This window comes from Candoia aspera, chromosome 14, assembly GCF_035149785.1.
Source record: "Candoia aspera isolate rCanAsp1 chromosome 14, rCanAsp1.hap2, whole genome shotgun sequence".
In the NCBI taxonomy this organism is placed as follows: Eukaryota; Metazoa; Chordata; class Lepidosauria; order Squamata; family Boidae; genus Candoia; species Candoia aspera.
In genome coordinates, this window is record NC_086166.1 from 18,194,728 (window position 1) to 18,336,923 (window position 142,196).

The following is a 142,196-nucleotide window of genomic DNA, read 5'->3' on the forward strand; positions in this document are numbered from 1 at the left end:
GTCTAATAGTCAAGCTAAACTCCAGTTCTTTCCATCTTATATTTTAAAACTTCAATATACAATTGATAATATTTTAAAATCTTTTTATATATATTAAACTCCTTTCCTTTTGTTATTTATCTCTGGGGGAAACTCCACTTAAATATTTTTTCCAATAAATTAATACTTCTTTATATAGCTTATTTTTTCATCCCTTTAATCACCTTCTAAAGGAAAAGTTGTGTAAGTCTGTTTGCACACCTAAGGACATTCCTAAGCAAGGTTGTCTCAAGAGGAGAGCTCCACCAGTGAAATAATAAAAGGAACAGCACCACAACCCAACACTACTCTTTTAAGGTGAAAACAGCTCCATGATGTCTCTCAAAAAAGTAGTTCTGCCAGAAGATGACAAAGGGTTCTCCTGAGATCTTACTCCAAGCCCATGGGTCGAAATCCATGAGCAGGATTTATAGCAAGCTGAAGTGGAGGCTGCCCCCCTTTTCTTGGCTTCTTTGTTCTGGATTCCTTTACTGGACGGAGACGCAGGGGAAGGATGAACAGAGGAGGAGGAGCCAAACATGACATGTCCACAAAAATGAAGAACAGGTCCCACGTTGGAGGCTGGGCTGCCATTCAAAAAGACGGAACTAGTGTTCTGAGAGAAGATGAAGCCGTGGTAGCTCAACATGTAAGTTTTATTCCTACTACTGATATTTCATCACTTGGCTGAAAACAGCCAGAGGAACATGAGATGTCACCTGCTCAGGAACACCCCCTTGCACCCTGTTATTTGAGAAGAGTCTGCAAGACAAAGCCCAAGACCTCACAGAATGGTAGCTCTTTATTGCCAGATAATAAAGCAAAAGCCAAAATATGATGGAGTGGCATTTAGAGAAAACAGAATGTAGCAGGGAGGGAGAAGCTGAGAGCAACCCCAAATGAGAGGGAGGAGAGATGACAGACGAGGGGTTCACCCCATGAGCACAATGGATGTCCTACAAATCAGACAGTTGCGATGTGAAGGGAGGAGGTTGTGGCACATTCCCAGCCCACTCTTCCCTCTGGTCTCCTGAAGAACCCCACTCATTCCCAGCTGAGAATTGCCACCCTGTAGTTCTCCATTCCTGGAAGGTGTGAGTTTAGGGAAAAGAGCTTTAAGCTAGCTGGTACCTTGGTACTTTTGATCTGCTGGAAAGGTATATGATTCAAGTGATTCTGAAACATGGCCACGGTTATTCTGAAGTACAAAAACATCATGAGGGAGAGAAATATAACTGGCAGAAGACATTTAAGAGCCAGTTTAGGCTAGAGATTAGGAAATGCATTCTAAGAGTCAAAAACAATTAGGCACTGGCAAAAATTCCTTCTGAGTACTTAGGGGAATTTACTTTGATGGCGTATTTTAGGCAAAGAAGTCATTTTGAGATAGCTCTAAGGTTTAAAAATGCTCCCACTGTCCCTGGACAAAGGACGTGTCTGGGATTAACACTTGCCCATAAGCCTAAAAAACAGAAAGCTCCTGTGGGCACAAGGTTTAGAGGACCCAGTAAACTGTTCAAGTAAAATGACCTGCGTCTCCTTGTAAAATGCTATTTCTTGCCATCACAATGCAACGAAAAACTCCTTCAGAAAGTTTTGTGAATTCCACAAGAAGGAAGACCAAGCAAAGCTGATGCCAAAGCAGCTCACGGAGAACATGGCTGGAGGGTAATCCAAGTCTTCCGGTGCAACTTGAAGAAGCTAGGAGATCCAGAGAACCTCGTCCATCAGGTATAGCAGCCAGACAAAAGCTGGCCTTCCCTAACTGCAACATTCAAGCATTCCTCTTGCAACTGAGGGTCTTGCCTAGTTCCTGTTAAGACCCTCCCAACTTGCAAGTGTAATAAACCAGAGGAAACCTGAGGACAATAGAGAGTTCTGAACTGAAAGAATAATGTGTCCTCGCCACTGCTACAGTTTCCTCATTCCAAGAAGCTAAAGCGCTCAAGTTGGTTGATGAAATTAGAAAATGAACTTGCCACAATACCAAGGTGGTGCTTATACTGCCTGGGGACTAATAAAAAGAGCAATTCTGCAGTACATGCCTGGAAGATGGAGAAGGCTCATATGAATAAACTTTGGCGCATCTTGTACATTTGCAGACTAGCAACCCTTGGGTATGCAGAAATTGTGATCCTCTTGGAAGATACTCTTTTCTGGGATGAAAGAACAGTGCTGCACTTGGCAGGATTCTTCCTCTCAAGCAAGCCCTTTCCTAACTGATTGCCAGAAGATCCCTCACAGGTGCCTAAGATCAGTCAGGGCAAGAGCTGCAGCTTGAGTGTCAGCCATGAGTCAGGAGCACAAACCGCGTTCAACGGTTGCAATTCACTTATCTTGGCTGAGCCTCCTTTGATTACCCTTCCTGAAACTGCATGTGTAATACCAAGGGAGGATGCCTCTCTTCCATTAAACCTCCACTGGAATACGGAACCATTGCCCCTGCCCAGGGTTTCCAGAGCATGGATATTATTTATATGTCCTTGTCTGTCCACTGCCTGGTTAATGGTGTCTTCTCCCAACCGTGCTCCCCAGGCATCTGGAACAGTCCCTGTCAATGGCAGGTTAAGAAGGCTAAACGGTTCAATCAGTGGCAAACTCTTTGGGACCAGAAGTGCCTTAGAGCAATAGAAAGTGCGGTGCAGTCCCTATGCTCAGAACTGCCTTTTACCTCAAGGGAGGGGTGAAAAAAGAAATAGAGATTTGCCATTCATCTTTGGCAGCTGCAGAAGCCACCAGTGGGCTATGTACAAGGAGATTTTGGCCAGGATGTTTTTATTCCCCCGTTCCCCCCCTTTTTTTTCTTTTCATATTTCAACATTTCTATTGATCATGCAAACATACCAAAGCTTTTGCACAGCTTTTGCCAGGAATGATGCTTTCCAAGGCAAACCAACAGAAAAAAGAGCTTGTATCTCAAAGGGGACGTGTTAACAAAACAAAACTTCTGACAGTCACAGCTTCATCATCACCAGAAGACGAACACCTTCAGGACAAAGAAACAAAGCATGCAGCTTGCTGAAGGTTTCCCCCACCCCCCACCCCAACTCCCAGGTTCCCTCAGGCCTTCCATGCCTGCCTCTACCAGCATTTCCAGCGATGGCAGATGGGCGCGCGAACTGAGCACGGAAGAAGACTACAGTGGTGTTCAGTCCAGAAACATCAACACAGAAGGCAATAGTTACCGCTAAGACAAGATTTCACCCCAAACTGAAAACATGAAGAACCAGAGAAGACTAATACTTATTTGTGCCACGTATTTTGATAGTGTATTGGGACTGTTAACAACTCAGGACTGATCTGGAGAGAGGGGAAAGGAAATACTTTTATAATTATATGTGGGGGGAACAGCCACTTTAGAGTGGATGGAGCCACTTTGCCTGGAAAGCTGTGCTGAAGGAAGTTTAAGCTCACTTTCTTCCCATTGCCATGGAAGCGCTGCCCATCCCAGGGCCCTGACCTTTGACTCCACTGCAGGAGGAGAACCGTAGTCATTTTGTAATCTCCAAGGTCCAACAAGTGTTTGGAAGGGATGGGAGAAGAAACCCAAATGTGGTTCTTCTCTTCTTTTTGCTTTGCAAAACGGGTCCCAAGGAAAGCCTTTCTCAAACATCTCAGTTTGTTTCAACACAATCCTGAGGTAACCTTGTCTTCTTTGTGCAAACCTCAAAAAATGGAGTGGGGGGAGATCTTCATGGAGGTGATTGTGCCCTTGTGCCCATGGCAGATCCTGAGGTTGGCCCGGATTGTTCTCCAGCTCTCATTCCAACATGGCGTCTAGCTGGTCAGCAAGGTCATCAAACATGCTGCCAATGTCATCCAGGATGCTGACGGTGCTCTTGGACTCTGCGGTGGAACTGAAGGCAAGAGACATCAGTGAGGTTAACCAGATCCCAATTCCTCTACAAAACACTTGCCTTAGCACGGCTTCCTAGTTCTCTACCCTTCTGAGTCCATGTAAAACAGCATTAATCTCACACTGGCCTTCTCCTGTTTTCTTCTCATTCACCTTTTTACTAAATGCTTCCTTTGCTCCTGAGAGTGCACAATCCATATAAGACATTAAATGGCTGCACCCACCCAGTGGTGGAGAACCAACATGGCTCTTCCATCCAGCCTCTCTGGTCTGCTGGACTTTCTGCACACGTCCTGGCTCCTCAACATACTTTGCTCTTTCCCCATCCCCTCCCCAACCACAGGTGTGCCTTACTCTGCTGCTTGCCCATCCTCCTGCTTGATCTTCTCCTCCACAGCTTGCAGAGCAGCAGCCAGAGAAGCACTGGTCTCCTCCAGTTTCTGATGCACACTCTCTGTGCTCTCCACTGAGGGCCCAGCCATGGAGGAGCGAGGTGGCTTGACTGGCACTGTATGAGGAGGCAGTCCTCCGGGAGACAAAGGCTTGGCTGGGCTGGAACAGAGGGAAGGAGGTGTGCTTGAAGGCTTGATGGTAGGGGCGAGCTGCTTGGCAGGGGACGGTGCTGGTGTGGAGCTGGCACTCACTGACTGGAGGACAGCATGGACCTTAGGCTTGGGAGCAGTTGGGGGTGGTGTGGGCTTAGGAGATGTGGGTGGTGGGGTCCCATGGACACGCTTCACCTCTGCAAGAGAGAAAAACAGGTCACACGATGGCCTCCGTTAGAGGAAGCAGCTGTTACGTGGAGATTCTGCCTGGCAGAGCTGCTTCTGGACTTCTATCGTTAGCAAGTCAACCCAGCCACCCTGTCTGAGGAAATGGGCTCAGTGGCTAGAAAAGATGGTAAGGAGAAGAATGCCCCCTCCCATTCAGCAGCTAGGAATTATTAACCCGCAAGCTTGCAGTTTCAGGCACACAGTTCCACTCTCCAGCCCACCCCCTGAAGTATCCCCCATGCACAGAGTCTCCCATGTGCTGCCCAACATTACTTTGTGAGCACCTTGCCTAGCTGTGTGCATGGATAAAAAAGCCCCACCGCAGCCCTCAGCCCGCAGAAGCAGCTGTGAACATCTGCAGAACTGTGAGCTTGGGCAGGGGGCCAGAATACCCCTTTTAAAAAATCACACCTGTGTGGTTCCCCCAGGAAGATGCCTTTACCTGGACTGCCAGGGCCTGGAATCGGAGCCCTTTTGGATGTGGGCGTGGAGGGCCCAGAAGCTTTAGGCGGTAGGATGGGCTTGGGGGAAACGGGGGGCTTGATGGGCTTCTTGGCTTCTCCTTCCCGGGCGAGCTGAGCCGAAGCGCCCTCCCCTCTCTCTTGCTGTTCCGCTGGGGCCACCGCCCCCAGGCTGCTCATCTCAGAGGTCGGCCGGCGTTTGACCGTGGCCATGCCATTGTGGAAAACCGACAGCGGCGCCGGCTCCTGCTCCTTGTCTCTGGACTTTGGCCGCCTCTTCACCGTGTCGGATTCTGTGAGAATGAACTTGACGTTGTCCTGCTGACACTGCTTTGCCCGGATCCTCCTCTTGAGAGTGGCACTGGCCTCCACTTTGGAAAGGTCACCGTGCCGATGGGCAAGCGGCAAACCCTCCCCACCTTCCGCCTTAGGGAGGCTCATCTGCCGAGGACGCTGCTTGATGGTCAGGCTGCCTTCCTCGGCAAAAGGAATATTTTCACCCAAACTGTTCTGCGGGGAGCTCCCACCGTGTTCTGCCCGCAGCCGTTCCATGGGACCGCCCTCTTTGGATGCGTCGGACTTGGTGCTGTCCGAGCGCTCACGGCGAGCAGCCGCCACAAGCCCGGTAACAGGCCCGCTGATGGTGCGTCGGCGGTTCACCACCTCCCCGTCAGGTCCAATGGCATCTTTGTGCTTGACGGTGGCCAGAACAGTTGCGACGCGAGAGTGTTCTGGACTGGCTGAGCGCACAGCAACACCAGGCTGCAAGTAGTACCCATTGGCCCCCATCCCAGCTCCGGGCGGCTTTTGCATGGCAAGAGCCCGGCACCCCCCACCAATAGAGGACATTTCCAGCATGGCAGCAATGCTCTTTACGCTCCCAGCACTGCCAGTCTCCACGGCGCCCCCGTCGCTCGCCTGCTTCTGGGCCAGCTCCTCCCCTTCCTCTGCTTCTTTGCTGAAATCATCCGCCATGTTGCTGCTGGAGATGGCAGAACTCGAACGCTTGGGTGGCGGAGGCGGAGGGCCCTTCTTCTTTGGCCGCACTGCAAACGACTGGCTGCGGTTCACATTCTTATCGGCGCCCGACTGTGCCCGGACAGAGTGGCTGCGTCCTACTCGCCGCTGCACGGTGGCATAGGGCCCGGCATCCGGCACCAGGAGCTCGTCCCGCTCCTGCTCGCTGTCGGACATTGCGTAGCGGTTCAGGCTGTGGGCCCGCTTTTTAGGCCGACCCGCCTCCTCGTCGCCCTCTGCAGTCTGAGGTGGCAGGCACAGCACTGGGACAGAGATGGGCAGAACCGGCACAGCTTGAGCCAAGGGGCCCGCCGCCTGGGCCTCTCCCTCCACAGGCTGCGGCATGACGTAGGCGAAGCCACGGTGTGTCGGAGACTGAGGCAGTGAGCGAGGAGACATGGGGCGGTCGGTCTGCGGCAGCAGCTGTGGTGTGGGTTTTACTTTGGCCGTGGCGTGGGGGGCCCCGAAAGCCTGGGGAGAGGATGGGCGGGGCTTTGTGGGGGTTTGCGGAGGGGTGTAGTGGCCTGCAGCTGGAGGGAATGATTGCCGGGGTTTGCCGGGCACCGGGGGGACGCTGGCTCTCTTGACGCTGTGGCCGTGCCGGAGCCCCCGCACCTCCTTGGGCAGGGTGGCTGCAGCCTCCTTCCCCTCCTCTGCCAGGTGCTCCTGGCTTTTGGACACTGCTGCGCCAGGAGTTTTGGGCCCATCTCCCAGCAGCTCCTGGGAACTGCTGATGAGCTTAGCTCTCCCGCTCAGACTGTTCTCGTGGGTGAGGCGGGAGGAATGCCGGTAGGCGGCCCCGTCCCGGAAGTGCGTCGCGTGGTTGGTCTGCTTCTCGGGCCCCTCTTCGCTGGTGCCTGTCATGGCTACCTGCAGTTCGTTGCTCAGCTCGCTGTCCTGGAAAGTGGACATCTTGGGTGACTGGCATTCAGCTGTCTCCTGCTGAGGGGACTCTATGGCCATTGTGTCCTGGGACTGGGGTGCACTCTTCTTCTTCAGGGTCCCTGATTCATATTTGATGTATTCAGCTTTCTGGATCTCCGCCAACTTCTTCACGGCTAGCATCAGCTTCTTCTGGTGGCCTAAGCAAAGACGTGAGAGACCAAAACTGGTTAAAATTCTAGGACTGTCTTTATAAAGAAACCTGCAAACCAGTACAATTGTGTCTCACTGGGTCTCCTGCAGATCTTAGTTCAGCCGCTTCAACTGGATTGTCCCTTTGCTCCAAGAAAAAAAAACTGGCATTGCAGTTGAGTACCAGCAGCCCTGAACTGGAGCTGGCCTCATCTTGTCCTGCTAGAGCACCCACTTTTCCAGAATCCTACTTCTCCTCCTCCTCCTCCTCCTCACTGTTCAATACATGCCAGACAGGCTTTTTTGTTGGGTGGCCAATTTATACCCAACCTTCCCCAATTTCAGTTGTTTCAGTGTCTATAACTGCACCTCTCCTCGGGCATTTGGGTTAGATATGGAGAATATCTGCCCCAGCTTCTTCCTCCTCTCCATAGCTCTCTCTTTGTACTTCTTCCCATGTTTGGAAGAGCACTGAGGAATCTGCTAAATCTTGAAGATTAGTGCTCTAACTTTGAGGATGCAGAAGTCTTCATCAGTCTTCCTTCCTAAGACAAAGTTGAGTTTTCTTTTTTAAAAAATCTCGATCTTTAAATTGGTAGAAGCACTCCTCTGTGGCACTTGGAGGAGCTTCAGCAAATGACTTTCCCCGTTGTCTGGGTCATCAGTGATCAGCATGTGGGAGTTAGTTAACCGCCAGAAAGGCTGCCTCATTCGAACAAATACATTAAATTGCATATCCCTGCCATGTGGAGAACAGACTCTTCCATAGGTGCCCCTTCCAAGCTGATCTGCTCTGCTCTGCTCTGCTCTTCTCAATATGCTCCTTATTCCAAAAAAACAAGGTTCATTGCCAAGATATTTGAGTCACAGTCACAATATGGGCTGGGGTTTCCCAGCCTGGCACTGTCCAGAATGCTAGAAGTTGTAGCTTCAAAACCGCCTTGAAGGCACCCAGCTGGAGAAAGCTGAGGCAGGCTGAAATGCCCTACTCTGCCCTCCATCTTTCTAGGAACCAAAACCTGCCATCCATGCATAGACATACACAAAGACCAGGCTTATGTTTCTAGACCAGGTGGCATATATATTTATTGATATTGTTCTGATTTTATTGATTTTTATACTGCTTTATTATGAACCGTCGAGGGTCCCCCAAGTGGGGGAGATGGGCGGTAATAACAATATAACAAATAAATAAATAAAGTAGTTGAGGATGGAGTTGCATCCACCCTCCCCTCACCCAGTTTGGTGATGCCAATCTCCTGCAGATCCTCCCAAGTGATATCAGTGATAAAATCGATGTTCTCGTAGCCGTTTTCCACCAGGACTTTGTAATATTGTGCCAAACCAATCATGGATAGCCAGAGAGCCAGGTTTGCCTGGGAGGAGCAGATGATATAATAAGCCGTTTAACAGAGCAAGAGCTTGGAGCCCCAGGAACCCCCCTTTGTGTCCACACCACCACCCTGTGAGTAGCCATTTTGGGGTAAGTGAAGTCTTGGTGCCAAATCAATGCCTTCCATCTGTTCTGTATAGTTCCTCCATATTTTTTTCCACCTTAAACACACACAATTTGAAAAGTCTCGGAGGAACTTTGCTAATCTACAATGTGCATTTCTGGCCTCTTCCCTGTAATCAAAGCAGCACGGAAACACTACTCTATCCATTGTAGATTAGCAAAGTTCCTCCGAGACTTTTCAAATTGTGTGTGTCTAATTAAAAGCCTTCTGCTGGACTCCTCTAGCCTGTTTATTGTTTTCTGTCAGCTAGGGGAGGCGGAATCCTTGCATTTCATTCTTGCACAACTCTTACTGCCAGGGTCTGTTTCAGGAAAGGGAGAATTTAGTTTTTGGTTTCTCCTCATATGTAGAGGAAGACAGTCCTATGGCACTTTAAAAGAGAAGAAGGGGAAAGAGTGGGCAATTAAAGCTGCTCCTCTACAACGGGATCAGGATCTTAAATGATGTTCTCTGGGAAGGCTGCACAGAAATAAACAGGAGGCAATCCAAGGCCAACGTGTGATTTGTATCTGCAGGGTTCTTTGCCAAATGGAGGTGGCTTCTGAGTTATCCTTACAGAGGAACTCTAGCAGAAATGGGAAGTCTGAATAGTAATCTTGCCTCTCCCTTTATAGAACCACAGCTTGAATTTTGCTTTCAGTGTAATGAATGCCTATTCTAAAACACTCTCAGGCTCATGAGCAGGAACCACTCATTCAGCTGATTTGCAGAAAAGCAAAGACTGGGGTGCTTCAGAGACCACTCCAGGAGCCGAGACGAAGGTGTGCAGGTCACCAGCAGACCGACAGCTAAGTATGCTGCTGACGTACTCTGGAGCTCCTGAATGTTTTACACTAGGGCTTACCACTCATATGCCTGGTCCACTGGTTTCCTAACTTCCCCAAACCCAAATGCAGGAGGACGAGGCAACTCACGGGCTTGTATTCTGGGAGCCATTCAGGAATGTTCAGGCTGTTGATCTCAGAGGCAATCTTCTTCCGGTGTCCTGGCTTGGTGACCCCAATCGCTGTCAGGTCCTAAACCAAAAAGAGCGGCCGCATCATCCAGGTGCCACAAAGCAGCGAGCAGAAGTTTAAAACCCAAAAGCCACTGCGGCTAGGAATGGCCAGTCAAGGCACTAAGCCTTTGTCAAATGTGAAGGTCCAACCGCCCGGAGGTTAAACCTGCACCATCATTTTATACAGGCAGTAAGGCCAAGTCAGGCTCCCCTCCTGGGGACTTCATGTCATTTTCTGGGCAATGCTATGGACAGGCTTGGCCCCAGTCTTTCAGGGTGCTTCCCTTTGACTCCCCAGCAGAGCCGACCACGCATTGTCTGGCTTTCACAGCCCTTCATGAGCACTGGAAAGGCCACGCTTTCATGGTTCTGGTCTTGGTTGCCAGCAGAAGGTCCTTATCCTTCACAGTCTTGTCCAAATTTGTCACTGCCCCCCTACTTAGGATTAGACTCCTGTTTACTTCTCTGTGCCTATCTACTCTTGACCAACAAGCTGGTTGAATACACCTTTGACACTAACCCAGATTTTTCACTTTCCATTTTGGCTTTAAAAAGCAGCTTTTCTTCCTTGCTGTCAGCCTAACAACATGTTTTATTTGCATCTCTCAAAACGTTAGTGCTTCATCTTTGTGACCTCCTTAAGTCTGTTACAATATATTCATAGTGGTTTAGCCTGCAGCCCTGGAATTCCATGGCCATCTTCCATCCGAATTCTAGCCAGGCTTGATCGTCCTTGGATCCGAGCCCAGACAAGCTCAGAGAGGTGTTACCATCCTGTGTCCTCTCTCTCGCCTCATTTCAGGGTGTGGGCCACCCCCCGCTCTCCCACGCATCCATCCATGCATATTGTTACTTGCAGGAGCACCACTTGAGGTGACAGCTTCTAGCCAACCTTGGTTGATTTTGGGAAGTTAAGAAGGGTTAAATCCAGACAGGGGACAACCAGGCAGTTCCAGAACTACCAGCTAGACTGGGAAATCAGAAAACACCCCAAAGGAAGGCAGCAGAGGCAAAACACTTTCACCTTGTTGCCAAGAAAGCTGCCTGGATGGGCCTTGCAAATCACCAGGAATCAAGCTGGACTCAAGGGAGTTTTTTTCCTCCCAAGGATGACTCATGTTCTATTTCAGTTCCTTTTTCAGTTAAAAAATGATCTCTTAAGCTTACTTTGGAAAGGAACAGAGGGGTGCACAAGAAAGATCATAAACCTTCTTACAATCATAATAATAACCGCAAACTAAAATGAGCGCCTGTCCTCTTCGTTCCTACAGTTCCAGTGACAGGAATAGGAGCTGGAAGGACTGCAGAGTGAGTCACAGTCAAGATGGCGGCATCACACGTTAACACCCGGCAGAGTTTTGATTGTGCCGCTGCAGCCACCATCTTTTTTTTTTTACCATACCTTGCCGACACCTCTGGATAGGAGGCCATCATCCGTTTTCTCCCAAGCAGATGTTTTTAAAAAGTCTCAGAAGAACAAAGAGTGCCCAAAGGGCTGCTGTGAACTGCTACAATTTCATCCCTTGCAATCATTTAGTGTTGGAGTGCCCAGCACCGCTGCAGAGTGCCCCCGACCCTCCTGGGCCACCCTGGGACAGACCAAGCTCCCTGAGTCCAAGTGAGCATGGAGGGGTCCTGTGGGGTGGGGGGGCAGGACTGAACTTTTCCCCAGGCAACACAGTGCTTGACTACTGACCTACAGAGCACCCCCTCCCAGGTGCTTGCTGGCCACAGTCAATACGTTTATTTGAATTGCATTAGCTTTGCTTTTTTAAAATTCTTTATTACCTAATAGAACTGTTATTTGAAAAATTGTCAGGATGCTCCCCCACCCCTCTGTTGTGCTGTGTGGCCTAAGCCATGCCCTCTCCCCCCCCCCTTCTCAGCAAGACCCCTTACCTCTGGGGTCATCCGGCTGATGGTGGGGATGTCGTAACCAGCATTGATGAAGTTGGAGGCATAGAGTTGCAGCTGAAACTTGTACAGCCACTGGTAGACAGCCTCTGAGCTCTGGGTGGGAATGGGGAGGGGGCACAAGTAGTTATTAATAGATATTACATTTCTTTAAAAACCCAGAATCACCTGTCCTGAAGGCCTAACAGAAGGAGGTTTTAACAACAGAAGTTTTTATTTTTTCCTATCCTTAATTTTGTTTGCTGTCTGCCTTCCAGCCTCGCCACCAAGATCCCCATCACTATTTTTGGGTCTTGTTCTACTTGCAGGATCTCTCTCCTTGCAAGAATGCAACCTGTCCCTAACCTCAGCTGCAGTTTCCTTCCCTTTCCTTCCCCCACTCCCATGCTTAAATATTTAGTCTGATGAAGGGTTTTAATAAACCTGAAATGGCAACCATTAAAAAATAGGCTGGGCCTCATAAATGGAATTGTATCCTACAGCTAAGGCGTCGTTGCCAGCTGTGTCCTTTCTGCAGCATCCTGAAGGTCTCAATGAGAAGCAGGTGGAAGCTGGTGAGCAACAGCAGAAGCCTTCCCCAACCCCCCAGGGCAGGGGGTCAGCTCTGTTCCTTTGATCCAGGGGAGGGGAAGATAGAGCTAAAGGAAGCCCCCCCCCCAGACACTGCCAGCTACAAAGTGGCACGGAGACCACCGAACTCTGAATTGCTGTCAGGTGCTCATCCAAACTTTTGCAGCCCAGACATGGCAGCCTTCACTAAGCTTGCTCTCTATACAACCCTTTGCAGTATATTGGAACAAGCCAGGAGTTGCATTTTACACAAAAGGGCTGCAAACTCAGTTCCAAGGCAGAACCAAGGCTTGTTCTGAGCCACATGCTCTCGGGCATCCTGTGGAACTCTGCCAGGCCAGGTTTTTGCCAGCTCAGCCATTCCTCCAAGCTTTACTTGGAATTCAAAAGTGAGTGAGACTGGGGGATGTGGGTGGGTGGGGGAGAATAAGGAATGAAGCTGCTTAGACCCTCATCTGTCCCTTAAAACTGTCCCACCCTCCCCTATAAATCCAGCAAACAAAGAAGAGGGTTGGAGTTTGGAGGGCCCAGAAGGGACGCAACAGGCCACTGGGGCCCTCGGGCCACTCTGGGTCCAGGCCTGCCCTGCTCATGCCCTTGCTGCTCCCTCAGCTTCAGAAGCTGCTCAGGCGTTGCCCAGACTTGCCTTCCCCTCGGACTGTGGCTCCACCTTCTTGACCTGCTGCTCGCCATACGGCTGGCCAGGGTACGATGAGCTGGCCAATCCTGGGGTCCGCGAAGAACCTGTCACAAAGTGGGCAGGAACTTTTAGGGCAGCAGAAAGTTGGGGGAGCTTCGTGTGTAAAGGCCCAGACCAACCTGTGGGCAGATTCCCTGGCAGGAGGAAAATGACTAGCGTGCAGGTGCTGTAGCGGGTTGTCCGAGTCTCGATCACTGCCAGTCTCTCAGGCATGGTGCTGCACAGATGCCCTGCTTCCTTTCAAGCCCCCCCGCCCCCATTACGATAAGAGGCAGAGTTGCTGCACTGTCTGTTACCTTCCCCCTGTCTGGGGAGGAAAGACTGGAGGCCCACCCTCACTTAGGCAGCATCTTGCTCTGAGCCAAACAGTGGTGGCAGAAGATCAAGATGGCAGCCAAGGTGACCTTGAAGTCTCTCAAATCTTGTCTGCTGTCAAACCCTCACCAACAAGGATCCTAAGTAGTTCCAGTCTAGCAAGGTCTCTAGCCTGGTCCAAGGACAACCAAGACTTTCAACATCAGCCTGGCAACTACCCTTGGACCTTGGGAGGGAGGGAGACCATAAAGTGGGGTCTGAGAGGTTTCTAGCTTTGTGGCTCCAGAAAAGGGCAGCTCCAAATTTAAAAGCTGCTACACGGAAGACGTAGACACCCGGCAGATCCGCAACCCTGCCAGCTTCCCAGGATAGCAACGTTGAACTGCATGGATCAGAGCAGAATGGCTTCATTCTGCTCCTCAATCCAAATCAAGAATGCCCCCTCATGCCAAAGTGGAGTGTCCAAGATCTATATGGACCAAAGCATTCCCAGCCTTAAGACGCAGGGCTGTTAAGAAAACACCCTTTGCTGCTCCCCACTGACCCTCCTTCAACTTTGGGCAGCTCATGAGATCCTCCACCGCCAAAAGGAACAATGCCTGGGAGGGAAAGAAAGGCCTCAAAATTTTAGGATCCAAATAAACATCACAGGGAGACTGAGATGCTCATCGCTGCATTCAAAGGACGGCGGGGGGAGCGGGGGGGGACACAGACACATAGTGATACCAAAAGGTGGGGAGATAGACCATCCTGGGATAAACAGTGCTGTTCTCACAGAAGGCAGCTTGCGTGTTCAACAGCGATGGGGGGGGTCATGTTTTCCCTTGGACACAGTCCCCACCCTCCCCAGGGCTCCCTACTAACCGAAGCAAGCGAAGGCATGGCAGCAGCAGCAGAGAGGGAGGGTCATGTTCTCCAGGAGAAGTCGCTCGTCCTGGAAATAATAAATGCTCCAGCGGGGACAGAGAGACGAGCTGTCCTCCGGAGCATCCACGCACCTGCGGGTGTCTCCACCGCCTTGGCAGGCCCGTCACTCACAGCAGATTCTTGCACAGACGCCTTCTGGGAAAGGACAGTTGCCAGTAGCTGAGAAATTGGGGGAGGAACATCAAGAAACCGTTAATCAGGAAAAGGCCGGGGGGGGGGGCAGGGTAGAAAAACAGGAACTCAGAAAGCCTGGAGCGAGCAGAGGGAGAATCAGGTGCTTTTCTCCCAGAACTGTGATTCTGTTGGCAAAGTGGCAAGCTGGAGAGGGATCAGGTGGCACAATGGCACAGCCTGCTTGGCATTCGTGGCTGCAGCCAAGCCAGCTCAAAGAGAGAATTCTGGTGCAGGCGGGCCCGCAAAATAGTCATTTGTGAGCAGGGAGCCAGCAGCCTGCCCCTCCTCCTGGCCCAGTTTCCCCAGGAAAGGAAGGAGCCACCCGGTCACTTGCCAAGCTCATGGGCATTGGAAGGGACATGCAATCCAAGCTGCAGCCACAAGGGGGCAGTACAAGACCAAGCACTGTGAAGGATGGGCAGTGGACCATCTGGAGAGACTTGAGAGAGAGGGAGTTGCGGGGGAGAACCTGCGTGTGGGTCTTGGGTCTGAATGCTCAAGATTTAGCCAATCCCTGAAGCGGCTCAAAGCAGCTCCGGGGCCAGCCCTTTCGGGAGCAGGCCCTCTGGCTTACCTTCACACCTTCTGAGCTTGGGTGAAGGGCCACATGGCCACAACTTCCAGTGCTTTGGCCACTCCCCGAGCTCCGCCCACTGGCCACACTTCCAGTGCTGCCCACGCTGCTGCGGTCACCACCTAGCAAGGGGGGGAAAGACAGTCCACAGGACAAAGCAAGGACAGCTCCACCCTACGAAGGACGGCTTGGTTCCAAACACCTGCTTTCTGGCCGCTATTGTGCTACTGAAATTCAAGGCAAGCACCAAATAACAGGGATGCATGGAAAACTGCTGCCCACACAAAACAGGAAAACAGACCGAAAATCCCCATTCACAAAACCCCATTAAACCAAACACCATTGGATGGCCTTGAGCCATTAAATGTATCAAGGGGAAAGATTCCCCCATCAACTGCTAAAAAACCCTGTCTTGGCGCAGTTTACTGGCGCATTCATCTATGGTAGCAAAAATACAGGAGGAGCCTGGCAGTGCTTTTTCCAACTCACAAACTTTATTTAAAGGCAGAAGCTTTTGTGAGCTGCGGCTCCTCCTGATTTTTTAATAAGTAGACCTTCAGAGGTCTTGGGCTCCTGATTTGCCATCCATCACCTTTTTAGGGTCCCAGGATGGAGAGAGCCATGCTAAAGCCAGGGCTGGTGCTTGTCCCTGAAAGAGCCTCTCTGATCTTCAGTTTCACCTCCCTGCGGACTGGCTGGTACAACATTCCTCCATGACACACACCACCCTTACGCAATGGGATTTCCCCTCCCCATCAGCCAGCCACTGCAGAAACTCACTGCACTGCCTACCATCAGGTGAATGCACCCCCCCGCCCCAAATTGTACCACCCGATCTGTCTGGATGCAACAGCCCTTTCGATTATAAATCCCTGCAGCTGGCATTTCCACCTCCCCTGCCCTTCTCATACCTGCATAGGGCTTGCGGAGGACCCAGATTTCTTCCGCTGGGGCTGGCGTAGTAGCAGAACTCCCCGGGGACAAGTGAGATGGGCTGGCATCTGACCCCCGGGAACCTTTGAGATCAAAGACAGCCATCGCAGCCCAGCAGAGAGAGAGAGAGAGAGAAGTGAGGGGACAGTCTCATGAAAAAGAGGGGCATTGGGTAAGCTTCCCCAGTAGTGGCAGCTGGCCCCCAACCAAGGCCCAGGTGGTTTCATAGGGAGGGAATAACTTGCTGGAGACAGTCTGGGCTTAGACCATTATTTTTGGCTTCATGAAGTCCAAGACAGTCACTCCTCAACATCCTCAAAGGTGTGAAACCCAGCCTGGGTTAGGTGCTGCTCCACGGGGTCTCATGCTGTCCCACCATCTTCGTGGCTGTTTAGATTAAGGGACCTTGCAAGAGGGCTCTGCAACGGCTACCTTCACCTTGCCCAGGGCCCACCAGTCCAGCAGCTCCCAGGCGCTCATTGGATGGCTCACGGATAGCTTCCCTAAGCTGGTCCCTGTGGCTTGCTCTCCACATCCGAAGCTCTGCTGTCATGTCTAACAGCCACTGATTAAAAGGCCAAATAAGCAAGCTAATGGCTGCTACCTCATTTTTAGCAGAGGAGCCAACGTGGTGTGAAAAAGTCCTTTCTTGCCTCTCCTGAATCTGTAGTCAGCCACATGCTCCTGGGGAAGAAAAACCAGTCTCTCGGTCCACTTGTGTTTGCGCAACCAGAGCACGGCTGCCACCCTGGCTGCGTTCTTTGTGGCTGTTGCACCAAGCAGCCCAAGGAGAGACTGCAGACTCACGGGAGAAACCCCTCTGCTCTGGAGCCCGGCCAGGGGAAGGGGCTTTCCAGCTCTCCTTCGAAACAGAAGCCCCAAGAAAAGGATCCCTGTAGCCACCCTAGACGCCCTGGCCCAGGTCGGCTCTGATGGAAAAACTCGTAAATGACGGCTGCACCACGAGGGACTTCCAGTTCACTTCCTCCATCCTCTAGCCTGCCTTCCCTGGCGTGGCACTATCCAGATGTGCCAGCATTTCTGGGTGTTGCAGTCCCAATGCAACTGGATGCAGCAGGATGGGAGCCCCAGAATGCCAGAGGCCCAACTTTGGAGAGCTGGACTGGCTGCCATGTTGTGAAGAGGAGAAGAGGAGATCTTTTTGCCCAGTCTCCCAGAAAGTGCAGGAGGGTGCAACCCTGACACACCCAGTATTGATTAAACCAGTGTTTTTCAAACTTGGCAATTTGAAGATGTGTGGACTTCAACTCTCAGCTTTGCTGGCTGAGGAATTCTGGGAGTTGAAGTCCACACATCTTCAAGTTGCCAAGTTTAAAAAACACTGGATTAAACGCTTGTGAAACAAGACCCCAAATCCTTGAAGAAGCCCCCAGGGCCTGAGAGGGTTGGTTCAGGGATGGGAAGGTCAAGGAAGGGAGATGACAAAATGATTCAAGGACCAAAAAACGAAACAAAAACCGAGGCTTCCACATGTGTTCTCACACCCCTTCTCTTCTCCCAAGATGTCCACAGGGGGTGGCCAAGGAAGTCAAGAGAGCTGTGGCGGCATTGTACGTAACAAGCAGGCGGAGCTTTGATTGCACCGTGGCAGCCACCATCTTGACCTTCTTGACCACCCCCTGCGGTCTCTGCCTGCTCCTGTTTCTCAGACTCCACAGCCTCCCTCTTTGAATGCCTTCACCAGCCACCTGCCTGCAGGTGCCCCAAAGTCTAGCTTTCTCTGGGCAGCATCCTCTGGGGTGCCCCCCGCCCTCTGGCCTCAGAGCCTTCTGCCCCCTTCCAGATGTCGCCCTTTGCCCTTTCTGCAGCTGCCACTCTCAACGGGGAACCGAGCGAAAGAGAATCCCCAGGACCAGCCAGCTGCACATGCTTGAATTCACCCCTCTTCTTTTCTCATGCCCCATTTCTTCACCCTCCAGGCCAAGGTTAGGAAGACTCCTGGTATTTAAAAAGCCACCCAACTCAGGCAGACATAGTAAGGCAGGGACAAGTATTCCAGGAGATCACCCAGGATACCCTTGGGGTGACTCTACTGCCATGACCTCTCTCTCCTGCACCCCTTCCCTGAAAGGGACATTTTCCCCCCAAATGCCCTGAGATATTCCAAGCTGCAAAGCTCTTGTTCTGTTTTCTTTTTCATATAATTTTACAGGCAGTCCTCAGTTAATAATGGCAATTGGGACCGGAATTTCCATCACTAAGCAATGCGGTTGTAAACCACAATGTCACATGACCGTGTCGTTTAGCAATGGAGTTCTGGCACTTTCTGGTTGCCATCATTAAGCAAATCACCATGGGTCGTTAAGTGAGGACATCTCATGGTCACCATTTGTGACCTCCTGCCATCTTCCCCGTTGATTTTGCTTGTTGGAAGCTGGCAAAGGAGGTCGCAAATGGCGATCACATGACTACGGGGATGCTGTGACGGCCATAAGAGGACCAGTCATAACTACCACTCATTCAACGCAGTCATAAATTCAAACAGTCGCTGAACAAGTGGTTATTAAATGAGGACCACCTTTATTTGGCTTCCAGCTTTTGCCAACAGCAGCTCTGGAAAGCAAAATTGAGGAATGGGTGCCTTCTGGGAGATTTTTAGGGGAAAAAGAGAATTTCACAGGCCAGACTCGCCAGACACCATTTTTGCCCCAAATCCCACATTTCAGATGTTTCATTACCATTATGGTACAAAACATCCTGCTCCTGAGGGGGAAGCCAGGCAACACCAGGATGGTGGGTTTATCCCTTCCTGGCCTTCAGGCTCTTGGCTCTAACTAAAGTTAATTTTAAAAAGGGTGTTTTGTTTTTTTTTAAAGGAAACAGGCTTGCTACACAATGACACCTCTAGCACAGAGTCTTTCAAAATTCCTGATGTGTGGACTTACTTACTTATCAAATTTGTCACCGCCCATCTCCTCCGAACAGAGGGACTCTGGGCAGTTTACAGCATAAAACAATTATACAATAAAATATGTAAGCTAGGGAATTCTGGGAGTTGAAATCTGTAATTGTCAGGATGGAATATCCTGCCAGCATGTTTATGAGTGTTGTAGTAATTAGTTTAGTATACCTGCATGGTCATTAGGACTACTATGAAGTGGTAGTTTGGCATGCCTGCAGGGCCGTTAGGAATGTTGATTAGAATTGTTTATTCAAACAGCCTGACACCCAGGTCAGCTTGAATGGGGCTAACAGCTTGTTACGGAAGGATTTGTGACTGGGAGGTACAGAAGCTGTGAGAATGTGGGGAGGGGCTGGCTGGTGTGAAATTGGAGGATGTAACTGCCATTTTGTGTGGGCGTTTCTCAGTCTAGTCTTTGCATTGGAAATGATCACTTGTATTAATAAAGAACTCTTTTATATCCTTTGATGGCTCGTAATGAGTCTTTGAATTAATAGCTAGAAGATCATGACCATCACAATACTTCTGGAAGTTGCCAAAGTTGAGAACCACTGCTCTAGTGAGAATTTTATTCCCAAGGACACCTCCATCCCTCTCAAAGGTCCCAAAGATATTCTTAAAAAAGAAAGCTGGTGGGTGGTTGATGGGAAGCATTTTCCCTGCCCTCAAAAAGACTAGCAGGAGGTGATGGAGGACCTTCTGGGGGAAGAGGTGGTGGCAGGTGGTTGGTCAACAGGTGCTCTGTGACTGGCCGCACCTCCCATGGCAGCCATTTTGTGAGAGTACCCATGAGATGCCCTCAAAACTGCAGATGTCCTCTCACTCTCAAAAACTGCCTACCCTGCCCTGATCAACATCGTCATCATCTCCCTCATCCCAGTCATGCACACTTGTTGGCAAATGCCTGCATGTGTGAAGCACACAAAGGAAGCCAGGTGAAATGAAAAACTACAAAACATTTTTCAGAATCAATGGAAGAACCACCAAACATGGCAAAAGCATAAAATTAAAAGAAAAGAAAATGAGCCAAGCAATGGAGGGTCTACCTGGATCGGTGCAAGGCCCTTCCACGGCACCATGGGCAAGCCTGCAGTAGCCGAACGAACTGAAAAGAGGCTGATGGGGAAGCAGTGGAGGTGGAGGCAGGCAATGGAGCTGATGGTGGGGCGGGGAGGAGGAGGAGGGGGGCACAGAGAGGCCGTTGGGCAGGGCGGCCCCCCCGGCTGGGAGGGAGATGGCTTGATACTGCCCTGGGGAAGGGTCTGCATCCCACGGACCTGACAACAGAAACACAAGAGGCAACATGAAGTGGATGCCCTAGACGGGAAGAAGAGGCACGAAGGGGCTTGTTGGAAGGAAGGAGCCACACACAGCAAAGCGACTGAACCCATCTGAAATCTCGTTTCTGCCACGACCTCACCAGCAGAGCTCTTTCTCCCTCAAATTCTCCCCCACCAAAAGGGATAATAATGCTGGCAGTCCTTGCAGCATGGCTGCAAAACTGTAAGGTCTGGCACGTGAAATCCTTTGAGCATTCACAAGCCTGACCCAATTGATTGTTGGGTAGTTATGATTTTAGAGAAGGGATGCCTGTACGCCCCCAGGAACATTTCTGCCAGTGAAGGACGTGCTCAAAGTCATTGTCTGTGAAATGCACTTCGCTAGGCTTAAGAGAACCCCAAACGGGCACTGTCTGATTTTTCAGGCCCCCTTCAGCTCTCCCCACATGCACACTCTTGAGGATTTAATCTGCCTTCAAAGAAGATTGGAGCTTACTATATTAATTATATGTGTAACTGGATTCTAACTGAATTTAAATGGGATAATCTACTCCTTTCTTCCAGCACCAAATCTCCTGTTGCAATAAAGCAAAGCATTAACTTCAAAAAAAAATCAGGAGGGGAGAGGTAAAAAATTTAATTACAAGCCATCCAACCTTGAGAAAGTAGGACATGAATATCAAGAAGCCCCAGTTTAATTCTGTGATGCAAGCTGCTGGTTCGTTCTTCCTTCAGCAACACGGAACAGGATTCCTGCTGAGGCCACAGCTACAGATTCTTGGTCGAGGACCTGAGTTTCCCTGTCTGCAATTGATTTGGTGCAAATGACCCAGCACTAACCTCCTGTCACAGGGTGAGACCCCAGCCAGGGCTACCACATCCAAGCAGCCCGGAGATGGTGGCAAAGAGTACCAAACCCCTGACCCTTCGCTGCCCTCTTATGGGTGTCTGGATTTTGGCAGCCAAGATCTGGTAACTCCAGAGCCGTGTTTTTCAACCTTGGCCACTCGAAGAGGAGTGGACTTCAACTCTGCAAGGTTGGCTGGGGAATTCTGGGAGTTGAAGTCCACACCTCTTCAAGTGGCCAAGGTTGAAAAACACGGCTCTGGACTTTAGCTCTTTTCCCATGAAGTGGAAGGAACCAGCACCCAGGGGTACAAGGCCAGGTTTCCACATAGAGAATCCTGGCTTCCGTCCAAAACCCTGACAAGTGTGGCTGCTCAGGGTCAGAGAACCTGCTCTCCGAGCTGGTCTGCGGTCCAGCCCTCCTCAACCTGGTGCTTCCTGCGTGTGCCGGAACTGCAACTCCAAGGACCCCTCTGGCCAAGCTGTCCCAGCACATCTCCAGTCTGGGCTCATTCAGGGAAAGGGCCTTTCCTCCTGAAACCCCAGAAGCAGCTTCCGGTCACTCCAGACCGCCTGGCTTGCCTCCTTGTTCCCACGCCAACACGGCTCCCCAATGCCCCTGTTGAAGACCCACTCGGCCATTGAACTCTTCAGCCCTTCTTCCACCTCATGAGACTCTCTGTCGTCACCTGATTGCACTGGCTGGAATTGGGTATCTTTGGCTTTCTTTTTTTTTTATCATGTTTTGTGCTGTCTGTTTTGAGGTTACTTCAAATGGGAGTAAAATAAAATGCATATATAAATCTGTTCTTATCCAACTGAAGGCTTCCAGATGTTCCCCAGCCCAAAGTCTGGGGGTGCAGCAATTCTGCTCCCAATTCTCTCCTCCTTTTGTGGCAAAAACCAAAGAGACGGGAAATGGGGTGGGAAAGGAGAGAAGTTTAGAGGTGCAAGTGAAAACGGGCTGCTCCCTCCCAGCACCGACTTCCGCAATTTATAAAATCCTCATCTGGACACACCCGGGATGTAAACAGAACAAACCAGGCAACCAGAAAAAGAAAAATGGGTGGAAAAGCCTCCCTGCCCCCACCCCCACCCCCACCCCTCCAAGAAGGCTGGGAAGCCCCCAGGAGTGATATTTGCCTGTGCGTTTACTGATAGCTTCCACAAGAGTGGACGGGAAGTATCCCACACGGTCATTGCCTGTCCGGTTGTCATGGATGCAGCCTTTCCATCGACCATCGGCATGCTGCTCCAGAACCTGTGGCCGGGGGGGCAAAGGGGGGAGAGAGAAGCCAAAGACTGGTCAGCCGCAAGCGTCCAAACCCGCCCTTTTAGGGACAAGGGAGCAAGAAACGGCCAGGACACAGACCCCCGCAAGGGGGAATCAGAAAATCAAGTTGGTGACAACAGGCTTCCATCAGTTGCAGCCACCCTCTTGACTTTTTTGACCACCACCCCACCACTGCCTCTGCCAGAGGCCTGTCCAAAGACGCCTGACCTAGAGCCACGCCCAGTGCCAGCCTTTACTCCGTGGGTGCCCTGAGGCAGACTGTTGATATTTATGACTAAACAAGGGCCTCAGGTTTGGGGGGTGAAAGCAGAACTGGCCGCCCCCAAGCCCCGCCCACTCTGTAGGGCAGGGCAGGCAGTCTTGGTCCACGGGCCTTATACAGCCCACCCAACTTTCCACTTTCCATTGCCAAAACTCACTGGCAGGGAGACAACTTTGGGTGGCCTCCTGTCATTCTTAACACCCCACAACAGCTGGGTGAATGTCTGGAGGGGCAAATATCAGCTGCACCCTTTCCGTGACAGGGGCCATTTTTTAAGAAGAACACCAGCAATCAGGCATGGCCGTGGGGGCCCCGGCTGACCCCGCACCCAACGGCCCCAGCTCTGCCGGAGAGGGGTTGGGAGGCTGGTGCTGTGGGAGGGGGGCAGCCCACTTTGCAGTTAGGTTGGGAAAGACAAGACGCAGCAGCTCCAGCTTCATGGATCTCCCCCGTGCAGAAGACTCCAAGTGAGAGCTGGGCATCTGGCGGCAGCAGGACTGGACCACAGCCCAAGACAATCTCTTGCCCAGCGGCATTCGGACCCAGCGCCAACAGGGAAGACTCACTGTGATGATGTCCCCAGCTTTCACGTTGAGGCTGGTCAGGTCGTAATTGTTACAATAGTCCTTCATGGCCCTGACCTGCAGGGCAGCCGAAGCATCTGGGGAGGAAGGAAGGGATGGTGAAAGAGAAGCGGCTGCCCATGGGCTGGGCCAGGCCGGGCTGGGCAAGACAGCGCTTGCCGCGCCCACATGCTCTGGGCACCCCTTTCCACAACTCTGGGACCAGGGAGGCTGCCTGGGCTTGCCCTCTGGGCGTGCTACAGCTCTGCCACCTTCACTTCACTTGTGCCAGGGAGGAACATCAAAGCAGGATCACACACTCCCATGTATGACAGCTCAGATGGTGGCAGGATCAGCAGACGGGACTTTGTCAAAGCCTGGCCCTAAAGGTAATAACTGGCATTCAGAATCGGGCCCAGAAGCCTATTGGCAGCCAGGCAGTGGCTCCACCAGGGGTCTAATTCCCACCTGATGGTTAAGCCATCAGGGTCTGGCTGCCACGGTGTGTACTGGCTGCAGCTTCTGGGCCACCTTCAAAGGCAGTCCCTGGCAAAGTGCAACACAGTAGTCCAGCTGGGTGCTGATCAAGGCATGAGTTACCATCACCGGAGCATCTTAGTCTAGGTAGGGCTGTAACTGGTGCACCAGTCAAAGCTGGGCAAAGCCTTCCCTAGGGGTGATTTTCACCTTCTCCTTAAGCAAGGGTCTTGCATTCAGGAAGACCCCCAAGTCACAAAGCAACCCATCTGGGGGGAGCATGACCCTGTCCATAGTAACTTCTGGGGCAGGTGTTACAAGACTGCCCCGATGACCCACAGATTGATCTTGTCAGGGTTTAATCTGAGCTTGTTTTGTCTCACAGCCCTCAGAACCAGTTCAGGACTTTGACAGCATCTTGGCTCAGCTGAGGGTGGCAACGTATAACTGGGTCATCAGCACGTTGGTGATGCCTCCTTCCAAAACACCGAATGGCCTCCCCTGGCCATTTGATGTAGCGGTTAAGTAACCTAGGGGAAAACACCCTCTTGGGGTTTCCCAGGATTTAATTGATCAATGGTGTCGAACACTGCTGACAGGTCTAATAGAGGACATCGAGGTCTGAAACAGTAATTGACCAGAATAACCACTGCTGTGTACCTCCCATAACCAGATCTGGATTCTGACTGAAAAGGGTCCAAATAATCAGTTTCTTCTGGGACCCTGCTCAACGACTACCTCCTCAACATGTTCACCAGGAAGGGAAGGTTGGAAACTGGGCAAACTTAGCAAGGAAAAGCCGGGTCTAGGGAGGCCTCTTCAGGAGAAGGTGCACCATCACTGCCTTTACGGTGGGCAGCGCTGCGCCCTCCCCAGTGAGCTGTGAATAACCTCTCAGAGCCGCTCACACCCTGCCAAGCCACCTGAGAAGCCAGGAGGGGCACGGATCAACCCCGCAGGTGGCAGAATTCAGAGGACCCTTCTTCACTGTCCACCCATTCCAAGGAATCCCAGATTGTGACAAAACTGCTGGCTTGTTCCCCATCGGAGGCTCTGCCAAGAAACCCACAAACTCATCTGCGCCCTCACCTTTCCCTGTTGCTCTGGTTACTCCAATCAAAGCTGCCAGGCAGGCATCAGCACGCTCAGCATCACAGGGTAGGCTCAGACCTGATCCTCCACCACCATCACTCTAGGCATGTCTTCCCTAACAGAAGCCAGTAGTACCAATCGAAGCGAGTATTAGTAGCTCAGGGTTGAGCTGTGGAGTCCCTGGTGCTCTCTGAGCCTGGTTGTTTCCTTGCAGACGTTTCATGGCCAGACCAGGCAACATCTTCAGTGTGAAGAGGGAGTGGGCCTTGCTCCCAGTTTATATACCGTGGCTTGCCCTGCTTGTGCTGGTGGGGGCGTTGTTCTCTCCCTGGGAGTCCTTTGATTGGGCTATTGTTTGCCGCTTGGTTGATTGCCTGAATTAATAGTTCCTTGATTAGGGTGTATTGTGCTGTTGGATGGTTCATCTGGTGTTGATCCTAGCGTTGGTTTTTTCATATCTGGGTGTCGATTGCTGGCCAGGGAGTGTCCTGGTCTTTTGGCTTTTCTACTGTCCATTCTGAGTGGTATGTAAATGTTGTTTACCTCTGTGTGTCTGTTGATGGCTGCTTGGTCTGAGTGTCAGGACTTTCTGACCCCTGCTTGATTCCTCTTAGTGGTGTCCAAAGGGCGTGGTCAAAAAGTCAAGATGGCAACTATGATAGTGTGATTGAATCTCACAACACATGGACAGACTCAACCATAGTTTCAACTGGGAAAGGGTGAGCATCCGAAACCAAGCCAAATCCAAAAACGCCAGAGAATTCCTGGAAGCCTGGCACTCAGACCAAGCAGCCATCAACAGACACACAGAGGTAAACAACATTTACATACCACTCAGAAGGGACAGTAGAAAAGCCAAAAGACCAGGACACTCCCTGGCCAGCAATCGACACCCAGATAGGCAAAAATGAGCACTAGGATTAACACCAGATGAACCATCCAACAGCACAATACACCCCAAACAAGGAACTATTGACTCAGGCAATCAACCAAGCGGCAAACAACAGCCAATCAAAGGACTCCCAGGGAGAGAACAACGCCCCCACCAGCACAAGCAGGGCAAGCCACGGTATATAAACTGGGAGCAAGGCCCTCTCCCTCTTCGCACTGAAGATGTTGCCGAGTCTGGCAACGAAACGTCTGCAAGGAAACAACCAGGCTCAGAGAGCACCAGGGACTCCACAGAAGCCAGTAGGTGGAGGCAGAGCACTGGGCTTTATTACACCATTATAGTTATCTATCTGGGATGGCTGGAATGGCTCCGCATACATTTTCCTAGGCACCATCATGTAAGGCAGTGTTTCTCAACCTTGGCCACTTTCAGATGTGTGGACTTCATCTCCCAGAATTCTCCAGCCAGCCATGGGAATTCTGGGAGATGAAGTCCACACATCTGAAAGTGGCCAAGGTTGAGAAACACTGGGGTAAGGTAATGCTGGTGTAACAAGCAAGCTCCTGGATTGGGACAAGGGAGTCCCAAGGAACTCACTTTGAGCCAGTTCCTTTTTTTCACACAAAAGTTCTGGTGGAGGGAAACTGGGAGAGAGGACGCAAAGTCTGCTACCTTGAGCATAAGTGCAAGCAAGCAATAGGTAGGCAGAAAAAGACCGAAAAATGTGGTCAGCCGTCCTCGCAAGGCTCCTCAAGGTTACATGGAAAAGGCCACCATCAGGGTGCAGCTCAGTGTCAGCTTGAGAGGATTTTCTGGCTGCTTCGCCCTTCAGATGAGCAGTCCCTGCCTGCGCCACCCCCCCCGCCCTCACCTCGCAGCATCTGCTTGATCTCCTTGCTGGCTTGGGTGGCTGTGAACTGGTGGACGATGTCCAGGGCAGTCTGGCTGTAGGTGTTCCGGATATGGGCGTTGATCCCGCTCTGCGAAAGAGAAGGGGGGGCTGCTTGAGGAGGCAAGGGGGGCTCTGAATGAAGAGCAGCTGAGGGAGAGTCCGAAGTTGCCCCTGGAGGGGTGCCAGTAGTCACAGTTGCCAGGGCGTCTTGCAGGACCCTTGAGGAGAACCATGGGCTGGGCAACCTGTGGGACCCTCTGTCCCTCGGGCAAACACGGGGGGAGCTTACATCCAGGAGGAGGCGCACCACATCCGTCTTGCCACACAAAGCCGCCTCATGCAAGGCGGTGCCTGCCTTGGTCTGGCGGTTGATGTCTATGCCGGCCTGGAGCAGAAGCCTGCAAGAGAGGTGGAAAGGAGGGTGGAGGGAGAATGCAAGCCGCCCCACAAGGGAGAAGTTCAACAGGTCCTGCTTTGGGGACGCAAGGAGAAGGGAGGGGGAACGAGCAGGGCAGCCCTCTCTGGGAACCTTGAGGCACCCCGAGCCCAGGAAACGCTGGCGGGGGAGGATCCCTGCCCGGGACTTCCGGTGGGGGTGCCCAAGAAGTCGAGCAGCAACGGGCTCTCGATGCTGCTGGCTCTCTCCCACCGGGCCCACCAGGGAAACGGAGGCCGTTACCCCGGTGGGCCCAGTTTCGTGCTCCCCCAGAGCTACCAGAGATGACAAGGATGCACAGGGAAAGGCATGGAGCAGGTAACCTGCGTGATCTCTGCAGGCCCCCCAGATCTAAATCCGCACATAAAGCTTCTAGCCCTGATGGAGTCTCCATTGGAAAGCTTTGCAATCCTTCTCTCAAGGCCACAGCTCGTTCTCCCCATTGGGAACAGAAGCTTCTGCTGACCCCACAACGGGCCCTGAGAGTTGGCCGGCCTGGAACAAGAGACGGTCCCAAAACAGAAGTGCCACTGAGGGCTCCCGGCCACGCTCCGCCCTGCCTGGGGCACCTCGACTTGCTTCTTCGACATCTGCTCTGCTCCAGAGCCCATTGAAATCCTACCTTCCAGGGCTGCTGTGAGGGCTGCCGGGAGGATGAGTTGCATCAGCTGCTTCCCACCTTCCCTTTCACTCTCTGGCCTCTACACCCAGCCCTGTTTTTGCAGTCCCTGGACCTCTACCCCATCCCAAGCATCTTGGTGCTAAAATTCAATTGCAAAATTATGTTTGGTGGGCTAGTTTTGGACCTCATTTTCAATATTTAAGCTCTGAAATGGAGTGAGGGAGGGAGGACCTCAGCCCCATCTGGCAGTACTGCCGCATCACCATTACATCCCTCATCTCTGTTGCACTCCAAGACCATAATTTAGAGATAAAAAAACTGCAATCCCCAGCCTCCCAACCCTGTCCTAAGTAGTTTACAAATTTACTGTGAAGCAGAAGGTCTCTTTTCTGCTGGATCAAATCAAGGCTGGCTGCTCCCTTGAGGTGGCAATCAGCCAGCAGAAACTCACATACTTCAGGCATGTGGTACGAACAGTGATGGACCAGAAAAAAACAAGTGGAGGGTGGGAGAAGAACCCATCATCTGGATGGCCAGGATCAGAGACGTCCTGCCATGTCCATGGAAGAGTTACGGATTATCAGAGGGACCTGCTGGCCCATATGGGGATCAGACCCTGACCCAGCTCAAGGACACCTTCCTCACCACCTTCTCTGGGAATAGATTCTGCTGCCCAGGAAGAGACCTTGCTCCAACTTGGGCAAGGCCTCATTCCTTAGGATTGCCAAGGGACAGTTGGGTGGCCTCGGGCATTGAGATGTCTCAGCTCAGTACAACAGGGAAGGAGCAACACACCTTCTTGGATTGGTTGGGGTCCTTGCACAAATTTGGCTTTGCAACCCACTGGACCCAGGTCAGCCCTCCCACTCCCATCTCCACACTCCCCAGTAAGGATGGCAGGGGAGGCAGGGGTTGGCTCAGAAGCTGCCTGCATTGGGACAGAAAGGGAAAGTGCTCTCAATGACCCAAGGTGCCGGACGACTGTTGTCCAGCAAGCAATCCCTTTCCCTCCCCAGAAGATGCTGCAGATCTTTCCAAGACTGGAGGCCGGCACATCCCAGCCAGTCTCAGCAGTGCTGCTTGAACCCCCATGTGGGCTGCTGGCTCCGTGGAAATGTGGGTTCCCCCCTCTCCTGGTTTCTTCATGGACATCTGAAATGCTTTCAGGCCTGGATCCTACCCCTCACCTGATGACGTCAATGTGCCCATTCTTGGCGGCCAGGTGCAAAGGGCTGGTCCCGTTCGGGTCGGTGATGTCCCCTGGCTTGGGCTCCAACAGAGCTGCACACATGTTGCTGTTCAAAAGCAGCTGTACCACCTGGCATGCCAAGAAAAGAGGGCAACGCCAGAGTTTTTCCTCCTGAAGGAGACCCAGATCTTCTCCCCCTCCCCCAGACAGCAGCCAAAAGCTCCCCAAAGCCGCTTCCTTCCCACACCTCCTCAGATGGCCTAGTTCCCCCTTCTCACCAAACTTAAGGGGACCCACTGCACAATTTGGTACCCCTTAAGAAAAGGCTGCATTCTGGAATCCATCCTGCAGGATTCACCAACACTTCAAATTTACTCTCAAAAAATGGCACAATCCCTTTGGCTCAGAATCCTGGCCTAATGTCCACCAACACACAGATCCAGCTAGTAGCTGACCAGGAGGCTCACAGGACCGCAACACATCAAAGGGACATTTGACACCTCACCCGCAAATTCCAAGGGAAAGAGCCCAGAAGGCTGGAAAGCTCTACAGCAGAGCGCTTGACTCCCTGGGGAGGGACACAACAGACCCCTTTGTGAAGCAGGCAGCCCCGATCCCTCTCCCAGCTGCCACCAGATAGCACGCTTGGTAGGGAGGAATTGGGGGGCCCTTAACCGGGTTTGCGGCTGGCTCTCCAAAGCCTGGTGTCTTTCCTGATTGCCCCCGAGGACTGGACTTACCCCAACGCGGCCAAACTCACAGGCCAAGTCCAGAGGGGTCTTCCCACAGTTGTCCAGGATGCAGGGGTTGGACTGGTGCTGAAGAAGCATCTCTGACTGGGGGAGGAGAGAGAGAGTGGGAAGCTCAGAGCCCCCATTCCGGCACAGACACAACTGCCCAATGCACCCAGAAGCCCCGCTTGGACACTGCCTCCACCCCAATCTCCGCTTCCCCCAAAGAGCACCCACACCAAGGGGTGAGGCAAAATGGTGGGTGCAACCTGGCAATCAAAACCCCACCTCCTTTTAATGCACGTCACCCACAGGAACACATGCAAAATGGGTGGGGCGTTTTTTGGAGCCAATGACCACCACTACAGACACCCCTGCCCACACCCCATGTACCCCTGGGAGAGGGGGACTGTACTGGAATGTGAGAAAGACCTTGGGAGACGGGCGAAAGATGCTGCCAAGGGAACAGTCAGGTAAGAGAAGGCTGAGCCTGCAGCTGGATAGTGGGTGGGGCAAGAGGCTCAGGAGGGACCCTCCCTGAGTTCTTGGGCTGCAAAGGAGACGGCGGGAGAACTGTACTTTCAGACTTGCAAGATTCTGTTGATCTAGTATTATAATAAATCACCTGGCTGTGACTCCTATCTGGTTTACCCCGGGAGGCAGACATCAGTCTTGCGAGTCTGAAACCCACATACCATTACAGGGACTTTCAGCCGGTCTTGTCTGGATGTCCAGACTGGATCAGCAGATTCAGTTTTGGCAAGTTATTACCTGATATATCTGGTGCTGTGCTGTGCAGGACCTTTAATATCCAGCACTTTGAACCAGGCCCAGAAGCCAATTACTACTAACCTAGGGGCTTCAATTAGGGTGTTACTCCACACTAGCAGGACTGCCCCACCCAGAAAGTATTTTGCTTGATGGTTTCCAAGGGCAGCCCTGTGCAGAATGCATTGCAGTAGCCCAACAGGGTAGTGATCAGGGCATGGGTTACGGACACCAGTCCTAACGGGTACACCAGTCAGAGCTGGGCAAAGACCCTTCCGGCTGCGGCTGCCACCTGCCACTTCAACAAAGCCAAGTCCAGGAGGACCCAAGACGCACACCTCCTCCTTCTGGGGCTGGGGGGAGGAGGAACCAATCCTGTCCCAAAGAACTATCAGGACTGATGTTAGACGTTATCAGACCTTCACTGACCTTCAGCAGCTCCATCCTGGCAGGATTTTATTTGGATTGTTTTGCCCCATCCAGATCCTCACAGCCCCCAGACACGAGTTTAAGACTTCAGGCATCTCCAGCTCAGCCAGGGGGACTGGGGTATAACTGAGCATCAGATCTCCTCTCCCTCCCCAAAGCAACCATTTGTATAAACACACCTTTCCTCAGGACGCTAAATCTCATACAAGCAGCCAGCCTTTGAAGGGATGCAAGACCTGTAATTTAGGCCAGAAAAGCTGAAGGAAGCACCATCTCTCATTCTTATGATGCTCCGGGATTACTTTCCAAAGCAATTTTGTCTTTCTGCCTTTAAGGCAAGTTTCCTCTTCCCGGCACCCTCCTCCTCCCCACCATTTCTCCCCCTCCCAATAGACAGCGTAGGGCACCCTCCTCCTCCCCACCATTTCTCCCCCTCCCAATAGACAGCGTAGGACGACAGCCACGTTACAGTAGCTAAAAACCAGAGAGAGTTTGGGAGCACCTTTTCAGGTTATCACAAACACGCATGCCTTGCAATAAAAGGGGTCGGACTGAAAAGGTGCATCCAGATGCCCGTTGCTCCACCTCCACTTGTGAGTCCACGGACCGACCTTCCCTGGGGAAGACACCCCTGAGTCCGCTTGACCCACGACAGCTGGCCTGATGATGCATTTGTTGGTCTTCCAAGAGGTTCTGCACCCGTGAAACATCCTGCTGTGGTGCCCCCCTCGCGGAGGCTGCTTCAAGCCCTCTTACCACATCGTAGTGTCCGTGCTGGGCTGCTAAGTGCAACGGGATCTGTCCCTCATCAGACTGGATGTTCACGGAGGAGCCCGCCTTCAGCACCAGCTTCATGGGCTCCTTCTTCCCTTGCCAGGCAGCGTAATGCAATGGGCGCATCCCTGCGGAAGAGGCACAAACTCAGGGACGGATAGAGAGCAGATCCCTCCACCATTCAAAAGCCAAGAGGATGGAGTCAGATCACTGGTCTACCTGAGAATGGACAAGGACGGTTTTTATGAACCCTTGCTGGTTAAGAAATCAGGCATATAAGCTTGTACCGCACTGTGTTTTCTCTATTTGTTTGTTTTTGGCACCAATGAACAGTTCAACATTCTAACACTGGAGTTCTTCTAAAAAGCAGTCCTCTCCTACTTTCTTGGAAAGATCCACAAGGAGTATTTTACTCCCCACACAAACTTTGAGCACAGGTCAGTGCTCTGGAACCAGGGCCCGAGCTTTGCCCCCTTTCACAACCCTGTCCCTACCCAGGGCTCTCCCGACATGCCGCTGCCCCTGCCCAGCCTCCCAGCTTGCCTTTGTTGTCCTTGATATCCACCGCAGCCTGGGCCTCCAGCAGCAGCAGAATGAGCTCGGTGTTGCCATTGAGGGCGGCGTGATGCAAAGCAGAGAACCTGTCAGGAGGGGGGCAAAGCAGAGGGGTCACTGAGACCAGCCACCAAGGCTCCTCCCTCCCCTGAATTCACTGCTGCCCATGAGCCGATCCTCTTCAGTCACCAAGCCTTGGACTGGCAAGCTGAACCAGGTGCCTCCAGAGTGTCCTCGGTCAGGGATGCCTGACCATGCTTTCTGCAGGAAAACCCAACTCAGGAAGGTATTTTTCATGAGCTCCTCCGTTAATCTTATTGCATCAGCAGACCTTTTTCTTTCTTTTTTGGGAGTACTTTCCTCGTCTAATTAAAATACCTGGTAACTTCTTTTTTTAGCCTGCTTCTGTCTAGCTGGGTTTTTGGTTTCTGGAATTGCTCTTTCTTGTCAGCATTATATGATTGCTTTATTAGTTTTTAATCCTCGGCTGCTTAATGTGCAGAAGAAGCATCCTGAAATGAAAACGCTCAGAGATGAAAAACGTTCCCATCTCTAAAATGGAGAGAACAGTAACTCAGCTGATGGGCCACGAAGAGTGCGGAGCACCCTAGGAGGCAAAAGCGCAGCGAGGAGGATGAAGGACCGAGATCGCCCTGCAAGGCGTCCTCAGGGCCGCAGAGCAGATCTATACGAAGGAGAAGCCTCGCTGAAGGCTGGTCAACATGGCTTCTGCAAAAGGAAGACCTTCTCGAGCTCTTTGACAGGAAGCTGCCTAACCTTAACACGCCCTCTCCCGCTGCAGATGGGTTTGAGGGGGTTGTGACTTGAGACTGCGGAAGATGCATAATGAAAATATGATTCAGCGGCTGCTGGGAACAAGACTATTTCATGGCTGGGGTCATTAGGAAAGGAACAGAGAAGGCGCTCACCAAGTCTGGTACAGCAGACCCTGATGCACCACAGCTTGATTCAGCTTGCAAGCCTTTGCAAGCAGAGCAGAGTCCCCAAATCCAGTCTCCAAACTGCTTTCTGGAGTTTGGGGGATGCCAGGAACGTGACGGGGAGTCAGCCTGATCCCAAAGCAAGGCTAGCAGAAATGCATGCTCCTCCAAATACAGAAGCACATGGGGGGGGGGGCACCTGTTCCTGCAACTGCAGAGCGCTAGAGTTTGGGGCTGCTTGCAACAAACCAGCTGTGGATTGTAAGTGGTTGCATATGAACGCTAGGAGAGTGCCCAAGTGGTGCCAACCTGGGATAGCCCCATTTCTAATAGGACCCCCAGCTGCCCTCTATGGACCCTGCTGCCTTAAGTGGCTTCTTTGTGGTAAGGGTGGCCAGAAGGGATTCTGCAAGATGCTCAATCCAGTCCCTCAAATCAGCTGCAATCACACAACACACTAAGATTAGCTTTAGTCTTATTCTGTTCTTTAACGTATGGCTTTTTTCCTAGATTCATGGTTCAAAATATAGACTATTTTAGCAACCAAGTTAAGTCTGTTGTGGGAACCTAGCCAGAGAGCTGCAGAAGGAGTGAAGGAGTCAAAGGCAGCGAAGCCATGAATGCTGGCTCTCTTTGAAAAGGACAGGCCTCTGCATTTCCTTAGCAGGGTGAACATTAGCTCGCTCTTGGAAAAGCTGACAACCATTTAATAGCAGGGAAGCAAAAAATATGCAACACCCAAAACAACAATCAGCAAGTGGCCTTGATTATCTGATGGATAGAAAAGTGGGCTATAAATCCAATTAATAAATCGCCAGGAATCCATCAGGAACCAAACAGCCAGCCAAAAAACGGAACCTGAAAAGGAAATTGGATTATAATTATAATCTGGGAAAAAGTGGTTTGCCCCACGGTTGCCTGTGTTACTTCCACCCCATCCAGACATGCTTCTGATTTGCTAGACCAGGCCCCCAGCCATTAGCTCCTTGGCAAAACACTGAAGTCAGATCAGATTGAGTTTTCTTCTGGTGGATAAAATTATTGCTTCTCTGCATTTATTATTTATTGTTCCTGCTTTAATTGTTTTATCTGGCTTTCAGGGGTGTCCACAAGGGGTGGTCCCAAAAGTGAAGAGGGCAGCCAAACACCCCTAAAAAACCCAGGAGGAACTTCAATCGCGTCCTCCCTCCGGACCACCACCACCACCACCACCACCCCCGCCCCGCTTCTCATGGGCTGCAGGAGCCCGTCTGGGAAACGGGCAGGGGGCGAACCTGTCCGACCCATCAATGAAACGTCGGGACCGCCCCGGCCCTCTGCCCGAGCCACGGAGGGAGGGAGATCCTCAGCGGGGGGCCCCCTCCCGCCCGCTGGGCCAAGCGACGGTGCCGAGCGGGGCGCGCGGCCCAGGGGGGCTCTTGCGCCCCGCCCGCGGGGAAGGCGCCCGAAGACGCGCCCCAGAGCAGGAGCTCCGCCGGGGCGGGCGGGGCACTGCCGGGGCTGAGCAATGCCTGAGCCCAGAGCCGGGGGGCGGCGGGGGGCGATGCTCGGCGGGGCGCCCACTGCTTTTCCCGGCAGGAAAGCTCCCCCCGCCGAACTGCCGGGCAGCCCCGAGCACGTGCGAAACGCTCCCCCGGCCCCCGAAATGCCTCCGCCGGGGGGGAAGGGGGAGGAGGAGAGGGCGGCGGCGGCTGCGCGTGCCTTTAAAATGGAAACGTCCTTTCCCCAAAAACATTCCATGGAAGTACAAGTCTACCCAAGGCGAGGAAGAGGAAGCTCCTCCCTTCCTCCCTCCCCCTCCAGCTGCTTTCTGTTTTGAGTTTGAGGGCCTCCTCCTCCGGGGCCCCCTTTCCTGCAGCATCCCCCCCCCCCGCCTCCAGGGGTTCCCCCGGTCCGTCCCGCCGGGTCCTCTTCCCAACCCCCAGCGGGACAGCTCGGCCCGGCAGCCTCATTCCGTCCCGCAGCCTCTTTCGCACCGGCCGGGGGCGACGGGGGGGGCTTCAGTCGTCCTGAGCCGCGCGGGGGCGAAAGGAGCGTTTCCCCCTTATTACCGGCGCCGTCCGAGGGGGGGGGTGTTTGCCGCCGTTTCCTTGCAGGGAAGGGACGGGGAAGAGGGGCAGGGGACGGCGGATCAGCATCGGGACGGCAGATCTCATGCTGGCGGTAACAGGCCAAGGCTACTAGGAGAGCGCAGTAATACTAGATTGCAAAACGGGGGGGGGGAGCGACAGAGCGAGGGGGACCCTGCCCTCGAGGAGTGCATTGGCTGTCATCTCACTAGCACCCGCCCGAGGGAACTAAGGGGGGGGTACTTGCCACAGCCCCCTTCACAGCCCATAATGGCATCTAAGAGGCTGCCTTTCCTGAGCAATCTCCTGCCCCACCTGGACAGTCCAGGACCCCTGGAAGTCAGCTGGAAGAGGCCTGAAGGCAGCTGTCCCAGCTGGGGCTTCCAATCATACCGGCACACCCACCATCTTGACTTTTTAGACCCTCTATGCAGACATCCCTGCCCTGCTGGGTGAGGAGCAACCCGTGCCCGCTCACCCAGGCCTTCTGGAAAGCTGCAAAGACCTGGCTTTTCCAGCTGGCCTCTCAGGCATGGTGTCAGTTTTGATCTTCCTATAGTTATATATTATCTTTTATTACATCATTTGGACTGGACTGGATTATACATGCTGTCCATTACGGTAGTTCGAGTCAAGGAGAACTCAGCAGGGAGGAAAGGCCCTTTCCGCATCCAACTTACTGCTTTTGGCCTGTCGCCCCCACCCAAAAGGGCCGAAGTTGTAGCCCCCCCACCCTCCTGCTGTGTGAGAAAGGCAATGGGGAGCTCACCTGCCCTTCGGGTGGGCACAGCCTTCTTCCCCTGCAGCACCACCCCTCTGCTTCTTGCAGCAAACATTTGTTCATCTCTCCTTTTTTAAAATACCATTTTTATTGAAGATTTTTACAGAAGGGAAACATGAAAACATATAAAAAGAAAAGTTAGGAAAAAGAAAAAAGGAAAAAAGTGGGAGATAATGCAGAAGGGAAGGAGGGAGGGAGGAAGGGAGGAAATGAAAATTAAAGAAGCAACTTCCGATCTTTTTTACAGCAGTTACAAGCAAAGGTATTATCTCTCCTCCCTTTGCCCTCGGCCCCTCCTTCACACCCCCACCGTACACACCCACAGTGGCTGGCTGGAGAAGGAGAGGCCCCTTGAGTGGGCTACTGAGACACAGAGCGAAAAAAAGCCACCGTGTGGCTCTTGGTCACTGCAGTGGAGCCCAATCAATGAGGAAGAGACCCTCAAGTTATTCTGGTCAATCCACAACAGTTCCTTGAGGACCTGATTTCACAGGGTGGAAGCTGGAAGGGACAGAATGGGAAGGTTGCTGCAGCTGGATATTTCCTGTAGCAAAACCGGCTTCCCCACACTGAATGCACGGGAATGTCTACGCATCTCCCTCACCTTGCTTGTAGGCGCCTGGCCAGCCCTTCTTGAAGGACACCTCCACGTGATGCGGCCTTCCTCTCATCCCTGGCCAGTAGCCAAGGCCAGCTACTATCACGTTTCTCTGGACCGGCCATTCCCACCTTCCCCTGACCAAGTGCTGCCATGCGCATGAGTTTGGGGCTTCAGCGGCGATGGAGCCAATGACCTGCGAAGAGGCGGGCCCTGCCCAGCCCCAGTGGTCATCTTCCTCCGGCTGCCTGTGGTGGGCAGCAAGCGCTGCAGGGGAGAGCGAGGCTCTCTGACGCTCCGGTTCCCCCCTCCCACCCCAGCCCCCAAGCAGATGCCCTACGTGGCGTCTCAGCAGCCGGGTCAGTGGGTCAATGTGGTGTTGGAAGCAAGAGTTGTCTCCTCAAGCATCCCTGTGAACAGCTGGCACAGGAGGTCTCCCCCATGGGGCAGGTTAGCTCTCTTTCAGCAGGTCTTGTGCTGTTGCCACTGCCACCCCCACAAGCGCTTTCTTGGCAGTCTTGGGGGGTTTGGGAGGAGAAAGTATGGATCACGTCCCCCCTTTCCATATCTCCCACATGGCCTCTCAGCAGGTGTGCCGTTTTCTGCTTTCCTGCCACCTCCCTAGTACCTGACTGACGGGGCTTTGTGGCTCAGGCCCTGCGGGTGAGCCTCAGAGGCAGGGAGTTCCGTGGGGCACTTTTGCTGCTGAAAGATCATGCCCCACCCAGATCATCTGCAGGAGGAGATCTGCACACACGGTCCAGTGGGGCAGGGTGACCTTCTTTTCTGCCCGCTTACTTAAATACAGATCTCATAGCAGGTTAAAAATCCACAACTATAGAAGCTGCTCTGAAGGTTTTTTCCCAAGCGGGGGGCACTGTGGCCCAGTTATGGATGGAAAAACCCTGAAGGAAGACAGCCCCAGCCAGCACCTTCTGGAGAATGCCTACATGGGTTTAAGATTTGGCCATGGAAGACATTTGCTCTTCCCACTCCCCAAACATGAGTGCAGAAGGGGGCAGGGAGGAGAGGGTGGTACATCTCCACTTCCAGGCCTGCCAACAACTTGGTTGTGAGGCTTCAGGAGAGGCACACGAGATTCCTCCAGTCCTCACCACATTCCTTTGTATTGCTCATGCAAGGGTGAGCAAGGATGAAAGGACATGGTTTCCTTGCATATGAATATTGCACCCGTGCTCAGACAGAGTAGGCCAGGAGGGATGTCTTCACATCCCACCATTAGGCTTGAGCAAGAAGAAGAGATCCTTTTCTTAGGAAGGATGGTTTCTCAGTGGTGGCTGTTTTGCTGCATAGGGTCTTGCTGTTGCATTGATCAAGGGGCTCACAGGACGACTGGTCTGCCTCCAACAGTAGCCATGTTCTCCTAAGAACGTGGGAAAAGCTCTAGTTGGGCCTGCCAAAGTCCTCCATATTCCACCAGAAGAACAAACAAATCAGTTTTAGAAGAAACACCACCAGAATGTTCCCTAGAGGCGAAGATAACTAGGCTTAGACTCTCATACTTTGGGCACATTGTCAGGAAAGACCGATCGCTTGAAAAGGACATCATGCTTGGTAAAGTCGAGGGCCAGCGGAAAAGAGGAAGGCCTTCAATGTGATGGATTGATACGGTTACCGCAACAATGGATGCAAACATCGGAACAGTCAGGCTTTGGCGCAAGGCCGAACAGCATTTCGTTCTGTTATACGGGGGGTCGCCATGAGTCGTAAACGACTCGACGGCAGCTAACAACAGTAACAACAACATTTCCCACGGCAGTGGACTGAGACTCTCCCAAGCAACTGGTACTCAGACGCTTGCTATCTGAGCTGGATGGCTGTCTGACTGACCCAACTCAGCCTAATAAATTACCCTTCTGCAGCCCTCCGCTTTCCCCTTCTGCAAAAGAATGGAAGGGTAACTCTGTGGCGGGCTTCCATCCCTCCAGCACTGAACCACACATGCAAACAATGGCGCAACTCGCCATGGGCTTGCCCAGGAGGAGAAAAGGCCTTGAGATGTCTCCTGGGTGGGCCCCCTCTCCTGATCCCCGCTTCCCCCCCTTTCCTCCCTCCCTTCTTCCTCTTCTTCTCTGAAGAGGGGCCCTTCCACACACGTGGCCTCATCTTCATGCAGCCCTTCCACGGTCCCCGTGGCCTCAGCTCCTTTAGAAATGCCAATGTTCTCAGCAGGTGAAAAGGCACAGGGAGCCAAGATCTGCTGGGAGATGGTAGGAACTCCCATGAGACTAAGAGATTAAAAATCCCCGTGAGACGCTTGGGAGCCCCCAGGAAAAAAAGAGGACATTCTGCAGAATCCTCTGGGATGAGAGGCAACTCCACCGATTGTGGCGAGACTTGCAGACACCCAGGCTTTGCCGACTCACCCATCCGTGTCCTGGAAGTTAACGTTCACCCGCTTGGCTGATCCGAGGAGCTCTGGGGGGCAGACAAGAGCGACAGATTAGAGGAGCGCCCAACGGAGGGGCAAGCCCTTTCCCCAAGCACTCCCAGAAATGCAGCAGCTTTCACAAGCCAACGCTTTGGGAATAATTTGTCTGCTTTTCCATCGCAGCACCTCCATTATGGAGCAGGCTTCCTTTAGAAATGAAGCTGGCCTCCTCGCTGATGGCCTTCAGGAAGCTTTTAAAGAACAAGCTTTCTCAGAGGGTCTTTGGGGAATGCCTGTCAATACTTGGAGATCTATTTTTATTATTTGGCACTGTAATCATTGTTATTATTAAGTATTCTGTTGCGTTTTATTATTCTCTGGATGTTTTTATTGTATGCTGTACGTCACTGTGCATTGTGAGGATTCAGTGACCTACCAGTTTGATAAGTAAATAAACATTTGCATTCTGAGCTGTGTTTTGCTATATTTTGCCTGGAGGATCCAGCCAAATGGAAATCTTGATTGGCCTAAAACTGACCAATCCGTAGCACTCCCTGCCTGCTCCCAGGCTGCTAACAGAGCCCCAGACCTTTCGCAAAAGAGGCCCCCTGGAAAAGGCTGAGGAAGCCTGGGCAAGAGAGGATGTGCCTGCGGACCCAGCCGGCCTCCCGCCCACCCACCACTGAGCTGAGAGCTTGCAGCTTTCTTCCCCACCCTCGCAACCCATCGGTTGGCTACCGACGCAGCACAAGCCCTTTGCCATCCCAGCAACCTGTCATCCTGACCACCTTTTAAACCGGACGTGGTTGGACGAAGGAATGCACTGCGTTAAGGGATGGACTCTGGGGAGGGTAGGAACGGTGCTGGGAGCCGTTTGGAGGATCAGGAAGGCGTGAATTCACTGGACCCCATTTCACTGCAGGGCCCCCTTCTGCAAAGGGAGAAGCACCTGGGGGGCTCTGCATCTTTGAGGACCCCACAAATCCTTGAGGACCCTGCAGATGGATTACTTGGGGAAAGCGGGGGTTTCTAGGGCAGAAAATAATCCAAGAAAGAAGCCTTAATGGCGAGTGAAGTGAGGATTGGAGGTTGCATCACGGCCAGTGTACCGGTACGGGCCAAGGAAGGGTTCCTGCACCACTGTGGCCGTTTGGGCATTTAGATTTACCCTGGGCTCCCTACCCTGAGGATTTTGCCCTGGAGCAACGTTTCAGACCAACATGGCCAAAGATTTAGGCCCTTACCCCCCCCCCCCACATGGATGAGAGCCAGCCTGCCATCCTCCCTTGCCACTTTTGCCCAGGTTCCCCCAAACCTGTTCTTGCCCCACTTCTGCATGAACCTGTTTTTAAGTAACAGGCACAAAAAATCGCATTTACACACATGTATATGCCTTCGAAGTATTTTGACTCAAAGTATATGTTCATACCCCACACCTTGAGTTCCTGATTGAAAAGGATTATCCCCCTGATCTGAACAATATCTGATCAATACAATTGATCAACACAATATCTAGTAAACAAAATGTACACTAAGAGAGTTTTTAGCAGATTGGGCACTTGGGACATACTGGGGATGAATGAGGGATTTAGGTAGGAGTGACATCCCGAAGACAATCAGAACAGCTGACTTCTGCAAGTTGTCTGCAGAAGCCTCATCACCCTTTGGAGCAATGCACACTCACCAACACACACACACACACAAGTGGAGAGGGAGGAGGAAGGCAGCCATCTGCCACCCAGAGAGACAGCAAACAAGCCGTCTGCTGTGGGCAAACACTTGCCAGTCTCCGAGCCCAAATAGCTGTCAGAAAGGGCATTTTTTCCTTTCACACCACCAGCGAGCGACCATGCCAGCAGACGGTTTCCTGCCACTCTGCCCTGCAAGTCACACGGTTCTTCCAGGAAAGAGCCAAGAGCTGTTGGGGGTTGGGGGGGGCAGGCTTGGGAAGAGAGTTTTCCAGGACGGGAGGAAAAAACAAAGCCCTCAAGGTGGGGAGGCTTCTGTGACCCGCTTGGCAGCCTGGCAGGGTCCCCATGCCAAGTGGTTCCCAGCTTCCCCCAAGTCTGCAATGAGGTAAATTCCCAGCCATCTAAGTGCACAAAAGATCAAGTTACATTACACATTATGAATAATACAATTACGTTTTTAAAGTACAGCATGTGTATTTGAAAGAAACTTCCAGGTAGCTCCAAGCATTTCACTTAAAAGCTCCTGAAAGGCCCCTAAGTGCCCTGAGGCCCCGTTCTCCCCTACTCACACCCTCCAGAGCAGGGTTTCTCAACCCTGGCAACTTCAAGCTGCTTGGACTTTAACTCCCAGAATTCCCCAGCCAGGATGGGGAGAATTCTGGGAGTTGAAGTTCACACAGCTTGAAGTTGCCAAGGTTGAGAAACGCTGCTCCAGAGCATGTGCAGGGAGTATCCCCCTTTCAGCTGGAGTGCCAGGACTTTCTCTATGCAGCCGGTTACCTTCCCTCTCAGCCTCACCCTCCTACCCAAGAGATGGCGCTAATCAGACTGGTCTACTCCCTAAGGCTGTTGTAAGGACCCCCGGTTAAGTTACAGTATGTGGACAGTAGAATAGTGTTAGTCGCACAATTTGGCTGTCTCTGTTTTGGAGGCAGACACTCAGCACGGGCTTTTTGTTTGTTTACGTAAGAGGAGGTTTTGATGAAAGGAATTCAGAGAGGGAGGGGAACTGTATGAATCGGTTGAAGAAAGGCGGCCTCAGATACAGCGGCTTTCCCTCCTGCGAGGCCCTGGACACCCCTCCGCGGTTTCCCTCCACCCCGGATGAAAGCAGGTCAGAAGGAGCGAAAGGCAGTCCTTGCGCAAGGAACAGGATCACCGGAGGGCAGCCCCCTGCTTGACAAGCGCAGGATCCACTTCCTTCCGGAACCCCCTTTGGTCACTGTGCAGCATCTTAAGCCAGGCGCATGCAACACAAATGAAAGCATTCCTACACCCACTTTAAAACCACCACCACAATTACATTCATCTCAAATGGTACTATGATGGCTTAACGTGATGACCTAGTTGAACTAGATGACCTCTGAGTTCCCCTCCAGCTGTACAATCCTATGATAATGGCTGGATCCCACGGCATGCTGAACTGGCAGGTATCTAATCCCATTTTAGTACAGTTAGCATGTTGTGGGAAATCAGCCAAAGTTGGAAGGCCCCAAAGCAATCCTATGTTCAGTGGGGAAGTGGTGGTGCTCAGGGCTGCAACTAGGGTCTGTGTCACCCGGGGCAAACATGGATTCCATGCCCATTTTGGTGCCCCCCCCAGCACAGCGCCCGGGGTACATGCCCCGCTTGCCCCCCCCCCCCCCCGTTGCAGCCCTGGTGGTGCTCCCCACTGCAGGCAACTCACGGAGAACATCTCTGCAGAAGCGCCAGTCAGAATGATCTTGGTCGGTCAGAGAAACAAGTCTTTCGCTTAGGAAGAAGCGAATCAAATGCAGAGGAATAAGATGGGGAAACAGCGGGTTTGCCAAGTAACTAAGTAAGAAAAAAAACCCTGGGATGTATTTATTTAACCTCTTTGTTCAATTTATATAGCTGCCCACTTTCCAGGAGATTCTGGCAAGGTTTTAAAATCAAATACAAAGGAAAATGATAAAACAGAGTAAAGAACTCACAAAATATGCTTGGGGTCAGACATACAACTCTTACAGTTATAAATGGACCAGCGCCTGGGGAAAGCTCTCCATGTCCTTAGCAGACAGCAGGGCTGGGGTCACCGAACAGGGGCACCTAAAGTATGGAGGTCATCCCAGCTGTCCAGCTAAAGCAAGCAGGCACCTGCACTGGGAAGCAGCAGTTCAGGAAGATGCTGGAGACTGAGGATCACTTTAGGGACAATGGCAAAATCGTCAATTCATATTGTGTGGGAGAAGGTACACCACGCCTGTATTCTATCAAGAAAACCGCACAGGCCAGATGAAGTGATTGATGCTGTAGTGCCAGATGAGGGGCTCCTCAGATTGGATGGCACTCCATACGCTACTAAGGAAGAGCTGAGGAGCTTCCAGAGTGCTAATGGTATTTATGATGATGAAAAGAAAATCCAAAGCTGCAAAGACAGAATTACACTGGAACATGGAACTTAAGAAGCCTGAACATGGGAAAGCCTGACACGGTGAAAGATGAAGTGAACTGACTACACCTCGACATCTTAAGCGTCAGTGAATGGAAATGGGCGGGAGTTGGACACTTTCAGGCAGAAGATCATACTGCTTCCTGCTCAGGACATGGAAAACAAGGAAGGAATGACACTGCTTTCATAGTAAGGATACAGCAAAGACAGTACTTGGTACTGTGCAGTCAATGGCTGAAAAATATCGATTATGTTGTTGTTGTTGTTGTTGTTGTTTAGTCGTTTAGTCGCTTCTGACTCTTCGTGACTTCATGGACCAGCCCACGCCAGAGCTTCCTGTCGGTCGTCAACACCCCCAGCTCCCCCAGGGACGAGTCCGTCACCTCCAGAATATCATCCATCCATCTTGCCTTTGGTTGGCCCCTCTTCCTTTTGCCCTCCACTCTCCCTAGCATCAGCATCTTCTCCAGGGTGTCCTGTCTTCTCATTATGTGGCCAAAGTATTTCAGTTTTGCCTTTAATATCATTCCCTCAAGTGAGCAGTCTGGCTTTATTTCCTGGAGGATGGACTGGTTTGATCTTCTTGCAGTCCAAGGCACTCTCAGAATTTTCCTCCAACACCACAGTGTCATGCGCTGCCTCCCCCTGAATAACAATCAGACACTGGTTTGCGAATCAGGCTCTGGTTTATTGCAGGGCAGGTACAGCGTTGGTAGAAAAAAGCTGAGAGTGACAGGAGCGCGCCGGTGCGGGGTTTAAATACCCCGCGCCGGTCAGCGCCCCCTCGCTCACGGTCACGTCACCACCCTTTGTCCCATGCGTTGCCCTGCCGGTGGGTGAGGGTTTCCGGGATCGCCCATCATCAGGTTTCCATTCTTCTGCTGATTGCTTTCAGCTGGGCGATCCCCGTTGTATTGCCGCTGATGGTTTGGGTGGCTCCGTGATTCCTTTGGCTATTGTTTGTTGGCCGTTAGTCGTTGTAGGTTGATGGCTACTTAACTTGTACCCCTTCACCTATTTCCTTGTCATTGTCATGAGTGCCATTGCGCTGATGACTTTAGCTCAACGGCACTCATGACACACAGTTCAAAAGCATCGATCTTCCTTCGCTCAGCCTTCCTTATGGTCCAGCTCTCGCAGCCATATGTTACTACAGGGAACACCATTGTTTTAACTATGCGGGCCTTTGTTGTCAGTGTGATGTCTCTGCTCTTAACTATTTTATCGAGATTTGTCATTGCTCTTCTCCCAAGGATTAAGCGCCTTCTGATTTCCTGACTGCAGTCAGCATCTGCAGTAATCTTCGCACCTAGAAATACAAAGTCTTTCACTGCTTCTACATTTTCTCCCTCTATTTGCCAGTTATCAATCAAGCTGGTTGCCATAATCTTGGTTTCTTTGAGGTTTAGCTGCAAGCCAGCTTTTGCACTTTCTTCTTTCACCTTCATCATAAGGCTCCTCAGTTCCTCTTCGCTTTCAGCCATCAAAGTGGTATCATCTGCATATCTGAGATTGTTAATGTTTCTTCCAGAGATTTTAACTGCAGCCTTGGATACCTCAAGCCCAGCATGTCGCATGATGTGTTCTGCATACAAGTTGAATAGGTAGGGTGAGAGGATACAGCCCTGCCGTACTCCTTTCCCAATCTTAAACCAGTCCGTTGTTCTGTGGTCTGTTCTTACTGTTGCTACTTGGTCATTATACAGATTCTTCAGGAGGCATACAAGATGACTTGGTATCCCCATGCTGCTAAGAACTTGCCACAATTTGTTATGGTCCACACAGTCAAAGGCTTTAGAATAGTCAATAAAACAGAAATAGATGTTTTTCTGAAACTCCCTGGCTTTTTCCATCATCCAGCGGATATTGGCAATTTGGTCCCTAGTTCCTCTGCCTTTTCTAAACCCAGCTTGTACATCTGGCAATTCTCGCTCCATGAACTGCTGAAGTCTACCTTGCAGGATCTTGAGCATTACCTTACTGGCATGTGAAATGAGTGCCACTGTTCAATAGTTTGAACATTCTTTAGTGTTTCCCTTTTTTGGTATGGGGATATAAGTTGATTTTTTCCAGTCTGATGGCCATTCTTGTGTTTTCCAAATTTGCTGGCATATAGCATGCATTACCTTGACAGCATCATCTTGCAAGATTTTGAACAGCTGGGATGCCGTCGTCTCCTGCTGCCTTGTTATTAGCAATGCTTCTTAAGGCCCACTCAACCTCACTCTTCAGGATGTCTGGCTCTAGCTCACTGACCACACCGTCAAAGCTATCCCCGATATTGTTATCCTTCCTACACAGATATTCCATACATTCTTGCCACCTTTTCTTGATCTCTTCTTCTGTTAGATCCTTGCCATCTTTGTTTTTGATCATACCCATTTTTGCCTGGAATTTACCTCCAGTGTTTCTAATTTTCTGGAAGAGGTCTCTTGTCCTTCCTATTCTATTGTCTTCTTCCACTTTCGCGCATTGCTTGTTTAAAAATAATTCCTTACCTCTTCTGGCTAACCTCTGGAATTTTGCATTTAATTGGGCGTATCTCCCCCTATCGCTGTTGCCTTTTGCTTTCCTTCTTTCTTGGGCTACTTCTAGTGTCTCAGCAGACAGCCATTTTGTCTTCTTGGTTTTCTCTTTCTTGGGGATGTATTTTGTTGCCGCCTCCTGAACAATGCTGTGAACTTCTGTCCAGAGTTCTTCCGGGACCCTATCTACTAAGTCCAGTCCCTTAAATCGATTCTTCACCTCCACTGCATATTCCTTAGGGATATTAGTGAGCTCATATCTAGCTGATCTGTGGGTCTTCCCTAATCTCTTTAGTCTAATCCTAAATTGTGCGATAAGAAGTTCGTGATCTGAACTACAGTCAGCTCCAGGCCTTGTTTTTACCGACTGTATAGATGTCCGCCACCTTTGGTTGCAAAGGATGTAGTCAATCTGATTTCGGTGTTGTCCATCTGGTGAAGTCCATGTATAAAGCCGTCTCTTAGGTTGTTGGAAAAGAGTGTTTGTTATGGGAATGCCTGACATGAGAAAGCCTGAACATGGGAAAGCCTGACACGGTGAAAGATGAAGTGAACTGACTACACCTCGACATCTTAAGCGTCAGTGAATGGAAATGGGCGGGAGTTGGACACTTTCAGGCAGAAGATCATACTGCTTCCTGCTCAGGACATGGAAAACAAGGAAGGAATGGCACATCCTTTCATAGTAAGGATACAGCAAAGACAGTACTTGGTACTGTGCAGTCAATGGCTGAAAAATATTGATTATACTTTGCAGAAAACCCTTTACTGTGATTATTTTTCAAGTTTATGTTCCAACAGCTAATGCAAAAGAGGTTGATGAGTTTTACAGTCAAGTTCAATCTGAAATCGGCAGAACATGCATGTAAGATGTGCTGCTTGTGGCCGGAGACTGGAAAGCCGAAGTTGGAAACATTTAAGATGAAATCATAGTTGGATTGTTTGGTCTAGGAAACAGACATTAAGGAAGAGAATAAATTACCAGTTTCTGCCAATCCAGTGATTTCCTGGATTGCTAACACAATCTTCCAACAATCAAAATGACACCTACGTGCATGGATGTCACCAGCTGGACGACTCAGAAATCAAACTGACTATATCACTGGTATAAGGAGATGGAGGAGCTCAGCTATAACAGCAAAGACGTGGCCAAGAGCTGACTGTGGAACAGACCATGAACTGCTCACGTGCAAGTTCTAGTTAAGCTAAAGCAGAAGAAAGCCAACCACTTTCCACAACAGGATCTTGACCACATACCTCCCATTTTAAAAGAGAACATCAGGAATTGCTTTGAAGTCCTGAAACTCATTGATAGAGAGCCAGAGAAACTGTGGAATGATTTTAAAAAGGTTAAGGATGAATGTGAAAAGAGACTGCCAAAGATCAAAAAACAGAAGAAAGCAAACTGGATGTCAGAACAGAAGGGGGAAATAACAAGAAGAGAAGAGAAGCTGAACTCAAGAATGGCAAAGATCTCAGGAAGGAACTTAACAAATAATTTCAAAGAGCTGTTAGAAGTGACAAGAAGCAGTATTACAACATCTGTAAAGACATCAAAGATGGAAACAGACACGGAAAAACAAAGAAAATCTTCCAAAAGATCTCTGAATTCCAAAGGAGGTTCCAACCTCAAATTGGCATGCTAAAGGATGCCAATGGACAAATAGCAACTGATTCAAAGAAGATCAAACAAAGATGGAAGGAGCATACAGAAACGCTGTACAGTAGAGATGGCAACATCCAAGATATTCCCTACCTACAAGACTTTCTAGTACTAGAAGATGAAGTTAGATCAGTAGCCCAGTCATTACCAAGTCGGAAGGCTACAGGAACTGATGGAATATCCACTGAAATAGGGCAAGCAACAGAAGAAGAATCAGTCAAGGTTCTAACCAAGCTATGCCAGTCAATCTGGAGAACAGCACAGTGGCCAACAGACTGGAAGAGGTCAGTCCACATACTAACACCAGAGAAAGGACACTTTACAGACTGTGCAAACTATAGTACCATATTCTTAATTTCATACACTAGCAAAATAATGCTTAGGATCATTCAACATAGATTAGAGATACCAGGTGTTCAAGATGGTTTTAGAAAAGGCCAACGAACGAGACATTATTGCTGATGTGTGATGGATAAGCCAAAGAATACCAAAAAGAAATCAATACGTGCTTCATTGATTACTGAAAGGCCTTCAGTTGGATCAATCACAGCAAGCTGTGGAATGTCCTTAAAAAGATGGGAATCCCAGAATTTCTCGTTGTTCTCATGCAAAATCTATACACAAGTCAGGAAGACACAGTACAGACAGAACATGGTGAAACAGATTGACTCTGGGTCAGCAAAGGGGTGAGACAAGGCTATAATACTCTCTCCTTATTTATTCAACCTATATGCCGAATATACATCAAAGGAAGTTGGACTGGAAGATGAGCATGGTTTTAAAACTGGAGGAAAAAGCAGCATCAAAAACCTGCACGTTGTTGATGATACCACAGTACCTGATAGCTGAAAATGCAAAGGATCTGCAAGCTTTAGTCAAGAAGTACAGGGAAAAAAATGGGACTAAGATTATTATTTTTTAATCCATTCAATTGTGTCCGATTCTCAAAGACTGCCTGGACAAGACCCTGCAGTTTTCTTGGCAAGGTTTTTTGGAAGTGGTTTGCCATTGCCTCCTTCCTAGGGCTGAGAGGGTGTGACTGGCCCAAAGTAACCCAGCTGGCTTTGTGCCCAAGGCAGGACTAGAACTCACGGTCTCTCAGTTTCTAGCCTGATACCTTAACCATGACACCAAACTGGCTCTCAAGATTAAGTATAAAGAAGACCAAATTAACAACAGGTTCAGCAACCAGTCTTCAAATTGACAATGAATATATTTGTTTGTTTGTTTGTTTTTCAAACTCTATTACCACTCATCTCCCCCCAAAGAGGGGGACTCTGGGTGGTTTGCAATAAAATATTGTAAATATTGAAGTGGTGGACAGCTTCTGCCTTTTAGAATGACGATCAATAATAAAGGAATCAGCAGTTAAGAACCTGCACAAATGAGCATTTGGTAGAGGAGGGTTAGGCTTAAGTCTTTGAAAAAAATACTCAGATGCTGGGATATGTGAGGGACAGAGTCACACAGGCAAGGGTTTTCCCTGTGACATTCTATGAAACTGAAAGTTGGACTCTGAAGAAGCAGAGTATTGGCACTTTTGAATTTTGGTACTGGAGAAAACTCCTGAGAATACCATGGATAGCCAAGGAAGCAAACAGATCATAGGACAAATCAACTCAGAGTTCTCACTTGAGTTATAAATGACCAGGCTCAAATTACCATAGTTCAGAACACATTATGTGAAGATTGAGAGCCAGTTTGGTGTAATGGTTAAAGGCACCAGGCTAGAAACCAGGAGACCGTGAGTTCTAGTCCCACCTTAGGCACGAAGCCAGCTGGGTGACCTTGGGCCAGTCCCCAAGGAGGCCATGGCAAAACACTTCCAAAACCTTGCCAAGAAAAATGCAAGGACTTGTGACTTGAAGGCACCAAAAAAAAAAAAAGGTGAGGACGTAGCTCTCTGGAGAAGTCCATAATGGTGGGAAAGATGGAAGAGAAGAGAAGGACCCCGAGCAGCAAGGGTGACGGAATCAATTACATTGGTGAGGGGTGCACTGTTGGAAGACCTAAAGGACCAGGTTGGGGACAGATACTCCTTGAGAAACTCTACCTATGTGGTCACTGAGAGGCAACACTGACTTGATGGCACATAACCAAATCAATTCAGTATTTTGCCACATTACAAATTCCAATTTGGTACCATTATTTGAAGAGCTCCAATGCTCACATCTAAAGTCTTGGTGATGGCATATACTGTAGTCCTGGAGCCTCAGATTAAACAAGCCTATTTTAAATTTCCCAAATTATTTAAGTATTTGAACTGCAGTAAGCTTTGCAAATTCTTTAGCAGCAAGAAGTAGTGAACTAAATCCAGGGAGCGTGACCAACAGAGTTCTCATTAAATTCGGCAAGAGAATAATCCAGCCTTGTGGAAAGCTGTTTCTCAAGCTTCCCATTTCTTCGCTGGGGTTTGCTGAGCAAATTAGACAGTGCTCTGATTCTGTCACAAAGCTATAGCTGGCAAAAGGCTCCTTCCCCCAGATTTTTGGAGCTAAATGGAAAAATAACTTGCCTGCAACACCAGAGACTTTTTGACACTAAGTGCTCCATGTGGCAACTGAGCTCCTCTGCTCTACAACTATGCACAACTCATCCTTGCCTCTGTCTACATTGCTGGGCCTCTGCTAAGAATAAGATGCAACAAGAACAGCTTTTGTGATGGTTGTGATGGGCAGGGTTTGTTCTGGACTACAAAGTTATGAACGGGAGCCTGTGAGGGGAGGGGTAGGAAGAAACAGCCGCGTAAGAACATAAGCCGGGCCTACTACCTACTGGATGGGATCCCTGGCCCATCCAGTCCAGCAGTCTATTCTCCCAGGGGCCTACCAACTGCCCAAGGACCCCCCCCCCGAGTCTCCCAGCCGACGGCCGTCAGAAGCTGCCCCACAGCCATCAAGGCTGATAGCCATGGATTCCCAGGACTTCCATGAATAGGTCCCACCCTTTTTGAAGCCAGCCAAGCTGGTAGCCACACCACACCTTGTGGTAGCAAATTCCAGAGCTGAATTACATGTGTAAAAATCAAAATTATTTTGTTTGTCCTGATTCTTCCAGGATTCAATTTCAGTGGATGAAGCAATACGCTGGTTATAGCATTTTGGGAAGGGGAAAATAGCTTCCCCTTGCCCACTTGATCCACACCACGTATAATTTTGTACACCTCAATCATCCTCCTCCTTTCTCGACCAAAAAGCCCAAGTGACACCACCTTTCCTTGTCCCTTGATCAGCTCCGTTGCCCTCCTCTGAACGTTCTCCAGCTCCAGTATGTCCTTCTTGAGGTGCAGCAACCAGAAATACCCATAATATTCCAGATGCAGTCACATGATGGATTGATTTATATAAGGGCATTATAATATTTTCCATACCGTTTCCTGTTATCCCCAACATGCTGTTGGGCTTTTTTATGGCACATTCATGCTGTGTTGACCCTTTCATTGAATCTTTACCACTACCAGGGAATCTGCCTGTTTGTCTAATCCACCAGGGAGAGGACCAGTCTCCCAGCAGCACTTGCATGAAGGGGCCAGACTGGTCCACATCTTTCCTGCTGCTGGACAGAAATAATTTTGTCCTATTGGCTTGTTTAATGCAGTGCTTTAGGGATGTCTCAAAGAAGAAGAGAGTTTACAATGAGGTGGCTGAGGCTGGGTGTCCAGCCTATCCCTATCGTCTCTCTTGTGGTCTGCAGACCCTTGTTCTCACTTCTCTCAGATCTCAAAGGAAGCCATCAGGAGGGAATATGTCAATGAAGATTCTCAGTCATCCGGGTGGAATTGTCTATAGGTTGAGTCATGGCAACTGGATTTCTTCCTTTTTGGTTGAAACGTTTCACTGCTTGTCCAAGCAGCTTCTTCAGTCTGGGCAAAAAAAAAAAAGCTGCTTGGACAAGCAGTGAAACGTTTCAACCAAAAAGGAAGAAATCCAGTTGCCATGGCTCAACCTACAGACATCAGGAGGGAACTCCTCCCAGGGTTTTTTTTTAGTCATGGCACTGCAGGGGAGGAGCCCTGCCTGTGAGAAATTGCTAGAAAATTTTATTTTCCCTGGAGAAACTGTCTACCCAATTTCTGGAGAAGAATTTCAGAAGACCATCTGTATCTAGCTTGAATCTGTTCCAAAGGCCACCAGCTGCAAACAGGAACTGGATCTTCTAGCCTTCCTTTGAAAGTCCCACTCACATTCCCATTATTGCCATTGAAGCAGCAGCAATGGGAGAGATGAGGAGCAAAGTCATGGAAACAGTTAAAAGACTGGGCATATAAAGCATTTTGAACTCTAAAGTGCTAGAGAAATGTGGAGTAGTAATATTAAGGAGCCATGATCTCCACATGCATGTTTATTAAGGTCATAATTTAAAAGGCAGGAATGAAGAATGCATAAATCCTTCCCTGGGAATTCCAGAGAGTGACACCCATCAGCCCAAACCAGTCTTGCAGCAAAGCCCAAGCAGGCACCATTTCCCAGGCAGGGGCTGAGACCCCCGACTAAGGCGGGGTGGTGGCGGCGTTGCTAAGGCTACAAGTTGCCATTCAAAGCAGCTCCTCCATCAGCAAGGCACAAAGCGGTGCTCACGGGCGCCTCCTCCTCATTGGCCAGATATCCTGAGCATTTTGGCATGTTGGGGCCTGACAGCCTTCCCTCCTCACTGTTCTGGCAGCAGGCAAGGGCTGGGGGCCAGGGGAAGAGGAGGCTCCTTGGTCAGCCAGAGGCGGCGGCTGTGCGGCTGACAGGCGCAACTGGGAGGCCGGAAGGGGATGAGAGGCCCCTCCCTCTCCAAGCTGCACATGCCATGAGCCGCGGGGGGGGGGGGGTCGGGGGAAGCTGAGGCAGACCAGCCCCTTCCAAGTCCGGCCCACTCCAGTCAAAGGAGTTGCATAACGTAGGCATCTCACTGCCTCCTGCCAACCCCTGCAGGCTCCCTCCAACAATGGACCACGTGGTGCAAGCTAGGCCCCCTGGGGAAATGCCACAGGAGCAAGGCTGGCTCGAGCAAGGCTGGCCAAAGCCATTCCACCCCTGGCGACGACCGGCCTCCTGTTCCACCCCCTGGCTTGCTTGTATTTTTTATGGCCACTGAGAACTTTATGATCCATGATTCACATGCCAGTTTGTGGTGGTTAGTCCTCTCTGTGTTGTTTTTCTGGAAATGCACGTGAGCAGGGGACTCTTAGCAGCTTGGATATAAAGGATCCTAACAGTGATGTGTAAATTACAAGCATGTGGTATTTCCAAAGTTCACGCCTCTCATTTCCTCCACTATAACACAATTAGGACAAAAATGGCTCCTCTGGGAGAAAACAAACAATGGGAATGCTGGACCTTCCTGCAACAAGATACTGCTGACCCTTGGTTGTTCGGGAAGAGTTGTGAACCTCGGTTGGGCTTGGATGGCCTGGTTGCAGTCCTATTGGGAGGTTCAAACTCAGTAACGATGGGCATCTTTTCTTTAGCATCTGGGCTCTATCCTTGTGATGCTCCGCAAGGTTCCATCCTCTCACCTTTCCTGCTTAACGTGTACACGGGCCATTAAATTGTGTGGGTTGCTATATCGTGTGGATGCTGATGATCCCCAGTTCTTTATTTTGGGAGGTTCACATCTGGGTGGAGCTATGTCTGTGCTATCTCAATTCCTGGCTGATATTTGCACCATGATCACGAGCTGCCTGGCACTCAACCTCAGTAAGACCAAACTGTTGGTATTTGGTAGGGAGAAGCAAGACATCCGTGGTGCATCAAACTCAGGAATGCAACTGATGGCTGTATCTAAGGCTACAGACCTCAATGTCATCTCAGATCAGTCTCTTATGTCGTCAGATGAGTGCTGAGCTCTGGAAGTGCTTCTATCCATTGAGTCAACTTGGTCATCTTCTCTTTTCTCTCAGACCTCACTATTCCCTGCATGCCTTGAGGTCTCCAGATTAGACTAATGTAATCCTCTTTATAAGAGGCTGCCCTTATAGCAAATCCGGGCTCTTCCTGGGCTCCACTGCACAGGCAGCGCAGGGTGCAGGAGCGCAGTCAGCCAGTTTGGGCTCCTGCAAATTCTGTCCAGATTCAGCAGATGTTACCCAAATACCCAGCACAGCATGGCTAGTTAAGAACTTCCATTGTATCTCAGGATGCAGCCATTTTAAGCAGTTGACTATCAACATGAACAGAGACCCTTCTTATACCTCTTCTCACATTTATTCTTGTGCTTCTGAGAGCTAAGTGACTCTTGGCTGTTGACCCAACCAGCATTTCTGCTCTGAAAGACGCTGTCTCCAGGAAAACTGCCACAGCCCTTGAGTTTCTGGAGCTTCGTTGGCTGCCCATGGCCTGAGCAGCGAAGCTCAAGGTTTCACAAACTGCATACAGAGCCTTTTCTGCACATCTTACGGATCCTCTTACGTCCATCTCCCTTTGCAGACTCAGTTGAAGAGGGAGCCACCGGACGTGCTCCACCACCAGCTGGAGCTGCAGGGACGAGGCTTTCCCAGTGGCAGGGCCAAGCTGGATCGATAGCTGCAGCCATCTTAAGCACCTCTATAAAAGGAGATGTCTAGATGCTTATACAATCGGGAGCTATGTAAACATTTAGCTCAATAAACAAACTTTGGAACAAAATGTACTTGGCAGCATATGGAAGGCACAACTGCACAAGTATAGATGTACACTAGCGTGAAGAAGGTTCTAGAAACAGTCCCTGTAACACACAGCCGTCCAGGATACATGCCTCAGCTTCATCCTGGCTTTATCTCGTGCCTTTCCCAAAGTCTGCTAGCTGCTGCTTTGCCCTGGAAGAGAGCGGCTCAACGGGAGGGCACTGCAACCTCCCTGCTGCACAGAACACAACCAGGACGTTGAAGGAAAGCTCTCAAAGGGATGAGGGCGTTTCATAGCTTTTAAAATCACATTTCAGTGATGCATGACAGGAAAAAGCCAATACTTCAAACAAGATAGTACAGTGGCCACCACTTCCTTCCAACCACTTTGCTTCCCAGCCACCCAGAAAAGAGTGTGACGGAACTACCACTTTAAAAGCAGTGATTTCAGCACGAGGAAAACACAGGAGAAGCAGATGGGCTAAAGCAGGGCTGGAAAAGCTGTAGCCCTCAAGGCTGTTTTGTTCTTATTTTGTGGTCCTCCCAACCTCTCAGCACCACATTTCAGGAATTTTGAACTGGGAAAAAGATAAATATTATTATCAGCCAATTAGCATGGAGGGGGGGAGAGGAGGAGGAGGAGGAGTCTCTCCCTCGGGGGGGTGGGGAAACCAATCTGGCCTGACCCAGATGTGTGAAATGGCTCCACCTACTTTGGCCCTGTTTGTGGGACACATTTAACTGGGTCACAAACTGCTAAGCCCGCTCAGCTCAGCCTGCCTCCCCTGGCCAGCCCTGTTTCTGGCTGCTGGGATGCCAAGTTCTAGAGTAGGCCAGGAAGCCCGTTTGGGAGTCCTCTATCCTGCTCCTGGCTACTCGGGGGGGCAGAAGGAGGGAGTCCATTTGCCATGGCCTTAATCCACTGCAGATTTTTTTGCTATTATTTTTTATTCAGAGGATAGCCTGGGAGGCTATCAAGCACAGCCACTCCCTGTTTGACTAGGACAGCAGTAACAGGGTGCAGCAGAAAGTCTGTACCCTAGGCCAGTTTTATCATGGGAACATGGCCACTGCGTTCTTCCCCTGGCAGGCAGCATGCCCCTCACCTCTCTCTGCCCAAATTCATTGCTCCAAGGTCTCACCAGTTTGCCCACCACTAGGTCACCGGGTACCACTTCTGAAAAGGAAGCGTTTGCCATTGTTTGGCACTGTGCCTCGAGGTGGGCTCAAGTCTCACTTCTGCCCACACTCAAACTGACATACTCAAGGTGCTTGGCCTTATCTGGCAGGAAGCGAAAGAAATAAATGCTGTATAAAGCAAGATGTGGAAGGAGGTGAGCTGGTGCCTTCAGGCCAGCCTCACAATCAAGGATGTGTCCTGCTATATGGAAACCACATCCACATTTGCTCTCTCCAAAGACTTGTTGGGTCAAGGCAGCACACCCTCCAGAGGCCAGGATGTCAACTCCCAGAATTCTTAGTCATGCCCCAAGACTGGGAATTGTGGGAGCTGAAGCTGTAGATTTGGAAGGGTGCCCACATCGCTGCCAGCGGAGGTAGAGAAAAGGGCTTGGCTGCATCCCTTTGTCTGAGCCGCTACATTACATCGGGTCCTCCTTCAGGGCCTTGAGATGTTCAGGTCTTGGAACCCCAGGCTCAAGAACCCAAAGAGAAGACAGAATCCAACTGACAAGCTGTGCTGGTGGAAGCCTTGTTCCGGCTACATCTTGCCTGGCAGCCAAGATGCTGCAACAACGAGAGAGGTGCCGTCCTTGAATCTATGGCAGTGGAAGTGTGACTGATGCAGCGTCGGAGCCCACAGGGAAAGCCTCTGAGAAACATGCTGCTGCCACCGAGGGGACCAGTGACTCACCACAGCTGGAGGAGGCATCAGCAGAGGGAGGAGTGACTTAGAAGGTGGGCACTGTCCCAGCACATGGGGACAGAAAAAGTAGACGACGTCAATTTCCCCCACTGGACCGTCCCACGGCTCTCTCCCTGCACCCAGGCTGGGTCAATCCAGGGAGCCAGACAGGCTTCTGAGACCCTTTCCACGGATCGTGGAAAGCCTCTCCCCTCCTGCACCCTGCTCAAATATAAATGGCTATGCTGACAAACAGCTGTCTCTGTGGCAGACTGCCAGAGGCACCAAGGCAGGGAAACATTCAAGGAGGTAAACACTCGCCCATGTGCGCACACACATTCGGAGTACCCCTTCCCTGGGCCATGCCAACGAATGCAGACTTACACTCATCTTTGGGGCCCACCGTCACACCAGGACAGCAACCTGTGTGTCAAGCCGGCTGTCCTCCAAGATTTGGATCTGCCTCCCAGCACCCAAGTCCAACACTTTGTTTTGCAGATCGCATCAGTCCCTCTGGCACCGCCAAGGAAAGAAACATCTGTTCCCCTCATAATTTCCCTTTGGAATGGTGGAAATGAGGCAGGCTCCAGAACAGCGCCACACAAAGAGAGCTGCCTGTCAGTAGGTCAAGCAATGGGGAGGCACGCTGGAAACATCTATTCTGAACCAGGCAACGGCAGAAGGTGGCTGCTTGCCAGGCCCCTGGCATCCTCATCCAGGAACCATCAGGAGCTCTCCTGTTTCTGCAGGGCACAAGGAGGTCCAGGGGCCTGGGGGCGGGGGAGCACCTGCACCCATCTGCACAACGGGGGATGAGGCAGACCACAGAAATACAGGCTGCTACGATTAGGAGAAAGCCTCTTCAGGATGATCTCAAGCAAATGAGATGGTAGATGCTGTGCAACAATTGGTCCATTTTGCTCAGAAGTGCTGACCTGAAGCCTCAGGACCACACGCAGTCTTCAAAACTCCTTTTTGCAGACTCTAAAATCCCCTCCACCCAAATTCTCCAAAACCTACAGGAGTATATACCTTTTGAGCCATTATACCAATGTTTCTCAACCCTGGGAACGTTAAGGTGTGTGGACTTCAACTCCCAGAATTTTCCAGCCAGTATGGCTGGCTGGAGAATTCTGGGAGTTAAAGGCCACACATCTTAAAGTTCCCACAGTTGAGAAACACTGCATGATACAATTTGAAACCCATTCAACTTTCAAAATTTGCACTTCTCCAAACGTGGAATGCAGTTTTTAAATCAATAAATATGTACAAAAGTGTATGTATTATGGAAGAACATCCCAGAATAAATACAAAAATGCAGAATAGGAGAGGAAATTATATATGAAAGAGTGTGTATTGTGGGAGAGATTCACAAAACATTTTTTGTATTATGTTTCTCATGCGCGCTTTAAAAAGCCTCAAAGCATGCAGGCACAGGACAAACGGATGCTTAGCAAAATAAGTGACTGAGAAACTGAAATGGGAAGTGCCAATTATCCATCAGCTGGAGTTCAAATTCACTCTTCAATTAGATGTTCCAGAAAGAACCTGTATTTCATCCTCCATTTCCCAGGAACAAATACGACCCTCACCAGGGTCTTCTGAGAATGGATATAATATGGATTGTAGAGCGTTCTGCTAATTAAAGGTGCTAGAAAAATGAATTATCAAATAACCAGTGGAAACAGGCAAATGGCTGCTCAACTGTGAGGAATAGCAATGGAGGGACATTGTTTCCCAAGCATTTCAAGCAATCGTGTTTCAAAAAAGGCAGTTACTAAAAGTGCCCATTGATGCTACATTTAGATCCACTTTGCATCGAGCCTAGTCCAGTTCCTGAGAGCCAGTTTGGTCTAGTGGTGAAGGCATCAGGCTAGAAACCAGGAGACTGTGAGTTTGAGTCCCGCCTTGGGCATGAAGTTGGCTGGGTGACCTTGGGCCAGTCCCTCCCTCTCAGCCCTGGGAAGGAGGCAATGGCAAACCACTTCTGAAAAGCCTTGCCAGGAGAACTGCAGGGACTCGTCCAGGCAGCCTCTGAGAATCAGACACGACTGAACAGATTAAAAAAAAAGTCTAGTCCTTATACCTGAACTGTAAAATGGGAACAGTGGCTTGTCACAGTGGTTTATGATAAAGACATCAGCTATGGCAATGCTGCAGATCAACTAGTTGTTTACAATCCTTGACTCTGGTTCAATCTATCCAGTGTTACAATCACAGATCTGCTGGGCATTTTGCAGGCATCCCACCCTACAATACAGCGAAAATAATGCAACATCTTAAAAAGGCCTTTATTCCCCACAGACCAGACAGCCCACATAAACAAGGTAGAAAAGACCCCTAGGATTCCTGCCAGCCAAAGCACGCTGGCCAGAGAAGTTGGAATTTGCAATGTGTAGCAGTTTATGCAAATCCAGAGATATCTGCATAATTTTGCATCATTTATTCTCTTTCCACAAAGAAAGGGAAGGGAAGCCATGCCTTCGCTGCAAATTATTCTTAAACTAACCAAGATGAATGGCTCAATTTTTTCCAATCCACACTGGAGGCCTAGGACTAGGAGCTTAATCCTTTTTGTTCTTTGAAGGATGCTTAGATTTTTGTAGAGGCTGATTTTTCTGACTGAAAATCTATTTCTTCTCCATAGCTTTGAACCCGAGCCCCCGTTGGAACTGACAGCAGAAATACTATGAACAGACAGTTGTGACTCTATCCATGGTCAGGCAGCAACATGGACCCATTCTTCTGTACAAACTGGGATCCATCTTTAAGACTAGCTCCCTCCCAATCCGTGGGATCCCTAAGTTGCCATGGGTCCATCCCTCCTTGCCTCGTGTTGTCCTTTCAAATCTGGTCCTTTCAAAACGCACCTGCTGCCAGCCAGGTGATGGCCTGGGAGCCAGAAGGTTGGGCTGGCCGTCAGGTTGCCCCGTGAAAGAGAAAACGCGGGAGAAGCACCAGGAAGGCGGTTCTCGACCCTTTCAGAATCAGAATGCAGGCGGTGGACCAGAAGAGTCTTAGCAACAGCAATAACAGGTGTTTCCCTGGATGTGGCAGACCTCATTGCCTGCAAATCAGCGCCCATCTGGAGAACACATCTGCCTTACAGCTTTTCTGTGACTTACAGATGTTCACAAAATGCACCTTCCAAAATCCCTGGCACAGTGAGATGATCAACAGCCAGTGCATTCACAGTCTGGATACGAAGCTCGGAAAAGGAAAAGCAGTGGAGTGTGTGTGTAGGGTGTGTGTGTGTGAGCAGATTAGAATACTGATTCTTGAAGACTAGGTCTTGGTAGAAATAGCTAAGGCCCAAGAGTCCATGCCTCATATCTGCATCATCAAACAATGGCATAGCTTGCACACTATAATAAACTATGATTGATTTAACGATGGGTTGCTGAGTAAGCCACTGCTTGTTAGGTTGAGACATAGTGCTAAGATGTAAGACAAGGTCTGCAAACAGAATGCCTGGGCTAAGCCTAACCCAAGCAAACTGTTAGCTCAGTTTGTGAATACAATCAACGCATTGCCTGTGCCACACCATTGGGCAACAGCAGGGAGACCCTGCCCACAAGCTTTCATAGGAGGCTCAGCCACCAGTCAAAGGCTCCACAAAGATATTGGGTGATGGATCTTCCCTCTGTAGGAGAAGCCGGTGTACAAAGAGGAGGCCAGTGTCAAGATCCAAAAACAAAAGAGGACACCAATGGAGGAAAGAGGAAAAGATCACCAAGAAGAGTACAGACAGGCAGCCCAGAACCATTGAGGAAGTGCCAGGAAATTTAAAGCTGAGAATGAGATGAAGCTGGGCAAAGAAGCGAAGGAAACAGGATGGGCTTCTTTCAAAATGGGAAGAGAAAAGATTCAGTACAAGGCTCAAAGACGATGGCAAAATGGTAATGGCAGAATTATTCCATTTCCATCTCATCTCAGTTTTCTCCAGCAAGAAGGGATGTCTTCCTCCTGGCAGCTGGGAAGCCCAAGATTGACAGAAACCTGATCTGAGCATATCTGTTTACACTGAATGAGACTACATTTCCAGATGCAGATTAATTACATCCTAGGGTACTAAAGGAACTAGTTTTGAGAAACCCTGAAGATGGGTAAAGTACCACACGACTGAAGGAGGACAGAATCTGTCCCTATCTTCAAAAAGGGGGAAATGGCAGGGACTGCAGACCAATCAGACTAGCATTAATTTCTAGAAGTTTCTAAAGCAAAGCATAAAGAGGTTGGATTTAAATTCCTTGAAAACAATACAGTAATCACCAAATTTATAGATTTATCAAAAACAGGTCTTGCCAGATTAACTAACCATTACTTTGGCTGATTCCTCAAATAAAAAAATATCCCAGTAGAAGGCAAATCACTTCCATACGGTTGCCAGGAAAACACAATGAACTTATTTAATTTGACGTGAAGCAGTCTTTATCTTTAGTACCTTAGTAGATTGTGGAAATGTTGTAGACATAATATATCTTGATTTCAGCAAAGCATATTACAGGGAACCTCCTATGATATTCTGATTAGAAAGCAAGTATCATCTGGGTTGGGTGGCATAGCAATTAACTGGACATATCACTGGCTTGAAAACCATATTGAAAGAATGCTCATTAACAGTTTATCATTAAAATGGAACATGGAATCTTGTAAAATGGATTTCACAAGATGCAGTTCTGGACATACTTCATTTCAGAATTTTTGTTAATGACTTGGACGAAGAAGTGGAGGGAATGCTTTTCAAATATACAGAAGATATAAAACTGGGTGTGATAGCTAACATCCTAGAACACAGATGTAAAATTCTTGATTGGTTGGAGAAATGAACTTGAAGTAAAAGAAGGAAATGTTATGAAACAAAAGTCAAATTTATAGGAGCAGGAGGGAAAATCCCTGGTTTGGTAACAGTGCTTGAGAAAATTATCTAGGAATACTACTTAACTGCAAACTGGGCATGAATCCACTCTATGATTCAAGGCTAATGATCATAAACAAACACATTTTCAATAGCTGTGACCAGGCATGAGAAATATACAAAACAGATGGAAGAGGTTTTAAATGCACTTTCAAATGCACACTCTTCAGAATTTCAATTTGGCCCCTAGGCAAAGTGCAAAAATTGACAGAGCACCAATATAAAAGCAAGCCATGGGCAACTCAAGGCTGTCATCAATTTTGTATCTTGATTCTTACCTTATCCTGTTCTACAACTTAATCCATTTCCCTTTGGCTAATTAACCCCATTTATCAGGCATGACCAGACAAATAATTTCCCAGTAGAATAAAATGGTGTACACTCCTGTTTGGAAGAGCTCAAAATACTCGGATGGGCAACAGGGGAGTGAGGGCCAAATGGGGGTCAGAGAAAGTAGAGAAAAAGGAGATGGGAGAAGATTAGGATGAGAAAGGAAGGAAAGAGGGTGAAAGAGGGGAGGAGGCTGGGGAGAGTCCTAACAAAACTCCTTCTTTAGGGCTACAATTGTCTCTCTCTGTTTGGGTGGCAACCTAAGGACCCCCAAAGACCCCTCTCCTTTTTTGGCTCTCAAGTCCTTCCTGGGCTGTTGGGTCAGCCATGCAACTGGCAAAAAAGTGGATTCCCCCATATTGAAACACGAAATGTGCTTCACTGACTGCCCTCTTCAGCCACTGGTCAGCAGAAGGCAATTTCCAAGACTGAGGGTTGCAGCAGAGAGAAAGCGGGGTGAAGCCTTTCCCCTCCAGTCCAATGGCCTCGTCTCCCTAGGATTAAGAATTTATTTATCTAAGTCCATTTAGACACTGCCCGACTCCAGCTGACTCTGGGTGGTTCACAGATAATAACATAAAAACCAGTCCAACCAAACCCACGGTGATATCCCGGCATGATAGACAGAGAAACAAAAATAATAAACATACCCAGCAAGTGGGGAAAAGGGGAAAAGGGGAGAGATGAAAAACCTCCTTGATAAGACTCAGAAGAATCTCACAGGACTTGGAAGATAGCAGGGGTATCTGGAAGGGGTCAAAAAAGTCAAGATGGAGGCCACAACACTGTAATTGGAGCTCTGTGATGTGCATAAAAAACAGGCAAAGTTCTGACCACTGTGGCAGCCTCCATCTTGACGTTTTCGACCCCCCCCCCCCCGCAGTAACCCCTGATCACCATGTCAATTCAGGTTTCTCCTGCATGTTCAAGAAACAGGCAGACTCTTCCAATAGTCCCTTTTTCTAAAAGAGGGACAAAGAAGTCTCAAGCAATTGATTCAAATTTCTTTCAGTTACTTTGATTACAGTTCCCTGTAATTTCTCCTTCTTCTTCATACTAAAGTAATTCACATCCACTTCAAAGCTGTCGTTGCTTTTTAAAGGAAGCTGCAGTTCTCAGTGCGGTAAGAATCTAGAACAGGGTGGACAGTTGGTGCCTCTCGATACTTGGGATCACAATCCCCATGGTCCCTGACCACGTCTGTGCTGTTTGGGGTTGATGGGAGTTGAAGTCCAGAATACTGGGAAGCCACCAAATGGTTTCTTCTGTTCAAGATCCAGACAAAGCACTCAGCTGCTTTTCAGAAAGATTCCCTCTCAAGGGATCTTACCATTTTTTAAATCTTTAACAACGTACTACAACCAAAAAAACCATAACCCCGTCCAAAAACATTATATAGCAGCAGAACACCCTGTCAGCAGGGTAAAATAACGTTTTACATGAACCGTTAAAGCAGCAATTAAACCTGCTTTTCTGTGTTTGTACGATTAACCACTGAATGCTCACTTCCCTGGGCAAGGGGCTTCAGCCGCAGAAGAACTAGATACAGTAAGAAGGTTTTGTCCCCAGCAAAAATTGTATTGTTTCTGGCTTGCTCTGCACACCTCAGGGCACCCCCACCTCCGCCTTGCCACCCGCTGATCCGGGGCGCCTCCGACCCTTCCTGGGGTTTGGCTCCTCCACATGGGCTCTGCCACACGGATATGGCCTGGGCTCTGTGTCCTTCCATAAATAGGATTCAGGCAAAGACGGTTCTATGAAACAGCATATTCACCATGCTTGTAGGCAGTCAACGGGGGAGGATGGGGGAGGAATCTTGCAAGGTCTCCTGAATGCCGAACGTTTGTTTTCCTGCCCTGCAGGTCAGGAGCAGGGCCCGTATCCTGCACACCTGCTTCAGTCCCCAGCATCTCCCTCAGAAAGAGGGCCCCGATCCCCTTTTTTTGACTGAAGGGCACATTTGAAACCTTGAGAACTTCTCATGGCACACTTGCTAAATTACTGCAAGAGGGGGCTTTCCCCTTCACAAAACTGCTGCAGGGGGAACAGAGCTAATTATTTTATTTATTTATTTAATTTATAATTCAAATTTAATTACCACCCATCTCCCCCCAAAGGGGGGGAAGTTACCTACCACCCTTCCCCTCCAGTCCTGAGGTCCCCCATGTAGAACCGGCTTGCAACCTCAGGGTCTTCCAGGACTGTCAGCCATGGCCAGGAGGGCCTTTGGCATCAGTCGCAGCTGTTTCTGGATCAGGAGGCTTTGCTCACAGTCACTCATACCGTGGTCCCCTCTTGGCTGGACTACTGCGATGTGTTCTATACAACTGGTACAGAACACAATGGCTTGAATAATTATGGATGCATCCTGATTCACCCAAGTGACTCTTCTGCCTGACAGCTGCACTACTCACCAGGTGGGCTCCAGATGCAATTCAAGATGCCGGTTGTCACGCAAGATACCATCTACTCCCAGTAGTATCTGCCCATCCAGTAAGGGTGCACCCCCTTTGAAAGCAATTTCAAAAGCATCTTCATCAAGCTGGTTGGAAAAAACACACTTACAGCAACTCTCACCCCAATTTCTTCTACCACCGCTAGAATATTTGCAGACACAAAGGGACTGTCAGAACACCCCCAGCCCCCAAATCTTCTGATTCCAATTCAAAGCCATTCAATACTGTTTCAGGCTGTTAGATTGTTTCAGATCTTTTGCAAAACTGGGGTGCCAAGAGGACAACAGGTGTTTATACGCAGGGAGCCATCAGCCAATCAACTCTACTCCTTTTTCCCAGAAGTGGAGTGCAAAGATCCCTCGGCCTGGTGGGGCTTAACTGCTGTCCAGTTCTTGACTGCCTTGCCATCCCCTGGTGACCACACCGAAACACTTCTTCTCCTACTTCAAAGAAACAAAAGGAAGATAAGCAAATGGCTGCTATCCTACCCCACGTGCTTTCGGCTAGTGAGGCTGGTCTGTCTGGATCACTGTATTGGGACTCCTTTCCCCCCAAAGCCAGCAGGGAAACAGGAGCTGGGAGGCGGGCGAGCTGGTGCTCCCGCCCAATGAGAGCACAGATGCTCCACTCAGCTTAAGAAAGCAACACCGAGCTGTTCAGGCAGCAGCAGCAGCATCTGCTGCCACATTACAGCTGTTCCACAAATGCTGGAAACCACGGGAAAGGATTGCTTTCAGAAGCCACCCCTGCAGCATCACTGAATCTGCACTGCACTTCCTCACCAAATCTGTAACCCCAACTGGGGGTACAAAGTCTCAGAAGGAAGGCATAAAGAAACCTAAGGGCAGATGGAGATGGCTACCTCAACCCCTTCCCTACATTTTGACCTTTCTTTTCTCAGCCTCAGATCTCTATGGAAAAGCAAGTAACTTCTGCCCCTCTCTTTGAAAAGGATCCTTTCTGTTCCCACCCTCCAGAGAAAAGCACTGAAAGTATTTGTACTTAGTGTTGAATATTAAAAATCAATTTAATTGACAGGAAGGAAGGAACTAGCAGAGGGGACTGCAGAACTGCTAACACCTGGAGAACGGGCACAGTCCCAGATTACTGGAGGAGAGCAAATGTGGTCCCTATCTTCAAGAAAGGAAGGGAGGACAACCCACAGACTGTCAGCTTGGTATCTAACTTGGGCAAGGTCTTTGAGCAGATAATTAAATATCATGTTTGTGAACATTTGGATAGAAATGCAACAATTAACAAGAGCCACCATGGGTTTGTTGTAAACAAAGCATGCCAGCCTAACAGTATTTCCTTTTTTGGATAGAGCTACTAGCTTAGTAGATGGGTGAAAAGCTGTGGACATGGTACACGTTGTCCTAAACAAAGCATTCCACAAAGTCTCTCAACTGTTAGATGAACACACCCAGACAGTACTCATCAATGGCTCCACAACACTTTGGGAGGATGGATCTATTAGAGACCCACACAACTCAGTATTGTTCAACAATTTCATTAATGATCTGGATGAAAGGATGCAGAGGGACAGTTATCAAATCTGAAGATGATATAAAACTAGGATAAATAGCTAAGTTTAGAAGAAAAAGAGAAAATTTAAAGAGATCTAGATGGGCTTGCGCAGTGGGCCAAAATGAACAAGATTAAATAGGAAAAAAAATCCTGGTTTGGGAAGAAAAAATGAAAAGCACAAGTGCAGGATGGGGGAGACCTGGACTGGCACCAATAATACACGTGAAAGGAATCTGGATTTTCTAGTAGATCACATTGAACATGAGGCAACGTGGGATGCACTTGCTAAAAAAGCAAATAGCATCTGGAGATGTATTAAGAGAAGCACAGGGTTGAGATCATGGGAGATAACTGTTCCACTCAACTCTGCCTTGGTCATAGTCTACTTAAAGTGTCCAGTTCTGGGTACCACAGTTCAACATGAACATCAATGAACTGGAGCAAATTCAGAAGAGGGCTACCAAGATGGTGAGAGGGTCTGGAAAACAAGTAAGGAATAGTTAACAGATTTTTAGCTTACAGAAAAGAAGAGCTAAGGGGAGATATGATAGCAGATCTAGATCTAAAGAGCTGCCACGTAGGGTGTGGGCCTGTTCTCTGTGACTCCAGGGGGCAGGACCAGAGCTAACAGAAAGTAGATTCAGCTTAGATATTAGGAATTTTCTGACAGTAAGAGCTGTCAATTGCTTCCCCTTCAAGGAGTTCTTCAAGGAGACTGGATAGCCACATCTCTTCAGCTTGTTTTCGCAGACCCTGTACTGAGTAGTTGGTTGGACTAGATGACTTCTGAGGATATGAATGTATCCAATTACACATTAACTACCTCTAAGAAGAACAGAACCTTATGTTTAGGATCTCATTGCTTTCCCCTTGAACCAAAGACCCTAAGCAGGGCTCTCAGCAATTAAAGGAATACTTGGTTTCTCCTTTGACAACATCCTAAAGTTGCTTCCTGCTGTGACTATTTGCCACACAACCCCTGAGGTTAGACCCACGAATCCACCTGCAGCTTAAGTTCTCTTCAGGTTAGTGCTGAAGACTTCAAGGACCCAGAAGACCTCTTTGGACCCAAGGCAGGCTTACTCCCACTCTAGCCACCTAACTGCATTCATGACAACTTGCTCACACAACCATCCCAGAGTCTCCTTAGTAACCCAACGGAGAGGCCTTTTCTATTGACTGAGTGGGATGAAGTTGGCAACATCCTTCCAAAAACACTCTGACGGGAGGTGCACAGATGCGCTGCTACCTCATGACAATGGTGCAAAATTGAGTCATGGCCCAGAGAGAAACTCAGTTCAGTGTGAACCCTGCAAACGTCAGTGGAAACAACCTGCCCACCTCATACAGCATTGTAATGAAACACAACTTGAAAAGCTCCTTTGAGCTCCCACGACTCTTGTTCTCAAAGCTTTCCCCAGCAACTTTCTAGCCTCATCTGAAGTCATTCCTATTTCTCAGTTTCCTTCCAAAGCCCCCAAATCATGCACAGAAACCTTCTCAGCCTCAATTGATTGCTGAGAGTGAAGACTCTCTGATTCTTCTAAAACACTCAAAAACCACTAAGACAACCCATTACAAACTACTCTTTTTAGCAAGCCATTTATTGACACTATTTTTGGAGCCTGACTCAGAACTCAGAGCTGGCAGGGCTGCCCAAACAGGGCGGTGACTCGGATCCCACCAGTGCAGGGCTCCACATCCACGCAGCCCACTTTCACCTGAACGGTGATCCAGGGAGGGCAGTTGCTCAGAGGGGCAGAAACACTTGCAGGATGCCCTGAAGCCTGGGATTCACACATACACCCATCTCGCCAGCCTCCTGGGGATCACTAGAGGGCAGATTCTCTTCAGTTAAGACCACTGGCCCACTGAGCATTAAGGCCCTTAAGTCCAGCTCTGCCTTGCACAAGACCCCAGTTTAAACCATCCCAACAATGCCCAGCTTCTTCCTGGAGACATCCAGTGAAGGGGACGTCTCCCTAAGGAACTGGCTCCGTGGTTGAACTGCTCGTAACAAAGCATTTTTGTAACAAGGTGACTGGAATCTATCTTCCTGAAACTGAAAACCCATGTTCCACATCCTGCAAAACCTGCAAAAACTCAGAACCAAAAAGTCATTCCACTGGCAAGGGGCTTCTAAAATCAAAGGAAATGGAACTGCATCAGCCATGCTGATTTTTCCAACTCCAGTTAAAAAAAAAAAGCAGCAACAACAAATGCATCTTTTTACCCCAAGCACATTTTCACAAGAAGTCTCTCTTTCCTGTCCACATACCTGCCCTCAGGAAACATTTCCTGGATGGTTTCCTTGCACAGGTGAGGAGGCAGTGCTGAAACAATGGTCTGCCTATCCTTCCTATCCCTGCAGGCTGGGCCAAGCAAGCACTGCCCCACCCACTCACACGGCGAGACGACGGCCAAGGAAGACGCTGTCTGACAAGACACAAGACCGAGCGACGCCCCAACAATCGGGCACACGGTCAGCCTATTTGGAGACCCTGTTCGGAAGGCTTTGCCGGTGACCGTTGAGCGGTGGCCCTGCCTGCATCTGAGTAAAGTGGCTGAGGCCTGTGTTTAGGGAGAGCATCTCGCTGGAGGACCAAAATCACGCTCCGAGTGACGGCATCTGGACTATTAAGCAGCCTCCAAGAAAGAAGCGTTTCTTACTGTCCTCACCGGCAAGATTTGAAGAGACAACTTTGGAGCTCCTCAGTTAAAGCACGATGCCAGTCCACCTGTGCTTCCATGTCACAATATACCGGCCAGGTAGGAGGAATTCAGGGGCCAGCAGAACCAGGCGGCCATTCAGTCAAAGAGGCCAAGCGTCTGAGCATCTGGGCTGGGAGTGGCTCAGGGTCGAGAGAGGGAGGGAGAGGGAGAGGGAGGGAGGAGTGGGCCTTGTACCGCCTCCCTCTCCAAGGGCCCCCAAACAGCCAAGCAGCACTTCTGCTCATCCTCACAGATTAGGGGAGGGGGATTTTTTTTCTTCCAAGGGTTACACTTCTATTAATTTTTTTATTTAACCCTTTTAGGAGGAACCCCAAGGCTGGAAGGGCAAAGCTGATGATACCACAGTGAGGCGCTACAGCAGGTGGGGGAAAAAATCAGCCTCTTTTTTATTATTTATTTTGGAGAATTGCCAGTCTTCCTTACAGCACTGGTGGTGAGGTTCATTGGCAAACGTGTTCCCCCCGGCTGCTTCTCAGCGTGACCCCCCCATGCCTATCGGCCCTGCTGCAGCTGCTCTGGAACCTTGAATGCCTCGGGACACGGCTGCCCCACGCGCTTGCCCAACCCTGGAGCGAGCCTTGACTCCATCGGCTTGGTCAAAACTTGCCCCCTCCACCCGCAGGAAGGGGAGCAAGCAGTGGAGGGCTTCCTGCCGGGTGGGCTCAGGAGAGAGGAAATCTGGGGGGCTCCCCAATCCCTGACTATCATGCGCCCCTATACCATAAATAAGGACAACCCCTTTGTCAGCACTGGGCTCAGCAGGATGGGGGTCACCAGCAGGAACAGCAGATGTTACCCCAGCATCAATTTTGGCCAACTCCAGGACCAGGGGGTTGCACTTTAGCTGGTCAGGAGGAAAGGCTCACAAAGATTTGGGGCCAGGAAATCTGTTCTACATACCTCTTTGAAAAAAGTCCGAGCCCTGCTCTCTGTCTCTCCTTGCTCTATTTTTACCTTTAAACACAAATTAAAATGTCAACTTGAGAAAATCTGCAAGATCACTTGGCAAATTTGAATACATGCTCTTTATCTCCATGAACTGCAGCTGAAGCATAAACTCACAGTCAGATACTGACAATGAACAAAATGAACTGATCCAAACTGTGCCTTTCAGATCTCAGCACACAGCCCTGTACCAGTGAATACTCCTGATGTTAGACATAAAATCCAACATTTCCCTGCATATAGAAAGCTAGCCATTCAAGGAGAAAAGTTCACCCGGGTATTTCCCCTGATGTGCGGAGAAATGAACTCAAGACTGTGACTCTCTCACCGCCTTCCTGAGGGTGCAAACTGCCTCTCCATGGTGTCATGGCCTAGATGCTTCTGTCTCGCCACTGCAGGATGTTCCCGGCTTCCAGAGAAGTAAGGGAACAAATATACAATGGCTGCCCTGTTTCCAAGGCTGACTAATAGCACCTCCTAGCCCAGCCAGCATGGAACTTGGAGCGTGGCAAGGAATTCCCGGCCCTCCAGCTTGGAAAGAGAGACACCAAACAGGCTCGATCCCCGAAGAACGTCTCAGAGGCTGAAGGAAGGCCTGCCCGCCACGTGGAAAGAACATCTCCCCACCCAGGGCTGCAGGCTTGGCTGGGAGAGCTCATAAAGGCCAGATTCAACCAGGGAATTGTGACACAGCCCTGTGTTATTGATTTGCTTCAGAAAACAGATCCAGCTCAATTCAACAATCAGTTCAGAAAATCAACCAGATCCCATTCAGACGTCCAAATCAAACCCCATTGCGTTGAACTGTTTTTGAAAAGCCCAGTGCTGCCCATTCAGAAAGGTCCGGACTTATTCAGAGGCATCCAGTTCAATGTGATGGTCGGGTTTGACCTTCTGATTGGGTTTGGAAAGTTGATTTGATCTGGTGACTCAACCGAACTGCTGCTGACTCTCTATCACAAAGCTTCGGGCAGCCTTAGTGTGGACACGGCTGTGTTTCCATGCTTATCTGCATCTGACCAAAGGAAGCAGGCAGGACCGAAATCTGCCCAAAGCAGCATTCTCCATCCTGCAGTCTGCACCTTCTAAACTGTGCAGCTACTCAGCGGTGAAGAGACGGCCCACTCCATGATGCAGCCAGAAACACTCTCTTCCACACTTTTTGCACTCTTGAGGTGTGTCTTGTTTTCATAGACAAGCAGGGCAGCTACAGATTCCAGGATGGTATCACAGGGCAAGGGTAGATAGCGCTGGGCCTCGCACGGCCTCCAAGAAGAGCTGGAACAGGGGCAAGGACTGGGCCACCTCCAGGGAAAAAAACACATGACTGAGGCTTCTAGCTTAGAGCAAAGGCAGGTAAGGGGGAGACAAGGCAGGGAGGTGTAAGACCCTGCCAGGTGTGATCATCATTGTTGTCCAGACTTCAAGCATATCTACCTGGACAAGAAGTACTCCTGTACAATTACACTCAGGAGTACAATAAAACTCAGTAATACGGTAACACAGAAGTTAAATCTGTGGGTAGAGAGAACATTTGCTCCCCCTCTCACAAGGTTAGAATTTGGGCTCGTCAACAGAAACTTTACATGGGGAGGTTCAGTGAGGGTTCAGCTGCAAAGGACCCCAGAGAAAGAGGATCATCGGGCTCTCTTTCAGTTCAGCGTTTCTCAACCTCAGCAACTTTAAGACGAGTGGCCTCCAACTCCCCGAACTGAAAGTGCTGGCTGGGGAATTCTGGGAGTTGAAGTCCACACGTCTTAAAGTTGCTGAGGTTGAAAAACGCTGCTCTGGCGGATTCCCTTTGTTAGGAGCTGGGTAAGGGTAGTCCTGCCCTCGGAGTCCTTCTGGACCTCCCGGTGGTCTTTTGTACTATTGAAGGTGGGATATGGCAGGACGCATGGAGGATTAGGGGCTGGAGACCCTTGGCTGCCGTGGCTCCCCAGTGGGTGGTTCCAGCCGGACGAGGAGGCGAGGTCAGCCTGGGGGTTCTTCCTGTATGGGGTGCCAGAGGGCTCCCCACTCCTGCTGTTTAACGTTGAGATGAAGCCATGGGGGGGGGGGGATATCGGATTCAGGTATCTAGTGGCAGTGCCTGGAGGCTTCAGAGTCTGGATGTGAGAAGCCTGGTTGAAAACTGGAGCACAGCAAGATGGAGCTGCTGTTTGCCCATCGTGGCTCCATCAGCTCCGGTGGCGTCTCTTGGGGGTGGATGGTTGGCTGAAGGAGCAAGTCCCTGGCTTGGGGGCCATCCTGGGCTCACAGGTACTGCTCGCCTCGCCTCCACTGGAGATAAGGCTGGTCCTGTCACCCCTCCTGTTAAATTTCTAGCTGCAATCAAGTTCTTCCGGGGGGGGGGGGTTGCCCTGTGACGTCACCAGGGCTGTGTCCCATGATTTTAATCTAACTTCATTTTAACCTTCACTTACTGCAGTATTTTAGAATTGTGGCAAACCAAGATGTGGCAGGGTATACACTCCATAAAATCCATACCATCGGGGCCACTTCCAGACTCCCAGGAGACCCACCTGGCACACCAACCCAGGAAGGGGGCTCTTGCTCCCCTGCCCATCTGCATGAGCTTTTGTGGGCACCTGGTTGGCCACGGGGGGGCCCTGAGGGCTCCCCTGGTGCTTTTAAGGCCAGCACCCACGTTGCAGGGAACAGGGCTGCATCCGAAGGGCTGAGGGCTACCCGCTGGGTGGATGGAGAGGAGGCCACCTAAATGCCCTCCTCGCTTCCACCCACCCCAGGGCCTCTCTGCCCACTGAAGCCCAGAGCTGCTTTCCCTGTCCCCCCTGCTCCGCCTTCCGGCGCCTGGTTCACTCTGCAGCCCACTGGGGAATCCTTTTGCCAGAAGCAGAGAAGGAAGAGAAGCCAGGTTGCTTAGCAACGCAGGCGCCATGCCCGCTCAGCCCAGGCCCAGGGGATGGGATGGCAGCCCTCCCTGGCAGAGCAGGGGAGCAACGGGCACAGGGTCAGCCTCTGCCCAGACTCCAACACCCCTGCAGGGTCACTTCCATCCCGCTTGGTGCCAGACAAAAGCCCGTCATCCGAGAAGCTGCTCCAGGGCAGGGACTGGCCAGGCAAGCCCGGGGGGTCCAAAAAGCCAAGAGGGCATCTGCAGTCAATGTTCACGTGGGCAGAATTTTGACCGTGCAGTTGCAGGCACCATCTTGACCATTCTGACCCCCTGCAAGCATGTTCCCTGCTTTCAATCCTCCACCCCTTCTCAGCGCGAGAAAGGAATTGGATGAAAATGCAAACTAGCCAGATTTCAGATGTAGGAAATACACATACGCTCTCCAGATTCACACATGGTGTGAAGCCATTGTTTGTTTAGCTGTGGTTTACTGAAGAAACCTCCAGAACCCCCTAGATGTGTGGGTGGGTTCAGCCAGCCCCAAGTCAACCCCGTCAATCCCGCAACAGCTTGGCCCAAGAGGGTCTGGCCCACCCCGGGCCTTTCCGGCCCTGCTCGCCAGATTTTCCCGGCCCGAGTAAATGCAGACGAGTCTGCAGGTTTGAGTCTGCTCCTGATCCTGCCGCTGTTTTATTTTTATACTTGTTCCTGACTGGTAAACTGTTTTACCGTGTAGATTTTTTTCAGCTAGCTGTAACGCTTCCCGGAGCGTATTTACGTCAAAGATGCTCAGAATCCAAGGAGTAAAGGAATGCATGTTCATGTGCGCTCCACACAACCTTTACAAAATTGCACACTTAACGAGATGCAGTGGTGAAAATAGCTCACAGCTGAACTGCACATTGCACTTCCTGCAAAGTGTGTACATGCAGCTCCTCTTTTCCCTGAGTCGCTTACGGTCCGGGGAGACTCCACTGCGGAAGAGGAAACGTCTGTCCCTCTTTCTCTCCTCGAAGCCTCCCTTCCCATCCGGCCATGCGCTGCAGGGGCCAGAAACCTATTTTGACGCCTCCTGATCTCAGCCGGCGGGGGGGAAGCAGGTGGTTAGGGATGGAAGGAAAAGAGAAGCTTATTTCCATCCCCCCCCCATGTTTCCCCACCCCCACCCCGCTGATCATTTTAGGAAATAAGAGGATAGTCCTCACAGGCAATTTGGCCCTTTTGGTGTTTAAAAAGGAAATGCACCAATTTCACAAGGAGTCAAATTCCAACCATGGCATCTACACAAGAGCACGATGTTCCATGGCAGTCTATCTCAATCGCAAATCCTGGCCATCAGGACCAGCTTGGAGGACAGGGCTGGCCTGTTCATTTCATCTCCCCCAACCCCAGGATGCAATCCCCTTCTCAGCAACAGAGAAGGGGGGGAGGGGGGAATCAGAAAATAGGGCAGGCTGTTTCCAAGCAACTACCTACTTCAGAGAAGAGGCAAGACCAAAGTGGGCTGGTAGTTTTCATATGACAATTATTCCAGCTTCCCTCCACGTGGTGCCCTCCAGATATAACTGACTTCAGTTCCCATCATTCCCAGCCAAACCTGGCCAGCAGCCATGGCTATAAATGATGGGAGCTGTCCTCCAAGCCAGCAACACTACCTTATGCTAACAACATTATATTTATGAAGTTTTAGGTTCAATTATGTTACATTTTGTAGGATTCAAGTGTCTTTCACCAACACCTTCTCCTGCCCCCCAGGCCTTGGACAAAGGGCCGGCAAGGTTGCTCCCTCCTGTCATCCACTGGGGTCCCCCATCTTTGCTGGCAGCCCTTCTTGCTGGCAAAGTCACTCTTCTGCAGTCCGGGCTTCATGAAACACGGCTGCCGGCAGAGGAAGCAATTAAAGTGATCAGATGAAATCAGGGAGGCTAGAATTAACTGACCGCCGCCAGAGACGCAAGGGGGGGCTTCCACCAGCAGAGAGGCAGCAGGACAGGTTTGGAAACATAGGCGAGTTGAGAGGGAAGCAAAGGCTCAATGGAAGCTGCTGAGAAAAAATGGACCAGGTTCAGCAGCATTCCACATGCGAACCAACTCATCCATGAGGCCACCTCACTCAGCAATGGGCACCCTGAAGGGCAGCCGCCGGGCAGTGGGCCTCTTTCTCTGCCCTGCCTGGAAATGCCAGGGGCTGAACTGGAAGTTTCTGCATGGAAAGCAGCAGCTCTGCTCTCAGCCATGAAGGACAGCTGCCTTCCCACCCAGGCCATCTCCACAAGTCTGGACTTCAACTCCCAGCATTCTCGGGGATAGCCATGCTACCCAGGAATTCTGGGAACTGAAATCCAAGCAGCCCTAGATTAGAACATAGGAAGGAACTTAGCTTGCTCTAACCTGCCCTTATTTACAGTATTGCTTAGATGAACATCCCATAGTTCCTCTGTGAATGAAAACTGAAGAAGGCCAGTCTGGCCATAGAGCCCACTCTCCTGCACAGTAGTGAAAGCATCAGCTGCCCACCTCTGCTTGCACACAGCCATCGAAGGGGGGGCCTCCATCCCTCTGGGTTACTGGCAAACTGCTGAATGCTGCATACCTGCATCTCCCCCTTCAATGTTATCCCCATAATGAGAAAGCTGGGGGGAAAGACAGCCATTGGCCCCATGTCAGTCAGTGGCTGGGCCACCCAACTTGCTTCACTCAAGTTTACTGAATTTACCCATTGGCGGCATTTGCCCAACACACTGGACCATAAACTAACAAACAGATCAGGTTTGCACAAGGGCTGGCATATTCATCGCCTTCAAAGACATCCTAGCAAGTTTAAAACAAGCCAAGGTTAGCACGTGTGCAAACACAACCACCAGCTCTTCCGCTGATCTGAGGATGCATGTTTTGCACACCCACCCGGTTTCTGTGCTTGATTGAGCTTCAACCTGGATCCTGCTCCTCCTTCTGGTTCCGATCTGTAGCAGAGGACTGGTCCTCACGCCAGCCTGACTCTTTTACGACTGAGTCAGCCCGCACCCTGCCAGCGATTTCCCAATCTGGCACCCTCCAGAAACGCTGGATTGCAGCTCTCCAAACTCCCAGCCAATGTGCAACACATCTGGAGGGCCCTGGCCAGGAAAGCTGGTCCACGCTCACTCCCAGACAGACGGAGATTCTGCCCAGAAGATCAGCCCGCAGATCCTACCCTCTGCCAGGAACAATGGGTGTTTCTTCTGCCTTGCCAGACTGCAGCTCCCTGAGGTCTCCTGCTACCACAGCAAAAAAAAGCCTGAAGTCATGGCAACAATTACCTGCTATTCCTCCCAGTGTGTGAGTATTTCCTGCTTGCTACTGCAACTGGGTTCCCTTCATACATGCACTTATGTAATTTGGTTTTATGGGCATAATAACCTGAATGTCCTGAACGTGCCAATCAATTGTATCTGAGGATGTAGGAAATGAGACTTGGCTGAGGGCGAGGAAGAAACTTTTTCCGCTTGTATTTTAATGCAAAGTCAAGTGCGACACTTTCAAATCAAAATATGAAAGGAAACAAGGCTGTACTTCTAATTTTTCCCTTCCCTGAATTGGTCATATAGTCCACTAATGCAAAAATACATGTGCAAAAGAGCATGCAGAACACACATGCAAACTTGCTCTTAAGACTTCTCCAACAGATGCAGAAAATTAGATGAATGGAGCTTAAAAAATAGAAATATAGCAGAACGAAACTGGCGGATACATCCATCCGTGGGCATGAACAGCTCTATTCGCTTTGCCAGTGTGCACACAGAAGCCAGTCCTTCTCTGCGTCTGCAGCCACTCAGAGAAACACAAACTTGTAGGAGCGAGAGCAGACCAGCCACTCTGCAAACATCCTCAGTGGTCCTATGCCAATCAGAAAAATTGCCTCCAAAACAGGCAAGAGATTTTGTACCTCCAGAGGACCCAGGTTTTCTTTCATTAAAAAAAACAAGGCCGCATCTGCACTCTACAGTGACACACCGAGGAATCAAATGTGGAAAACAGCTAAAAGCCATGTCCTCCTTTCCATCACAACGTGCCCGTCAACATGGAAGAAAAAGGAATCACGCTGGGAAAGGCGAGCTACGGAGGAGGGTGCAATTACTACAAGATTCCCAAATTTGCTCAGTGATGGGTGGAGGGTCCCCAGAATGGATGGGGCCAAACTTTTCAGACCTCTCCTTTGGATTTATAAAGCATTTTGCTGAATGTTCTCAGCAACAAGATGATCTGGCATCCCAAAGGCCAGTCTCCCTCTTAGGAGCAAACTCTAGAATGAATCAGAACTGGAAAGAAAGGGACAGGCTATTTTCCAGACTTTGGAAACTTCACCCCACCCACTCCACTTCAATTTCGGTCATTGCCCAGCTAGCATAGACGGGGCGGATGGGACTTGTAGTCCAACACAATGGGAACCCTGGGAGCAGGAATTTGCAAGTGGGTGCAACAGGCAGCCCCCAGAATGGTTTTCTGTAAGCATACAAAGGAAGCTGTGGCGTGGGCTGGTCCATGAAGTCACGAAGAGTCGAAAGCGACTGAACGAATAAACAACAAGCATGCAATGTGTGCAGGCAGGTGTTCCAACGCACGAAAGCAGCTGTACCCTGCCCTGCTCTTTACAGCGGCCAAGCCTTCCCACTGCCAAGATGTGTTAGGACTGTAGCTCCCAGAATTCCCAAGCAGCAATGATCAAGCTGCAAATACCCATCACCAAGAAAATAGTTACTACAGAGGAAAATTCCTGCACTGGTCAGAAGTTACGGCTGGGATGACCTCAAAGATCCCTTTCCATCTTCACCTTCCATGATTCCCCAAAGGCCAAGCAGATGCCTCTGGGCAATCCACAGGGAGGACGGTGACTCTTTCCTCCCTTGCCTTCAGCAGCTGGAATGGAGGGTACCTTCTCTGATAGTCCAGGTAACACTGGCCTGTCCTCCTCCCCCTCCCCCTCCCCCTCTAAAAGTCACCCAGGGCAATGGCCATCACTGAGAGCAGCATCTTCTGGCCCCAGTTGCCCCTTCTCGCACTGTGCTTTCAACTTTGCAAGCACAACATCAAAAGAAGGCAGCAGTTGCTCTGGATTTAATTACTGAGAATGCAAGGGTACAATTTTGTGCACTAACACAGACTTGGGTGGTATTAAAGTATGAAATCCTGGGCTGGAATACCACTCTAGCTCCCAGCTTCAATTCAACAACAGCCTTGGGGGTAGGGGGGAGCTTGAGCAGTGATCAAGCCACTCAACTTGGCATCAGCTCTTCTCAGGGCACCAACATCATTTTTTATCCCTCTCCAGTTCTCCAGCATGGAACATCCCTTTGTCACGGCAGTTGCATCTTGAGTCAACTTTTGAATGAATTTGCTCTCCTGATGCCATTCTCTCTGCCAGCTCCACTAAGTGGAGCAGATGGTTCCATGTTCTTATTAGGAAGCACCACTGGTGCTTGCAAAGTTCCAAGAAGGATATCGGATACCTGTATCTCGTTTCGTGCTACATGAAATTGCTCTTTCCCATCTCTTCCTCTGGATCTAGGACACCCAACGATGACAGCAGAATGGTTCCCAGGGTCATCCGCTGGACGGTCCTTGTCTGCTGAGAGGGAATCCCTTGGGTTGGAGCAGCTGTCCATGTTTGCAACCTCTTAGCCAAAGGTCAGTCCACCAGACATCATACTGCAGCTTGGGATTTTAGGAGGATCTCCCACTGAAGGAAGTGCTTTGTCTGTTTCTGGCTCAAGTCAAAATGCTAAATATTTATCTGGCTCTTCTTTGATTTAAGACAGCTCCAGAGGAGAGGCCTTGGTTTTGACACAGCCCATTGATATTGCTATTTTTAAGTACGATTCTGCTATGTTTTTAATTTACTAAGTTTTGAGATTGTGCAAGATGATAAATTTTATTAAAGGGTCAGCAGAAGTGCCTCAGATAATTGAATCCTCCTGAATCCCAGGTCCGTCTTTGCAACCAGTGGCTATGCACACAGGATTTATGGGTGCTTTTATGGTGTTTCCCTACATTCAAATCATTCCCAACCAGATAGTAAAACCTAACTCCCATTTTTGCAACAGAAGAAGAAACTGCATAACCTCTTCACATTCAAACTCAGAATCAAAAGTAAGGTAGTGGAGGAACAAAACATGGGTTTCAAAGCTAGATTGGGAAACTCACAGATGCATGATGTGATTATGGTGAACTGACTTGGATAGCTTTTGAAAAAAGAATTAGGTACAATCCATCAGCAGACTGCCAGTTTTGAATCCCTGAGCTGGTTTCTGTTTAAACGATTCAGGAATTCTTCATCAGCTAGAAAGATGTTTCAGTCTGGTAGCAGATGTTTTCCCTAAAATGTAGTATTTTCAACACAAACATGTAACAGAAAACACAAGATAGTCACTCTCCCTTCTGTGCTACACAGAAGGACTGCCACCCTTCAGTGAAGGCTTTGTGACACGTGTGGCGTATGTGGTAGAAAAAAATGCTTTTGGCTTCAAAATGGTTATGATTTTTATCCATGGTGAATCAGGAGGCAAATTCGTATTATGTACTGCCTAAGTCTTCTTTAAACGAGTAAGTAGCCTATCAGCTGAACCCTGGTAAGACGGAGTGGCTGTGGGTTAGGGGCTCTTCTTTGGTTCTGGATGGGGTTGCACTGCCCCAGACAGACCCTGTGTAAAATCTGGGGGTCCTCCTAGACTCACAGCTCCTGCTCGAAGAGCAGGTGGCAGCCGTGGCCAGGAGGGCCTTTGCGCAAGTTCGTGTTGTGCGCCAGTTACGCCCTTTCCTGGACCAGGAGGCCCTTTGCATGGTCACTCACACCCTGGTCATCTCCCATATAGACTACTGCAATGCACTCTACATTGCGCTGCCCTTGAAGAGTATCTGGAAGCTTCAGCTGGTCCAGAATGCAGCTGCGCGGGCTATTTTTGGCGCCCCTAGAAGGGCGCCCATAACACCTTTGCTGTGCAAGTCACCTTGGGTGCCAGTCTGCTTCCGGGTCCAATTCAAGGTGTTGGTTATCACCTTTAAACCCTACATGGCATGGGACTGGGTTGCCTGAGGGACCGCCTCTTCCCCATTACATCAACCCGTCCCACCCAGTCATGCAGAGAGGGCCTGCTGCAGACCCCGTCGGTAAGAGAATTCCGTCTGGCAGGGTCCAGGAGGCGGGCCTTCTCGGCAGTAGCGCCCGCCCTCTGGAACATCTTGCCCCCGGAGGTGAGATTATCCCCATCGCTCCTAGCCTTCCGGAGGAATTTGAAGACCTGGCTCTGCCACCGGGCTTAGGACAGGGAGGAGAATCGCCATACTTGGGGCTGGCTGGTACCTTGAAGTGCCCCTTCCACGCAAAGACTGAATGAGATCACAGCCATCTGGACTACTTTTATTTATATTTATTAGTGATATGTAATTTTTATAGTGCATTTTTATATATTTATTGTCTTTGTAATTATTTTGTTGTAACCGCCCAGAGTCCCTCTGGTGGGAGGAGATGGGCAGTGACAAATTTCATAAATAAACAAACAAACAAACAAACAAATAAATTAGCTGTCACACCTAGTGGAACTTCTCCATTCCAAGACAGTACACCTGTGAACATCAGGTATCAACAGAAAGCATGAGAGAACAGCTGCTTTTTATGTCCTGCATAAAGACTTCCTAGCACAGTCTAACACAGTATTTCTCGACCCTGGCAACTTGAAGATGTCTGGACTTCAACTCCCAGAATTCCCCAGCCAGCATGTTGAAGCCCACACATCTTAAAGTTGCCAAGGTTGAGACACACTGGTCTTACAGATGTCCCAGCAAAGCAGTTCTTATGGCTAAGTCTGAAGAGGGAAAAAAGGCTGGGCTGGGTCTACATGGAAGGTCATCGTAGCCAGAAGAGGCTCCCTGCAACCCCCTCCTCCCCTGGGGAAGGGCAGCTCTGCAGATGGGCAGAGCGAGAACCCACAGCTCTGCACTGCCTTGAAAAACGGCCAGGAGCTCAACAGCCCAGGAGCTGAAAATGTGCAGAACGAGAAGCATCTGCATCATTCAGCTTAGCTGACAAAACGCATTTGAACAGGGAAGGAGGAGAAAGAACAACTGATCCTGCTTGCAAAGAAGCATACCCCTACAAATACTACTGTGGTTATGCAGTTGCATCTCCCTCCCCTCTGGGGCTACACACATCCCCTCAGCTGGAAAGATGCACGTAAAACAAGACGTCAAGAAATTATTATGCAAACGACAGAGTTGTCAGCCTGGCAACGCAGGTGTCCAGAACAGCTGGTCGAAGCCTGAAATGCAGAGACTTCAAAACCCATGATGCAGCAAAGGAGCCCTCATTAAAATGCAAGTGCAAACCCATCATGTCTGGTTATTTCCCAATCTGGTTACTCTTCAAAAATATGTCTAATCAGCCTCTACCCAAGACTTCCAAACCATGTTGCCCGATCATGCCATGAGGGTCTCTGATCTGATGTCCTTTTTGTCCCCCCCTCCCCGCCTTCAGAAGTACCATCACCTACAGGCAATAAGAAGGAAAGGCAGCTGGCTACCGGGGATGGGCGCGGTAGTCCAGCACATCTGGAGAACATCAGGGCTCCAACCACCAAAGGGCCAACTCATCTCCCTTGACCCTGAATGAGGGCACACTCATGCAGCTTTTTATAAACATCACATCTGGCCCAGCTATTCCTGTCCAGTCAGCAAGGTCAACAAAATTTCCAGAGTACACAAAATACTCTGCAGTATCCCAGCATCACACGGAAAGAGCAGCGTTTGCTTAACAAGGCAAACTGCCCAAGATTGCCTCTAAGCATGTGGCAATTCCTTTTCTTTACTACTGTACTGGACCTGGACTCTCCATCTGCATGAAGTGAAAGATGAACTTGGCTGGCCATATTTCCACCCAACGTCACACTAGTTGTCACCCATGGGAATGGAGAAGCCCCAGGCCTTGAATAGCAGCAGCAGCGATGGGCCAGCTCTTGTCTAGGATGCTCTCTGCCCACCCAGGCCCTCTTCCCACAGTCGGTTCCGAGGGAGGCAGGCAAAGCTGGGTGGCAGGCAAGGTGTTTTGCTTGGGTCCCGGGGGGGTGGGGTTGTCCGAGGGACTGGCAGCAAGCTGGGGCTGCTTTCTCACCCTTCTTCCCTGCCTAGAATTGGCCAGATCAAAGCATCTCTCTTCAAGGGTCTTTCTTTAGCTTTTTAAAAGAACATTTTAGAGGGAGCTTTACATTCCAGCACGATGGAAGGAGAACCTGCAAAGCTCAGGGCAGCTCCTACAGCAGCTCACACGGCTAAGCAGCTTTGGAAAGCTTTAAGCAGATTGTGGGGAGCTTTGAGATAATTAAGGAGCAAGAATCAAGGAGCAAGTCAATGAGCGAGCGCGAGGTCCCGCCACCTCCATATGGAAGCCACGCGGGCTGCTGGAACAGAGCAAAGGGCCCACCACCCGGGCGCCTGGGAGGAAGCTCTGCCAAAGGGGGCGAGGCAGGGAAAAGCCCACCCAGGCCCCGGCTGCGACTCCAGCAGAGGAACAAGGCTTCCCCTGGGACCTCGTCAAAGCTTTGAACCTGGACTGGGCAACCAGCCATGCCCAGGCTGGGCTCCTCCAACTATGGTGGTTGGCAGCAGACAACCCCGTGCCCTGCCCTTCTGAGCTGGGAAGCAAAATTGCACCCAGGCCCTAAGCAGAGTGATCACTCTCACGGAAGCAGGATATCTCTGAAAACAGCCCCACCAACTTTGCAGTCTCCAGTTCCCCCACCCACCCGTGGCCACCCAAAAAGTGCCCAGAGTGCTCTAACTGGAGGCCATAATGAGCTTACTGAAGCTGAAACCAGAGGCTATGCCATGCTCTAGCCAGGAACTCCAGCACATCCGTTCACATGCACTGCGCATCTTGCAGGTCACCACCACCCAGGGTTTCAAGCGCAGGTGTGAATGGCTGCACCACAGATCAGTACAGTCAGTGGAGGTTTCATTTTGGCCAAGGCAAGTTCAAACCGAGTCAGTTCCTTCTGGCGGAGACACGGACCCATTCTGGCATGAGTTGTCCAGAACCTCAGAGATCAAAGCCATCTGTTCTGTGTGTATGGATGCTGAAATATGTGGGCAGGCAAAGAAATCTGAGGCCTCCTGCAGGTAAGCGAGGAAGAGCAATGCAGGTGTAGGGTGGCTTTCCCGAAGACGGTGCCCTCCAGATGTTGGATGGCAGTTCCCAGAATTCTCCACTGAAGCTCCCAAGAAGACATGGGCCAACCGCTTAACTCAGGGCCGGGGTCCCCGGGGGGAGGAGCCGAGTGGTAGCTGTGGCCCTGTAACTGGAACCCCACTCCTTTTTTACATGCATGGCATGCCACCTTGAGTTTTCAGATAGATGCCCGCAGACTCTCCGCAGACTTAGGCTGCAAAGGCCTGGGGCTCACGGGTTGCCCCTCTTGCAGCTCCTGGATTGGGCAGACCCAAACATGTGAATTCTTGCTGCATTGGAGGTCTGTGTGGGAAGGTTCTAGGGGACAAAATCGGTGCCATGGCAGGCAGGTCCTTAAGGCCCACATAAATCAGGAGGAGGGTGGGAGCCCTTTTCAGACTCACAAATCTGATTACGCTCATGAAAGCTTTTGTTTCTGCATCTGAAAAGGGGCTCGCAAACCCCTCCTGATTTGGGGCCACCACTGATCAACAGGCTGTCCTCCTACAATCAAAGCCCCCAGGTCATCCGTTAAAAATGCCTGAATCCCCCTCCCCAAACAGGCCCAGATCCCCCCCCTTTTTGGAGGGTGCCCCTAACATCCCTCCAGCCGGCCAAAGTTGCCCACCTCTGTCTTCGCTAACCCACCTCACAGGACTGTTGCAGGGCTGGAATGTAGGAGCCGTGGGTGTAGCTCTGGGGGGCCCCGGCTGGACAGAAAGGCAGGTTAATGACAAACTCCCCAGGAATCAGAAGCTTGCTAGTGTCTGGACAGTCAACCCTCCCAGATCAAAAGTTCTACAGGAGTGGAGATTCTGCAGGTGAGTCTTACGTGGAGTTCTTTTCAGCATTACTTATTTCTTTATTGCAGCTTTATATTGCCCAATAGCAGACACTCTCGAAGCAGTCCACATAATAAAGTTTAAACCCCTTGAATGCGTAAACGTAATTAAGCAATTTAAAATCAGAAAGAAATTAAAACAGCCCCAGTAGGGAAAGAATAATCAACAACATAACACAGCAAACAGTGAAAGGCTCTAAAAATTGCAAACACATTTTAAAGTTTTCCGCATTCAGCGAGAGTCACCAAGAGCTGCACAATCGACTAAGCAGCCAGTGATCGGCCTTCAAGGATGCAGACGGAATAGAAATGCAAGTTCCAACAGGCCGTGAGCTGCACCTCCATCATATTACTTTTTGGTCTAAATCTCACTTTTCCACCTAAGTTTCACAGCTGTTTCAAAGCAGCTAACAATGGAAAATAAAGTCTTCTTCGAGTCAAGCTTGACTCCTAGTGCCTTCACAGAGAAGCCATGTTAGCATCTTGGAACAGCAGGGAGGGTGCTGTCATGCCCTTCTTTCTCAGAATTTTTCTTTAACTTCTCAGTCTCGACCACAGTCCTGGGATCTCCTGGTGGTCTCCCATCCAAATACAACAAAATCCAACCTGGCTTAGTTTGTTCCAGATCAGTGAAGGATGGCTGGGTGCTGCCAACTAGCTAAGCAGTTAGCAATAGACAAGAGCCAGTAAAAGGACTGGTTGCACTGGCTGGGGAGCGGGAAAGCCTTTAAGTGGGGACCACAGCTAAGAAGGCCGTGTTCCTGCAATTGCTGTCTAATCTCAGAAGGAGAAGTGGAGGTGGTTCTGAGGAAGATCAGGAGGAGCCTGAGAGGAAGTTCTTCCCCTCATCCATCCCCTTTGCAGTATATCCTGAGAATATGGCATACAGGATCCTCACTCTGAGAAACATGCCTGCGGGTTTCTCCTTATGCTACCCTACAACAACCCTGTGAGGTAGGCTGGGCTATGAAAGAGTGGCTGCCCCAAACTCATCCAGCAAGCTCCTTCCCTGAGTGGAGGTCTGAACATGGATCTCCCCCGGGCCACACATCAGAAAGCCAAAATGCCCCTTCTAAGCTTTGCCCTTTGCGTTCTGCTACGAGGATGGCCTTGGTGCTTTGGTGTCTTTGGAAACAAGAGGATGCCCCTGAAGCCCTGACGTCCATGAGCTGAGTGGTGGCCTTTCCGCCGGGAGACTGTGGACCGCCTACTTCCTCTCTGCCCCCCACAAGGGCTTCTGGCTAGAAGTGCCTGCCCCCCTCTCAACAAAGGGCCCCTCCTGAAGACCCCCAAGGACAGAGGCGTTTGGGAATGCTGAGGTTCCATCAGTGATTCCGCCCGCTGGAAAGTGCTGCCTCACAATGACAGGGATCCCCCAAACCCGGAAATGCCTAATTCTGTGGGGAAGAGATGGGCAGGAGGAATGTGCGCTCACATCAACACATTTGTTCCCTTGAACACAATGTTTGATCAAGGCTTTGGCTGTTCACATTGTGGCGTCTAACCTCTCCAAACATTTCTTTGCCAGAATTACCATCAGCCTGGCAAGCTAGGTGAGTCGCATCACCAGCAAATAAACGGATTAGCAAGATCTTCAATAACAAAAAAAAAAAGGGAGCTGAGTTTGATTTTTAAGAAAACACTTCTCCAAAGATGATCCGAATTTTCAAAGCATTTCTTAGTGTATCCAGCTTGGCACTGCAAATTATGAGGACTATCTTCCAGTCAAATTTCACACAAGTCACATTTTTCAAATCAGACCGATCTGGTGGCGGCGGCAAGCAATGTCCCCTGGGAACACAGCCCGGCTCTGGGGCTGAGCCTCCTGAGAGCCTGTGGCTTGATCTCTCAGGCAGGGCCAAATGAGTGCCCAAGGCCAGCAATGTCCCTTGTGGCTGGCGGCGGCTGGCCCCAGTTTGCCAGTCTCCCTAATCCAGCACAGGCTTCCCTGCAAAGACCCCCTGCCCCCCCCCCGAAACACACAGCTTGGCTTCAGCCCCTGGGCCTCTCTGAGCCCCCTTTGTGCTGGCCAGTGATGAGGATCGATGGTGGGGCCTAACAGTGGGGAAGGTGGCCTCCCAGCCTTCACAGCTAGATGTCCTGAGCTACAAATTCTATCGTGCCCGGCTGGAAGGATGGGGAGTTGTCATCTAATAGACGCAAAGGCATCGGGCTGGGAAAGGTGGCCGTAAAGTTTCTTCCCTCCTCTGTATCTGCTGACCGAGAAGAGAATCCACAGCAAGAACCCACCAGCAGATTCCTGTTCACACCATATTTTTAGGGAAATTTTATTTGTTTATTTGTTTGTTTAGTTATTCAATTTCTATAGCCGCCCATCTCAGCAAGTGACTCTGAGCAGCTTACAACCATAAAAACAATAAAACAATTAAAACAATTTCAATTAAAACAATTAAAACACAAAATAAATATACATCGCCTCCAAGTAAGTAATGCATGGATGTTAATATAACCAAGAAACGGGACCATTCACGCACTCGCAGCCCCAGGCCCGGGCACAAAGCCAGGCCTTTGTGGCCTTGAGGAAGGCCAGCAGGGTCAAAGACATCCTGATCTCTGAAGGGAGGATGTTCCACTATGGCACAGAAGGCATGCCTTCTAGTCCCTGCCAACTGACATTCCTTGGCTGACGGGACCCATACCATGCCCAGCCAACCAGACCGGGTCCCAAGCCATGGAGGGCTTTAAAGGTGACAACCAGCGCCTTGAATTGCACCCGGAAGCACACCGGCAACCAGTGCAGCTCACGTAGCAGTGGTGTTACGTGCGTTGAATATCCAACTCCACTTACTACCCAGGCAGCCACATTCTGCACCAGCTGAAGCTTCCGAATGCTCTTCAAGGGCAGCCCCATGTAGAGCACGTTGCAGTAATCCAGACGGGAGGTCATGAGGGCATGAGTGACTGTGAGCAAAGCCTCCCAGTCCAGGAATGAGTGCAACTGGCACACAACCGAAAGGTGTGCAAAGGCCCTCCTAGCTATGGCTGCCACCTGCTCTTCCAGCAGGAGCTGTGAGTCTATGAGGACCCCCAGATTGTGCACTGGGTCCATCTGGGGCAGTGCCACCCCATCCAGGACCAACAATGGAAAAACCTTTTCACCGTAAGGCCCACATACCCAAAGCCACTCAGTCTTGCTTGGGTTGAGTCAAAGCCCACTGCGCCCCATCCAGGCCCCCACATCCTCCTGGCACTGTGACAGGACATCCACGGCATCACTCAGAAATTCTTTTTTGCAGAAGGAGTCAGCCTCCTTTTCAGCCCCAGGTCCAGCACAGAACAAATCCTCTTTTGTGGACATGGACGGCAGGGGACACGGTTGACCCACCAGCCAAGCAAGGCCTTGGCTATGTCTCAGAGGCCTCGGCCGCTCTTCTCTCCAGCCCCTGAACTCATCAGCAGCTTCCGCTCTCCTTCCTCACTCCGCCCACTTTCCTGCTGGGCAACATGTTCAGAGTCTGGGGGCGTGAGGAGGAAGGTCTGGGGTGCTCTGGTGCCTGGGAAGCCACAAAGTCAAGGATGCTCTGAGGCCAAGCTCAGCACCCGGGGCCTTTGTGGATGCTCCTGTGAACAGCACTGCCTCTTCCAAAAGCTCCCGCTTCCCAATCAAGCCCGCAGCCCTGGGACTCCCTGGAAGTCTCCCATCCAAGGGGGAAGCAGGCCTGATCCTGCTGCTGGGGAGCCCAGTGGGTGCAGCCATCTCCCACAGGGGCAATTCACTGCTCCCCCACGCTGCAGCTATGGCTCCCAACATGGCTCCATCTAGCAGCCCTGCACGCATGAAACGGGGGCGCACCTAGGTCTGCCCTTCAGCCCGTGCTCAACGGGAGCACCATCAAACCCAATGTGCGTCCTGGCGGATTCACAGGTTCTGGGTTTGAATGGATCCAATGCCCTCAAGCCAGGCTAGGCCCAGTCTTCCCCCAGCGGTTTCTGGGGGTCTCCCTGCCTCGAGTTCAGCAGGCAGAGTGGTGATGAGGGGGCTTCTGAAAGCCCTCCACAGATCAGCATCCAAAGGCAACACTCCTCTTGCGTATCGGGGGTGGGGGGTGTCCAAAGTGAGCACTACATGACCCACAATCACACAGCTCTCATTAAAGATGCAGCAGTTCAGCCTGCCAAGGACGGCGGCACTCAGGCATCTACTCCCAAAATGGTTGGCTGGTGGTCCAGAGCTCCTGCCCCTTCCCACTCACCCCCAAACACAGACCCACGCGCTCCCCCCACAGCCAGGGTGCCACCGGGGCAGGGTGGACTTACAGGAAAAGAGTAGAAGAAATGGGAGTGGCCGCTGCAAGAAAGAAGGCGAGGAGCCCAGGGCAGTCAGAGTGCAGAGAGGCCCACGAGCCCCTTGCGGCACAGAGACGCTCAGAGGCAACTGTTGGGCATCAGCCCAAGAGGTCCTTCCCTCTGCTGGGTGAAGAAAGAAACTCCATGTCCTGGCATCAATGGGCACCTGGCCACCACACCCCCCAGGGCTGCCAAGCGTCTCAGAGGCTCTCTCTCGGTTTAGCTCCTAGGGCGCCTACCTAGCTGGCAGAAAGGCTCCCTGATGGGCACTGCCCTTTGAACTGGCCCAGGAGGCCTCTCCCCTTCCTTAGGACACTCCTGGGGTTTAAAATTGGCCACCTTCTGTTGGAGGCCAATCCCCAATTTTTGTCTCGGGCAAGGCGGAGAAGTCCACAACTAAGCTTTAAATCCCCAGGGCCTAAATCCCCAGGCTCCCAAATTCCTCTTCCCCAGAACCCAAAGGCAGCCAATGGGTCTGTATCACTGACAGCCAGGGATTAGAAATGCAGCCACTCCAAAGGCTCGGCAGCCAACTGGAACTTGGCACCGGTGTTCAAACAGGCCGGTGCCAGCAGCAGCCTCTGGGTACCCTGGCCATGGCTCCCATCGCCCCAGACAGTAGCCCCTCCCCAGAATTCCCTAGCTGGGGGTTCTGGGCACCCACGCTCACACACGCGGAGGGAGCCCCGGCCGGAGAGGCTGATCCTGACAGTGGGGCCTGCAGTACTCCCGCTTGCCTGGAGGAGGGCTGGCAACGAAGCAGCAGCCTCTGGGCAAAGCCAGGGTCCCCTCTCCAAAAGAGCCAACGGTGGTCAAGCTCTGCCACAGCCGCAGCAGCGAGGACTGCAATGAGAGGCCTGGCAGAGTGACGGCCCGAGGAGGAGGCGGCGGCGGCGGCATCCGCCAGGCCAGAAAGGCAGCCAGATCACAGGCCATCCTGGGAAGGATGCCCACACCCTGTGCCAGGGCTCTCTTGCCTGGCCAAGTGGTCTCACACATTCAGTGCACAGAAGGGGGAGCACAGCAGAGAGCTGGCTCTGTCCCAGCTGCAAGCAGAGCTGCAAGCAGAGCTGGAGCCAGGGCTGGGTGCTCCGTGCTGCATCCAGCCTTGGCATCCAGCCGTTATGCCCCCCCCCCCACTGCTGCTCTGCCACCCCAGGCCTCCAGCCTCAAGCCAATCTCCCTCCTTGCTGAAGGCCAACAGCAGCACAACCTGGGCAGCTCCTGGGGTTTACCCCCCTCCCCATTTGAAGGGATGGGGGCATCCACCTGTTCCGGAGGTCCCTTTCCACTCCCAGCCCTGATGCCAGCCTGCCGGCCAGAGGCATAAAGCAGGAGCAACGCTGCATTTCGTTTTCCTCCGCGCCCGCAGCCGCTTCCTGGGCCTGCAGCACCAAGTGCCACGCGGGGTGAGGGTGAGGGTGGGGGTGGGGGGGACGCCGCCCCGGGCATGTTCCGGCCAGACCCCAGCCGGAGGTGTCTGCAGGAGGGCAGGCAGCCAAGGACAGGGGGGGTCGCCGGGCAGGGGCGCCGGACGTCCAGCCACCGCTGGCGACGGGGCTGGACCGGGGGCGCGCGGGACCCCCCGCACCAGACCACCCCGGGGCTCGCAGGCGGGACGAGGCGGACCCGCCCTCCTTGGGAGAGAGGCTCCTGTCCGGCGGGGCTTCCCCCCGCCGCCCGCGCAGGAGAGCCGGCGCCCGGCCTGGCACCATCCGCTGCCCGAAATGCATCCCGCGGCCCGGCCGGCCCGGCCTCCCGGCCTCCCGCCGCCGCGCACTCACTGGCTTTGCCCGGCTTGGGCCTCTGCAGCAGCTTCTGCACCGCGCCGACGTCCTCCGCCTTCACCGCCTGCATCAGCTCCTGGTCCTTGCCCATGGCGAGCAGCGGCGGCGGCGGCCGGGCTGGGCTGGGCTGGGCAGCTCGGGCTGGCCCGGGCGGGGTCCTCAGGGGCGGCTCATCCCCGGCCGCGCCCCAGCCGGGGGGGTCGGGGCTCCGGGGGTGGCCGGGGTCGGGGCGGGACGGGACGGGGCGGCGGCGGCGGCTCCTTTGCTGCAGCGGCTGCCGCGGTCGCGACGCGCAATGGAGACGCGCGGCCGGGGCGCAGCGCCTTGCCGGCGGGCGGGGACAACTCGGCTGCCGGGCTCCGGCGGGGGCTCGCTCAGCACAGCCGCCGCCACGCCACCGCCACCGCCTCTTCTGCGGCGGCGGCGCCGTTACTCCTGCCGCCTCGGGCCGGGCCGGCTCCTCGCCGCGGCCGCCGCCGCCGCCACGACCCTCGCCCGAGCCAGCGACGAGCCCTCCATGGCCGGGGCGCGCCGGAGCTGCAGGAGCTGCGCCTCGCTCGCCTCTCCCGCGCCGCCACCGCCGCCGCTGCCCTGCCGGGGCGTCGCTCGGGAAGAAGGCGGCTCCCGCCTCGCCTGGCTCGGGCGGGGGGCGCCGGCTGAGCCCCCACCCCGGAAGGGCCGCGCCTGGTCATCGGGGAGCCCGCGCCGAGCCGGGGCGAGAGCGCCTCTACGGACGTGCAGAGGGCTCGGCGCGCCTCGCCGCCGGCCCGGCCAAGGTAGCCGGGACGCTCCGAGCCGGTGGCGGAGCTGCTGGGCGTTGAACGGCGCCCGAGTCGTTTTGGAGACGGCGTCTCTGCTGCGAACCGAGGCCCCCGAACATGTGCAGAAGGTCTTGCGGGACGCTTGCCCCCTCCTTCCGCGGGATCCAAACCGAGGGACGGAGTGGGGAACCGCCTGGTGCCCGAAGCAGCCGCGAAGCCTCCGAGCGCGCGGGAGGAACGGAGAGCCGAGCGAGGACGTCGGGGAGGGCGCCCGGCACTGCTCGGCCCGCTGAATGGGAGCGAGGCGCTCCGAAGGGCGGGCGGGCGGGAGCCGCGGGGTCATTTCCACGGGAAGGCGATGCCTGCAACCAGGATGGTTCCGGAGAGAGACGGGACGAGCCTCGCGCAGCCAAGCGGGGTAATGGAGTGCAGTGGAGCCCCTGATGTGCCCCCTTGCCGTCCCCAATTTCCTCCGCCGAAATCGGCCTTCGTTCCCCCGCAGCTTCGTTCCTCCCACAGAGATCCTGGCCCCTGACGGGCTGTGGCTAGTCCAAACTCGTCCAGTGGAGACCTGAACCCGGGCCCACCCCTGCCCCTTGGATATTCCCGGCCCCACCTCGCTGAGCGAGCTCCCTGGTGGGTTTCCACAACGTGGAAAACTCTCGAGTGGATTGACTTTCATTTGGTGCCATTACATTTTGCACGCGCTGAACAGGGTGTGTGTATCTAGCCAATTGTGGCTTTTTCAGCAAACCTTGTTTAAAACAAGCCATGGTTTAGTGTGCTGGGTGAATCCAGCCTTTGGCTGTCTTTGAGGACTGGTGAGTGTGTGCATGCAGGGCCTTTTGCTGTTGGTCTCCCCACCCTCCCCTCCAAGAGACAAGGTGGCCTTGTGGTCCCCCCCTTTCCAAGGCAGGGGGCTGAGTGTTCCAGAAAAACAGACGGAGGACTCAAAATTGGGCCGAGACTTTATTTTATTTTATTTTATTTTATTTATCATATTTTTATCACCGCCCCTCTCCCCCACAAGGAGGGACCCCGGGCAGTTCACAATAAAACAATTTAAAATTCAATAAAAATCATAAATAATACCAATAATCAATAAATATATAAAATATAGTCAAATCCAAGTAACGGCAGATCTAATACAGCCCATAAGCCGGTAAGGCCGGTCCCAGGCGGGACTAGAGAACCAGCCAGCCCAAGAATGGCTCTTCCTCTCCCTGCTCCAAGCATGGTGGCAAAACCAGGTCTTCAGTTTTGTTCTGAAGTCCAGGAGGGAGGGGGCTAACCTCACTTCGGGGGAGGGGGGGAGGAAGGATTATTGTGAAGCTGTGGCAGCTGGCAGTGGCTAAGTCCTGTCTGGAAATAAAAGGTTTCTTTTTCCAAGAACCAGTGCAATGTTGCTCAGACTGTCTGTAGGTTAAGTCATGGCAACTGGATTTCTTTCTTTTTTTTTGGTTGAAACATTTCGCTGCTTGTCCAAGCAGCTTCTTCAGTCTGGGCAAAGGTTGGCGAGGGGACCCCGTATATGTCTTCCAGGGTGGCTGCGCTGTCCCTGCACCTGAATGGCTGTTAATTGTGCCATGGAGGTGTGGATGGCCTTTGGGATGCCTTACTCCTAGATCCTTTGTTCATCCCCAGGTGGACCGTTAAGAGTGGCCTTCCTGGTGGTCTTGATCTTCCTGGGGACTGATGAAAGAGCAGCATGAAAAATGGGGGACAGGTTGTGTCTGAGGCCGCCGCCTCTGTTGAGGGAAGGATTTTCCACTTTGGCATGGATGGATTCCTGAACCCCTCTCTCAAACCACCTCTCTGCTCTGTCCAAAAGGTGAACATGGTTGTCCTCAAATGAGTGTCCTTTTTCTTTTAGATGAAGGTAAACCGCTGGTTCTGGTCCTGCTGTGTGGGCCATCCTCTTGTGCAAAGGCTGTTTGGTTTCCCCATGCAGAGCTCAGAACACCCCTCACTGCCCTGGACTGCATAAACTACGTTGCTCCTCTTATGTTTCGGTGTTGGATCTTTAGGGTGTACAAGCCTCTGTCTCAGTGTGTTAGCGGGTTTGAAAAATACAGGTATGTGGTCTTTTCCAAAATATCTGTTTGGAAAACACCACATACCTGTATTTTTCAAACCCGCTAACACACTGAGACAGAGGCTTGTACACCCTAAAGATCCAACACCGAAACGTAAGAGGAGCAACGTAGTATATTTTATTTATTTATTTTATTTATTTATCTATCTAATTTGCCCCTGCCCATCTCCTCTCGGACTCTGGGCAGTTTACAGTAATCAATTAAAACAATAATAAAATCCACAATATAAAATTACGGTAATAAATAATATAAATAAGAATAAAAAATAAAGTCCAAGTGGCAGAAGAATCTAAAGCAGCTATATATGCAGTCCAGCTCATGCAACCACCCACAGCTCCCCCAAACGGACCCCGTGTCTGTTGTTGGCCACACCCACCCCAGCAGCCATTTTGTGGGAGCCACTGCAATAGATTCCGGAACTAGATCTCGTCAGCCTCGGGCGTTGCCCTCCCTGGCTCTAAGGGAGCACAGAGGCCGCATTCATACAACAACTGGATTAAGCTAGTGGTTCATGCAGTGTGAAAACCCAGCCATGGTCTTAGCACATGACACAAACCACCCGTTCATCCTATTAACCCTTTTGGGTGTGTGTGTGTTTGGGAAGAACGTATTACCCAAACACTGCTGGTGTGTTGATCGGGGTCAGGGTTTTCATGTTGTGCAAAGCCAACAGTTTGTCAAGACCTTAACTGTGGTGCCCGCATTGCCAGAAAAGCACAATGTCTGGCATTGTCCCAGCTCCTCAGCACAAAACTGACTCAAAATGGAGCCCACTGAGCTTGGCAGCCATTTCTCCGTGTGCCAAGGAGCCGTCCCAGGCTCCCCCAGACCTTCCAGGTGGTTTGTTCCCATCTCCAGCCAATTACGAGTCCCCTGTATGAGGGAGATGGGCGGTGATAAAAATACAATAAATAAATAAATAAAATTACAGCTGGTTCCTGGCTCAGTTCACACAACATTATTAACCACCTCAGTCTGATTAATGTTAATCTTAAATTATGTTTATGCGTGTGTATGGCTTAGAGTGTTGGGTGAAACTGCCCATTGAGTTAATTTATAATTCAACATATTCTACAAGTTCAGAAACTAGCTTCATTCAGTAGCCAAGTTAAGCAGCCTAACCTGCCTCAAAGGGTGGTTCCTGAAGCTCCTTGGCTAAGATAAAGTGAAATAACTAGATCCAGTTGATTGCCCACTGGACTCCTCTTTTCAAAAAGAACAGGCAAGAACATGGAAATGGCATGACTGCCGGAGGGAGTTCAACACGGTGAGGCTCCTGAGGGGGCCCTGAGTACCAAGCCCTGGCCGGTGGGAGCTCCTGCCCCCAGGAAGTCATTGTGCTTTACCACGACAGCCACCCCATTTGGTTGCCAGATGGGGAGTTGCCATGCTGCATCTCCCTGCAGACCCTGAAAGGTGATGGGATGCGCATCTCAAACGGAAGCGCTGCTGGATTGTCTTGTCTCCAGGGTTGGCCACCTTGCACCTGACATCCCCTTTGCGTGAGGCAGGGGGAGTTAAGCTGGGACATCAAGTGGGGAGGAGGCCTGTGAACCTACAAGCAGTCAAAGGCGAAACAGACAAGCCAGCAGCATGTCTGAGACCAACAAAAGCCTTGAAGGACGCTGCACGAGAAGCGCGATCGGCAGCAGGGGCAGGTGCTTCATGTCCTGTCTCGGAAGAGCTTCAGGTGGAGAAGGGGACTTTTTTCTGGTGAATAAGAATTTGCAGAGTTTGGAAAATGATCTGTGGCTGATTTGCTTTCCTGACATTCTGTCTGTTCTGCCCACAGAGAGTGGCCTGTTTCTTCTTTGGGGAAAGCAGAAGGGCATTTTTGGCAAGTGAATTCCAAGACAGACATCTTAAAAGCAAAAAATCAGAAGTAATCTGGAGGCACCTTTTCCAATTAACACATTTTATTAAAAGGCCAAAGCTTTCATGAACTTATGCCTTTGAATACACTTTGGAAAACGTGCTCTCAGAGTCCTTATGACTTTTCGCTGCCAACAACTAACATGACTCTCCTACAATATCTTGAAAGTGGGGCATGAAGGTGGGTGGTGCCCAGATAGCCCTCCTCCATGATGTGTGATCCCCACATTGTATTCCATATACCGATGATATGTTGCAGGACAGGCTTTCTCTTATCGTGACAATTCTTTTTACATAAAACCAGATTCCGGAGTTGTAACGGAGGAAAAAGACCGGCACATTTTGAGGAACGTTAAGGAGTCTGGCCAAAGATGAGGCTGATGAGGTTGGATGCAAATGAGACATGACACGCTTGAGGTGCCACCCCTTGAGTGGCAAAACGAGGGCCTGTTTGAGAATAAGCAAATTTTAACTAGAAAGCACATGGGTTTAACCTATTGCCAAGCAGAGAATTTTTCCATATTAGCTCTTATTTACTCTAAAATGGAAGTGGATTTCAAGTCGTTGTCAAGAAGCGAATGCTGGCGAGTGTGATGTTCTTGTCCTTCTCCGTGCCAAGATGGTCACAGGCTGGTGTGAGGGTCCCATCTTCTCCCCACCCATCTGCAGCCTGCACGGTGTCCACTTCCGATCGTCCCAAGACCCTGGCAGGGAATGCCCCGGTGGGGATCGGGGCTCTGTCCCTGTCAGGGGGAGAGCCTTGCCCTGGGGAAGGGATTGGAGAATGGTTCTCCCCCTGGATAGATGGGTGAAAATCAGGGCCCCAATTTCTCTGTCCACAAGCTTGTTGGAGAACCTCAAAAAGGCCATTTGGGTCGAGAGGTACTCAATCGTTGGATTGCCGAGGCTCGCTCTGGGGAAGCCGACCGGCTCCGTCGGGACTCTTTCCGCCGTGGGGGGGGGGGGGGGGAGACCGTGGCCGACTGAGCGGCTGTGTCCGCGGGCTCTGCGGGCGGAGCTGGCAACACGCGCTTCTTCGGGGGGCTTGAGAGGCTTTTGCTGCCGCCCAGAGCCTCTTCATGTGAAGGAAAAGGTCGGAAACGCCCCCTCTGTGCTGCAAAACGCCGCCCTGCAGCAGGAGAACCGCGGCGCTCGTGGCCACCCGGTAAGAGGCGGCGGGGGGCGGGGGTCCCATCGCTTCCACGCCGCGGTTGTCGACCCCCCCTTTCTAAAGCACCCAGCTTAGATAGCTCTTCCCACGCTCACGTACCCCAGGAGAGGCTCCCACCATCAAGAAGAAAGGGAATCTGGCCGGGCTGCCCTCCAAACGCAGCAGCGCCGGCCAGAGGAACGGCTCTGGGGCAGCCCTCGCCTGGACCCGCGGCGGCCAAAGCAAGCTGAAGCTAATCTGACCTTAGAAGATCATAATTCCCCGTGCCAGGACAATACAGTTCAACTCCTTTAAAAACAAAAAGAGCACGAAGGGAGAAGCGGCGCGCGCGCCCCGATCCAACCCGGCCGCTGCTGCGTGCGAATCTCACTCGCTTCTCTTGCGCTCGTTCCTCGCCCCTGCTGGCCGCCCCGGCGGCGCCAAGAGCTGCCAAGCCGGAGGACCGGTGGAAGGGAGACCCCGGAAGGATTGTCAGCCACACTGTGAAACCTAACCGTGGGACACTCAAAGTTGATTCTGTGCTTTATGTCCTGGGCAAAAAGAACCAAAAGCTGAACTGTGGACTTATTTTTTAGCAACAAAGGCCTATATATTTCTCTGGATTGAACTGGCAGTATCTTTACTGCTTCATTGCTTCCTTTTGAGAGCTAATGGAGCTGCTTTGCTGGAACTGGAACTCCTGTGGCTGTGGCGAGAAAGTAAGTGCTGCCGCCTCACCTGGACACCTCTGGCGGTGAGCCCTCAGTCTCTGCTGCTCTTCCATTGACCTTAAGGTTGGGCCTCTTAGCCTGCTCCAACCACCTGAGGGAAGTGATTGTGGCTTCTGGGGGATTAGCTCATCGGGATGGAGATCTGGTGGGACATATGGCAGAGGAAATTTCTAATATCTTTAAACAAGCCTTTGATGCTCTTGAGAAGAAAATGGGAAATAGACATTTGGACTTTGAGAGAAAGATGGAAAGTAACTATTCTGACTTTGAGAAAAGATTGAACATCAAATGGAAAAAGCTTCTGGGGAGATGAAACAAGTGACAGATCGGGTGGAGGTGTTAGAAAAGAAGATGGATAATACTGAGCGAGAGCTTGATAAATTGGCTCTCTCAGAACTTAGGAACACGGTTCGTTGTCTGAGACTGAGCGGAGTTCCAGAGGAGAAAGGGGAGAAGAGAGTCGGAAAGATCATACAGGCCCTGGCAAAACTATTGGAGTGAGAGGAGGACAGAACAGAAGATGAATTAGATAAAGTTTTCCGCATTAACTCCAGATATGCAGCTACAAATAATAAACCAAGGGATATCTTGGTTCATTTTGCTAGAAAGAAAACGAGAGACCAGGTTTGGCAAACTCATTTTGAATCAAGATTGAATATTGACAATGTGGATATAACTGTTCTGAAAGAGATACCTGTAAGGATTTTGAAGAAGAGAAAAGACTATGCTTTTTTAACAGAGATTCTGAAAAAGAATAAAATGGTTTTTCCATGGGAAAGATTGGAAGGTGTAAGTTCTATGTTCCAACAGCAAAGACTTAGACTGACCACCATCCATGAGGCCAAGGACTTTCTTGCTAGATATGGATCTGGTTTAGAGTGAGGTGTAGAACAGAAATCGGCACCTGGAACCAGACCCCAAGAATCTGCTTCACACGGTGTAGACATGGCGCTACATCTAAGGACTCTGACCAGATGTCTGCTTAACCATGGCATGTACCTACCTTACTTGGAATGTGAATAGACCAAATGCCCCATGCAAAAGGGGAAAAAAATCATTATCTGCAGAAATTAAACCACGATGTAGTATGCTTACAGGAGACTCATACAAGGAAGGAAGATATTAAATATTTGACGAATAAAAAATTGGGAGAAGAATTTATCTCTGCAGGGTTGAAGAAGATAAATGGACTTGTAATATATGTTACTGCACACCAAGCAGTTCGAAAACATGCAAATGTGAGTAGATTAATTGGTACCGCTTCGGCGGGAAGGTAACGGCGTTCTGTGAGTCATGCCGGCCACATGACCACGGACGGGTCCTTAGGGACAACACCGGCTCCAAGGCTTAGAAACGGAGATGAGCACCGCCCCCTAGAGTCGGACACGACTGGACTTTACGTCAAGGGAAACCTTTACCTTTACCCTAATATATGTTAAACCACAATTTAAACCACATTTATTGCTCTCTGACGCACATGGCAGATATGTAGCCGTGGAAATTGAGCTTAATGGACTTATATCTATTGTTGTGGGGATATATGTACCAAATGAGGATAAAAGTAAATTTTTTAGACACCTTCTGAATGAATTATCATATTTTTCATACCAAAGCTGGTGCCTACTGGGAGATTGGAATGGTGTAACTTCCCCAAGATTGGACAGGACATCTGAAAAGGAACTTAAGCTTAAACAAGGAAGACTCCCACAGGCTTTTTTTGATATGACAGAAAATTTGGCATTAATCAACTGCTGGTGACACAAAAATGGATTGGCAAGGGAATATACCTTTTACTCAGAAAGATAAAAATTCTTTTCAAGAATTGACATGATATGGATCTCAAATAACTTAGCCAACAAAATATGTAAGGTTGATATTCTACCAAAGACTTTTTCTGATCATAATCCAGTAAGTTTGAAAATAGACCTTTTATGGCTTTTAGATGGAGGCTGAATGAAGCTATTCTACAAAGAGAAAATGTTCTGGCTGATTGCAAGAAGAGTTTAAAGGATTTTTTCTATATCAATTTGGACAAAGGGACTGACCTAAAAACTGTCTGGGACACCAGTAAGGCACCAGTAAGTTATGAGAGGTTATCGGATCTACCATAACTGTAATATAAAAAAGAAGTCTCAGCAAAAAATGCAAACCATCTTGGATCAAATTAAAGTAAAAGAAATTGAATTACAGAAAAACCCAGCAGACACTGGTATTTCACATCAACTTAAATTACTATACCAACCATTATCTATGTTGACTGTGAGGGAAATTGAAACAAAACTGAACTATGTTAAACAGGGACACTCTGAGTTTGCCAATAAACCTGGAAGATGGTTGGCCTGTAAATTAAGGAAGGAAAGAGAAAAGAAAATGGTATTAAAAATTCAAGAAGGAAATAATTGAATTAATGGATAATGACAGAATTAAGAAATTGTTTCACAACTTTTTTTCCAATTTGTACAAAAGGCAAGAAGTCTCTCTGGAAAGATAGATGAGCATTTGGAGAAACAAAAATTAATGAAAATCACAATCACAGAAATAATCAATGAACAATCCCATAACTCCTTTTGAAATAGTGGGGACCATAAAAAGAACCAAACTGGGGAAAGCACCTGGTCCAGATGGCTTGCCAGTGTTGTACTACAGGTGCTTTGAGGATCAGCTTCTTCAGCCCTTTCAAACATTGACAAATGCTATCTTGCAGGGCTCTGCAATGCCGGACTCTTGGAAAGAAGCCAATATTGCACTCATACCAAAAGAAGGCCAAGATACCACTCTAACTAAGAATTAATAGACCAATTTCTTTGTTGAACAATGACTACAAAATATTTGCTTCAATATTGGCTGAAAGAATGAAGAGAATTTTACAGGAATTATATTCACCAAGATAAGTGTGGATTTCTACTCAACAGGCAATTAAGAGACAATGTGAGAGTAGTTTTGGACATTGCAGAATATTTACAACACCACAATGAACAGCAAGCAACTCTCATCTTTCTAGATGCAAAGAAGGCCTTTGACAACTTGAACTGGCCTTTTATGTTCAAAGTTTTGGAAAAATATGGAGTTTGGAGACAATTTTATACAAGGAATTAAATCAATTTATGTGCTTCAAAAAGCATGTATTATTGTAAATGGCGACCTGCCACATACAGAAGGGAACAAGGCAAAGATGTCCTTTGTCACCTTTACTTTTTATCCTAGTTTTGGAAGTCCTGAACAGAGACATTAGACAAGATGATCAAATAAAGGATTTGAAGATAAAGAAGGTGGTCTTCAAACTGAGGGCATTTGCTGATGATTTAGTTTTAATCTTACAAGACCCTTTGAATCTTGTTGAACATCTGATGAAGAAATTAAAGGAATTTGGGCCATTAGCTGGATTTAAAGTAAATAAACAAAAAACAAGGATGTTGATCAAGAAGATGATTGCACACAATCAGGAAATGTTGATGGGTAAGATGGGTTTTATAATTGAAAAAAAGGTCAGATATCTGCGGGTGACATTAACAACCACGAATAATATGTTGTTTCAGAATAATTATGTTAAATTGTGGGGTGAAGTTAAGAAAGACTTGGTAAGGTGGGAAAAAGTACAACTGTCAATGATGGGTCGGATATCTGTGATTAAGATGAATGTTCTGCCCAGAATGTTGTTTTTGTTCTAGACAATACCGAGTTTGACAACAGATCTACTGTTTAAACAATGGCAGAAAGATACCTCTAAGTTCATTTGGCAAGGGAAGAAACCAAGAATCAAATATAAACTGTTACAAGATGCCAAAGAACAAGGAGGTCTGAAATTGTATTTTGCTGCCTGTTGTTTGCTATGGATGAAGGATTAGGTGACCTTGAAGGACACAAAATTATTGGAATTAGAAGGACAGGATCTCCAATTTGGATGACACACCTACTTGTGGTATGATAAAGTTAAAGCCAATAAAGACTTTAAAAATAATCTTGTTAGGCGTGCCATACTGAGGGTTTGGAATAAATATAAACCAATATTGTCCCCTAATGTGCCTATGTGGTGGTCCCCTCAAGCAGCTGTTTTCAGGAGAGAGACGACAGGTAAACCACGCTGGTTGAGATATGAAGATTTGCTGAACTTTGAAGAAGGGATTCCTAAATTTAAAACAAGGGAACAACTAGAATTGGAAAGTTACACTTGTCACTGGTTTAATTATGCACAATTGTCAGAACGGTTCAATCTGAATAAGAAAGTATATAATTTTGTTCATGAAAAAACACAACTTGAAATGGAACTTTGTACAAACAATGAGCATCTTATTAAGAAAATGTATAGAATGTTGCTGCAATTGAACTTAGAAGATGAATATGTTAAAGATCGTATGACTAAATGGGCTAAGAATTTTGGGTACCATATTAAGATAGAACAATGGGAGAATATGTGGAACCAAGGTCTGAAATTTACTTTGAACTATAATTTGAAAGAGAATTATTATAAAATGATGTACCGTTGGTAGTTAACTCCTGATAAGCTGTCTAAAATGTATAATGGGATATCAAATATCTGTTGGAAATGCTCACAGGGTGAGAGGGAAAGAACTTTTATTTATGGTGGACTTGTGGGAAAACTAACAAATTCTGGAACCAAGTATGTAATACTATTCAAAAGATTCTTAAAGTGGACTTACAATTGAAACTGGAGCTGTTTCTCTTGGGCTTGATGGACCAACAGCTTGAGAAGCAACATGGAACTCTGTTCTTATATATGGTAACAGCAGCAAGACTCTTATATGCTCAGAGATGGAAGGATGCACAAATTCCCTCAATGGAGGACTGAATGATTAAGTTGATGGAATTGGTGCAAATGGCTAAGCTGACAGCATTGGTAAGAGAAAACGTTGTAGGTAGATTCGTTTTCATCTGGAAGCCGCTCTTGGACTATTCGCTTGTAACGCAAAAGAAGGAAGTCTTGATTTTGGGTTTTGATGATTGAATGGTTCGATTTTAGAAATACAGTGTTACTAAATGTTTAATTAATAGAGATTTTTAAGTACTTTTATACCTGTGCTGGAAAACGTCTGAAACCACTTGTCTGATATGCCTTTTTTGCTTTTTCCTGCACCGGTTTAGCTTTTCCTGTTTCTTTCTTAGATTTGTATTCTGACGGTCTTATATTCTACATTATGTGTCTTAATTATATCTTGAACAATTACTAATTAATAAAAAAAGGAAAAAGGCCATTTGGGTCCAGATACATCACCCCTGAGCAGTCCATCGAAGGGAGCACATCGGAGAACTCTGGAGAGGCACTTTTGGAGGAATCTGGACCAACTCTTTTAGGTTTGCATGGACATCCACAGGGATTGCAGGGATGTGGCAGAAAAATAAAAATGGCAGCCATTATGGTTTGACTGAAGCTCTGCCCATTTTTATGCATGTCACACCATCATGGCCCCCACCCTGTGGACACCCCTGAGGCTTGACATTCTTTGAGCATCTCATAGCACTAAGGGGAGTGTCTGGATTTCCTCTGTCCAGATTCCCCAAATTGCAGCCTCTTTGCCCTGTTCTTCATGGGCAAGTTAAGCAGAGAGAGGATTTTCAGACCATCTGGGTCTGCTTGTAAGAAAGAGAGGGTACTTTAAATTTATACCTCAGTTTTCTGTCCACTTACATAGGGGGTCCCCTATGTAAGAAAAAGTGGACAAAAGTATAGCAGTTGACCCTTGAAACTCAGTTAATTCAGTGTGTGGGGTCAGTCCAGCTGCGACTTCTCCCAACTGCTCCCGGCCTAGAGCACGGGCTTCTCACCCAACCAGTCCAGGAGTCTGGGGATTCACAAGACATCAAATCCTAGAGTTGGGAGGGACCCCTGAGGGCATCCAGTGTGTCTGCCTGCTCAGTGCAGGAATCCAAAGCAAAGCCAAAGTCCATCCAAACTCTGCTCGAACATATCCTGTGGAAGGAAGGGATGCTTCCCTAACATTCAACAGCAATCTGCCGGCTCTTTGTGCATAACATTCTGGGAAGCAACAGCTTTTGGCCTCCCGAGTGACAACCCTCAGGTATTAGGAAAGAGCTGCTGGATCCCCCCCGTCGTCTTTTGTGAGCCCTGCATCCGTCTTCCCTGGACTGAGCTAATCTCGGGTTCCCTGATTGTTCTCCTCGCTGGACCCAGTGCCTGAGGGGAGGTTCTGGCCACACAGGACAGGGCAGAACAAGGACTTCCCTCGGTTGATTCCAGGTTCACGAGGATTAAAATGCAGCCTGAGCTTTCTGGGGTTTTCCAGCTAGGAGTTCCTCCTCGGGCCCAGTTTGAAGGTCTCCTTCCTGGGATGGGTGGGATCCTGACCCAGGGCAGGCCTTGGCGCCTTGGCATGTACCTTGGCAGATACCCCCAAGAGCAGATGGGGCTTGTGCAGGGGAGGGGACCAACCTTTCCATCAGCGTCCAGGGAGTTTTATAAAGTGGCTGAGCAAGCAGCAAGGCCACACAGGCCTCAGCCCCCAGGAATTGGCAACCACCTGGGAGAATAAGCTCCTTGCACGTCCCTCTCTCTCTTTCCCCATCCTAAGGAGAAGTACCCAGCCGTCCACAGGCACCCTCACAAAACTGTGTGCAACTGATTACAGGACATCCTCTGACCAGAAGGCCAAGGGACAGGGTAGGGCTGCCATCTTGACTTTTTTGACCCCCTGCGGCCACCTGAGTAGACAGATGAGACTGCTCTCAGCCGCTTCTCCACTCCGTGGATCCTATCGGTGCTCCAGCTTTCGTCTTTTTATTTCTGTTTTCAAGGAATGTCTGAGAGTGCCACATGGGGCCCAGAGGGTTCTTTAGAAGGAAAGATGAGGCTGGAGGTTTATTTTTCATCAAAAGAATATTTTTAAAAATATTTTAAAAGCAGAGGCTGGTGGGGAGGGAGGCTGGTGAATGCTGTGGGGCCCATTCTCCTGACTGGGAGGGTCACGCAGCTTTCAGCTCTGAGCAGGACATTGAAGTATCTCACTAAGGAAGGGAATAAACCAAGCCATAAATATATAATTAAAAAAAACAAAAATAAATATATAAGCAAGCATAAATAAATATAAATCTGCTTATAAATCATATGTAGCTTTATTCCCTAGGCCACCGACAATGAATTCCATGCAGTTTCCATGAAGGGAAGAGACATCTTGACTCACTTGCTTTTTGATTAGTACAGATACATCTGAAAAAATTTCTTCTAGGAATATTACTGGACTTATCAAGCTACTAAAAGTTTTTGGAAATTTTTTTCCCATCTACCCAGGGTCCCAAAGTGACACGTAATATGAAATACCAAAAATCAACAATATGTTTGGCTAAGTACAGAAATGCCACTTTCTTTAAAAGATACCCAAGAGCAGAATCATAACCCCCCCCCCCCCCCCAAATAGGCAGCAAAAATGTGCCACTTCTATTGCTGGTCAAAAAGTCCATAAAAATTAAACCAACCTCTTACCTCAGGAAACTGTGCCAGGCACCCACCCACCTAGGCTCTCTTGGAAGTGGCATAGAGAACCCAACTGCTCCCAACGTACTGGTGTGGGCTTTCACAGCTGTTGTCTGTCTGGCACTGTTGATCTTCAGGGTGTAGTGACTGTGGTCTAGAGAACAGATTGCCTGATGTTTCGCTGGAACTGTGGCTGGCATCTTGAGAGGCAAGGTGCTCTGCCATGGAGACCAAGGCAACTGGGCAGGGACTGAGTGGGCTAAGCTTAGCAGACCACCTTGCCTCTGAAGGATTAGCATCTGCAGAGGGACTCGGCTTCATTTGGGTGAACATGCAGCTCTTCCCTGCAGGAGGCAACGCTGGCTGCCTTTGTGCCAAGGAGGCGCCTCTCCTTTCAGGCAGTGAGGCTGTTGCTTGGGCAAGAGTGACCCAGATTCTTTTTTGGGGGCCGAGAGCTATTTCCTATGCCGAAAAGAACTGGCACAGCAGCCAGAGCCCCTTCTTATTGTGGGGGGAGCCACCTGCGGGGCCTCCTCCCATCCAATCTGAAGGGACGAAAGGGGGAATCCCCTGCTCCTCTCCCTCAACAGTCCTCTGAAGGTCTCTCCTGCACAAAGGGAGCCCTGCGGTGACTCCACCGATGTAATGGAAATGCCCATATGCACTCACTCACTTTCAGCCAGCTTTCAAGGTGGGTTTAATTATTTAAGGTGACTTCTTTGGCAGAACCTGACCTTTACCTGTGTTTGCTGTTTAACTCACGTGATTTGCTTTATTTTTCATTCACGTAATTCTGTGATTTCCAGCCTTAGGTATTTTTACCTGGAAAGAAAAGGCAGGCTTGATTGACTAAATAGGGGCCATCAAGTTGGTGCTCTCTTAGCAACCACAGAGGCAGACTTCCTCAGGTTCAAGTCTGTCCTCAACCTGAACTTTTAGCTCTCAGTGAATTGCTGTTGTAATTAAATCTATCCACCTTCCTGCTGGTCACTCTCTCCTTTCCTTCCACCCTTCCCAGCCTTATAGATTTCTCAAGGGAACTGGGTCTGCCCATAATCTGTCCAAAATACGGGAGTTTCAGCCTGGTGCTGTGTGCCTCGAGTGAGGCCTCTGGGCTGATCTGTTCGATGATCCATCAGTTTGCTTGCTTGGCTGTCCACAGCGTTCTCAGGAGTCTCCTCTAACACCACAGTTCAAAGGCGTCAATGCTCTTCCTCTCCTGCTTCTTCAAAGCCCAGCTTTTGCATCTATGGAGTGTCACAAGGAATATCACTGCGTTCGTGATTCTGATCTTTGGCGGCATAGCTGTAGCATGGGCACCTGGGTATCTTTTCCAAGGCTAACTGGCAGTGCCAGTCTGCAGTGTAGAAGCATTGAAACAAACATTGTGGTAGAAAGAGTGTTTTGGAAGCTTAAAGCTAGGGAAGGGCCAGCCACAGATGGCTACTGGAAAGCCCTAGGGGACAAGGGCAGCTGTGTCCCTGGGGCGCTAGACCGGATGGCTCCATCTCACCCTGAGCCTCTCCTCCATTCAGGCTGAGCCCAGGAGCCTCAACAGCCGCGAGAGCCAGACCCACAACCCTGTGTCAATCAGCTGCCCCCAATCAGCAAATGGTGGCAGCAGGGCAAGGCTGAAACACTCAGGTATTATTTCTGGACACAGGCCAGCTGCTCATCGGAAAGTCAGCGCTAAGCATGAAGGCCGTCTCCGGCCCTCGGCTCTTGTGGAACGGCAGGCAGCCGCAGCAGCCAGGGGTGCCGCAAAAACGCCTAATTTGAACCATCCTAGGCCTGCCAGGATGGAAACCAAAAAACCAAACCCAGCCCCACTCCCCAATAAACCAGCAATTTCTGCATTCTTGGGGTAGGGGATTTGGAGGAATCTGTTTATTAGCTACAGAAAAATGAACTTTCAGCACGAAGCACTTCAAAGAGTCTGACTCTGTATGGACACCATTGTGCTGAGCCATGTTTCACTAGTAAACCACAATGGGTTGAGTTTGCACAACCGTAACAGCTGAGCTCACACAACATGGCATTGCACAACCTGTGAACTTACTTAGGAGTTTACTCTTCAGACTGACACTGCAGCTGGTTTTCAGATTTTGTTCCCAATGGGCCAGTGTGCATCAGATTATTCACTATTAGTCTCTGAACAATTACCCTGCTACCCCATGATTTATCTCGATCTGTTTTGTAACTTTTTCTAAACATCTGAAATGGTTTTACTGCTGGGCTTCAACCTTAGCAGATCCAGCATGGTTTCTCAAGTGGTCATTCTGAAGCTCTGCGCAGGCCCCTCTGCAAGAACATCCCCCCTCTGGGCCAGGAGGGTCCTGCAACCGCCTCTCCTGCCCACAGAGCCCCAAAGCTTCCTGGCTTTTGCCAACACAGGAGCCAATCCTTATAAAAAAATACTTTTATCACCCTTAGTACCACAGCAGCAACCCTTTGTACAATTAAGCCTTCGAGACAGCAACGTAACTCCAAGGCCCCCATTCAAAACAGATACGGCAACCCAATTGCCTCTCCTGGGGGGTGGGGGAGGCGACCATCAGGGGAGGAGGGTCACCCTTTTCCCGCACGGCCCTTCTGAGAAGGGGGAAACGGAGTCAGCCAGCTCCCATGGCTTTCCTGGACAGAGGCACAAGGGGAGTCCAGATCCCACCCCACCCCCCACTGGGGAAGGCAGCAAGGGGGGTTCATGCCTCGCCCCCCATGCCTGCCCCACAATTACACGGGCCAAAGACTTACATGCGGTGCAGGAGGGAGGCCCCTGAACAGCAGCTTTGGGCTACTTGCTCCACTGCCCCAAGGAAACTTACAGGTAGCCAGGAGCAGGATTGTGAGGAAAGCCGCGGGCTTACGAGAGCAGGGTGTACCTGCTTTGCGCCCACCCTGTTTCCCACCCTAAGCTGGCGATGAGCAGCGGGAGAAGAGGCAGGATCTAAGGACAAGCAGAGGCTCCCTGGAGGACATTTTCTGCCATGGCAACATGTCAGCTTTGCTCACTTCCGCCAGGCAGCTGCTGGCATTTCCCTCCCTTGAAGGTGGCCAGCTGTTGCCTTCCCTGGCTGCTTCCTCAGCTGCCTTTTCAAAATGCCTGCCTGCTTCCACAGGGCATCTTTCAGGGAGCTTGGTTACATGCTCACCAATTGCTCCGTGCCACCCCAGCAACCAGTCAAGCCAGCACCACCCTGGGATGAGCTGCCGCAGCAGGCAGAACACGGCCCCCTCTGCAGGAGGACTCAGTAGCGGAGGGGTGGGGGTGCTGCCTTTGGAGCCAACTCATGGAGTCTCCAGTTTTGTCTAGCTCCTTCCTCCCCCTGCAGGGGCGAGGGAAGGGATCTCACCAAAACACTAGAGTGGGTGGCAAACGGGAATCCAATCCCGCTCCCCCGAGAAAACAAATTCACAGCCTAAAATGGCATTCAGTCTTCTGTGGGCACACACTTCTCCTCATGAGGAAGATTTAAGCTAGATGCCAGGCAGAATTCAGGCAGCTTCAGGCCCTTGGCAAGCCAGAACTTTGAAAGGGGTAACACCTACAAAAGAGAGCTTGGGAACTGCCTGATGGGGCTGAGGGTGGCAGCGAGGCGTGGGATGGATATTTGGCCCAGGGCTGCCTTCTTGATCTCATGTTCTGGAGAACCTGGTTGCCACCAAAGAACAAGTCTTTGGCCTGGTCTACGGATTCAGAAGGAATGCTTGAAATCTCTTTCCCCAAGTTTGTTGCCACCACTCCAAGATGCTACCATTCCACTACCTGGCTACAGCAGAGCATAACTTGTCTCTTTTTTTTCCCCAGCAAAACTGAGAACTTGTCATTGGTGAAAATGAGAATGAATTTCAAATCTCAGTGGCGAAAAAGTTAATCTACCAATTTTCAGGCATCAGAAGCAACTTTCAAAGGATGGTGCTGGAAAGATGAGAGTTCTCCTTCCCTTTGGTCCTTTTCAACATAGTTCAGCAACATTCCCACCTCCATCTCTGTCGGAGTGCAACCATCATTCCACCCTGCCATGGCACCTTCTCTATCCAAGAGCAGCACTGTGGAGAAGATCAGTCGCCAACAGTACCAGTCTTGGTAGTGCTAAACCACGTTGAAAAGGAAGAAGAATGGAAATCAAAACCACAACTGTTTTGTCCGGCAAGCCCCCCACTAGAATTTCCACTCCCCCTCCAAACAGTTCCACAGATTCTCCATCTCCAGCGGGAGGGAGTGCCAAGTTGGGGGGAATCCACCTCAGGGCCCATCCTGGCCTGGCCAAGATTGGCTGGAAAGGCTGGAAACAGATTTTGGTGGCCCAACTCTGCAGCACCAGAAGAGGTGCTCGACCCCGTCCCGGAAGGAAGATCCCCCCCGCAGCCTCAGGTTCTCCCAAGTTTAAAAACCCAACTTGGGCTGAACTGGGGCTGGGCCCCCCCTTTGTGCCTGGGAGGGGGCCCTTCCCTAGAGGTTCTTGGGCCGGGCATTGAGGCGGATGACTTCCTTGAAGTCCCGGACAAATTCGCGCAGCCGGTCCATGTGGGGATTGACGTTTTCCTCCATCCATTCCTCCACAGTGTCGGGAAAGTAGATGCTCTCCATGTGTGAGCGCAGAGTCTGGATGACACTCTCCCAGTCTTCGTGGACTCTGGGGGGAAAGAGGCGGATGCCTGCCTGAGGCCCGGAGAGAGGGAGGATGAGGCCCGCCACGGGAAGGAGCCCAGCCCCTGTGCCACGAGGGCCCCCTTGCCTCTCAGAGGCGGAAATTACAGGCTGGTTTGGTGCTCTCCTTTCCCAGGTATGCCGTTCATTGCATTTTCTGTACACATTTAGCCTTTGCTATTTAATGCCAGCTCCAGAATTCCTCAGCAGGCGCGGCCACCACTGAGAAACCCAAGAATTGAGGCCGCCCAGGCTGAGGAAGGCTATTCAGCGGCACCTGCTTTGGCCCAAATCCTTCTGGAATGGGGGGGGGGGCAGTCAGCCCTGAAAGAGAAAACCGAGGGGGCTGTGACATCCGTTCAGGGCCAGGACTCTCTCATCCCAGAGGGCAGGAGGGAGTATTACTGTTGTACGTCAGGAGAACCTCCAAACAGGAGGAGCAGTGAGGCGGTAGGATGCCCGGCCCTGAGAGGCAGAGGGCTCTCCTGCGCTGGAGGTGTCCAGGCAAAGGCTGGGTGGCCCTTTGTTTGAAAGGCTCTAATTGAGAAGCCACCCTGGGCAGGGGGTCAGATTCTGTGGCCACTGCAGGAACAGTCTTCGATGCTCTTACCTAGAGGTGTGCATGCAGTGGAAAAAGTGTTTTGTTTCATGCGTGGAACAAATGCATCCTGGCTTAGAAGTTTGGCCAACCGTTCCAGGTGGATTGTGGTCCCGGTGTCCTGAAACCCAGCTCCTTTTGGATGCTGAGGTTTATGGGAAGGACAAAGCTGGTGCACTTGTCCCTTCCCCCTTGGCACAAGCTGTGCTCTAGCCCACCCACCAATCTTCCCAGCCTTCCCTTTGCTGCTGTGGTGCTCCATCTCTGGACCCATGCGATGCTCTCAGTGCACGTCTAAACAAAACATGGGTCCTTCCTCCAGGCATCAACCACCCACTCCTGGCTGGCCCTGGGCAGGAGCATTCTGCCCATTCTCATACGCAGACATACTTTAAAAAAAAAATAATCTTCAGATATATTAGCCTTCCTGCTCTCTTGGCATCCATTTTAGGGCCAGCTGTTGGAATGTGCAATTTCTGTGGGAAACGAACTGAGAGTTTGGTGGGAAAGGTGACTTGCAGGACCGGCTCGGGTCCACAGTTTGTGCTTTTTATACAAAGTGGGCGTGGGGGGAGGGGGGAGAAGAACTGGGTTGGAGAAGGGTTGCTGGACCCCACACCCTGGGACTTGGCCACCGTTCGCTGCCTGCTGGGTCTTCACTCACTTGAGGACTCTGCTGCCGAAACTTTCCATGTTTCGTGGGTTGCCAAACTGATGCTTGCGGTGATATGGGCTGAACCATCCCTTGATGGAGCTGCCATGTGAAAGACAAAAACACTCCAATGAAGCTGGGATGAAATCCTTGCAGGTGAGACAAGGAGAGAGTCAGCTGAAAGAGGCAGTGCCCCTGCCCAAGTGCCTGGAGCTGGGCAGCAGCCATAAAATAACCCTAGCCTTGTATTGCTATGGCTCCCTGCACCTGGCCCCGCCACCTCAGCCCTTGGCTGCTGGCAACAGCAACAACTTATTCCCCCCTCCCTCAATTCCCACCCCTGCTTTAAATTGACTAGGCTATTTACGAAATGTTTGCAAATGTCTCGATTCATTAGAATAGCGCCTTTCCTGGGAGTAACCAAAGTTACAGCATAGACAGTCTGTTTTATAGGATTTTCCCATTATCTGAAACAAGAAAATTGCAGGTATGTTTTGAGATATATCAGAAAAACCCTACAGATCGGAGACCACCAGGAAATCTCTGGGCTGAAGGCTAGACTAGGAAGTTTTAAAAAACCTAGCAAGGCCACAGCAAACTTCTTGCCAACTATTTGAAACACGGAGTCCTCAGGAAACGACTGAAGGCCTCTTTCCCGTCAGGGAAACACCAGCCTGGCTTCTGGCCACCTTCCCCAAACAGGATCCCATCCGCCCCCACTGGGGTGTGTGGTGGTGCTGGGAAATTCCAAGAGTTTGGGCCACACATTTGGGACGTCCCATGGTGAGGAAAGGGGCGCCAGGCTGTAGCTGCAGAAATGCCAGTCAGAAAAGCGTTTTTACTTTGCTTACTCATGAGACTGTACGTGAGTTTTGTGAGGATGGAAAGGGCAGGAGGTACAGCCAGACTGGAGCAAGATTCATCTAAAGAACTTTGGATAAAATGTTGAAGCACCTAAGAAATCTCTGCTGGCTGGGGGGGGGGGGGGGGCGATTTTTCAAAAGGCAGCTTGGTGGGGAGAACCACTGTCACCCCCCCCCACTGAGAAGTGCCAAACCGATGCCCCCACAATGGAAGCTGCGCCCCACTCCTTTGCCCTCTAGGATCGGGGCAATTTTGTCTTGGAGGGGGACAACCAGGAGGAGCCCAGGGAGCTCACCTTCCACCCCCCTCGCCGAGCCAGTGCAGTGGGGCACCGGGCCCCCTGGGTCTTGGCACCTACCTCTCCTCCTCCAGGACTTTGGCGACAGAGTCCTTCAGCTGGCCATCCACTTGCTCAACCATGCGATAGATATCCGAGCCTGGAAACGCCCCGGTCCCTTCACTGAGAAGACACGGGGTGATCTGGAGGGGGGCCGGCTGCCTTCCGTTTTTCCTTTCAGAACTGCCACTTCTGCAGCAGACGCTGAACCCCCCCACCCCACCCCGCTCACCTGCCCAGCCCCTTAGCGCGGCCACGCCCAGCCCCTCACAGGGTCCCCGGCTGGGGATGGTGGGCTTTGGAGTATCCCTGGCCTAGGAGCGGCCGACTAAAGGGCGGACCACCAAAACCAGCCTCGGCTCTGGAAGAGCAAAGCCGCCCCCCAGACGTACCATGTGTTCTTTTCCAGGTGCAGGTTCTGGAAGCCAAGGATGGCGAGGACTCTCCTCTTGGTGGCGTCAGTGAAGCCTCCTGAGGGAGAGGGGCAGTGCGGGAGCCCGTGAGGCCAGGCGCTGCCCCTGGCCGGAAGGCTGCCCAGCTGCCCGCCTGGGAGGGCGGGGCTGAAGCACGCGCGGAGCCCCCGGCGCGGCCCAGAGAAAATGCCAGTGCTCCCCCTGCACCCGCACTCGTCTGCACACGACAGGGCGATCGGCACTTCGCCCTTGCCGCCCAAGCAGCTGTTGCCCGAAGGCCGGAGGCAGGAAACCCAAAGTGCCGTGCCCTGGCGGGGAAGACGGGACCGCGGGGGGAAGGCGCTCGGAATGGCCCTTTGACGCCTGTGGCTTCAGGGGCTTCTTTGGAGTGCCAGGCCGGTGCATCTGGAGGGGGGCGGGGAGGCCCTCGTGATGCCCCTGAGTGAGAGAGGGGAGGCCCAGGCCACTTCAGCCCCAAGCCACCCTGGGCAGCCTCCCACCAGGCAGGAAATGAGGTCTTCCCTCTCTTCAAAGGGGGGCGGGGGGCCACCTTCCCGAGGCTTCTGTTCAGCCAACTGCAGGGTGCTTCTGGAGGGGCAGACACAGGCTGGGGGAACACAAGGCACGGGAGCACCACGGGGACTTGGCTGAGTTCTAGAAAGGGGCCCGCCCGGCAACTGGCGCCTTCCCAAGTCAGCGTGGGAGTTTTGGACGCAGAGTCGGACTGCTGCAGGCCCAGCCGGCCCCAGCTCTCCGTGTCTGCCCCTGCCCTGTTCCGTGAAGGGGCCGCTTCCTCCGCCGCCCGTCCCGCAAGCTCCTTAATCTGCCCATCTGCCATCCCTGACCGAGATCGGACACTGCGCAGAGCCACGACCTGCCTAAGTGGAATTAACAGCTGAACTAACCTTGACTGAGTTAACGCCGCAACAGGCGGGGGCAGCAACCAGGCCGGGCGGCCGCTTTGGGCCTGGGAGCTGTAACAGGCGGAGCTGGTGATGCTCTCAATTTTTCTGAACATCTGGCTAAGGGACCCCCTTTGCCCCTTGAGTGCCCAGAGACAAAAAACGTGTAGAAAACCCAGGCTGGCTCATCCCCAGGAAGCCCTGGCTGCCCATCTGGCAGAAACCAGAGTGGCTGAGTTTCTTCCACAGGCTAAACCTGGCTCAAACCAGGCATTTTGGCCTCCTGGGAAGAGGGAAGCGGGTCCCTTAATCTGTTTTGACCCCTTTAAAGCCAGCAAGAGGCCTTGCTTATTCCTCCTGGTGACAGATTCCGGAAGCTAACAGTGTGTCGTGTAAAAAAAAACTGTTCAGCTCTTCATAGGCTTCTCCTGAAGGCACTCCACCACCCGGGCGGTGCTCCAGCCTTCCGGCAGGGAATTCCAAGAGCCGTTTGCAGGGAAGAGGGGGGCGCCTCAGAGGAAGACCCGAGAGGGGCTCCAGCCTTTGCTGGACAAGGCAGCCGTTCTTCAGTGCACCGCTTGGGGGACTCAATGTCCCACCAGTAGGAGAGCTGGCGGGGAAGAGGCCCGCGGACCCACTCCAGCCCAAGCAGCCGATGGGCCGCGTCCCGTCCCATCCCCTTGGAAATCCTGCAAGCTGGAGGCTTTGCCTGCCATGCAGAAATCCGCCGCCCTTCCGTACATTCTTCCCTGATCCCGGCCCACCTTCTCCCTCCCCGCAACGCCCAGGCCCCCCCCTCACCGTTCACCAGAGTCTGCAAGCACACGGCCAGCGAGGGGATCCCGACGGGCAGCAGCTCGCACAAGGCGGAATAGTGGTCGTACCTGCACAGGGAACAACAGGAGGCGGCTGCTCCTTCAGGACCCGCTGGATCCCCAGGGCTTCCCTCCTCTTCACCGGCAACACGAGAGGCAAGAACTGGGGAGGGGACCCCAAGCTGCAGAGGGCCTCCCAACTGCAACCCCCTCCCCATCTTCAGGGCTTTTTCCTTTTTCTTTTAGGGTGGGGAGTTTCAAGGGCAAAGTGGTGCCCTTGGCTTGTGTGACATCAGCTAATCCTGGGCAGCTCTCCTGGGGAGGGCAGCTGCAGTGTGGCCCCAAGACGGGCCTCCCTCTCTGGCCCTCCCTGGGGAGCCCTTTGGAAAGTGGCTGGGGGGCAAGCAAGGCTGGGGAACTCTCAGGCCTGCCTCTGCCAGCCTCACACTGGTGAAGCAGAAAGGGAAGCACAACCCCCTCTAAGCCTTAGCGGAGGGCACTGCTGCCTAGGGGTGAGCCTTGAAGCCAGGCCAGGGGCCCTTCTTCTCCCCCACGGGGAAGGTGATGGAGGGCAGTGATTTCTGGGAGGCCCAGCAGCCAGCGCTCCTCCTGTGCCCCCCACCCCCTGCTTGCCTTTGCCACCCAGTAAGTACGATGCCCTGGAAACGGATGGACGGCGTCTTCTCCATGGATTTGACTACTTTCAGCCACCGCAGATGGTTTTGCAGGTGGGTGTTTAAGGGGGTCCAGGCCTGGGCAGGGCCCGTGGTGCCTTTGAAGGCGCTCGCAAACCAGATGGTTGGGAAGCCACACTCGGCGTATTTTTCGATGTACCTTCCTAGAATAAGGAGAGAGAGGTGGCACTGTATCATTCACGCTCAATGCCAGCCCTGTGCTGCAGGCTGCTTGAACCGAAGAGGTGCCCAGGTCAGGTGCTCAGGGAGTTTGCCGCTGGGCAGTCTTTGGGGTCCTGGGCAAAGCAGTGTCCAGCTCTTCTCTCTCTCGAACGTGCCTACCTCCCAGGAACATGATTGTGAGGGATTAAAGTTAGGGGACATCTCCATGTATGCTACCGTAGGCATTCAGAGAAAAGCAAGGGATGCTTTCAAGAAACAAATAATTACTTGTTCTATTTAACTGCTTAACTTCCCTACAAACACTGTAAAGACATAAATTCTGGAAAAAGAAAAATGGGAAGGCAAACCTATTTGCTGCGTATCAAAGTCTGGAGCGTAAAACCACAGCATGGGAGAAGCGTGTTTGGCAATGCCGGAATCTGAAAGACATCAATTCTCTGGTGAGACAGACAGGGCTTCCCCAACTCCACCCCTGGAGTATGAAGAACTAAAGCCCTCAGCCAAGGATCTGGTTGGTGATTTCAAATCAGGGGGTCAACTTCTGTTTGCCTCCTTTGGCACCTTCTCTTGACACTGGGGTCTCTTCTCTTCTCCGCCCACCCCACCTGCCACTTTAATCTCCCGAGCCTGCTTCTCTTGAACGACTGAGCTGCTACCTGCACATGTTCGTCTGTCTCTCCTGCTCCTCTCTATGCCCAGCCCAGCCCAGCCTCCCCCGTGAATGTTTTGCTTGCACAGCCTCTGTGATGTAAGGGCAGCTCAGCCAATCACAGCCCCAGACCTCACCCCGGTAAGAAAGAAATGTCTAGGTGTGAAGGGACAGATGCCAAGGAAGACCTTTGCAAGCGGCACAGGCTAACTTTCCCCGGTTCGGTTGGAATACCAGAGACAGCCCAGGAAGGCCCTGGTGGATGGCACTGACCTTGGATGGCTGCGATGCCAACCTTCCGCAGCATGTCATCCCAGAGCAACACCTGCAGCCCCCAGGGCTGGCCGGCAATGAAGTGCACCACCTCCCGGATGTGGTTCAGGTACATCTTGCCTGTATTGCCCCCGTTGCGACTCATCCAATTCTTCGAATCCATCCCTTCCCCTAAGTGAAAGACCTGGAGGGCCGGAGAGATGCCTGAGCAGCACAGTCGGGTTGTCGTCCTGACCCAAAGACCCTGAGCAGGCTACTGCACTTCAACAGTGGTAGGTACAGCAATCGGAATCCATCATTTTGAGGCAGGATGCAGGACAGAGGGGTCCCGCCAGCACGTGACAAGGATGAGACAGGGCTGTTCCTGGACAGAAGCTCCCAAATACTCTCAAGTGCTCCCTCCAGCTTGTGCTGCCCTGAGGCAGGAGAGAAGTGGAAGAGCCCTGATCCCCCAGAGGTCCTTATTGTGGGGGGGCGGGGTTCATCTTAGGAAAGAACACGTCCCCTACTGGTGACTTTGTGGAGGACAGGTCCACACACTTTTCTTAGCAACAGCGAGGGGCCTTTTCCCACCTCCTACTCTCCTCTGCAAGCCTGAGATCTCCTGGAGGACTCCCCCCCCACGACTAAACAGGCCTCATCCTGCTTCTCTTCCCAGTCCAGGAAAAATTAGACAAGTTGTTTAATAAATACTTGTCAATGCTTGGGTGAACAATTAAGTTTGAAGCACAGACACCCAATCATTGTTTTTTACACAGTGAAGAGGCTAGTTTTAGGAACAGCCAGGTCCACATGCTACTTGGAACAGAGCTGTACTGCACTAAACTCAGTTAATGCTAATGGCAGGTTGATAAATAAGCATGGTTTTATTCCCAAATGTTCTCGAAGTGGCTAATGTTGCAAAAATAAAATTAAGGAATCAGCCTTTTAACAAACTCTTTTTCAGAATATGCAATTTCCTCCTTTTTATTGCTTCTTAAATCTGATGATAACCTCCCAGATTACATTTCTGAATGATCTTCTGCTGTAATGACAAAAGCAGTTCCCATATATCTACGCTGTGTGCAGAGGGAAGTTCTATTAGAAAATAACACGTTATGTATACAGTACGTGACGCAGAACAGTGGAAAATGTTATGCACTGCATTGCTGTTTGCGGGATTCCCTAAAGGGCTGGTGGAGAAAAACATCTCTTGAAAGCAAGAGGCAGAAGATCTGCTATTCAGTGGGCCAGAAAGGTAAGTAAGTTACTTCGAAGGATCCCGAACTGGGGACTAGGAAGAAGCGGTGACACTGAGGAGGACATGTTTTGCTGCCACGACCTGCACGGTTTGGCTGCTTTTGACCCACCTGAGAGTCCCCAGGCAGGCTGGGCTGAAGAACTCTGAGGGGACTTGGTGTATAACGCAAAATAGATGCATTAAGCCCCATGGATGTTTCCTGCGCCTATCTGAACCCTGCCACAGAAAACTGTTCTTTTGGCCACCAAATGTTGGCAATGTGACCTCGAGGCATGGGGTTCACCACTCCTGCTTTACAAAAAGTTAAGGTTCAGCTTGGGGCATCTATGTTAAAATACACAGAGATCAAGCTTTCATGCCTGCAGGACATTTTTTTTTAGCAACTAACTCAGACTGATAGGAAACTCCCCCCCCCCTTTATACACAAACTCAACATCCAAAGATGTTGAGATCCAGGCGGCCCTTTCATGTCTGACCTGCTCATCAGATTTTCCAGGGGGAATGAGTGGGGCCAGCACGTGCTCCTCTCTGGTCTAAAACCTGGGAATCCAAGGACTAAAAAAAAATGGTGTTCAAGAGTCCTGCAGGCCAAAATGCCCCCGGCTGTTCCCATACAAGCCAAAAACTGGCAGCACCATCATCCCTGAGGGTTTCCTTTTCCCCATCGAGGAGGAAATAAACTCAGTTTGGCTGAGAGAGGCAGCAGCATTTTGGGGGAGGAAAAGACACGTGGTGAGACCCTGGAGGGGACAATCCAGTCCTATGCCACAGTGCTTAAACTGCCTTCCTCCAGCTAGACTTCCTTTGAGGATCTGAAACAGACCCAAGTAAGGCTAGGTCTCCTGCGATTTCTCCTACCAGAGAGAAGGCAGCTCTGGTGGATGTTTGTCCCTGGAACTTCTTGCCACTTGGGAATGGTGGGTGGGGGGGACATTTATTTATTCAGTTTGGCACCACTTGACTCCAGAATGACTCTGGGCAGCTCACAATATACCAAGCAGAATAAAAATATACAACAAAAATAGGAACAAGATAGAGAGAGAGAAAACAAACTAAAAAAGATAAGAACAAGGATGATGGATCCAACTACACTCACATGCAATTGGGGGGGGCAAACCACCCTCGCAAGGCCTGGGAGAAGAGCCAAGTCTTTAAGACCCTCCAGGATGCCGGGGGCAGGGGGGAACCACCTGGCTCTCCGGGGTAACCTGCCCCTTGAAGGTACAATCTTATTTTGAACCAGCAAAAACAAACCTATAGAAGGATGTAAAATGACAATAAAGCCTAGGTTTTTCTGGCTGCGTAAGTTCAGCACTGTGAGAGTGGTCTGCACAATATCTGTCCTTGTTAATGGGGGGAACTTTGGTTAGCAACAGAACAATAATTTTAAATGATACAGAACTGTGTCTGTATTGTGAATATATGGTGTTTAGGGAAACGCAAACAAGTATATGATTCTGTTTTCAAAAGCAAGTCACTAGTTCTTAAATATATCAGAAAGCAGGAAGGAGGCAAAGCTTCCTCAAGTCTTGGACAGAGTTGGGTGGCTGTGGAGATACTCGGTGATAAGCACCATGCTTGGCTTCTCCTCCTGATAAACGAAGCAGAGCAAAGTGTGCAAAATGTGGAGGCTGCACAGCAAAATGGCTCCTTGCCCAGGTTTTCACCTCACCACCTGTGCCCCCTTCCAAGATTCCTCTTCTTTCCGCACAGGTTTACCGCTGCTTTACACCCTAAAAGTGAGGTGTTCCACAGTGTAGACCCAACAGAGCTATTGCTCCTCCTGTATTTTTTCTAAGCTTGTAGGGAGCTTCAGTAAAGCCCGGGGTTCTGACCTCTGCTGATATTTTCCTTTCACCGGAGGGTGCTGCTGCTGGGGAGGCTCAAACCGCTGGGACTCATGTAGGGCAAGTGCCACCCCCTCCCAACTGCGGCAAAACTAGCAGAGTTTTAATGCACCTATTTACCTTCTTGTTCTGCAAAAATACAGACAAGATCGCTGCTAAATTTTTAAGGGCACCCGTTCTGCAAAAAAAGGGACCGGGCAATCTCATGCATAGCCAGTCTGCCTACTTCCGCTGATACCTCAGAGGGTCAGGGCAAGAGGAGGTCAACTCAGAGCCCCAGGAGGGGAGAGGAACGCCTCGAGGCTGGTCTAGCATTTTACCCCCAAAGGGCGACCCTCCATTTGTCTCCCTCCCGCCTCACACACAGGCGCCCGCAAGCACCTCCCTCCACGTACCTCGTCAGCCCCAATGTGTATCCAGCTGGACTGCGGGTGCTTGCTGAGGACCTGGGTGAGCATGGCCTTCACGAGGGCCAGGGTCTCTGGGAGGTGGGGGTTGAAGCTGTTGGGGAAACGCTCCACCTCGCGCAGATGCCGGTACTTGTCGTGCTTCAAGATGAACTGCAAGGAAGAGAGCAGGGACTGTTGGTCATGCCCTGGAAAAGAGGACGTGGTGACCCAGGGCCGAGGCCAGCCTGGAGCTCGTGGAAGACAAGTCCTGCGCTCGAGGCTAGAAAAGATACTAGCCCACCGTAAAACCCTAACTTGGTGCCTGGACAGGCCACTGCGGCAATGAAAACCTAGAAATGAATTATGCCAAAACTAAATTTCTTTTGTTCACTAAAAGGCGCAGTAACCACACTCATAATTAGAAGATGAGCAATGCTAATATTGAACGAGAACTTTAAATACCTTGGAATCATCTACAGCATGAAAGCAGCCGACAAAAGACATTTCTGCCTGAGCACAGAAAACCTCTAACGTAAGAGGAAGTTTTGCTTGCTGCAGAGGCAATAATTCTGGCCCTGCCGCAGAGCCTGTTCCGTGACGGCATGCAGATCTGCATACCAAAAGGTCTAAGAGCTCCTGAACTATCTCAGAGCAAAGCTGTGTCCCCCGGTGGAGGTCTAACCTTCCCTTAGGCCCACTGATGCTCACAGGAGAATGTGCCAGCTAAAGAATTGGCTGAAATGAAATTACTCAGGGAGATTCTGGGTCCCAGTAATTCCCACTGACAGTTTTCCCTCTTCCTGGAAGAGACATTCATTTAAAGTTACGGTGGCCTTTCATCTCTGTTGCTCTTCCCACAAGGATATTAAACAGTAATATTCTAGATACCACCTTGAAGACAGATGGAAATTTATAGCCCTATTACTATACAGGTAGTCTACACAAGAGACCTTCTTCTCTAGCCAACTAGCTTACTGACATTGTGTCTCTTCTGAACAGGAGTGTGTTTCTGGTACCTGGATTTCATCTGGGGTTGCAAGGGGAGGGGGAATAACGTCCCTGCACAAGACTGCCTCTGCCCTGCTCAGAAGAGCCATGCAAGTTTCCCACGTTTAGTGCAACACCCTACATGCCAGACTTGGCATGCCCATCTAATTGTGCCTTCAGAAGTTACTTGTCAGGGCCAGCCAGATGAAGAAAACACATGTTTTTAATTAGTGGATTTATTGCTAGGTATAACCAGGAGGGTTGCTAAATTTTGCTCAACAGAGATTGCCAAAAGGGAGATGTGGATTTGGTTTGTTGGTTCTGATAATCTGGATGATACATTTAACCCTGCTTTGATTCTTAAGTGCTTGATGTTTTATCTCCTTACATTTTTGGAGTTCTGTTTATTTGTGCTATTGTATGTTGCTTTTTGGTCTCAGATTGTAAAGAGAGAAAGAGATTTGATTATGTGCCATCAAGTTGGTGTTAACTTCTAGTGAGCACCCACAGATTTTCTCCAGGAGGATCTTCCAACGGTGCACCCATCACCATTCCCTTGGTGACCACAGGGAATGACTTTCTTCAGGAAGATCTGCTCTCAACCTGAACTTTTGTGTCTCTCAATTCTAGAGAGTGTTCTTCAGCACCAAAAGTGTCAATGCTCTTCCTGTACTGCTTCTTCGAAGGCCAACTTTCACTATTATAGAGTATCACAGGGAAAACCACTGCCTGAATTATTCTAATCTTTGTAGATACAGAAACATCCCAGCATCTCAGTACCTTTTCCAAGGCTTTCTTTACTACCCTGCCAAGTGCTAGTCTGCAGCATGTTTCCTGAGCGATGGTTCCTTTACTGTTGACAGTTAATTGTAAAAGGCAGAAGTTATCCATCACTTCAGTATCTTCATCATCAATTCTAAGGCTGGTTGCTGGTCCTGTTGTCATTAGTTTGGTCTTATATTTAATCTTTCTGCTGCTTGACTTTCATTACAAGAGCTTGAAGATGATTTGCATTTTCAGCTGTCAGAGTAGTGTCATAAGCACAGTGCAGGTTATTGATGTTTCTTCCTTTGAATTTAAATCCATGGTCATTATCTTCCAATTGAGCTTCCCTCGATATATTCAACACAGATTGACTAAATAAGGGGAGTATACAGACTTGTCTCACTCTTTGGCCAACTTGGAGCAGGTCTGTTTCACTACGTTCTGTCCAGACTGTGGCTTCCTGACCTGTGTACAGATTTTGCATAAGGACAATGAGATACTTTAGGACTCCTAGTTTCCTATGAACATTCCACAGCTTGATATGATCGACACAACCAAAGACCTTTCTATAATCAATGAAGCGCATACTGACTTCTTTTTGGTATTTTATGGCTTCCTCAATTATCCAGCATGCATCAGCAATAACATCTCTTGTTCCTCAGACTTTTTTAAAGCCAGCCTGAACATCTGGCATCTCCCTTTCCATGTAGGGCTCTAATCTGTATTATCCTTGCATGTGAAATTAAGGATATTGTACAATAGTTTGCACACTGTTAAGTCTCCTTTCTTTGGTATTGAAATGTAAAGCAATCTCTTCCTGTCTGTTGGCCACAGGATCATTCTCCAGATTTGTTGGCATAGTTTGATTAGAATCTTTATAGATTTTCCTTCTTTGCTTGCTATATTTTTATAGGTATTCCATCAATTCCTGTAGCCTTCTAACTTGGTAATGACTGGAGCACCAATTTAACATCATCTTCTAGTACTAGATGTTCTTGTAAATAGGGAGTATCTTCTAAAGGATCTTGGATATTGACATTTCCATTATACCATTTTCAGCACATTTCTTCCATGCTTCTATCTTCTTTGAATTGGTTAGTATCATTGGTGTCCTTTAGCATACCAGTCTGAAGGTATCTCCTTCTGAGTTCAGGGAACTTTTGGAAGACTTTCCTTGTTTTTTCCATCTTCCACACCTTTTCTGGTATCATTGTAATATTGCTTCTTGACTCTTCTAACAGCTCAACTAACAAGTTCTTTGTAAAGTTCATTCCTGAGATCTTTCAGATTTGCCTTCTTTTCTCTTCTTGGCAAATTTCCCCCCTCTGCTCTGATGTTTACTTTCTTCTGTTTCTTTCTCTTTGCACGTTTATCCTTATCAGCTTCTTTAGGTTCATTCCATAATCCTTCTGTTCCCTATTCGTGAGGTTCAGGACTTTAAAGCAATTGCTGATGTTCTCCTTAAGAATGGCTATGTGTTCAATATCATATTGTGGAAAATGATGGACTTTGTTCTTCTGCTTCAGCAGACTTGGAACTTCGTATGAGCAGTTTGTGATTTGTTCCTCAGTTGGCCCCTGGTCAAGTCTCTGCTGTTATGAATGATACTCTGCCTATTTGTGCAAGTAATATAGCCAATTTGGTTTCTCCATGTATGCAGGCTTCATTTGATTGTTTTAAAACAGTTAGCAATGAAGAAATCATTGAACTGACAGAAATTGATCATTCTCCTGCTTCAGTTCAGTTTCCTAAGCCACACAGTTCAATTATATTTTCCTCCTTTTTATTTCCAACTTCAGCAATCAACTGCCAGCTACAAACAACATTTCTTGCTTGCATGTTCTGTTGATTTCAGATTGAACTTAATAATAATACTCATTAACCTCCTCTTTTTCTGCATCTGTAGTTGTAGCATAAACTTAGATAACGATAATATTAAAAGGTTGGTCCGTGAAGTTTAATTGATATTATTTGGTCAATGATTGGGTTGTACCCAAGTACTATATTTGCCGTATCCTTTTTGATTATGAAAGCAATGATGTTCCTGTGTTTTTCATGTCCTGAGTAGTAAACATATGATCTCCTGACTGAAAGGGTCAAATTCTTGTCCACTTCAATTCAGTGATGCCTGTCGGTGTGTAGTTGATTCATTTCATCTTTCACTGTGTTGAGCTTTCCTATGTTCGTGCTTTTTTACATTCCATATTCCTACTGTAATTCTACCTTTGCAGCTTTGGATTTTCTTTTCCTGTATGGTGGTGTCAGCAATCCCGGCAGCTTTAATGTAGCCACATCATAAATACCATTAGGACCCCGAAAGATCCTCTGCAATTCTTCAGTAGCTTGTTCAGTGCCTTCTGACCTGAGGGGCCCATCATCCCGCACTACATCATCAATCATTTTATATTTTCTATCCGTGTGGATTTCCTGGTAAAAATACAGGTGTGGTGTACTCTCATGGCCTTCTCCCGCGCAGTATGAATTGATGCCTTTGCCATTGTCCCTAAAGCGATCCTCTGCCTCCAGCATCTTCCTCTGTAGCTGCTGCCCAGTGCAGGTGCCTGCTTGCTTTAGCCGGGCAGCTGGGATGACCTCCATGGCTTGGGTGACCCTGCTGGGAGTATATATGCTTGGCATACATTCCTGACACTCTTTGGTCATCCCTTCCAGTGTTGAAAGCAGGCAGCACAGCCGGACGGGGGGTTAGAGTTAGGGGGAGGGTTAACCCTAACTCTAACCTGTAAGGATGGAGAACCCAGGGGCAATGGTGAATTGCCCCCGGGTGCTCCAACCTTGCACATCAAAGGGAAGGAAGGATCGGGGAGAGACTGGGAGCAACCGAGGGGCGAGGGGCGAGGGGCAAGAAGCGGGCAGGCGGCAGCAACCCCAGGAGAGACCGGGAGACCGAGCGGCCACCATCGCAGAGGAAGGGGCGGGACAAAGAAAAGGCGGGAGGAAGCGGAGCCAGTTGCGGCTTTGGCAGCCTGAGGTAAAGACCTAGCCAAGAACTCCGCACATCCATCCCGGCTTGTGCTGCGAGTTTCTGAGATTAGGCCTTAAAATAAAAACCTCACACGTGGGGGGTTGGGGGGAGATAGATGAATGGATAATATTTTAGCATATTTGGTCTATTGACCTTTACAAGGGAGAACTAAGCCATAAAGATCAGTAGAAAGCAAGAAAATATACATACTTGGTTAAAGCAAATCTATAAAAATCCATAGAAGTATAAATGTTAATTCCGAGAGAATAAAAATGCAACAAAAAACCAGCTCAGAACCAATGTACTGATTTAAGCCACATCTTTCATTTGCCACCGAAAGATCTGAGTCTGTTGAGGGGAACAAGGAGAGCCGGTCTGGCCTCGTGGGGAAGGCACCGGGCCAGAAACCGGCAGGCCGAGAGCCCCTGTCCTGCCTCGGGCACGAAGCCAGCTGGTGACTTGGGGCAGCCACCGCTCGCGGCCCTGGGAAGGAGGCGGCGGTGATGGAGAGCCCTTCTGCAAACCTGGCCAAGGAAACCACAGGGACTTGTCCAGACAGTCTCCAAGAATCGGACACGACTGAAGGGATTAAAAAAGCGGGGGGGGGAGTACAAGTGGAGGATCAAGCGAAGGGCAGCTTTTAACTCAACAAAAGCTGCATATAAACTATCTCCTATAACTGTATTTCTCCTGCGGTTGAGAGAGGCTGTAACTGTTGGCAACGCGGGCTGGCCTTGCCCAGATCCAGCTTGCTTCACAATGAAAATCCTCTTGACCGTTCACCCTTTATCTGATAAATACAAGAAACAAACTTTACTGACTGTGTTGAACCAATTTAACATTAACCTTGCTCCTTTTCTGTATGTTAGAACTACAATGGTTCTCTTCACACAAATCACAGATGGAAGACTGTTAGGCACTATTGTTTCCTTGAGTAGAAACTAGACAAACACCCCAGAGATCTTCATCACGTTGCTTGATTTGGGCTTGCAAAAGAAAACTCAAATGGATTATGAACTGCCTGCTTTATTCCTTCTTTAAGAAAACATTACCGTTTTCTACTTAATTGCAATCTCCATTTCCATACTGCAGATTTGGATGGTATTTTAGGCACGTCCTAATAACTGTTATCTGCATGTTGAAAACACATTTGTTTTCAAATTTTGAAATAAGTCTGCATTGCCTTGATAAGATCTTCAACTTTCCCTTGAGCAATAGTGGGAAAGCTGAGTGTTTAAACTGGACTGTCCCTGTTTTTAACAGGAAGTTAGAGCCAAAGAGGAAGACATTTGTTCTGGACGTGGGACTGTTTACTAAGAGTTGGTTCATTCTGGAAACAAAGTGGAGGAAAGTGCTTGGGAGTGCTGGGAGCAGGACACAGCTCCTGCTGGAAGCAACTTTGAAGTTGCTGGTTTGGCCGGCGGCAGGTTCCGTATCCGTGACCCCGAGCATTCCTTCTGACGCAGATCTGAAGCACTGCACAGCCCCATCTTTTACAGGAGCTTGCTCTAAAGCAGCGAGGTCTTTGCATCTCCTGTTTAATAATATAAATTAATCATTTTGATCGTTAATGATTTGGGCCACGAAATCTGTTCCAGTCAGCAAAATAGCACCACAGAAGGGCCATAAACAAAAATCTCACCTTGGAATTCCCAGTTCAGTCACAAAGTTTATACTGGTAGAACACGCATGATCCCTTTTGTGTTTGTATATTCACAGTCTCGTAAGCTAATTGCAACAGTGGCATTTTGGGGTTATTGTCAACTCTTTTAGCTCCTTGAGCAATTTCCTATCCAATTAGATAGCAAGAATGCCACCTGCTGATCCATTTAGCCACAAGAGTAATAAAGTTTTACCAAAAAAGCCAGATGCAGTCACAGAACTTTGGATCGCACTACAAAACGCCACTTGCAAGTTTTGGTAAACTAATAACTTTCCAATGAACTTCCCCTTCAAATGATCAATCACTTAAATATAAACAAAAATAGCCTTTCTTTAAACCACCATAGATCAGCTGCTATTGTGGCTCTCCAATAATACTAAATCATTTGTGGCCCGAGGTAGGGGGATCAGGTTCTTTCACTCAGCTCAGACCGCTGAGCCCGGCTCCGGCTGTCTGCTCAGTAGCAGCGCCTATCTCTGGCCTAACCAGGCCTAAAGCACATGGGTGCCCTCCCTCCTTACCTCCCTGGGGAAACATCAGCATTGTTCATAGTCCAGAGCAAAATGGGGAGGAAGGGCGAGACCTTCTCTTTGGTTTATGACTCTATTGGACAGAATTCAGGAGTCGGGTAGCACCTTTTCCAGCTAACCATCTTTATTAAAAGGCTTTTTGGTGAGCCCTTTTCTCCTGTTCCCACAGCCAGAGCGTCCCAAATTTTGTACGGTATAATTTTCACTGTGGTCCTGGATGGCCCACGGCTCATTCTGAGGAGCACGGGGGGAGGGAAGAAGACCGCCAAGTGAAAATCAGCATGTGCAATCAGAAGACGTGATCTATAAAAACCACCGTCAAGTTAGGCTGGTTTAGATTTTCATGGCGGGGCATATTGTGTGAATCCAGCCCATTCAGTTAAGTGTATGCCTGAATGAATTGCGCAAAACCAGAAAACAGTTAATTCCGGAGGCAAGTTAAGTGTATTGTTGAAATGCCAGAACAATACGTTGGCTACTGCTGAGCCACGGTGGCACGTCCTCCTTGCATCAGCTGCAGCCAATTCAACTCATGCATCACATGCAAACATCACTGTGTGTGACCAAGGTGGGTATGCAAAACCAAGGCGGCCAGGCCTTGCACATTCCTCGAATCTGCACATGGGACAAATTAAGGACAGCAGGCTTCTCCTACCTCCACGTGCCCAAAGGTCTGCACTAACGGGATTATTTCCAGCTTATTGAGTCCAGCCAGCTCTTGGATCTTAACAATGTCTTCTTCGCTGTCAGGAGACAGAAGCAGCAGTCAGCCCTGGCCCTGGATCCCAGCAGGGTAAGAGGGGAGGAAGGGGGTGTGTTGCAGAAAGACTACACCAGGCCGAAGGGACCAGAGCCAGTCCCACCGGGCAGTGGTGGCCCCTGATCCTGGGCAGAAGGGGCATGTCAGACCCCCAGTCCTCCTGCTTCTGCACAAACCCTTGGCAGCTCAGGATGTTCAGAGCCGGCGGGCCATGAAACCCAGACGCAGGAAGGAAATGGGGTGGAGGGAGGACAACAGGGGCACCACTTCCATTGATAAATAGGATGCAGCAAAGCCACCCTCTAACCGTGGGCAGGCCAGGACGTAAAGGGCCCTGCCTCAGGTGAGTCAGGCTTTTCCAGGGAGAAAGAGGGACCCTGAGCCCCTGCAAAGGGAACACCCATTTTGCTCTTTAAAATCCCTCCCCAACCCACAAAATAGACATCCCAGCTCAAGACACGGGCAGCCCTGAAAGGGTGCTGGTCATCTGCAAGGGGCACTCCCTTGCAGTAGAAACGAACAGATCCCCTCCCACTTGAAGCAACATGAGGAACGGACTCCTGGCTTCCTGGCTACTCATTAAGCGAGCCCAGTGGCTGCAGGGCCCCACTGCAAAGCGCAATGCCCAAACGCTGCCTTTGCGAGGGGACCTGGCTGAGAGGACGGAAGACGAAGGCTGGGTCTCCTGCAAAGAGCCATGCCCATTTCAGCCACACTCGACATGACGTGTGACCCCCCGCTGGTCCTGCGGACCCCCTCCCCCGAGGGCCAGGCCCACGCCTTGGCTTAGCTGCTCCACCCCCTGCCAGCCCCCCTCTAGGTTACCTCACCTGTAAGCATAGGGCGATCTGAGGCCCTCCAGCTCTCCCTGAAAGGGAAACATGTCTTCATACTCCATCAGAACCCCGTTGGCCCCCATCTTGGAGAAAAGTGGGAAGATCTGCGGAGAGAGAGACTTGTGGGGAAGAGTCTGGCCACTGGGCTGCTAGAGCAGCTGAGCAGAGAGGTGGTAAAGCAGAACCCAGGGAGGACAGGAAGGCCGTCTGCCTTCTTTCACTCACCACCAGCAGCCACATGAACCATCCACAAGCCGCCCCGGCCACTTAGAACGGACTCTTTTGCCTAACAGCTTGGCCACCTCTGAGCTGGCTCTCAACCTCCCCTCTTGTGCCGTTCAGCCCACAAGGCCAAGCCGGCTGCAGCAAGGGACCCCAGAACCAGTTTCCGTGCTATTCAATGGATGCAGCTCCTGTGGCTGGACAGTTTCATTCCACACAGTCAGCCCCCTTGTGAAAAGGGAGAATTTGTTCCTAGATGCTATATTTATTTAGGTATTTAACAAATGTATACTGAAACTTCACATAATAATGGCTGCACAGATCACCTTGGAAAAGTCTGCAGCTCCAAAGTAAGTTGGGCAGGACACCATAGTGGGCTGGGGTGATTCTAGCTTGGCATAATTAATTTCTGTTCTGCAAAACCTGTCAACCTGCTTTATTCTGTATTGACTTTTTGGGAATTCTGCAGTATTATTACTAATGTAGATTATTACTGAGAGGCAGCTTGGTGTAGTGGTCAAAGGCCCTGGACAAGTGTTTCTCGGCCTCAGCAACTTTAAGATATGTGGATTTCAACTCCCAGAATTCTGAGAGTTGAAATCCATACAACTGAAAGTTGCTGAGGTGGAGAAACACTGCCCTGGACTATAAACTGAGTTCTAGTCCAGCCTTGAACACAAAGCCAGCTGTGAGATTTGGGGCCAGTCCTCCTCTCTCAGCCCCAGGAAGAAGGAAATACCAAAAAGGTTGCCAAGAAAACTGTGGGGACTCACCCAGACAGCCACAAGGAATCAAGACTGACTTGAAGGCACACACAATAGCTCTATTTTTAGTTTTATGTAACTTGCAATCAGCACATCCTCCATGGGTAGTTTGCGTAGCCCCGAGAAGAGCCACAGAATTAGAGCTCATTTGGTCTAACTGCCTACTCAGTGCTTCTCTTACAATCACCTAGCCTGTCTGAAGACTTCTAGCCAAGGAAAACTCACCACTTCATGAGGCAGCTTCTTCTACCAGCTGACCACTTGCACAGTCAGGAAGTTCCTCCTGGCGTCTAACCTGGATCCGTTTCTGTGTAGTTTTAACCCACTGGTTCTGGTTCTGCCCTTTAGGGTAATTCCGAGTAAGTCTACTCCTTCTTCTGTGTGACAACCCTTCAGCTGTTTGAAGACTGCTTATCATACCACCTCCCAGTCATCTTTTCTCTAGGCCAAACATGTCCAACATCTTCACATCATCTTGACAGCCCCCTTCAAAGCTTGCTCCTATTTGTTTGTTTGTTTATTTATTTATTTAAAGATTTCTAGGGCTTAGAATACAACTCTGGGTAGCTCATGACAACAATAAAAACCAGAAAACAAAAACAGACAGACAGACCTGACATCTCAGCCAAAAGGCAGCTCTTCAGAGGTAGGGGCCTGTCGGATTTTGAGGGGAAGGGTGTTCCACAGGGTAGGGGCTGCTATGGCAGAGGTAGGATCCCCAGGCCCTGTTAGATGGCAGCATTCAAAGGAAAGGACCTGGAAGGTACCTGCTCTATCCAGACTGGTGGGATGGGCAGATACCCTCGGGCAGAGGTAGTCCTGCACGGAGCCTGGTCCAGATAGTGCACTAACTCTATCTGGGCAAGTGCAATTTGTTCCTGTCCTTACTGTGGTGCTCCAAACTGGACACAGGACTCCGAACAGGATGTGACCAAGGCAAAGCATGGTGGAGTGAAACCATTACTTCCTATGATCTGATCTCTGTGTTCCTGCTTATCTACCCCAAGGTAACATTTGCCTTTTTAGCAGCTACATCACATTGTTGGCTGTTTAACTTGTGGTAGACAAGGACACCCAGACCCCTTTCACAGGGGCTATTGCCAAACCAATAGCAGGTTCCTATCCTAAATTTGTGCCTTACCATTTTCCTCCCTAGATGTAGAACTTTACATTTCTCTTTATTAAATTCTATCCAATTAATCTGAGTTCGTAGTTCAAGCCTGTCTAGATCTGAGTCTTCTCTTTCATCTAATCCGGCATTTCTTAAAACTTTTTTCTCTCAGGACCCCTTCCCACTTTTAAAAATTACAGAGTACCCCAAAAGAGCTTTTGCTTGTATGGGTTATATTTATTAATATTTACCGTATTGGTGAGATGTCAAGATTAAAGATAGACATTTTGGGTGTCAGTGAACTGAAATGGACTGGAATGGGCCACTTCACATCAAATGACCACCAGATCTACTACTGTGGACAAGAGGACCACAGAAGAAATGGAGTAGCCTTCATAATTAATAGTAAAGTGGCTAAAGCAGTGCTTGGATACAACCCAAAAAACGACAGAATGATCTCAATTCGAATTCAGGGCAAGCCATCTAACATCACAGTGATCCAAATATACGCCCCAACCACAAATGCTGAAGGAGCTGAAGTAGAGCAGTTCTATGAGGATCTGCAGCACCTACTGGACAACACGCCTAAAAGAGATGTTATTTTCATCACAGGAGACTGGAATGCTAAGGTGGGCAGTCAAATGACACCTCGAATTACAGGTAAGTATGGCCTGGGAGAACAAAATGAAGCAGGACATAGGATGATAGAATTTTGCCAAGACAACTCACTCTGCATAACAAACACTCTCTTCCAACAACCTAAGAGACGGCTTTATACATGGACTTCACCAGATGGACAACACCGAAATCAGATTGATTACATCCTTTGCAGCCAAAGGTGGCGGACATCTGTACAGTCAGTAAAAACAAGGCCTGGAGCTGACTGTAGTTCAGATCACGAACTTCTTATCGCACAATTTAGGATCAGACTAAAGAGATTAGGGAAGACCCACAGATCAGCTAGATATGAGCTCACTAATATTCCTAAGGAATATGCAGTGGAGGTGAAGAATAGATTTAAGGGACTGGACTTAGTAGATAGGGTCCCGGAAGAACTCTGGACAGAAGTTTGCAGCATTGTTCAGGAGGCGGCAACAAAATACATCCCAAAGAAAGAGAAAACCAAGAAGGCAAAATGGCTGTCTGCTGAGACACTAGAAGTAGCCCAAGAAAGAAGGCAAGCAAAAGGCAACAGTGACAGGGGGAGATATGCCCAATTAAATGCAAAATTCCAGAGGTTAGCCAGAAGAGACAAGGAATTATTTTTAAACAAGCAATGCACAGAAGTGGAAGAAGACAATAGAATAGGAAGGACAAGAGACCTCTTCCAGAAAATTAGAAACATTGGAGGTAAATTCCAGGCCAAAATGGGTATGATCAAAAACAAAGATGGCAAGGACCTAACAGAAGCAGAAGAGATCAAGAAAAGGTGGCAAGAATATACAGAAGACCTGTATAGGAAGGATAACAATATCGGGGATAGCTTTGACGGTGTGGTCAGTGAGCTAGAGCCAGACATCCTGAAGAGTGAGGTTGAGTGGGCCTTAAGAAGCATTGCTAATAACAAGGCAGCAGGAGATGACGGCATCCCAGCTGAACTGTTCAAAATCTTGCAAGATGATGCTGTCAAGGTAATGCATGCTATATGCCAGCAAATTTGGAAAACACAAGAATGGCCATCAGATTGGAAAAAATCAACTTATATCCCCATACCAAAAAAGGGAAACACTAAAGAATGTTCAAACTATCGAACAGTGGCACTCATTTCACATGCCAGTAAGGTAATGCTCAAGATCCTGCAAGGTAGACTTCAGCAGTTCATGGAGCGAGAATTGCCAGATGTACAAGCTGGGTTTAGAAAAGGCAGAGGAACTAGAGACCAAATTGCCAATATCCGCTGGATAATGGAAAAAGCCAGGGAGTTTCAGAAAAACATCTATTTCTGTTTTATTGACTATTCTAAAGCCTTTGACTGTGTGGACCATAACAAATTGTGGCAAGTTCTTAGTGGTATGGGGATACCAAGTCATCTTGTATGCCTCCTGAAGAATCTGTATAACGACCAAGTAGCAACAGTAAGAACAGACCACGGAACAACGGACTGGTTTAAGATTGGGAAAGGAGTACGGCAGGGCTGTATACTCTCACCCTACCTATTCAACTTGTATGCAGAACACATCATGCGACAAGCTGGGCTTGAGGAATCCAAGGCTGGAGTTAAAATCTCTGGAAGAAACATTAACAATCTCAGATATGCAGATGATACCACTTTGATGGCTGAAAGTGAAGAGGAACTGAGGAGCCTTATGATGAAGGTGAAAGAAGAAAGTGCAAAAGCTGGTTTGCAGCTAAACCTCAAAAAAACCAAGATTATGGCAACCAGCTTGATTGATAACTGGCAAATAGAGGGAGAAAATGTAGAAGCAGTGAAAGACTTTGTATTCCTAGGTGCAAAGATTACTGCAGATGCTGACTGCAGTCAGGAAATCAGAAGACGCTTAATCCTTGGGAGAAGAGCAATGACAAATCTCGATAAAATAGTTAAGAGCAGAGACATCACACTGACAACAAAGGCCCGCATAGTTAAAACAATGGTGTTCCCTGTAGTAACATACGGCTGCGAGAGCTGGACCATAAGGAAGGCTGAGCGAAGGAAGATCGATGCTTTTGAACTGTGGTGCTGGAGGAAAATTCTGAGAGTGCCTTGGACTGCAAGAAGATCCAACCAGTCCATCCTCCAGGAAATAAAGCCAGACTGCTCACTTGAGGGAATGATATTAAAGGCAAAACTGAAATACTTTGGCCACATAATGAGAAGACAAGACAGCCTGGAGAAGATGCTGATGCTAGGGAGAGTGGAAGGCAAAAGGAAGAGGGGCCGACCAAGGGCAAGATGGATGGATGATATTCTAGAGGTGACGGACTCGTCCCTGGGGGAGCTGGGGGTGTTGACGACCGACAGGAAGCTCTGGCGTGGGCTGGTCCATGAAGTCACGAAGAGTCGGAAGCGACTAAACGAATAACAACAAACACCGTATTTAAAATTGACGCATTCGCTGCTTGCTTCTCATGAATGTCTGATGGGATTTTAACACTGTATTGTTTTTCGACATAGGCTGGCAAGTAAATTTGATGTCACGGAGTCCTGAGAGGTCTTGGGGGACCCCCAGGGGTCCTAGGAGCACACTTTAAGAAACAGTATGATCTAAAGTATTAACTCTCTCTCAGCTGTGTCATCCACAGACCTTATACGGGGGCCCCCAATTCCCACATTCAAGTCCTTGATGAAGGTACTGAACAGCACAGGCCCAGACTGAGCTTTGTGGCCCTCCAGTCAATGTTTCCCTCCAAGCTGATGTGGAACCTTTAACTAGCATGGCGGGTGCAGCCATTCAGCCAACAGTGGATCCATCTATCGCTCAGTAGGATCATCCAGCTCATATTTTATCACTTTATGAAGGAGGGTATCACGGCACTCTGCTGTTAATGAGCACTCTTTGGACATTCACTCAACTGTCGACCCATCTAACAGTATTATCTTTTAGCCCCTCATCTATCGTTTTATTAAGGAGAATGTCACGGTCAAGATACACTATGTCTAAAGTATTCCTCTGATCCAGTGTTTCTCAATTCCCCACTGCTGGCTGGGGAATTCTGGGAATTGAAGTCCACACATCTTGAAGTCGCCACGGTTGAGAAACACTGCCTTGATCTGTGAAGCTACTAACTTAATAGACCAGTTTGTTCCATGCTGTCACAACTGAACTTGGTTTCTCTTATACTTCCACCTACCAAAGGGTCCAGGACGCTCACAAAGGAAGTAAAGAGATATTTTTGCAGCAACGCCCACTGCAACCCTACACCATCTCTATACCTCACAATGTACCTCAACACAGGTCTGTGGAGTCGTGTTGGAAGGGGTGGCCAAGTTCTAGCCCCCCCTCAGCCACAGAAGCTCCCTGGGGGATGCGGGGCCAGCCCCTCACTCTCAGCTGAGACTACTTTGCAGGGTTGCTGTCGTGGGAATAAAATGGGAGGAGAGCGCACCACATACACCGCCTTGAGCTCCTGAAGGGCGGGATGCTAATCTCCTAAGCAGGCAAACCTGATGGACGTGGGGAGACGCCTGCACACTCCAGCAAAGAGTTCTTGGAAATCAAAACACTTGCAATTGTTTCACAGATCTTTGGTTGGTTTAATCAACCCCTGACAGGTGTGGGAATTTTTTTCCTTTAATGACTGGCAAAACTAGATGATGATGATGATGATGATGATGATGATGATTGGAGGGCGCATGTGTTTCTAAATACATGTCTGTAGTGAACGCAGCAAACTAAACTGGGGAAAATGTGAGCAAATGACCCGCAAATAAACGTAAGTGGCAGTGTCACAAGACAAGTGTCTGTAGAGCGAGAGGCTCCTAGCAGTGCGGAAAGGAGGGCCAGGAGCCAAGAGGACTGCAGCTCACCTGCTCCAGGTAGGACACCTTGGGGGCCGCCCCTTTGAGGTCCAGGTGCACCAGCCGCAGCTGCGTGGTGCTGAAATCCCGGGGGGGGAGTTTCCTCAGCTCCGGGCCGGAGGGTCCAGCCGCAGACTTGGGGTCCAACCTGTGCACGGAGGATCCATCCTGGGCGCCGGCCGGCTCCTTGGCCTCATGAGCGCCACCCCAGAAGTGGCTTTCCCCGCTAACTTCTCTGCGCTGGTCCAGCGTAAAGCTGCACATGGGGAACAGGGAGGTGCCTCAGCCCCGGAAAGAAGAGCCCGGAGCACGAAGGGTTGGGTGAGCTCCCAATTTCGGTAGCAGGAACCTCGCCACAGACCTGGCTAGACCCGAAAGAGCCTCCACACCCCCTTGCTTCCGCACAGCCACACGGGCAGGCAGATGCCAGGGGAACGTGCGGACGCAGCGGAAAACGGTAGTCCAAAATCCGGCTCGCTCCTTGGTAGGCAGAACACCCTTCCCCAACCTGGTGCCCTGAGAGGGGGAGCTTGAAGCTGGCTGGGAACTAGACCCCTACCCTCATGGCAGAAACCAGCTTTGGGGAGATGGTCCCCCCGACACTTTGCCATTTTCTCTGCAACAACCCAGCCCTCCTTCCCCACCCACCAAGTCAGAGGCGTGGAGGGAGCCAGAGGAATTAGCAGCATGGAGCAAGTCCTACAAGAGGATTGGAAGAAGGAAAACGGCTGCTGGGGCCGCAGGTGTCCACCCAGCCTGGAGAGGAAGCGACTGCCCTCCCGCAGGTCTCTTGCCCAGGAGAGCTCCTGAGCAGGGCAGCGGCCCCCCGAGGCCCTCCCCAAACACTGGGCAGCCCAGAGGGCAACAGTTTGGCAGGGACGGTAAAACTCATTTCCAGCCAGAGCAGCAAAACAGAGCAGCTGGCCCACCCCGAGCACCACGCAGGCTGCATGGGAAGCCTGTGCCCTCCAACGCCCAGCACCAACCTGTCCCGGAAGAAGAACTTGATGCCAGCCAGTGCCACTGTCAGGAGGACTGCCAGACGCAGCAGGTTCAGCTTCTGGCTGCGGTGAAGCGCCATGCCTGCCAAAGAGAAGGGAGCAATGGGAGACCCAGAGGCTCGGTGGGGAGGCCCACTCAAGGTCAGACACAAATCCTGGCGCAGAAGTCAGCCTTTCCACTAGGCACTCTTTAGATAAATTGAGCTACAACTCCCATATGGGCAGTGGATTACGGCACTTGTAGCTGGACTTGGAGTTGGCTGGTATAAGTCAACAAAAGGCAGCATACCAACAGGGGCCACCTGACGGGTGACCTACTGGATCTGATCCCTACCGGAGACCTGGGGACCGTGGGGGAGCTGCCACAGTCCCCGCTCAGAACTGCAGACACGTTATGGGGCACCTAAAAGACAGCACATTTAGCATTGCATGAGCTTTGGCAGAAAAGGTGCTGCAAAATATTACACGCTGCTATTTTTATGGAAATGTAGGTAATAAGAGCGTTTCCCTGAAGGATTTAAGTAACTGTTGCTATTTTAAACAGGTAGACTAGTAAGACAGTAATTCGATTAGGTTGCGTGAATTATTTTTCATAAAGCACTGCTTAGAACTTTAAGCCCTTCCGGCCCAACCCGTCCCTCGCGGGGTGGCTTAAGACTGTTGCTCCGACTTCAGAGCACAAACAAGCTTAATCCGCGGGATGGGAGCCCTGGCTCAAGACACAGACCAGGACCACACCCCACAAAACACGATTTGGATTGCAAAGGAGGAATCAGGCTTCGGTTTTTTATTGCTTTACGTGCACAGAGCAGTTCCAGCCTCCACCTGCCCTTCCCCTTACTACGTTTCTAGCCGTTACCAAGCCAACAGGCCTCTGCAATCAAACAGTACAACAGATCCACCTAGAACCAAAAAACAGCAGCTGAGCACAAAGCAAACCCAGCCACCAAATCCTAGCGCCCAAACCGGCAACGAGAGCGGTGGTGAAAATAGGAGCTCGCTGCCCCGCGCAATTTGGACCTTGGGGCCCACAGGATGCAGTGGCCTCTGGGCAACTGGCGCAGGAAAGCGCAGAATACTGAGATGCGCCTTGCAGAGGCCACTCTGTCCGGGAGTAGCTGGGCACCAGGCGCAGGGATGATCACTGCCCACTGCACCCGCCCTGTCCAAGTTCTGCCTGGGTGACGTCCTGTGCTGGAACAGCGCCCAGCTGCCTCCTAGTGCCCCCCATCTCCAACTCCGGCTGTGAAGTGTTCTCGACCTGGGTGCCCATCGCTGCTTGGCCTCTGAACTTTGCCACCAGTGGCGACCTTGTTGCCTTTGAATCCAGGCTGTGATGAGAGGTTTGGCAAATCCTTCTGGAGGAGGAAGCAGCATAAAAACCCTTTTCCTCCACACTTGGAACTGAGATGACCAATGTTAGCGAGAACCACGTCTGTGGAAAGGTGAGGCCATTCCACAATGGGGGCCCGCAGCCCAAGAGAGCCCGAGGCTGCAACCCCAGGGACCTCTAACAAATGGCCGGAGATGGGCAGGCACCCTGGCAGCAACTAAGAGCCAGGCAGGCGCTGCCAGCTGAGAGGGGAACGTGGGGGGGGGGGCTGTGGCTACGAAGCACAGGGTCTGCGGAGCAGCTGCTGGCTGGCAAGGAAGAGGTGGCAGCAGAGCCAGGACCCTGAGCAGGACTGCTAGGAGAGCCAGGGCAAGGATTTCCCACAAGCCCCCCAATATCCCCAAGCTGGGGTAGAATTTAAAGAGGCCAAAGAAGGAGAGGACAATTGATCCAAGCTTGGCAGAATGTGTCACTCAGTGCTAGGATATAAAATTAAGATTAAATCAGAAAAAAATGGGTAGCAGGTGGAAAAAGGCCTGGCAGCTGAACAACTTCCCCCCCCAATCTGACCGAGCTGGCGACACGCACAATGGGCAGCGCCAATGGAACGCAAAAGCCATTCCTCAAACGCAGCACCTGGGCTGGCAACACCTGCTGAGCTGGAGCACTGGCTTATGGGGCAGCCCCAAAACGCCCCCCTGGCCTCCCTTGCTGGCTGGGGAATTCTGGGAGTTGAAGTCCACACATCTTCAAGTTCCCAAGGTTGAGAAACACTGGCCTAGGCAAAGAGGTGCAACTTTTCAGCGAACATTCTCCCTTGGGGAAAATCAAAGGAGGGGGGCAGTTTCTGAAGTCAGGGTTAGGTGGCCCAGCATTACATCTTGAGGCCCAGAGGGCAGCCTAAGAGAAGCACGTGGTATTTGGCCAGGCAACCACGCTTCATCTAAAGAGAGGGGCGGTCTGTCTGTTCCCCTTCACCTGCAACGGTCTTCACCTGGAGCTGCGCAAGCTACAAAAGGTAACCGATGGGAGCATTTCTTGCAGATCCTACCTCAGTTGCCTTGGCTTCCACCTGGTTCCCAGATCCAATTTAAATCACTAGTTAACACTTCAAAGACCAGAACAGCCAGGGACAGGATGTCTCAGTGACGCAGGAACAGAGCAGGACTGTGCAGCCATGCACACCAGACAGAAAATATGTTTCCTTTCAACCCCCAGACAAAAATCACATTCTGGAACTTCTGCCAAATCATTTCAGGTTGACTATGGTTTGGCAGAAGAAAATCTCAGAACATTTGGATTGTTCCGGGCTTCAGCTGAAACAAAATCTGGAGGAATCCAAGAGTGATTTTACACAGTGAGTAGGGAGAGGCTGAAGCGCATCACACGGTCTCCCTTTCTTCCTAGTTTTAGATGGTACACAAGTATTGTTGTGCTGTTGACTGCAACTTTGGTCAGATGGAGCCATCGCAGACATGCCGGCAGAGACAGCGGCTGGCCAGTATGACTTCCATCAGTTCCCAGACTCTGCTGGGCATCATTTTTGCTAAGGAAACATCCTTTGTTGCCAACCAGCTGAATGCAAGGAGGCAGTGCCCTCCACTTGCTTTCTGTGGATGTGAAAGGCGGAAGGTCCCCTGTGCAAGCGCCGAGTCACGTCTGCCCTTTGGGGGAATGCTGTTTTCGCGTTTTCTTGGCAGACTATAGAGCAGGGTGGTTTGCCGTTGCTTTCCCCAGTCGTCGCCTTCCCCAGCAAGCCAGGTCCTCATTTTACCGACAACCTCAGAAGGATGGAAGGCTGAGTCGACCTGAGCCGACCACCCGAGAGAGAATCCAGCTTCCGCCAGGATCGAACTCGGGTTGTGGGAAGAGTTTCGGTTACAATCCTGCCGCCTCCCGCTGTGCGCCACACGAGGCTGTATATGTATGTGTATGTGTATATATCTCTGTATATATCTGTGGATGAGGAAGTGCAATTTCAGGTACATAAAGAACTGTGTTGGCTCTCTAGTAGTAATCTGAGGACAGAAAAGTTGAACCAGCAGAAAAAGACTGTGACTGAGCTGTCAAACCACCATAAACCTAAGAGTGAAGATTTAGGAGGATACCAGGGATGTCTAATCTAAGGGCACTTTATTCCTGTGGTCAACCAAGAGTTTGTCATTCCCTTGGTTAAGTGTGGTAATTTTGCTGTTTGGTTCTCATTTGTCTGTTAACATTTAAACCCAGTATGTACTTGGGCCAATGCCATCCTTGGTGAAATGAAAATAATGTTTCTGCTTGCTCACAGATTGGCTCAAGAGAGCCGGTCTCTTGCATGCCATGTCCCTGGCCAGGCAAAGTTACCAGGTTTTGGCTTGATTATGTATTTATCTTTATTTCTTAAGATTTTCTAACCCGCCCTTATTATCTTTATAAATAACTCAAGGCGGCAAACATACCTAATACTCCTTCCTCCTCCTCTTTTCCCCCCAACAACAACCCTGTGAGGTGGGTTGGGCTGAGAGAGAGGGACTGGCCCAAGGTCACCCAGCCGGCTTTCATGCCTAAGGCGGGACTAGAACTCTCGGTCTCCTGGTTTCTAGCCTGGAGCCTTAACCACTAGACCAAACTGGCTCTCCATTTCCTGGCTGTTAACTAGCTGTCAATCTGGATTTGTGCATCCCTGCTGGTCTATGACTGAAGTGACTGATTGATTGATTTGTGCATCCCAGATGTCATAGTTCTCTATATACAATCCATTATATACAGTATTGCTACATTATGGCTTCTAAACAAAATATAATGGTCTAGTTTGCCCAATTTGCTAAGCCATGGTTTACATGCTTGTGCTTATTTATGCTTATTTATTATTTTTATAAATATCTCAAGGCGGTGAACATAGTTAATGCTCCTTCCTCCTCCTATTTTCCCCACAACAACCACCCTGTGAGGTGAGTTGGGCTGGGAGAGGAGGACTGGCCCAGGGTCACCCAGCCAGCTTTTGTGCCTCAGGCGGAACTAGAACTCACAGCCTCCTGGTTTCTAGCCTAGCACCTTCGCCACTAGACCAAACTGGCTCTCTAATCCTGAATTACCAAGAAAAGAGGCATTTCTTGTTTTGCCACAACCCACAGAGAAGGAAAAGCAATCGCCATCACAACAGATGATGAGAGCCTAACCACAGAGGAAACTATTAAGCAGCACCAGGAAAGCAGCTTGGAGCAACTTGCACAGAGTTGGAAGGGACCTCAGAGGTCACTGAGCCAACCCCCTTCTTGGTGCACTTTGGACAGACCACCTCGGCTGAGGACCCCCAGCACTGAAGGGGAATATGCCACACGAGGCAGCCGATCACCCCACAGGTCGAGAGCTGCCTCCACCAGGAAATTCCTTCCAATATTTCACTGAATGTACTTTCCCTGCAGTTTCAAATTCAGGATGGCACATGGCCCAGGCAAAGGGCTAGGTTTTCATATAAGTGGAGTTGCACTTTAATGTTCCCTCTTTATCGCTTTGGCAGAGACTGCAGGGCCACCCCAGGTTGTGCAAGTGTGGCCGAGGGCTCAGAGGGAAGGGGCAGCTTCCCACCCTCCCCGTCAGCTCTCTGTGCAGGAAACCTGTCCAAGGGCAGCTGGCTGGACTCGGGGAAGCCACAGGCAGCTGGACTCTCTCCGCTGCTCCAGCCCTCTGCTCAAACGGAGGCTCTGAAGTGCGCGGCGGAGCTGGGTTGCTGCCCGGGAAAGGCACCCCTGCAGCACCTGCAGGTATCCGGACCTCCTCCTCCAGCTGAGTGCCCAGGAGAGGAACCACCCCAGAAAGACCCCCTTTGGGGCTGCCCCACCTCACCACACTGCAGGACCAACGGCTCGCCCCCAAGCTTCTGGGCTTTGCCCCCATTTGGCCGTCTGCAGTGATGGGGAAGAAGAGGGGGTCCTCCAGGAAGTTAAGCACACAAAGGGGAATCCCTGACCAGCCCATGCAGGTTCTGCGTGTACCCAGAGGTGAACATTCACATCACACCCAGCCAGTTAATCAACTGGCTGGACTCCCAAAACAGACCACTCCTCACACACCACTGTGGTTGAGTGGGCTAACATCCTAAGCCCAGGGCAAACAAACTACACGATGGCTTTGCACAACGCATGCAGGTATGAGCACCAGTCTGTGACGGCAAAGGCTCTACCTCTGGCTGGGTTCGTACGACACACCCAGACGAGGTTGCAATGGGGCTGGGCAGAGCTGTGGTTCGACCTGCTGTGCAACCTACTACGTACTTCTTTCACCCTGATGTGTGAACCAGGCGTGACATGGTTTCTTTCTTTGGGGAGAACATGTTATTTAAACAGGTTTTGTTAACCGAGGTTTAGAGTTTACTGTGTTTAGCGTTTAGCCACAGAGCCTAAAAAGCACTGCCCCACTCTGCAAGTAAATCACACATAATGCAAACTATTTGTTGAGTCAGCCCCAAATCCACCAGAAATCACCTCAACCAGATGATTAATGGTGCCACCTTGTGCATATCTGCCCGGGGACAATCCTTTGGGCCCAGAATTGCCGCCTAAACAGCCGGCTCCCCACCCCCTCCATGCATCAGCAAACATTCAGGAACAAGAGGCCAGAAGCCAGCTGAGGACAGATTCAGTAACCATTTGGTCCACCAGTGTGGTGCAAGGTTCAGCCTGCCACAGAGAAGACAAACATGCAGTTTCCTCCCGGTAGCATTTCTGCTTCACGTTGACGAAAAGAGGCAGAAATGCATTTTGGGGAAGAAAACAAGTCTTCCTGACATCCACAGACCCAGGTCCAGGGGGCCCTCCCTGGCTGACCCATACCGCAAGCGTGCTGACCAGGTTCCCACACCACCCGAACTGGCGATCCCTGGGCTTGGGAGCTGGTGGTCCATCTGGTGAAGAGAGCAGCTCTCTGGTCAACCGGTTTAGCAAACGGGAGACCCCAGCTGTGCAGCCAGAGGCCAAGGCCCTTCTTCCCGGCTTGGAGGCGGAGGCGGGGGGGGGGGGCGGCGGCGCTATTAGGATCCCAAGACACAAGGGCGCGGGGGGGGGCGGGGGAGTCGCTGGCGAAGCCCAACCCCCGAAGTCGGGCGCGCTAACGAATTTGAATCGCTACACAGAAAGAAAGAAATCCGGCCAGCAAAGCGCCAGGTGAGGGCTGCAGGTGGCCCCGGAGGGGAAGGTCCTCCCAGCGCACCCGGCCCTCCCTCCCCGCTCCCCGAGCAGCGCCAGCGACCCGCCGGGTCCGGGCGAGCACGCGCAGGCCCTCCGCCGCTTCCCAACCTGGCGCCCCCGGGCCGCGCCGAGAGGGCGGCTCGCAGAGACCCCAGCCGGCCGGTGCGGGACGGCTGCCACCCCCGCGGGACACGCCCACGCGCTCTGGAACCGGCACCACCCGAGCGCGCCCGGAGGGACGACGGAACCCCTTCCGCGCCCAGGGCCGGCCGGCTTTCGCCCAGCAGCCGGGCTCCGTCCCCCAAGGTGCGGAGACGGCCCGCGGGCGGCGCCTCACCCCAGGGCCGGCTCGGGGCTCCGCGCCCCGCCCGGCTCACCTGCAGCCCAGCCTGGGAGCGGCGCCAGGAAGAGCCTCGCCGCCAGCAGGGCGCCCGGGGGCTCCGAGGGCGCCGCCAGACGGCCGCCGTGCCAGGGCAGGCCCGGGAGAGGCCCGCGGCGGATGAGGAGGGGCCGCCCAGCCCTCGCCCGCGTGCCGCTCCGCGCCGGGGCGCCGAGCGAGGCGCGTGGCCGTTGCGCGCGGAACGGCGACCCTCGTCCCCGCCGCCCCCCCCCGCGCTCGCGGCCATCGCCAAGACGGGGACTGCCGCCCCCTCCCCCGCCGAGGGTTTCCGGCGCTTCTGCCGCTCTCGCGGCAGGGCGCGCCTCCCGCTGGCCCTCCGGTGCGCCGCCCCGCCAGCCGCCCTCGGGAGCGCGCGGGCCGCAGCCCGCCCCGCCGCCCGGCGCCCGCCCGGCGGCCCCTGCGACGCCCCGGCGGCCCCTACCTGGGCCGGCAGGTGCAGGCCGCAGATGCGGCAGCGGCGGCGGCGGCGGCGCTGCTCGGCTCCGGGCTCGGGCGGCGCTGCAGCAGGGAGCCGGCTCGGGGGCGGAGCAGCGAGCCAGAGCAGCAGCCCCCGCCCCGCCGCGCCGCGCCCCGAAGGCGGCAGGGAGAGCGCGAGCCCGCGGCGGGGTCGGCTCCGTTCTCCCCTCCGGGGCCGGGCCAGGGCCTGCCTCCCCAGCGCCCCGCGCGGCCGAAGGCGTGTCCCGGGCAGCCGGTTCCCGAGGGCCCGACGGGCGGGGGGCTGGCGCCGCCGGGCGATGGCCCCTGCTCGATCCGGGGAGGCAGCGAGGCCCGGCTCGGGCGCAGCGGAGAGCCCGCCCGGAGGCTGCAGAAGCACCGACCGCCTCCCCTTGTCCGCGGCTCGCGGGGCTTCTCCGGCTGGGGGGCTGGCCATACCCCCGTCCCGGGCGCCCCCCGCGGTGCCACACCTCGGCGAGCCTGTCGTGGATAAAGCCCCACCTTTCAAGCAGAGTCGACTACGGGGGTCCAGCAGCCCCCTTGCCTGGCTGGGATCAACTGGATCAAGTTCAGTTCGAGAGATCCAGGATGTGGATGTGGGGCAGCTGCATCCCACTCCTGTCCTCTGGATCTTCCTCCCAATAAGCCCGGTTCCTTGGCAAGGCCCTTTTTTGGGGGGGGGGTGCATTTTATTATATGTGTACAGTATTATAAAAATATAGATGCTAAAAGGAGAAATGCTTTAAGCAATGTAAGAAATAGAATACAAACACAGTGTAAGGAAATACCTTAAACAGCACATTTTCTCCTTCCCTCCCACTGTTTTGGTCTCCCCTCTTGTATTGTGGGCAAGGATTCACTTCTAATGTTGGAACAATTTAGTTCTTGCCACTGTCTACAAGTATTTTGATAAACTGATAGTTTTTTAAAAATTATTTAAGTTTATACATGCAAAGATAAACTAATATAAACTAAGAAAGTATAAAAAGAAAAAAAAATACAAAAGAAACAGAGGAAAAGGAAAAAAAAGAAAAAAGAAGATGCATAAGAGATGACCCCCCTCTCCAAACTAGTATAAACAATTTCAGTAAGTTAATACCTTCTCTGGTAAAAACAGGAAACAATCTTCCCATATCACATCCTTTCTTAATAATCAAAATATAAGAAATCATTTAATCCTAATTAGCAAAGGTCAATTGAAAGCTACCAGAGATAACATATACATTTTAACCTTAATTTTAAAAAATCCATTTTATAATCCAACTTACCCCTTTCTCTAAGAAATAAAAGAAAACTCTCTTCACTTATAAAGGAATCCTTAAAGCCTTGTATAGTCCTGATCAAAGAAAAAAAAATAACTACCAGAAACTACAACATAAAAAATTTAACCTTGATCAAATTGATTCTGAGCTTCTGTTTGCTTTTAGAAAGCTTAATCTTTAACCCTGTCAAATAATGTGCATCAGTTACGCCCCTTCCTGGACCAGGAGGCCCTTCGAACAGTCACTCATACCCTTGTTATCTCTCATATAGACTACTGCAATGCGCTCTACATGGGGCTACCCTTGAAAAGTATCTGGAAGCTCCAACTGGTCCAGAATGCAGCTGCACGAGCTGTTTTTGGTGCCCCTAGAAGGGCACACGTAACACCACTGCTGTGTGAGCTGCATTGGGTGCCAGTTTGCTTCCGGGTCCAATTCAAGGTGTTGGGGCCAGGCTACCTGAGGGACCGCCTCTTCCCCATTACATCAACCCATCCCACCCAATCATGCAAAGAGGGCGTGCTGCGGACCCTGTCGGTAAGAGAATTTCATCTGGCAGGGTCCAGGAAGCCGGCCTTCTCCGCAGTAGCTCCCGCCCTGTGGAACATCTTGGCCCCAGAGGTGAGATTGGCCCCATCGCTCCCGGCCTTTCAGCGGAGTCTGAAGACCTGGCTCTGCTGCCTTGCTTGGGGTGGAGAGGGGAATAGA

The 142,196-nt window shown here is 50.6% G+C and overlaps 2 protein-coding genes across 3 annotated transcripts; both read right to left on the reverse strand.

Moving 5' to 3' along the window:
• Nucleotides 1–1,198: 1,198 nt before the first annotated feature.
• Nucleotides 1,199–88,541, reverse strand: CASKIN1 (CASK interacting protein 1). The gene is made up of 20 exons (XM_063314861.1): nt 88,266–88,541; nt 38,622–38,673; nt 31,834–31,931; nt 31,273–31,418; nt 29,329–29,424; nt 28,587–28,717; nt 26,631–26,739; nt 26,321–26,429; nt 22,992–23,086; nt 22,013–22,130; nt 15,799–15,903; nt 14,888–15,009; nt 14,211–14,298; nt 12,844–12,941; nt 11,613–11,723; nt 9,631–9,732; nt 8,437–8,575; nt 5,090–7,207; nt 4,229–4,616; nt 1,199–3,875 (listed from the first exon to the last, which is right to left on the reverse strand). Exons 1-20 carry the CDS (start codon nt 88,357–88,359, stop codon nt 3,779–3,781), a joined length of 4,416 nt encoding a protein of 1,471 aa, XP_063170931.1. The 5' UTR covers nt 88,360–88,541; the 3' UTR covers nt 1,199–3,778.
• A 16,185-nt stretch (nt 88,542–104,726) lies between these two features.
• Nucleotides 104,727–141,516, reverse strand: LOC134505469 (hexosaminidase D-like). 2 transcript variants are annotated; one of them, XM_063315183.1, is made up of 14 exons: nt 141,495–141,516; nt 132,876–132,972; nt 131,899–132,145; nt 125,328–125,437; nt 124,393–124,480; nt 116,816–116,980; nt 113,334–113,517; nt 112,759–112,830; nt 112,188–112,392; nt 111,541–111,623; nt 109,817–109,895; nt 109,446–109,547; nt 108,236–108,325; nt 104,727–106,959 (listed from the first exon to the last, which is right to left on the reverse strand). In XM_063315183.1, exons 2-14 carry the CDS (start codon nt 132,968–132,970, stop codon nt 106,776–106,778), a joined length of 1,704 nt encoding a protein of 567 aa, XP_063171253.1. In that variant the 5' UTR covers nt 132,971–132,972; nt 141,495–141,516; the 3' UTR covers nt 104,727–106,775. The 2 variants fall into 2 exon arrangements, with proteins under 2 accessions (XP_063171253.1, XP_063171251.1); XM_063315181.1 differs by lacking the exon at nt 141,495–141,516 and adding an exon at nt 140,213–140,294.
• Nucleotides 141,517–142,196: the final 680 nt, after the last annotated feature.

Coding starts and splice junctions, on each gene's coding strand:
- CASKIN1 (XM_063314861.1), bottom strand. CDS start 88,359: ATGGGCAAGGACCAGGAGCTGATGCAGGCGGTGAAGGCGGAGGACGTC. Junction 29,425..31,272: donor AGCACGGACACTACGATGTG/GTAAGAGGGCTT, acceptor CTCCTCCCCCAG/TCAGAGATGCTTCTTCAGCA. Junction 4,617..5,089: donor TCCAGGCCCTGGCAGTCCAG/GTAAAGGCATCT, acceptor TCTCTCTTGCAG/AGGTGAAGCGTGTCCATGGG.
- LOC134505469 (XM_063315183.1), bottom strand. CDS start 132,970: ATGGCGCTTCACCGCAGCCAGAAGCTGAACCTGCTGCGTCTGGCAGTC. Junction 109,896..111,540: donor CTTGCAGACTCTGGTGAACG/GTGAGGGGGGGG, acceptor CCTCTCCCTCAG/GAGGCTTCACTGACGCCACC. Junction 109,548..109,816: donor CACCTGGAAAAGAACACATG/GTACGTCTGGGG, acceptor GTGTCTTCTCAG/TGAAGGGACCGGGGCGTTTC.